The sequence below is a fragment of the Sus scrofa genome, chromosome X (assembly GCF_054392235.1).
Source record: "Sus scrofa isolate SSC_HxYL_T2T_F1_AM1 chromosome X, Sscrofa_HxYL_maternal_Yorkshire_Landrace_v2.0, whole genome shotgun sequence".
Taxonomy (NCBI): Eukaryota; Metazoa; Chordata; class Mammalia; order Artiodactyla; family Suidae; genus Sus; species Sus scrofa.
In genome coordinates, this window is record NC_139401.1 from 134,727,225 (window position 1) to 134,861,027 (window position 133,803).

At 59.8% G+C, this 133,803-nt stretch overlaps 6 protein-coding genes across 48 annotated transcripts; 3 read left to right on the forward strand and 3 right to left on the reverse strand.

Moving 5' to 3' along the window:
* Window positions 1–5,972: 5,972 nt before the first annotated feature.
* PLXNB3 (plexin B3) lies at window positions 5,973–20,735 on the forward strand. 9 transcript variants are annotated; one of them, XM_085007491.1, is made up of 38 exons: window positions 5,973–6,039; window positions 7,408–7,529; window positions 7,767–8,020; window positions 8,652–9,695; window positions 10,085–10,264; window positions 10,879–11,007; window positions 11,087–11,187; window positions 11,618–11,747; window positions 11,905–12,061; window positions 12,156–12,264; window positions 12,349–12,463; window positions 12,574–12,699; window positions 12,781–12,897; window positions 13,170–13,263; window positions 13,347–13,516; window positions 13,753–13,904; window positions 14,180–14,285; window positions 14,903–15,033; window positions 15,250–15,426; window positions 15,544–15,739; window positions 15,837–16,076; window positions 16,162–16,323; window positions 16,408–16,559; window positions 16,672–16,772; window positions 16,861–17,084; window positions 17,212–17,390; window positions 17,532–17,598; window positions 17,823–17,978; window positions 18,072–18,150; window positions 18,266–18,369; window positions 18,458–18,551; window positions 18,867–19,045; window positions 19,131–19,291; window positions 19,520–19,667; window positions 19,776–19,840; window positions 19,911–19,986; window positions 20,101–20,175; window positions 20,364–20,735. In XM_085007491.1, exons 4-38 carry the CDS (start codon window positions 8,661–8,663, stop codon window positions 20,466–20,468), a joined length of 5,592 nt encoding a protein of 1,863 aa, XP_084863617.1. In that variant the 5' UTR covers window positions 5,973–6,039; window positions 7,408–7,529; window positions 7,767–8,020; window positions 8,652–8,660; the 3' UTR covers window positions 20,469–20,735. The 9 variants fall into 9 exon arrangements, 7 of the variants coding, with proteins under 7 accessions (XP_084863617.1, XP_084863618.1, XP_005674062.2 ...); XM_085007492.1 differs by having other exon boundaries at window positions 7,767–7,906; XR_014835193.1 differs by having other exon boundaries at window positions 17,823–18,150; window positions 19,208–19,291.
* Window positions 20,736–22,051: 1,316 nt separating this feature from the next.
* Window positions 22,052–26,563, forward strand: SRPK3 (SRSF protein kinase 3). 9 transcript variants are annotated; one of them, XM_005673981.3, is made up of 15 exons: window positions 22,052–22,197; window positions 22,270–22,400; window positions 22,541–22,649; window positions 22,790–22,877; window positions 23,125–23,212; window positions 23,661–23,767; window positions 23,856–24,021; window positions 24,124–24,149; window positions 24,586–24,718; window positions 24,801–25,040; window positions 25,126–25,226; window positions 25,600–25,707; window positions 25,775–25,844; window positions 25,925–26,017; window positions 26,119–26,563. In XM_005673981.3, the coding sequence occupies exons 1-15, from the start codon at window positions 22,067–22,069 to the stop codon at window positions 26,301–26,303; spliced, it is 1,776 nt and encodes a 591-aa protein (XP_005674038.2). In that variant the 5' UTR covers window positions 22,052–22,066; the 3' UTR covers window positions 26,304–26,563.
* Window positions 26,564–26,600: 37 nt separating this feature from the next.
* Window positions 26,601–35,543, reverse strand: IDH3G (isocitrate dehydrogenase (NAD(+)) 3 non-catalytic subunit gamma). 4 transcript variants are annotated; one of them, NM_001444896.1, is given in 13 exon segments: window positions 26,601–26,807; window positions 27,094–27,154; window positions 27,236–27,330; window positions 27,924–28,070; window positions 28,158–28,260; window positions 28,454–28,587; window positions 28,678–28,810; window positions 28,901–28,961; window positions 30,385–30,497; window positions 30,803–30,900; window positions 31,114–31,125; window positions 31,353–31,391; window positions 35,261–35,543. In NM_001444896.1, coding segments are annotated over 13 exon segments (1,179 nt in total). In that variant the 5' UTR covers window positions 35,342–35,543; the 3' UTR covers window positions 26,601–26,705.
* Window positions 35,544–35,659: 116 nt separating this feature from the next.
* SSR4 (signal sequence receptor subunit 4) lies at window positions 35,660–39,605 on the forward strand. 2 transcript variants are annotated; one of them, XM_003135482.6, is made up of 6 exons: window positions 35,660–35,757; window positions 37,591–37,709; window positions 38,683–38,757; window positions 38,917–39,006; window positions 39,214–39,279; window positions 39,445–39,605. In XM_003135482.6, the coding sequence occupies exons 1-6, from the start codon at window positions 35,691–35,693 to the stop codon at window positions 39,547–39,549; spliced, it is 522 nt and encodes a 173-aa protein (XP_003135530.1). In that variant the 5' UTR covers window positions 35,660–35,690; the 3' UTR covers window positions 39,550–39,605. The 2 variants fall into 2 exon arrangements, with proteins under 2 accessions (XP_003135530.1, XP_005674066.1); XM_005674009.4 differs by having other exon boundaries at window positions 37,594–37,709.
* Window positions 39,606–41,806: 2,201 nt separating this feature from the next.
* On the reverse strand, window positions 41,807–65,714 carry PDZD4 (PDZ domain containing 4). 5 transcript variants are annotated; one of them, XM_085007496.1, is made up of 8 exons: window positions 65,051–65,714; window positions 47,594–47,829; window positions 46,484–46,574; window positions 45,965–46,063; window positions 45,410–45,472; window positions 45,008–45,109; window positions 44,668–44,778; window positions 41,807–44,478 (listed from the first exon to the last, which is right to left on the reverse strand). In XM_085007496.1, exons 1-8 carry the CDS (start codon window positions 65,108–65,110, stop codon window positions 42,898–42,900), a joined length of 2,343 nt encoding a protein of 780 aa, XP_084863622.1. In that variant the 5' UTR covers window positions 65,111–65,714; the 3' UTR covers window positions 41,807–42,897. The 5 variants fall into 5 exon arrangements, with proteins under 5 accessions (XP_084863622.1, XP_005674068.3, XP_084863624.1 ...); XM_005674011.4 differs by having other exon boundaries at window positions 47,576–47,829; XM_085007498.1 differs by lacking the exon at window positions 47,594–47,829.
* A 26,895-nt stretch (window positions 65,715–92,609) lies between these two features.
* On the reverse strand, window positions 92,610–133,335 carry L1CAM (L1 cell adhesion molecule). 19 transcript variants are annotated; one of them, XM_085007516.1, is made up of 28 exons: window positions 116,022–116,114; window positions 106,399–106,590; window positions 103,698–103,712; window positions 103,145–103,250; window positions 102,776–102,978; window positions 101,722–101,844; window positions 101,443–101,613; window positions 101,105–101,216; window positions 100,787–100,971; window positions 100,566–100,697; window positions 100,291–100,434; window positions 99,545–99,656; window positions 99,261–99,427; window positions 98,994–99,150; window positions 98,664–98,788; window positions 98,426–98,536; window positions 97,936–98,133; window positions 97,657–97,727; window positions 97,258–97,480; window positions 96,450–96,565; window positions 96,043–96,244; window positions 95,832–95,954; window positions 95,578–95,751; window positions 95,368–95,487; window positions 95,065–95,220; window positions 94,555–94,689; window positions 94,107–94,179; window positions 92,610–93,841 (listed from the first exon to the last, which is right to left on the reverse strand). In XM_085007516.1, the coding sequence occupies exons 2-28, from the start codon at window positions 106,472–106,474 to the stop codon at window positions 93,610–93,612; spliced, it is 3,762 nt and encodes a 1,253-aa protein (XP_084863642.1). In that variant the 5' UTR covers window positions 106,475–106,590; window positions 116,022–116,114; the 3' UTR covers window positions 92,610–93,609. The 19 variants fall into 19 exon arrangements, with proteins under 19 accessions (XP_084863642.1, XP_084863641.1, XP_084863658.1 ...); XM_085007515.1 differs by lacking the exon at window positions 116,022–116,114 and adding an exon at window positions 115,208–115,287; XM_085007532.1 differs by lacking the exons at window positions 103,698–103,712; window positions 116,022–116,114 and adding exons at window positions 114,101–114,200; window positions 114,456–114,551 and having other exon boundaries at window positions 94,087–94,179; window positions 106,395–106,590.
* Between the last annotated feature and the right edge of the window lie 468 nt (window positions 133,336–133,803).

Genomic DNA, 133,803 nt, shown 5'->3' on the forward strand with positions numbered 1-133,803 from the left:
GGATTCTCGTGCAGAGGCCCGGGGCTAAATCAGGAGCAAGATGCCAAGCGGGGCAAGGGAGGGGCTGGGGCTGCCCTTCCAGGGTCTGGACTCACTCCACAAGCAGTGAGACGCCACCCAAGAGTTTTCAGCGGGATGGGAATTATGCTCAAAGTTGGCTGTGCGTTGGAATTATCCTGTGTCACAGCAGGTTAAACATCCAGCATTGTCATCACAGCGACACGAGCCACTGTGGCAGCAGGTTCGATCCCTGTTTTATCTGAATTGTAAGGTTAGGATTTGTTCCTGGTCCCGGGAGAAGTGGTGATGCAAAGGGCTAGGAGTTGTTCCTCCATCGCTTTCCAAGATTGTGTAAGTTGTCCCTACCCGATAATAAATCCTTTTTTTGGGGGGGGGTCCTACACCCATGGCATGTGGGAATTCCCAGGCTAGGGATCAAACACACGCCGCAGCAGTGACCAGAGTCGCTGCAGTGACAACACGAGACCCTTAACCCACTGTGCCACAAAGGAACTCCCTAAATCCCCCTCTTTTTTTCAAACTTACTCAGCTAGAATGGTTCTGTGGTCTGCCACCAAACCCTAGTTGATACAGATGGAAAGAGACATACCCGGCGAAAATCATTCGAAAGGAAGTCGGTGGAGCCAACTTAATATCAGACAAAGTAGACCTCAGGGCACAAATCAGTATTAGGAATAAAAAGAGGTCGCTGCCTAACAATTAAAGAAATAACCCATATGCAATATGTGTGACTGGGTCACTACTGGGCAGCGGAAATTGACAGAACGTTGTAAATCAACTCTAATAGAAAAAAGAAAAATCTTTTTTTGTTTTTTTCTTTTAAAGCTCCACCCGCGGCATATGGAGGTTCCCAGCCTAGGAGTCGAAGGGGAGCTGTAACCGCTGGTCTACACCACAGCCACAGCAATGCAGGATCCAAGCTACTTCTGCGACCTACACCACAGCTCGCAGCAACACCAGATCCTTAACCCACTGAGCGAGGCCAGGGATAGAACCTGTGTCTTCATGGATACTAGTCAGATTCATTTCCGCTGAACCACAACAGAAACTCCAAAAATAAAAATCTTTAAAATATTAAAATAATAGTGGCCATGAAAAAAAAAAAAAGAATCCATTCAGAAGCATTCGCCGTTCTGAAACGTGTATGTACCTGCCTTATGACAGAGGCTCGAACGTACATCAACCAAATAGCAGCAGTGAAAGGAAAAATTAATAAATTAGTAAATCCGGGAGTTCCCATCGTGGCGCAGTGGTTAACGAATCCGACTAGGAACCATGAGGTTGCAGGTTCGATCCCTGGCCTCGCTCAGTGGGTTAGGGATCCGGCGTTGCCGTGAGCTGGGGTGTAGGTCGCAGACGTGGCTCAGATCTGGCATTGCTGCGTCTCTGGCGTAGGCCGGCGGCTGCAGCTCCGATTCGATCCCTAGCCTGGGAACCTCCATATGCCGCGGGCACGGCCCTAGAAAAGACAACAAGACAAAAAAAATAAAAAATAAATGAGTAAATTCATCACAGTAAATCACACTGCCTCTCACTCCAATTGGTAGCTCAAGCAGACAAAACTGGTAAGAATATAGCACAAATTAAGCAAGCTTCATTAACAGCCAGAAACTACACATGCTTCTCAAGTTCGCCTTGAACACTAAAACCCACCACAGAACAAATCTCAGCAAATTCTAGAAGAGTGGGTATCATACAGATGGTGTTCTTGAATGTGATAGAATTATAATGAAAATCTAATATACGCTGGAAACGAACAATGAAAACACTGTCTGTGAAAACATGGGCTGAAACTCAAGCAGTATTTAGGAGGAAATGTACAGCCTGAACGCAGGTTGGTAAAACCGCAGTAGAATAAACCCAAAGAAAGGAAACAAGGAAATCAGAGACAGCAGAAATTCATGAAAAAGAAAAAAGGAAAGATCAATAAAGCCAAGCGCTGCTTCTTTGCCATTGGTAAAAAAAAGAAAAGGCTCTGGCAAGAATAAGAGGAGAGAGGGAGTTCCCGTCGTGGCTCGGTGGCTAAGGAACCCGAGCAGGATCCATGAGGATGCACGTTTGATCCCTGGCCTGGCTCGGTGGGTTAAGGATCTGGTGTTGCCGTGAGCGGTGGTGTAGGTCGCAGATGCAGCTCGGATCCTGCGTGGCTATGGTGTAGGGCGGCAGATGCAGCTCCGATTCGACCCCTAGTCTGGGACCCTCCATATGCCAAGGGTGCGGCCCTAAAAAGACCAAAAAAGGAAAGCCTGAACAGTCCCATAATTATGAAAGAAGTTGGTAACATGTCAAATGTACGGATAGCGGCTAATGGTTGCAGAAACAAGGCAGTTCTAGATCGTTTTACAAATGAACTCTATCAAAGCTTCAAGGAATAATCCCTGTGTTGGATAAATTGTTCCAGAAAAAGAGGAAACGCTCCAACACCACCACCACCAATCCAGCCCAGAAAATGCAAGGGTGGAATCACCAGAAAATCATGACCCATAATTGACCACATCAACTGACGAGAAGAGGAAAATTACGTTATCAACTCAGTGTGCTCAGAAAAAGCATTTGATAAAACTCAGCAGGGCAAACTAGGACTGGAAGGGAACTTTCTTAACATCATAAAGTTGTCTATAAATATCTCCTGCAAACATTATAACCATAATTAAAGATGAAACATTAAAAACATCCTCTTTGCTTCCATGAAACCTTGTAATGTCCGGGGAATTAAAGTGAGGTGGAATTCCCGTCACGGCTCAGTGGGTTCAGAACCCGACTAGTATCCAGGAAGATGCAGGTTCGCTCCCTGGTTTCACTCCGTGGGTTAAGGATCCAGGGTTGTTTCACTCCGTGGGTTAAGGATCCAGGGCTGCCGTGAGCTGTGGTGAAGACGGCAGACGTGGCTCGGATCCCGTGTTGCTGCGCCTGTGGTGTGTGCAGTTGCAGGTCCCATTCCATACCTAGCTCCCCCCCGGGCACGTACGGATGCCCCAGGTGTGGCCCTGAAAAGAAATTTTAAAAAGTAAATCATATATATAAGAAACTGGAGTTAAAAGGATTGGATGTCAAAACAAACAAACAAAAAGCATTGTCTCGTGGCTAAGCCAGTTAAGGATGCAGCGTCGTCACTGCAGCGGCTTGAGTCGCTGCTGTGGCATGAGTTCGATCCCTGGCCAGACAACTTCCACACGCCCCCGGCATGGCCAACAACAACAACAAAGGGTTGGAGAAGAAACCCAAAAGAATCCACAAAAGGAATTATTAGACTTAACGCAAAGGGTTTACGAGGTGGGCTGAGAGAGAACACACACAAAAGTCAATTGTGTTTCCTTGTCGTACACACCAAACCAACACGATATTATAAGTCACCTCTAATTCAATTTTTTGTTTTTGTCTTTTTACCTTTTTTCTAGGGCCGCACCCCTGGCATAAGGAGGTTCCCAGGCTAGGGGTCTAATCGGAGCTGTGCCAGAGCCACAGCAACGGGGGATCTGAGCCACGTCTGCGACGTACACCCCAACTCACGGCAACGCCGGATCCTGAACCCACTGAGCGAGGCCAGGGATGGAACCACTAAGCCACAGCGAGAACTCCCTAATTCAATTTGTTAAAGTCAACTGTGTTTCTATGTACCAGCAGAAGAGGGTAGGACTTCCCCTCATGGCTCAGCAGTTAACAAACCCGACTAGGATCCCTGAGGTTGCGGGTTCGATCCCTGGAGAGACATCCTACGCTCAGTAGACGGGGAAACAATATTTTAGAGACGACTCGTCTCCAGAGGGATTCAAAATTCAACAAAATCTTCACTTACTCCTTCAAAAAAAATCCCAATAGAGTTTTTCCTGGAACTATGACAAGCTGTTTTTGAGCTTCTAAGGAAAACTAACAGTGCCTAGAACAGCTGAGGAGGTGAGATCATTTTGAAAGATCAGGAGGACCGGGCGGAGGAGGAAAAGGAGAAAGAGAAAGCGAATTTTAAGAAGTGACTCCCCCGTATCAAGACCTGCTTTGAAACCTGAGTAAGTAGGGAGTTCCCTGGTGGTCCAGTGCTCGCTACTTTCACCACTGTCGCCTGGGGTCAGTCCCTTGTCTGGGAAGTGATTATATTCAAACTAAGACATGTGTTCGAGATCCCTTGCGACGCAGTTTAAGGATCCGGCGTTGCCCCTGCTGTGGCTCCGGTCGCCCCTGCGTGCAGGCTGGATCCCTGGCCCAGGAACTTCCGTGTGCCATGGGCGTGACCACAAAGAAAAAGGAAAAAGGAAAAAGTTGTGTTCGTCAAATGATATCACAAGCAAACTGCAAAGAAACACAAGTCACGGGCAGAAAGAGGACATAACAGACCAAGGACCGGTATCCGGAATATGCAAAGAATCCCTCGAGACAGTAATGGCAAGACCACCTACCCAGAAAAATCGGTGAAGGCCTGATCAGGCGTTTTGCAGAAGCTCGGCATTGCCAGCGGTCGGCCAACGCCAAATAAAAGCCCAGCGAGGTAGCACCATTTCACACCCAGTGCACTCGGTCCAAGTTTTGGTGCAGATGAGGAGAAGGAGAAAGAAGTGGCTGCACAGTGGCATCGGGAGTGTCGTGCGGGCCAGCAGCGCCGAAATTGATTCCTCTGCGCCCGGCGCCCTGACAGCGTGTGTGCCCGGTGACCGGGCGAGTCCCCAGCCGGCATCGGGAGAAGCCAGCCCTCAGCACCCCTGTCAGGGACACAGGCATCGCCAAAGGACAGCCGCCAGGGTAAGGAGCCGTTTGCAGAAGGAAAATGACAGTGGGACTCCCTTTGTATCATTTTAAAGCTCACAAAATTCACTTAACCCGCTGAGCAAGGCCAGGGATCAAACCCGCATCCTCATGGATACTAGTCAGGTTCTTAACCCACTGAGCCACAGCAGGAACTCTACCAAACTTCCTTCACGAAGACCCCAACGGCTCCATTGGCTATGTCCTCCCACCTCTCGGACCCCTCGGTCCTCCCAGCCTCCCCTCCACTGGCACCCTGGCTCCCTAGGGAGCAATGCCCCAGAGAAAAAAACCCAGGGAGCTCCTGCCTTCGCCGCTGATGCCATGCCTAAGGCCAAGTCTCTGGGCTCTGCTCCTCCCCAGGGCATGTCTGGATGCCTCCCCTCTCTTGATGCCCAGAGCCACCCCTGGGCCAGGCTTCCCCCAGGCCAGGCCTCCCCCATGCTCTCCACCTGAGGGCCACCCGTTTGCACCCTGCCCAAGCGCAGAACGAAGTCCAGTGCTTTTGCCACAGTGCATTAGGTTTAGCGCCCCGTGGCCTGATGGTTAATGGGCAGGCGCCTTGTCACTTCCTTGCTACATGACTTGGTGCAAGTTCCCTGACCTCTCATGCCACCTTCCCCACCTGTGAACCATGGGCGATAGCTGCTCCCCCCTGTGGGGTCATCGGAAGGACTGGAGGATGACAGTAGGAGTAGAACCGTGGGGTTCAAGGTCAGCTTAAACCTCACTTCCTCTGTGAAGGTCTCCCTGATACCCTGAGCAGCGCCACCAGACTGGACTCCCCTTCCTTGCTGACCCACAGTACCCGCCACGGATGGGCTGTCCTAGCAGGAGGGTCCTGTCTGCTGGCAAGTAGTTCTGCCCCTCAGACACTTGCGGCAGACGGCAGTGGGCTTTGTCTCTGAATGGCCCCAGGGCAGGGGCCATGTCTGGCACCCAGTAGGCACTTCATGGAAGGCTGTGAAATGCCCAACTGCCTCCCTCGCCCCCCTCCCCGTCGTGGGAGGGTACCTCCCCGCTCTCACCCTTTCCCGACAGGTGCGCGCAGCCAGCCTGCCGTCATTTCTCCAGAGGCCAGCAGAGGGCAGCAGTGCCCTGGCCCGCGCCGCTGTCGGGTGAAGGGGCGGGCGCGGAGGGGCTGGGCTGCCCGGGTGGCCCGCCGGGACAAGTCGGGTTGGGCGTTGGGCGCGATTGCATTGTGGGGCAGGAGGCTGGGACTCCTCCGGGACACACTCCTGGCACCACCAGCTTCTCCTCAGCCCCTGCCGGCGGCCCACCCAGGTAGGCCGGAGCCTGGGCTGGCAAGGGCACTGGGGGCAGGGGTCAGCAGGTCACCAGGTCAGTGTGGGGGGGTGCCATCTGGGGGCATGCTGGGGCCCAGGAGAAGCCAGGGGTCTGCAGGCGGACTAGCCTGAATCCGGCAAAGGCCCTCAGACGCCAGCCCCATCCCTGTGCCGACACCGCCTGATGCCTGTGGCACAGTTCCTTCCCCACCAAGACCGGGGGGTGGCCCCGGAGCTGGAAGGGAGGACTCGCGGGGCTTCTGCCCCTAAACGGGAGACCTGGCACTTCCGGCCACAGGGCAGGGCATGGGGTGGGGAAGCAGCCCGCCTGGCTCCCTGCCCCCACAGCCACCCAACCAGCCCAGCCAGGTGGCAGGAGCCTGCTGCTAACCACCGCGCACACACGTGGAGAAGATGGGGACCCCAACTTGAGCACACCTGTTACTGCACCTCGGGCCACAGCCCTCGCTCTGCCGGCCTGGTGTACAGATGGCGCCCTGGGAGGGTGGCAGGAGAGCCAGCTGCAAGCTGCCACTCCCTTCCCCATCCCAATCCCATGTGTGCAGGACTGTGTCTCCCCCGGGGGAGGGAGAGGGGACAGCCGGCAAAAAGCCGCCAAGTCTGAAGCTAAGGGCTTGCTTCCCGCCCCCTCCTGTGCCCCCTCCAGAAGCATCCTCCACCAGCACTGCCCACTGCCACCAGACTGTACCTGGCACGACTTTGCCAGTCCCTGGGGATGGGGCCTGATGGGGCCAATCTTATTCCGGGCTAAGGGGGCAGGGGGGTTCGGGGAGAAGGTCTCCTGGGCGGGCTGCCTTGGCCAGCCTCTCCCCTGCCCCCAGCCTGGACAAAGGCAGGCATTGAGGGCCAGGACTTGCCTCCAGCCCGGCACCAAGGCTACTAAGGCTGAAGCTGGCATTGCAGGGCTCAGAGCCTGGCCTTTGCATGGGGGCTCCATGGCCTACCCTGTGCCCTTCACAGAGACCCCGGGGGGCGACACAAGGGAGGAGCACGCTGGCTGGCACGGGGCATGGGGGAGGGGTGCTGCCTGTGTAAGGAAACCCTGTCCCTTTGTCCCCAGATCCCAGGGGGTGTCTCTCTGGGGGTGGGGAGTGACAGGGAGCCCCCTGGGTAGGGATAAGAATACCAGATAGCGGGTCCCTGGCCTGGGCCTCTGGACAGAGGGGACAGAGGGGACATTGTTGGGGTGGAGGCAGGGCTGCCTCGGCCCGGCCCCCATTGACAAAGCTGCCAGCTGTGGTGGCGCCTGGCTGCCAGGCCCTCGGCACCCCCCAACCCCCTCCCTGCCGCCTCCCCTGGTGGGACGTGAATGAGGCCAAGCCTCAACTATCTCCCTCCCACTCAGGACAATGCCCCCCCGCAGCCGCCTTGTGCCCGTCACCACTGCCCCAGGGCAGCTGAACTGAGATGTGCCTCTCTTAGTGCCACGCTGCCCGGGAGGCACCTCTGCTGCTCCCCTTTGCCACGGTAAGTGCCTGAGCCCAACGTGCCCAGAGACCTTCCCCTGGGGACGCGCAGGGCCAGGAAGAGCCCGAGGAGCCTGGACGCCAGCACTGCACCTCCCGCTGCGGTCGCCCACCCCAGACACTGGCGCCGATAGCCGGGGTCTGGAGGAAATGGCCCTGTCCCCAAGCCGGTCCTGACCTTCCTGCCTGTGTTTCTGAGATAAGGGCTCAGGGGCCTTTCTCGGGGCTCTACCCGCAGCTGGCGTGCCCGCCAGGGCCCCGAGCTGGCAGGATGCTGAGTGACAGTGCGCCTGTTCCCAGCCGGCACACGCCCACACGCCCGGCTGTGCGGGACCCTAACTCAACTTAGGACCTGCTTCCGCGCCGTCTGCATCCGAGGTCAGGAGGAGGCTGTGGGGCAGGGGCTGCTGTGAGTGGATCCTGGCTGGGCAGTGAGGTGGCAGGACCCAGCGGGAGCCCCACTCGGAGCCTCCTCTGGGCGCCACCTGACAGGTGCGGAGGCACCACGCCCGCTGCTGCCGGGCCTTTCTTTCAAGCCCTCCCCTCCGTCGAGGCCTCCTCCCAGCTGTCTTCTCTCTTGTGGCTTCCCTCCCCACGCCACCCCTCCCTGTGCCGCTGGCGGAGCCCATGCTGGAGCCCCGGGGGGGTGGGGGCAAAGGACCGGCCTCCTCCGGCCCCTGCACCCCGCGTGGTCTCTCGGTGCCCTCAGCCCTCACCACCGCCCTCGCTGGCTTTGCAGGGGAGGGTCCCCCCCGCCCCCCCGCCCTCCTCCCCCTGCTCTCCCCGCCCCCCTCTCCGTTGCTCGGGGTCCCTTCGCTGGTGCTCCTGTGGCTTTTCAGGATCTGCCCCCTCCGCGTTGAGAAGAGGATGAGGAAAAGTCCTGCTTCGCACATGCATTCGCCCTCCCCGCCCGGGTCCTCTGCCCCTTCCGCCTGCGACCCTTTCTCTCCCTCGTTTTGTCCCTCCCTTTGCTTCTCTCCGCCCCCGCTTTCTGCTTCCGTCCCTCTGCCCCTCGGTCCTCCCGTGCCTCACTTTCTATCCATCTCTCTGCTGGACTCTTCCATCCTTCCGTTCCCATCAGCGCCCTGACTGGCGCTCTCTTGCCCGGCCTCCCCCCCCCCAGGGCCCCGCGATGGCTCCCCGGCCTCCCCTTGGCGCCCTCCTGCTGCTCGTGCTGCCGCTGCTGTGGCCACCACGCGCCCCGACCCGGGCCCACCGCTTCTCGGCACCCAACACCACCCTCAACCGCCTGGCACTGGCGCCGGGCCGGGGCACGCTCTACGTGGGCGCCGTGAACCGCCTCTTCCAGCTGAGCCCCGAGCTGCGGCTGGAGTCAGTGGCCGTCACGGGCCCCGTCTTCGACAGTCCCGACTGCGTGCCCTTCCGGGACCCGGCCGAGTGCCCGCAGGCCCAGATGACCGACAACGCCAATCAGCTGCTGCTGGTGAGCAGCCGGGCCCAGGAGCTGGTGGCCTGCGGGCAGGTGCGGCAGGGCGTGTGCGAGAAGCGGCGCCTAGAGGACGTGGCGCAGGTGCTGTACCGGGCCGAGGACCCTGGCGATGGACAGTTTGTGGCTGCCAACACCCCAGGGGTGGCCACGGTGGGCCTGGTGGTGCCTGGGTCGGGCCGGGACCTCCTGCTGGTGGCCAGGGGCCTGGCGGGCAAGCTGTCGGGCGGGCTGCCGCCCCTGACCGTGCGCCAGCTGGCCGGACCGCAGCCCTTCTCCAGCGAGGGCCTGGGCCGCCTGGTCGTGGGCGACCTCTCTGACTACAACAACAGCTACGTGGCCGCCTTCGCCGATGCCCGCTCTGCCTACTTTGTCTTCCGCCGCCGGGGGGCCCGGGCACAGGCTGAGTACCGCTCCTACGTGGCCCGGGTGTGTCTGGGAGACGCCAACCTCTACTCCTACGTGGAGGTGCCCCTCACCTGCAGGGGCCAGGGCCTCGTCCAGGCCGCCTTTCTTGCCCCGGGCACCTTGCTGGGGGCATTTGCTGCGGGCCTGAGGGGAGCACGGGCGGCCCTGTGCGCCTTTCCCCTGGCTGAGCTGGACGCGAGCATGGAGCGGGCCCGACGCCTTTGCTACACGGCGGGAGGCCAGGGCCCCAGCGGCACAGAGGAAGCCACTGTGGAGTACGGGGTGACATCGCGCTGCGTCACCCTGCCCCCCGTGAGTGCCTGGGCCCCCTCTCTCCTCGCCCGAGGCTCTCCTTCCCCCTTCTGGCAGAGGCTCCGGCCCTCTCCCGGGCCTCGTCTTACTTGGCCTGCCTGCCCCTTCTGTCCCTGTCCCTCTGAGGACCTGCAGCGTCTCTCGACCCAGGGCCGGGGCTGCCGGACGCTCTCGCGTGACAATGCCCCACGACCGCTGGTCTAGAGGATGCCAAGGAGGGGCTGACTCGGTCCGAGCCCCCTGGCTCGCCTCAGCCTGTCTGTCCTTCCGCCCCACAACCTTAGCTCTTCTCGCGGCTGCCTTGTCATCCTCTCCCCACTGCAGATCTGGCCCCAGGAAGGTACCTCCTACCTCCTCCGAGAACCGATCCCCCGCGCTCTGCCCCGCAGGACTCCCCCGATTCCTACCCCTGCGGCGATGAACACACGCCCAGCCCCATTGCGGGCCGCCAGCCCCTGGAGGCTGGGCCTCTGCTGCAGCTGGAAGAGTCCATCAGCGCCGTGGCAGCCCTCCAGGCAGATGGGCACACGATAGCCTTTCTGGGGGACGTCCAGGGCCAGCTGCACAAGGTAAGGGCCTGGGCAAGGAGGGGGTGGCCCTAGGCAGGCCCCCCAGCCCCCAGCCTCCATGCGGCCAGGCCGGGCCGGCCTCAGTGGCCTGCCTTGGTGCGCCCTGGCCCTGGGGCGGCTCACAGAAGCCCCAGATTCCTTCCACCTGGGCCTGTGTCCTGCTGGCAGGTGGGAAAACCATGCCACACACCGATGGCCGGCTGGGTGCCGCCTCCTATCCGGGCTCCCAGCTGTGTGGCTTATGATGCCCCCCGGGCAGCCCCGTCCCCTCCGGCCGATAACGGGAGACGCGGACTTCTGGTGGCCTCCTTGTCCCCCATAGCTGCCCTTCTGCTCCTGGCACCCAAGGGCCCCACCATGCCCGGCCTCCCTGGCTGGGGCATGCCGAGTCAGGGGGGCACCATGGGCAGGCTGGATGCCGATGGGCCTACCCAGCCTCCCCGCCATGGCCAGGGCTCCCCGGCCTGGCGGGAAGGGGAGCCGGCTCTGTGGGGCGGGATGTTCCCTCCCAGCCAGGAGAGCACATGCCCCGAGCCCTTGGTGGCCTGTGGGCATCTTGAGAGCGAGCCTTGGCTCGGTGGGCTGGCCCAGCCCCGTCCTTGTCATCCTCCCAGGTCTTTCTCAATGGCACCCAAGGTCAGGTGTACCACTCACAACAAGTGGGACCCCCAGGCTCCGCCATCAGCCCCGACCTGCTGCTGGACAGCGGCGGCAGCCACCTCTATGTCCTCACTTCCCAGCAGGTGAGGGCTGTCGCGGGGGCCGGGCGCGCGAGGCTCCAGGCCCTGCACCCACCACCTCTGTCCCCCGCTGCCTGTCCAGGTGGACCGGGTGCCCGTGGCGGCCTGCTCCCACTTCTCTGACTGCACCAGCTGCCTCCAGGCCCGGGACCCACTGTGCGGCTGGTGTGTCCTCCAGGGCGGGTGAGTGCGGAGCTGTGCCCTCACACGGAGCACCGTCCAGCACCCCCGGCCTGCCCCAGCCTGCCAAGCCGCCAAGCTGGCTGGCGTCCGCTTCCCAACACTGCCAATGTTGTGTTGTGCCAGGCCTGTCGCCTCTCTCAGGGCTCCCCCGGCCCACGCCAGCTCCCCTCCAGACCATGCTCCACAGGGCACCCCCAGGAATCCTTCATGGCAACCCTAAGTCAGATAGATCCACGTGCGCCCCTCCAAGCAGCCCCCCTCCACTCCTGAGAGTCAAGGCCCGGCCCGCACATGGGGCCGCGAAGCCCTCTGTGCTTGGCTGCTTCTCCCTCTCGCCCCCACTGCTCGCCGTGCTCTGGCAGAGCCATCCTCCCAAATCCCAGGGCATCTGCGACCCACGCGGGGACCGACTGGGCCCCTGCCCCCGCAGGTGCACCCGCAAGGGCCAGTGCGGGAGGGCCGCCCGGCCCGACCAGTGGCTGTGGAGCTACGGGGACAGCCACTGCCTGTACATCCAGAGCCTGCTGCCGGCCCACCACCCCCGCCAGGAGCCGGGCCAGGTGAGGCGCCTGCTGCCGCCTGCCCGTGGCACTGCCCCGGCCCCCTCCTCGCCCGCCGCCTCTGCGCCCACCCCTCGCTGCCCTGGCTCCATCTCCCTGGGCCAGGTGGGTCCCCCGGAAGCCCCCACCTGCTGTGTTTTCCTCGCACGCGTCCCAGGTCACCTTGTGGGTGCCTCGGCTGCCCGCCCTTGCTCTGGATGAATACTACCACTGCGCCTTTGGGGACGACGAGAGCTTGGCTCACGTGGAAGGGCCCCACGTGTCCTGTGTCACTCCTCCCCAGAACCAGCTGCCGCCTAACCCTCCAGGCGCAGGTGAGGGGCCCCCGGGCGGGGGCGGGGGGGAACGAGGGCAGGAGCCGGAGGGGCAGGGGCCACATGACCTGCCTGCCGCCGCCACCCCTCCCAGACCACATCACCCTGCCCCTGGCGCTGATGTTTGAGGACGTGGCCGTGGCTACCACCAACTTCTCCTTCTACGACTGCAGTGCTGTCCAGGCCTTGGAGGCGGCTGCCCCGTGAGTGGCGGGCGCGGCTGCTGGGCAGGGGTGGTGACTCCAGATGGCACCCAGCCTGAGCAGCGCCTTGCCCCCCCCCCCCAGGTGCCGCGCTTGTGTGGGCAGCCTCTGGCGCTGCCACTGGTGCCCCCAGAGCAGCCACTGCGTGTACGGGGAGCGCTGCCCGGAGGGCGAGAGGACCGTCTACAGCGCCCAAGAGGTGGGTGGGCCCAGGCAGCTGGGTCCCTTCACCTCCGCTGTAGACCCACCCTGCCCTGTGCCCCCCAGGCTCCTGGACTCCGCAAGTGCTGAGGGGTCTCCTCTCCCCAGGTGGACATCCAGGTACGTGGCCCAGAGGCTTGTCCCCGGGTCGAGGGCCTGGCAAGCCCCCTCCTGGTGCCCGTGGGCTGGGAGAGCCGCTTGGCCCTGCGTGTACAGAACCTTCAGCATTTCCGGGTGAGTGTCCCCAGGGGCAGGGGACAAGGACAGCAGGGGCGGGGGCAGGCTCGGTGGCTGACGGTGTCCCCCACCCCCCAGGGCCTGCCTGCCTCCTACCACTGCTGGCTAGAGCTGCCAGGAGAACTGCAGAGGCTGCCGGCCTCCCTGGAGGAGACGGCCGGGGACGCGGGCCTCCTCTACTGCCAGGCCCAGCAGGTGGGCAGCTGCCTGCAGTCTCACATGCCACTGGATGCCTCGTGCAGCCCCGGGAGCCCCACTCGCACCCTCGCTTGTCCCAGGCCTTGAGGGGCTTGCCCCTTCTGCCTGTCGTGCGTGCCCAGGAACACGGTGCCCACCGACCGCCTCTGCTGGGCAACGGACGTGGGCACGGAACAATGGCACCCATTCTGGGAGGAGCGTCCTGGAGGAGGCAGGGGTCAAGGGGTGTTCCGAGCTGCCTCGGGCCTGACCCCGCCCTCCGCCCACAGTTCTACCCGTCCGTGGCCCAGCGGGAGCTCCCGGTGCCCATCTATGTCACCCGGGGTGAGGGCCAGCGGCTGGACAATGCCCACACTCTTCATGGTGAGCGTGGGGCCGGCGGGGCCAGCAGGGCAGGGTGTGCAGCAGCAGGGAGGTGCCTCAGCATGACGCCCAACCTTCCCTAGTGACCCTGTATGACTGTGCTGTGGGCCACCCGGACTGCAGCCACTGCCAGGCAGCCAACAGGAGCCTAGGCTGCCTGTGGTGCAGCCATGGCCAGCCCGCCTGTCGCTATGGGCCGCTGTGCCCGCCCGGGGCCGTGGAGCCGCTGTGCCCCAAGCCCAGCATCGACATGGTGAGGTTTCCCCCACCCCCACCCCTCCCCCGTGGCCCAGCCCCCCACCTCCGCCACCGCCCCCCCCCCCGCCCTACCCCCCACCGCCTTCGCCTCGCCTGGCTCAGACCAGCCCCGCCTCAGGCCCCTGAGCAGCTCTGTCCCCACTCGGGCTGGCCAGCCCGCCGAGCAGGCACCTCCCACCACAAAGAGGGGGTGCATTTGGGGGAGCGCATCACTCCCGTTCCCTGTTGCAGATCGAGCCCCTGACCGGCCCCCCCGAGGGTGGCTTGGCCCTCACCATCCTGGGCTCCAACCTGGGCCGGGACTTTGCCGATGTGCGGGACGCCGTGAGTGTGGCTGGCCGGCCCTGCAGCCCTGAGCCCTCTCTCTACCGCACCTCTGCTCGGTGAGACGTCCGGGCGGCCAGGGGCAGAGAGATACTTTCACAGGGAGCCCTCAGAGACAGGCCGCCCGGGGAGAAGGGAGGCTGGCAGGCAAACCCTGCGGGCCCGGGTGAGATGCGCCAAAGGAAGAGGAGCCGGGGGAAGAAGGAGGGCAGCTGGCCGCGAGCAGCGTGGAGGGGCCGGGCTCCAGGCAGCGGCTGGCGGGTGGCCGGTGGCTCCCGCCGGGGAGGGCCTGGCCTGCGGGGCCCCTGAGCAGCTATCGGGCCTCGCCCTCCAGGATCGTGTGTGTGACGTCTCCTGCCCCCAGCGGCACCGTGGGGCCAATCCGAGTGGCCATTAAGCGTCGGCCGCCAGGCATCTCAACCCAGCACTTCACCTACCAGGTCAGTGCCCACCCAGGGTGCCTCCCACACCGGGGACAGTGGAGAGAAGGGGCAGGAGGGTGGCGCCATCTGCGTGAGGATTTCCAACTTGACCTCAAGGTAGCAGGAAGTCCAGGAGGGAAGCCATGTGATCCGAGGGATCGCTCTGGCCCCTGAGTGCCGGATGGCCTGGGGAGAGCAGGTGAGCCAGCAGGACCGCACTGAGCCGCAGAGCTGTGGGGCTCGCTGCCAGCCAGGCTGCCTGCGGGCATGGGGGTGGGGGAGAGACACCTGCCGGGGCCATTTCTGGGGCCAGGAAGCCCAGGGCGGGAGCCGTGGGGTCACGACCAGTTGGCACAGGCAGCACCCCAAGAAGGCGCCTGGATCGCAGAGCTGAGAGCTCAGGGTGTGGGCTCCGCCGAAGCCGTGGCAGAGGACAGGCAGTGAGGCGAAAAGAGCACCCCCTGGTGGGTGGGCCGGCTGAGAGGAGCGCTGTGGGGAATGCTCGGCAGTGGGAGGGGGCGGGGGGGGGGGGCAGGAGACAGAGCCTCGCAGGGCGGGGCCTTGGGGACTGCAGCCAAGGCGAGCAAGCGCCGGGCCAGGCTGCTCTGCCTGCCCCATCCTGCCCTGTCCCCCAGGACCCTGTCCTACTGAGCCTGAGTCCCCAGTGGGGTCCCCAGGCCGGGGGCACCCAGCTCACCATCCACGGGCGGCACCTCCAAACAGGAGGCAACATCAGTGTCTTTGTGGGTGGCCAGCCCTGTCCTATGTGAGTATCTCCCTATGTGAGTAGTCCCCGTTGTCCCCTCCTGTACACTGCGGGTGGTGGACTCAGGGCTCGCCAAGCCCCCATCAGAGTCCAAGGGACGTGGACGCTGTGCCAACCCCGGGGGTCTCCGCCCGTGCTGGGGGAGGTGAAGCGGGTCTCTGTGGGCGGCCAGGTCCAGGCTGGAGCCCAAGATGCCAGACCCCTCCCCCCCTGTAGCCGGGAGCCAGTGTGTCCTGAGGCCATCGTGTGCCACACCATGCCCCAGGTGGGCCCAGGAGAAGCTGTGGTTCGAGTGGCCTTTGGCCATGCCCAGCGCACGCTGCTCGACAGCCCCTTCCGCTACGCCGCCAACCCCCAGCTCGTGGCGGCCGAGCCCAGCGTCAGCTTCCGGGGGTAAGGACCTGGTCCACCCGGGGTGGCCCGTGTGCCCTGCCGGGGAGGTGGGGAGGCAGGACTGGGCTGGGCTGCCCGCCACCCGCTCCCTGCTGAGTACTGCCTCTCCTGGCACAGGGGCGGGCGACTGATCCGAGTCAGGGGCACGGGCCTGGATGTGGTGCTGCAGCCCCTGCTGTCTGTGTGGCTGGAGGCCGCGGCGGAGGTGCCGGCTATGGGGGCGCGGTCGCGGGACCTGACCCCCAGGAGGAGCTGCGGGGCTCCCGCTGCGGCGCCCCAGACTTGCACCCAGCTTGAGGGGGGCTTGCTGCAGGTGAGACCCCACCAGCAGGCGGCTGTGCCACTGTGCCCTGGGAGCGAGCAGGGGAGCCCCGGCTCACTCTCCCTCGCCCTGGCCCGCTGCCTCACAGTGCTCCACCACCTGCTCCGTCAACTCGTCCAGCCTCCTCCTGTGCCGGAGCCCCGCGGTGCCAGACGGGGCGAGCCCCCGGCGGGTCTTCTTCAGCCTGGACAATGTGCACGTGGACTTTGCCAGCGCCAGCGGGGGCCAGGACTTCCTGTACCAGCCCAACCCCCGCCTGGCCCCCCTCAGCCGCGAGGGCCCCGGCCGCCCCTACCGCCTCAAGCCAGGCCACGTCTTGGACGTGGAGGTGAGGGCGTCCCCCGCCAGCTCGGTGCAGGGGGCCGCGGGCGCAGGCTGGGCCCGTGGGCTCAGGCCGCTGGTCTGTCTCCCAGGGCGAGGGTCTCAACCTGGGCATCAGCAAGGAGGAGGTGCGGGTGCACATCGGGGCCAGCGAGTGCCTGGTGAAGACGCTCACGCTCACCCACCTGTACTGCGAGCCGCCCCCGAGGGCCCCGCAGCCCACCAATGGCTCCAGCCCCCTGCCGCAGTTCGTGGTGAGGCTGGGTCCCCGAGCGCAGGGGCGGGCGGCTGGAGCCCGGAAGGCCCGCGCTCAAGAGCCCCGTCCCCGCCCGCCCCAGGTGCAGATGGGCAACGTGCGGCTGGCGCTGGGCCCTGTCCTGTACGAGGCCGAGCCCGTGCTGGCTGCCTTCCCGGTGGAGGCCCAGGTGGGCCTGGGCCTGGGCGCGGCCGTGCTGATCGGCGCCGTGCTCCTCCTCATCCTCACGTACAGGTGAGGGTGCTCCCCGCCGCGCGTGCCCTCGTGCAAACTCCCCTCCTCCGCTCTGGCAGGGGCGCCCCGTGGCAGGCCTCTGGCCACCGGACGCCTGGTCCCCTGGCTGCAGGCACAAGAGCAAGCAGGCCCTGCGGGACTACCAGAAGGTTCTGGTGCAGCTGGAGAACCTGGAGATCGGAGTGGGCGACCAGTGCCGAAAGGAGTTCACAGGTTGGGAGGGAGCGGTGGCGGGGGGGCGGGGGGGGCGCGGCGGGTGCAGGGGTTCCGGGGCCTGAGCTCACACCCTGGCGGCCCACAGACCTGATGACCGAGATGACCGACCTCAGCAGCGACCTGGAGGCCAGCGGGATCCCCTTCCTGGACTACCGTACGTACGCCGAGCGCGTCTTCTTCCCTGGGCGCCGCGGCTGCCCGCCGCAGCCTGCCCTCGAGGGGCCCGGAGAAGACGGCCGCCGTGGCCCCGCGCGCCAGGGCCTCCTGCAGCTCTCCAACCTGCTCAACAGCAAGCTCTTCCTGCTCACGGTGAGGGCGGGCCACATGCGCGTGGACGGGGCCTCGGGCGAGGCGCTGGGGCTGGGCAGCGGGTGTGGGCACACCGGCAGGAGGAGGCTTCCCGGGGCCGAGCGCCTGCACCCCCACGCCTGCCTAGCTCATCCACACCCTGGAGGAGCAGCCCACCTTCTCCCAGCGGGACCGCTGCCACGTGGCTTCCCTGCTGTCCCTGGCGCTGCACGGCAAGCTGGAGTACCTGACGGACATCCTGAGGACGCTGCTCGGGGACCTGGCCGCCCACTACGTGCACAGGAACCCCAAGCTCATGCTGCGCAGGTTGGCCTGGGCCCTTGACCGCGCCAGGCAGCCGCGGAGCTGGCTCCTTCCCTCCCGCCCTGTCCCGGGGCAGGCAGGGCCAGGAAGCCCCAGGAGGCTGGCGGGAGGTGGACGCCCTGACCTGGAGCCCCCTCCCTGCAGGACGGAGACCATGGTGGAGAAGCTGCTCACCAACTGGGTGTCCATCTGTCTGTACGCCTTCCTGAGGGTGAGGGCGCCTTCTCCCCGCGCTCGGTTCCAGGGCTGCAGCCTGTGGCCTCACTGACCGGCGCCCCCCCCGCCCCAGTGCCCCCCGGGGCCTTGGGCGCGAGGGCCGGGCGCCTCGGCAAGGGAAGGGCCTCGAACCTCCGGCCGCCCTCGCTCCGTGCTGCCCCCGCTGCGCCCCCCCCCCCCCACCAAGCCTCACATGGCACCCCTGCCTGGTTGTTGCAGGAGGTGGCCGGTGAGCCGCTGTACATGCTCCTCCGGGCCATCCAGTACCAGGTGGACAAGGGCCCCGTGGACGCTGTGACAGGCAAGGCAAAGCGGACCCTGAACGACAGCCGCCTGCTGCGGGAGGATGTGGAGTTCCGGCCCCTGACGCTGATGGTGCTGGCGGGCCCCGGGGCGGGCGGGGCCGCAGGCAGCAGCGCGGGGCAGCGCGTGCCCGCCCGGGTGCTCGACACGGACACCATCACCCAGGTCAAGGAGAAGGTGCTGGACCAAGTCTACAGGGGCACCCCCTTCTCCCAGAGGCCCTCGGTGCACGCCCTGGATCTCGGTGAGAGCCCGCCTGCCCGGGAAGGTTCGCCCCTGTGGCCGCTCAGCTCTGTCGCTCCGAACGGTGGACTTGGGGAACGGGCTGTGGCCTGACGGGCGTCCCTGGGTCCCGCCAGAGTGGCGCTCGGGCCTGGCTGGTCACCTAACCCTGTCAGACGAGGACCTGACCTCGGTGACTCAGAACCGCTGGAAGAGACTCAACACCCTGCAGCACTACAAGGTACCAAGGCGCGGGGCACGCGGGGGCGTGGGGGGCGCCGCCGGGGCAGCCGGGGACAGAGGCCAGCCTCTGCTGCCCTCCCCGCCAGGTCCCCGATGGAGCCACGGTGGGGCTCATCCCGCAGCTGCACAACGGAGGCGCCGTCTCCCAGAGCCTGGCCCAGAGCTGCCCCCCCGGGGAGAGTGAGTCCCACGGTCCAGGAGCTTGGGGCGGGCAGGCGGGAGTCCCGGGCCAGCCGCCTGCCTCGCTGGAGCTTGTGAACCCCCTGCCAGCAGGCCAGCCCAAACTCTAGGCTGAGCCGGGGCCTGGGGCGGGCGAGGGCAGTGGCGTGTCCTGGTCGGGAGGGCCGGGGGGGCCCCGGGTCCTGGGCCAAGGGCTATCAGGCCAAGCAAGCCCCCAGGCTGCCAGCGTGCCCTCCACATGTCCCTGGCCCTGCGCGCCTCCCCAGGTGAGGGGGGCGGGGGCACTGGACCGAGGGCCGGCCTCTGTGCCCGCAGACGTCCCCATGCTGGAGGACAGTGAGGAGGGTGGGGTCCGCCTCTGGCACCTGGTGAAAGCCACCGAGGAGCCAGAAGGGGCCAAGGCGCGGCGCAGCAGCCTGAGGGAGCGGGAACGGGAGCGGGCCCGGGCCAAGGCCATTCCGGAAATCTACCTCACCCGCCTGCTCTCCATGAAGGTGAGTGTGGCCGGCGTGGTCCCCGCGGCAGGGGGAGGAGGGGCTGGTCGGCCCAGCCCCTCCCATGCGGGTCGCTGCCTTGCAGGGCACGCTGCAGAAGTTTGTGGATGACGCCTTCCAGGCCATCCTCAGCGTGAACCGGCCTGTGCCCATCGCTGTCAGGTACCTGTTTGACTTCCTGGACGAGCTGGCCGAGAGGCATGGCATCGAGGACCCGGAGACCTTGCACATCTGGAAGACGAACAGGTGCTTCTCTGGCCGCCCCCGCCCCCGCATCAACAGCACGTGGAGTCCCAGAGAAACAGGGACGGGGCTGGGACACGGGCAGCAGGGCCGGGCCAGGAGCCCAGGCCGGCGGCATTCACCCCGGGTTCCATCCGCGGCGTGGACGCGCGGGACCGCTCCCCATGCCCCTCGGTGCTGGGGCCCAGGCTGCGGCCGGGCCTCACGCCCACGGCCGGCCCGTGTCCCCAGCCTGCTGCTGCGCTTCTGGGTAAACACCCTGAAGAACCCCCAGCTCATCTTTGACGTGCGGGTGTCGGACAACGTGGACGCCGTCCTGGCCGTCATCGCACAGACCTTCATAGACTCCTGCACGGTGTCAGAGCATAAAGTGGGCCGGGTGAGGGCCCGTGGGAAGCCCCTGGGGCTCGGCGCGGGGCCCTGGCTGGGGCTGGGGGTGGCCGGAGCTCCCCCGCGGCCGCACTCACGCCCACCCCGCCCGGAGCAGGACTCCCCGGTGAACAAACTCCTCTACGCCCGGGAGATCCCGCGCTACAAGCAGATGGTGGAGAGGTAGGTGCGGGGCCGTCGCGGCTGAGGGATCGGGGCCGCCCGCCGCCCCTGACGGTGCGGCCCCCTGCAGATACTACTCGGACATTCGCCAGAGCTCGCCGGCCAGCTACCAGGAGATGAACTCCGCCCTGGCCGAGCTCTCCGGGGTGAGCCACGGGCCGGCGGCGGGGCGGGGCGTCAGAGAGGGAGAGGGAGAGGGAGATGGAGGCCTGGGGCTCAGGGACCAGGCTGGGGCCTCACCCGCCACGTGCTGCCCACAGAACTTCACCTCCGCCCCCCACTGCCTGGAAGCCCTGCAAGAGCTGTACAAGCACATCCACAGGTATTACGACCAGGTGAGGTCCAGGGCCCTCTGGAGGGGCCGGGGGCAGTGGCCGGGCTCAGTCCGGGCGGAGGAGGGAAGGGCCAGGTGGCGGAAGGGGCTGCGCTCCCTCCAGATGGCCGAGTTGGAGGCGGGCGGGGTGCCCTGGGGCCGGCGGGCAGACGCCGGGGCCTCAGGTGGGCGGCCATCTCTGCCCGGCAGATCATCAGTGCCCTGGAGGAGGACCCTGTGGGCCAGAAGATGCAACTGGCCTGCCGCCTGCAGCAGATTGCCGCCCTGGTGGAGAACAAGGTGACCGACCTGTGAGTTCGGGCAGTGGCAGGACCCGAGGACCCGCCATCTCAGCGCTTTCCCGCCCACCCGCCACCCAGAAGAGCCCTGGATGGAGCCAGCGGCCCCCGAGTGGCCGGCAGAGAGTAGGAGGGGCTCCTGGCGCCTCACCATCCAACTCCCGCGCCCCCGGCCCTGCTTCTTTCTAATTTATACCCATCCTTCTCCCTCCCCCTCCCCCACTGTATTTATGTACTTGCTGGAGCCTCACGTCTGGAAATAAAATAGACGTATGTCTTTTTAGAAGAAGCACACTCCCTAGCCCCGCCTCCCCCGGTGATGGCTTCCACTGCCTGAGAAAAAGAGGACCCGCAGCCATCACTCTCCTCCCTCCCCGACCCCCATCTATGCCCCCCCACCCAGTTCTTTTCTCGGCACAAGGATGTGGGACCAAGTGTCTCCCATCTTGGGATGACCAGTCACGGCCAAGGCCCCTCTGCTTCGTCCTGACCCCCTGACAGTCACCAGCTCCTCCCCCCTCCATTCTGTCCCGGGAGCAGCCAGTGTTCTTTCGGAAGAGCCAAAGTGTCCATCGGCCTCTGCCGGAACGCCACGCTTGTGCCCAGGGGCTCTGGGTGGGGCTCCTTGGTGGCCCAAGACCTCTGCTCGTCTTCCCCACCCGCAGCCACTCGTAAGCCAGGGCCAGCCACCGAGATCTCCAGCCCGTCCCGCTGCCTCCCTGGAGGCTAACCCCACCCCCTTTCTGGGGACCCAGTTCTCCTTTCTGGTCCCTTGGATGCGGCCCCAAGGTTGCAGCCCCGGAGGGCTCTGCCTGACCTGGACGTCGCTCTGTCACCAGCCCACGAGAGCTTGAGGAGGGCCCCCGAAGGGAGAGCCAGGGTGCACAGCTCCCTACGCCTCCCGAGCGCACACACACGTTGGTGGGGACAGTGAGCCAGGCAGGGTTGGCAGGCCCGGGGTGGAGCCAGACCCGGGCCCCAGGGAGCTGGGAGGTAAGCCACACAGGGCCATAGTGCTAGAGCCCTGGTGGGTCCTTGACTCCTAAGACAGGAAAGTGGGCACCTGGCTGAAAGTGAGCGGGGAATGCGGTACCCGTGGGCATGGCAGGGATTGCCTCCGGGAAGGCTCCCGCGAGGGCCAAGCCGGAAGCCAGAGAATGTTCCCGAAGTGTCACCTGTTCCCGAGGGCATGTGAGAGGGGTACAGGCTTGGCCTGAGGACCAGTTTGCCGGGTCCACAGTGCCCCTGTTTGGCTGTCCCCCCTAGCGGACCCTGCAGTGCCGGGACTGCTCGAGGACCGAGTCACTGTCAAGTGCCCCTTGGTGGCCCCCTCTGCCAGCCCTGGGGTGCAGGGGCTTAGCCTGGGGACCGGGTCCCCATGTCCCGCTGTGGGTGTCCCTCTGGGCCCTGGGCTGCGAGGGAACTCCGTGCGGAGGCTGGGTCCTGCCGGTCAGGCAGTGGCGCCCCCTGGGGAAGGGGGGCTCGTCCTGGGGGCCGGGCTCTCCGGGGCCCGCTGTCACCGCACCGCCCCCTCCCCGCTGCATACCTTGCCCACAGCGGAGCAGCTGGGAGGCTATTTATAAAGGCGGGTGAGATCAGCGGCCGAGGCTATAAATGCGCGGGCCGCGGCCGGGCCCCACAGGAGCAGCCGCCCGGGGCGCCGGAGCTGCGGGCCGCGCCGCCGGGATGAGCGCCAGCACGGGCGGTGGCGGCGGCGGGGACAGCGGCAGCAGCAGCAGCAGCAGGTAAGGCTCGGGCCGGGGCGCCCGGGGCCTCTGGCACCTCGTGCGCTCACGGCCCGCCCACTTCACCCCCAGCTCGCAGGCCTCCTGCGGGCCCGAGTCCTCGGGATCCGAACTAGCTCCCCCCACACCGGCGCCTCGGATGCTGCAGGGGCTGCTGGGCTCCGACGACGAGGAGCAGGAGGACCCCAAGGACTACTGCAAGGGTGAGGCCTGGCCTGGCGCGGCCCGGGGGGAGGAGGGGCCGGAGTCGGCCCGCGTGGCTGGGGGGCGGGCAGGGCCGGGCCGTCCCGGGGCAGAGGGGAAGGCGACACCCCCACCGTGCTCCAGGGGCTCCCTTCCCCAGGCGGCTACTACCCTGTGAAGATCGGGGACCTGTTCAATGGGCGGTACCACGTGGTGCGCAAGCTGGGCTGGGGCCACTTCTCCACCGTCTGGCTCTGCTGGGACATTCAGTGAGTGCCCCCTCCGCACCGCCCCCCCCCCCGCCCGCTGGGCTCAAGGCCAGCTGGGATCCCGGCTGTGGCTGGGGCCGCCACGAGGGCCCCATGGGTCCGGCCAGCAGCGGCAGCCCACGCGGCTCTGGGTGTTGCAGGCGCAAGCGCTTCGTGGCCCTCAAAGTGGTGAAGAGCGCGGGGCACTACACGGAGACAGCTGTGGATGAGATCAAGCTCCTGAAATGTGTGAGGCGCCTCCCCTGCCCACTCCCGGCTCCCCAGGAGCCGCCGGGGCCTGGCCATGTGGGTGCAAGGCCCGCCGGCTCGGCGGCTCGGCGGGCGGGCGGGCAGGGCTCCCGGAGGGCCGGCTCCAGCTGGCTCTGCGCAGTGGGAGGACCTGCCGGAGCACGAGGGCGGGGCCGGGCGGAGCCGCCGGGCAGTGGCTGGTGAGGGGCGGGTCGGAGTCATTTTGGGCCCTCGGCTTTGGCTCCAGGTGCGGGACAGTGACCCCAGTGACCCCAAAAGAGAAACCATTGTCCAGCTCATCGACGACTTCCGGATCTCAGGGGTGAACGGAGTTCGTATCCTTTGTAGGCTGAGCAGAGCCCCGGGGCAGCTTTCCCGGCTCCCAGGGCCTCGGTTTCCTGAACCGCATGACGGGGGTTCATCCCTCCAGGGACTGCCTTGCGGACCGTGTTTCCGCGCAGGGGGAGAGCCGAGAACCCAGTTGGTCGTTACCCAGGGGCATTGCTGGATTACCCACAGGTGGCAGGGGCTGGCTCCGTGAGGGTCTGTGTGCAGGCTCATTGGCACCCACGGGCCCGGCTCCCCCCGCCCAGTGCCTTTTCCCAACTGGCACAGCCGAGTGACAGGGACACTAATGACCCCGGGAAGGTGGTCGCCAGGACTTTCCAGACCCAGCTCTGCACGGCCTGAGCCTTGTGGCTCCCCGCAGCGCAGCTAAGGGGTGGGGGGGGGCAGGACCAGGGCTCCGCGTGCCCGGTGGCTGCCCTTGACTCCTGGCCCCAGATGTGTGCATGGTATTGGAGGTGCTGGGCCACCAGCTCCTCAAGTGGATCATCAAGTCCAACTACCAGGGCCTGCCCGTGCCCTGTGTGAAGAGCATCGTGAGGCAGGTGGGCAGCATGTGTCCTGCAGGACCGGCGCCCCGCCCGCGAGGCAGCCTGGGCGGGGCCGGTGGCGCTCAGGAGCGGCTCTCCCCAGGTGCTGCACGGTCTGGATTACCTGCACACCAAGTGCAAGATCATCCACACAGACATCAAGCCCGAGAACATCCTGCTGTGCGTGGGTGACGCCTACATCAGGCGCCTGGCTGCCGAAGCCACAGAGTGGCAGCAGTCAGGGGCACCGCCCCCCTCCCGCTCCACAGGTACCAAGAACCTGCAGTGGGCCGGGCCGGGGCCTGCGGGCCTCAGCTCTTGCCTGAGTCTCTGTTCCTTTCTCTCGGCCCGCGCTCTGCTGCACCCCACAGTCAGCACTGCCCCCCAGGAAGTCTTGGTAAGTTGGGCGCCCCTCTTCTCCTAGGCCTCATCTTCCCGTGTCCTGAGAGCGCACTCTCTCAGCCTCTCTGGTTCCACCCTTTCCTGCTTGTCCGCCCTCCCCAGCTGAGCGGCCCAGCTCTTTCCACGCGCCCCAAACTGCCCTGGGCAGCCGCTGGGCTTGCCACTGCCCCAGCGGAAGGAAGGATGCCGTCTAAGGCCGGGAGGGCCCAGGGGCAGCCCTGTTGGTTCCTCCCGAATCTTGAGCTCTGGCAGGTGGAAGGCGGGCGGGGAGACGGGAGGCGGGTGAGGGGCCCGAGCCAAGGGGTGGACTGGAGGGGGCGGCACCGCGTGCTGGTGTCCACGGAGCCCTGGGGCCTGCAGGCCGCGGGCAGAGGCTTGAGCTGCTCAGGGGATGGGAGACAGGAGCCTCGGAGTGACCCCGGCTCTAACAGCAGAGCGGCAAGCTGTCGAAAAACAAGAGGAAGAAGATGAGGCGCAAAAGGAAACAGCAGAAGCGGCTGCTGGAGGAGCGGCTGCGGGACCTGCAGAGGCTGGAGGCCATGGAGGCGGCAGCCCAGGCCGAGGGTGAGGGGCCCGAGGGGTGCAGAGCTGCCTGGCATGCGACGCGGGGCAGCGGCTCACACAGCACCTCCGCCCGTCTCCCCAGACTCTGGCTCGAGACTGGAGGGGGGCAGCGGCTCCACCTCCTCTTCAGGCTGTCACCCCGGGGGCGCCGGGCCCGGTCCCTCTCCGGCCTCCTCCTCCCCTGCCCCTGGGGGCGACCGCAGCCTCAGCCCCGGCTCGCAGACCTCAGGCTTCTCGGGCTCCCTCTTCTCCCCTGCATCGTGCTCCATCCTCTCGGGCTCGTCCAACCAGCGGGAGACCGGGGGCCTCCTGTCGCCCAGCAGTGAGTCGGGCAGGAGGGCGTGGGCTGGCAGGCGGGGCCGGGCGGGCCAGGCCAGCTGTCTCTCTTCCTTCTCTTGCTTCCCCAGCACCATTTGGTGCCTCCAACCTGCTGGTGAACCCCCTAGAGCCCCAAAATGCAGACAAGATCAGGATCAAGATCGCAGACCTGGGCAACGCCTGCTGGGTGGTAGGAGCTGGTGCCCTGCTGTGAGAGAGGAGGCGCAGGCCTGTTCCCGGGGCTCACCAGGAGCCTGCTCAACCAGAGCCCCGGGTGTCCCCCGCTGCCCGCGGTCCCAGGGCTGGGTCCCAGCCGGCACTGGTCCCATCTGGTCAGCAGAACCGGCCCCACGGCAGGGGGGAGGGGCTCGAGGAAGGGGCTCGCCTCAGCTTCAGGTGTCCTGGCTCGGCCCGCCCCGGACATCTGGGGACCCTGAGGCTCAGAGCGAGCTCCGCCGTGCCCCCCGGGCGTGGAGCCCACAGGACGTGGGAGACGCATGGGGGGCGGCGAGGGCAGGCCGGCCGTGGCTCCGGCCCCTCCCCAGGGCTCTCCTTGCCTCCAGCATAAGCACTTCACCGAGGACATCCAGACGCGGCAGTACCGGGCCGTGGAGGTGCTGATCGGGGCCGAGTACGGGCCCCCGGCCGACATCTGGAGCACGGCGTGCATGGTAGGCCTGGGCCGCCCCCGCCCGGGGCTGGCCCATGGCTGGCAGCCTCACCCTCTCACCCCTCCAGGCCTTCGAGCTGGCCACCGGCGACTACCTGTTTGAGCCACACTCAGGAGAAGACTACAGTCGCGACGAGGGTAGGGGCGGGCAGGCCCTGGGCGTGCCCCTGGGGCCTCCCGGGCGCCCGGCGGCCCCCCAGCCACCTCTCTGTCCACAGACCACATCGCCCACATCGTGGAGCTCCTGGGAGACATCCCCCCGGCCTTCGCCCTCTCGGGCCGCTACTCCCGCGAGTTCTTCAACCGGAGAGGTGGGCTCGGGCCGCTGATGGTCCGGGTGGGGCGGGGACCTCGGGTTCTGGAGTAGGGGAGCCATGGGGCCCTGACCCCAGGCCCCCCGGCCCGCCCCCAGGAGAGCTGCGGCACATCCACAACCTCAAGCACTGGGGCCTCTACGAGGTGCTCATGGAGAAGTACGAGTGGCCCCTGGAGCAGGCCACGCAGTTCAGCGCCTTCCTGCTGCCCATGATGGAATACATCCCCGAGAAGCGGGCCAGCGCAGCCGACTGCCTCCAGCACCCGTGGCTCAATCCCTAGGCCCCGGAGGTCCCCTGGGCAGCTTGGGGCAGGACCGCTCCCCCCCCAACGCCCAGCAGCTTCAGTGCAAGTGGGACGGTTCCCGCCACCCCGCAGAGCTGCCTTCTCCAGCGCCAACGGCGCACTTGGTCCCCGCCCCCTCGGCAGGGCGGCAGAGGCTGGGGCCAGGCCCACCTTGAAGAATCTGTTCGGCCCTCAGCCCTCAGAGAGGGTCCTCTGAATGTGTGCGGTTTCTTTTCTTAATAAAGTGTGACCCGAAACACCAGTGTCCCAGAGTAACAGAAGCACGCGGCCAAGGGCTGGGCAGAAGCGGGTTTATTCTGGGTCCACCCCCCGGGCTGGCTAGGGAGCTGGGGGTGCAAAGGGCATCTACAGAGTGGCCGGCACAGTCCCCAGGGTGGCCTAGGCCTCCACCGCCCGCCCGTTGATGATGCGGATGTGGCGAATGATGTCCTGGATGGCTTCCGACGTCGTGCCCTGGCCCCCGATGTCTGGCGTGTGCATCTGCGGAGGTGGCAGGCTTGGGCCCGCTCGGGCAGAGTCCCGGGCCCGGCCAGCCCCCGAGCCCTACCCTGCAGGGGCCCCAGGCCGCCCACGGCACCCGCACCCGGAGGGCAACGATAGCAGCTCAGGCCCAGACGTCCGACCCCACCCGGCACCACCCACCCCTCGGGGGCAGCGGGAGCCACCAGGGCACCGTTCCCAGCCCCTTGGGTGGCCTGTCGGCGCCGGTTGGGCCAGGGCCGGGCCGCTGGGGAAGAGGCAGGCGAGGGGAGAAGGGCAGGCTCACGTTTTCGTTGTCCATGGACGCCAAGACGGCCTTGCGGATGGACGTGGCGTAGGAGTGGAGCCTGAGGAGGACGAGCAGGCATCAGCGCTCGGGGCCCGGGCGCCGGTCGGCGGCCGACGGCCCGGCACCGCGAGCCACTTACTTGAGGTGGTCGAGCATCATGCAGCTTGCGAGCAGCGTCGCTGTGGGGTTGGCAATGTTCTTGTTGGCGATGCTCTTGCCTGTGTTCCTCGTAGCCTGGAAGGGGCGAGAAGAGGAGGAGACGGCAGCAAGTGTCAGAACGCCGAGCGCGGGCTGCCTCGTGAGCAGAGTCCGGAACAGGCAAACCCAGAGACGGAGACGCGGTCGGCGCCAGGGGCCGGGGCAGGGAGTGCAGAGCGACAGCCGCCAGATGTGAGGGGGGAGTTCCCGTCGTGGCAGCGCAGTGCTTAACGAATCTGACGAGGAACCATGAGGCGGCGGGTTCGATCCCTGGCCTCGCTCCGTGGGTGAAGGATCCGGCGTTGCCGTGAGCTGGGGTGTAGGTGGCAACCCAGGCTCAGATCCCGAGTTGCTGTGGCCCTGGTGTAGGCCGGCGGCTACCACTCCAATTGGACCCCTAGCCTGGGACCCTCCAGATGCCGCGGGAGCGGCTCAAGAAATGGCAAAAAGGCAAAAAGGCAAAAAAAGAAAGCAGGATGCGAGGGGCACTGCTGCAAACGTTCTGGCCTTAGATGGTGGGGCGGCCTGCGCACCTCGGAACATCCCCGAGCCCCTCAATCACACGTGTTCAGTGCGTGCCCGGAAAGTACGGAAGCTACAGCTCGAGGCGGCCCCGCCGGGAGACTCACGGTCTCGAAGACGGCGTACACGTGCCCGTAGTTGGCCCCCGCCACGAGCCCGGGGCCGCCCACCAGGCCCGCGCAGACGTTGTTGACGATGTTGCCGTAGAGGTTGGGCATCACCATGACGTCGAACTGCTGCGGCCGGGACACCAGCTGCGGGGCAAGAAGGGGACGGGCAGGAGCTCGCGCGCCGAAGCCCCGGGCACCCAGGGCGGGCGGCGCGGCCGGGCGGGGGCCGACCTGCATGGTGGTGTTGTCTACGATCATGTTCTCGAAGGTGATGTGGGGGTAACCGGCCGCCACCTCCTTGCAGCACTGGAGGAAGAGCCCATCGCCCAGCTTCCTGGCGGGGACACAGTGGGACCGTCAGCTGGGGGGACGGACGCGCAGGCCGGGTCCGAAGCCGTCAGCTGTCCCAGTCCCGCCTGCAGACGGGGCCCGACCCGCTTCCACCTCCCCCAAGTGTGCGTCGGGGCAAAGGCACAGCGGGGCGCGGGAGCTGGCAGGCTGGGCGGGGGGGGGGGGGGGGGGCGTACATGATGTTGGCCTTGTGCACAGCCGTCACTTTCTTGCGCCCCGTCTCCTGGGCCAGTTTGAAGGCGTACTCGGCGATGCGCAGGGACTTGGCCTTGGTGATGATCTTGAGGCTCTCCACCACTCCTGCCACGCTCTGGGAAGGGGCGGGGAGAGACCCGATGCCGTCCAAGCCTGCCCGGCCGCCCGAGGCTCCCCGGGGCCTGGCCCGCGCGCGCCGGCCCACCTCGTGCTCCAGGCTGCTGTACTCGCCCTCCGTGTTCTCCCGGACGATGAGGATGTCGACGTCCCTGTGCCGCGTGACGACGCCGGGCAGGCTCTTGCAGTGGATGACGTTGGCATAGAGGTCCAGGCTGGTGCTGGGGGCACAGAGAAAGAGCCGGCCAGTGCCGCGCCTCCGCGGGCGCCCCCACCCCCGCCAAGCCCCCGCCCGCGCACTTGGCTCTCACCGGAGGATGTTGTTCCGGGACTTGTGCGACGGCGGCAGGTTGTGGTTTGTTTCAATATTGCCTGCAGGACAGAAGGAAGGCAGCAGGCTGGAGAGGGGCCCGGGCCCAGCCGTACCACCAGATTCCCCTCGCCGACTCGGGGGACGCGGGCCCGAGGCGGCTCCAACGGGAGAAGACGGCTCCCCACAGCAGCAATGTTTCGTGAACACTGGACAAACTCCCGGCGTGAGCCCCGTGAGGACAGGCAGGACCGTGTCTGGGTGTCTGGGTCACGGATGGGTTACAGAGACCTAGAAGAGGCCCTGGCACATGGCGGGCACTCACTACGTCCTGAATAATGAATGAACGAGTGGACGAACACAAGTTGGCAGCGGACCGGAAGGTCTTACAGACCCCAGGCGGGGAATCGCAAGGCCAGATGCTGGGTGGCCAGAAAGTGACTGCTCAGGCCGACGACGCTGGTGGCTAGGCTGGCACCAGAAAGGTAACCTTGGCCAGGGTGAGTGCCAGACTCTGTGCTGAGGCACCATAAGAGCTCGAGCTCAGGGACAAGCAGGGTCTGCCTGGAAAAGACCACAGCTCGGCCTTGGCTGGACCCAGGGCACCAGAGCAAGGGAAGCAAGAGGCCAGCAGCCGCTGAGAGAAGGTGGGCAGAGGGTGCCACGCAGAGACCTTTCTTAGGGCTCCCCCGGGGCCGCCAACCCTCCAAGTCCCACCTCGCCTGCATGGCCTTCACCCAGAAACCTCGGGCACCCTGTAGGGGGCACGTGCCTGCCAGGGCCAGGGGCTCTACCCGGGTTCGTCTTTGCTCACTCAACTCCTCACACAGAGCAGGTGACGGGCTAGTTTGCAGAATGAGCGACGGGGACAGTTTAAGAACGTGGACCAGGAGTTCCCGTCGTGGCGCAGTGGTTAACGAATCCGACTAGGAACCATGAGGTTGCGGGTTCGGTCCCTGGCCTTGCTCAATGGGTTAAGGATCCGGTGTTGCCATGAGCTGTGGTGTAGGTTGCAGACGCGGCTCGGATCCCGCGTTGCTGTGGCTCTGGCGTAGGCCGGTGGCTACAGCTCCGATTCAACCCCTAGCCTGGGAACCTCCATATGCTGCGGGAGTGGCCCAAGAAATAGCAACAAAAACAAAAAATACAAAAAAAAAAAAAGAATGTGGACCAAACCAGGGCAGACTCAGGCAGGGTGAAATTCCTCTCTGTAACATCCAAGGCCGAGGCAGGCGGCAGAGGCTTAGAACTGCATCTCTGGGACACTGGTTTCTAGGAAAGACCCTGGGGTCAAAGCCGACTCCAGCAGAGGCAGCTGCCTCGGGAAGGAGCCGCGTGGGACGAAGCCACCACTGTTCAGGCTCCCGCAGAGCCGGGGCCACGGGCCCTCAGAATTACAGCTGCACAGGGCCCCAGGGACAAGCGTCAGCTCAGAGGAGGTGAAAGGAACTGTGCACAGTGTCCCCTCCTGGGCCACGAGCTCACCCTTTAGAGCCACACGGTTCCGACGGATGGCCATGATGGCATTCCGGATGTCCTCCTCGTCGGCGTTGGAGCTCACATGCACCTCTTCGAAGTCCACAGGCACACACGCATGCCTGGGGCAGAGCTGGGTCAGGGCAGCTGGCTCGGGCCTTCCTCCAGGAAGCCCGCCTGGACCGCCGCGTGCAGAGGCCGCTCTGCTGCTGCCCTCCCTGACCTGGCTCTGCGCCAACGGGCGGGGAGGCACGCCCGTGCCGCAATGCTCTTGGCGGGCCTGGTGCCACATCCCCGTGCTCGGGCCCTCCTGGCAGGATCGCAGGCACCAGAACCAAAGGCCCAGCCCCACGGCCCTGCCACCACTGGCTCGCTGTCCCTCTCGCCACAGAGTGCTCAGGTCCCCCCCCCCCCGTGGACCCCGTACCTGAACACAGACTTGACATGCAGCATGAGCTCCGGCCCAATGCCATCCCCCGGGATCATGGTCACCGTGTGCCGCCCCCCATACTTGGCCGACGGAGGCTAGAAGGCGGGGGAGAGCGGCCTTCGGGTCCCTTCCTCCCAGCAGCACTGAGCGGGCGCGCCCGCCCCCCGCCCCCCAGACAGGGACACGCAGGGCGCCCCCGGGTCAGGAGGCAAGCAGCGGAGCAGTCCCCGCCCCCCGCTGGACTGGGCTCAACCCCGAAGCAACGAAAGGCCCCAAACCTAACAGGCAGAACACAGAGGAATACTCACAATTGTCTGTTGCTAGAGGGGGCAGGAGGGAAGAAGACACAGGTCAGCCAAGGATGGAGGGACAAGGCTGTGCCCGCTCGGGGAGGGGGGGGGGCGCCCCAGAGGGAAAGACACACACACACACACACACACACACACACACACACGCATCCAGCTGTACACACGCGCCTCCGCACACAGATGGTGCACATGGATGTACACATGCACACGTGCACACGCACGCTTGGGCAAGTACTCACAGAGAAGCTCCTCCGGGGGGCCTCGTGGGCACCTAGAACCTGGCAAAGAACCCAGATGCCAGAGGCTGTTGTCTAGCGCCGAGAGTCCACTCCGCGAGGGCCCGCAGGGCGGGGCGTCCCCACGGCGGCCCGCGCACCCGCCTCGGCCTCACCCGTGCGCCTCTGTCCAGGGTGGCCGTCAGGGCCCCGCGGAAGGCCCTCACCACCCGTGCTGCCTCCTTCGGGCCCACGATCAGTTTCTTTTAAAACCGTTTGCGTCTCCCTCCCCACCTTTTGTTGTTTCTGGCCTTTTTCAGCCAATGATTCCTGCTCGGTGCCATCCCTGACTTGGAGAAGTTGGCACACTAAACGTGGTGCGAGGAGGAAGTCATGATAACAGAGGGCTGTCACCATCGTCATGTGACCACTTTTTTTTAATGGCCACACCCGCAGCAGCACAGGGAAGTTCCCGGCCAGGGATCGAAGCTGAGGCGAGCTGCAACCTATGCCACAGCTGCTGCAACACTGGATCCTTGAACCCACACCTCTGCAGCAACTCGAGCAGCTGCAGTCGGATTGTTAACCCCCTGCGCCACTGTGGGAATTCTCATTTTACCACTTAAAAAAGAAAAAATCATGTTTCCTTATTACAAAAGCAGCATATGGTCAGAACATGGAGAAAATCCAGAATGTAGAAAAAGAAGAAAAAAGACAGCCCCCAGCCCCCAGACATAAGCACTGTGGGCACAGTGGGGAAGAGCCCTGGAGAAGCAGAAAAATCCAACCCTTTTTAGAAGAACGGCAGACACCAACCTTTTGGAAGGTTTTTTCTTTTTTCTGGCTGTACCTGTGGCATACAGAAGGTTCTGCCAGGGATCAAATGTGAGCCGTGCCCGAAGAATACACCAGATCCTTAACCCACCATGCAGGGCCAGGGATCAAACCGGCAACGCCATACATACAAGCCAGATCCTTAACCCGCTGCGCTGCAGCGGGAATTCCCAGGTGTTCATCAAGGGTTCATAAAGGTTTGCAGAACCGCTCCGTAGCCTACATGGATGACACATGTCTCCAAAACAGGCGTGTTTAGTTGCACTGCCACGCCCGACAGCTCCGGAGCAAAAGTCACCGGAGCCAAATGGGATGGGTGCTCGGAGTGACCCATCTGGAGTCCCCACACTTTCCTGGAGGAAGAAGCCCAGGTCCCAGGTCGCACCACAGGGGGGTTACAGGCTCGAACACTTTCCTCTGTTGCGCCCCACCTGGGTGCCCCTCAATCCAAAGAGGCAGAGCCCAAGCCCTCCTGCTCACTGGGGGATGGCCTGCCACAGGCCGGCTGGGGCAGCAGCAGGGCATTCCAGCCAACGGCAGCGCCACGGTGGCCATTTCCCAAAGAGCCGCGCCTTCCTGCTGGAAGCCGAGAAAGCTCAGGCAGCGGCTGAGGGCTGTCTCACCTGGGTCTCCCTGGCTGGTGGTCACAAGGTGCCTACCTGCACAGAGCTCTGGAGGCACAGTGGCCAGGGCGTGGGTGACTAATAGGACAAGAGGCCCCGGAGGCTCATCCATGGGGTCCCTGGACCAGCCAGAGGTATACTTGGGGCTTTTCTGTTCTCCTTCTAGCAACTGTCAGTGTCTGGATTCTTCTTATTTGTAAGCTCTCAATACAAACTTGCAGAAGGTGGCTTACGCTGCCCTTCCTGCAGGAAGCCTTCCCTGATGCCTTACACCTGCCAAGTGGTTGGTCCCCCGGGCTCCCAAAGCTTTACCTAACCTAACCCTAACCCTCCTCCCCACCCATAATCTCCTTAGGTTATTGCTGCCTTGCTCCCTCTCTAACCCCGAAGCCCCTCAGAGTGGATGCCATGTCTGTGTGGTCCCCTACTGTCACCCCAAGACCCAGCAGAAAACCTGGCCCAGAGCTGGGACACAAGGACCACTTCCTGAAGGAACGAGCACCCCAGAAGATGAAGGAAGATATGGCGGCTCCGAAGCTGGCGAGACCTTGATCCAAATCCACCGTCTCCTACCCTTGGCGGCAAACAGCTTAATCTTGAGCCCCCCGCCCAGACCTGCCATCCACAGAACAGAGGCGCCGACTTCATCTCACTGCTGGAGGAAGCACGAAGCCAGGAGAGGTTTGCAGGCTGTTCAGGCCCCAGGAGGCACACGGGGCTGTGCAAAAGCACACCTCTCCTCCTCACCCTACCAGGCCAATGTTTAAGGCTGGTGTCCAATGAGGATGCTGGGCGGGCCCCTGCAGCTCCCAGCAGCAATCCCTCCTGGGTTTCGGCCCTCTGAAATCCACTGGCACTGCGCAGGTAACTCGGCCGGGGCGGTGAGCCAGCACTCGCACTGGGCCTGGCTCAGCATCTGGGCAACAACCCCCCACCAGACTTTGGATCCCATCACCACCACCAGGGCTGAACCTCTCCCTCAGCTGATCCCAATGCTAGGTGTTCCCTCCAGCCTTGGCGAAAGGCCCCGAGAGCTCTCGGGACAGCAACTTCCCTGAGCTCTGCTCTGGACAGATGCAGGCATCTTCCTTCAGGGGGTTACAAAGAGTCTGTGAAACTACACATCCAAGGAGCCCAGTATGAGGCAGGATGGGATATATGCATTGGTCTCCGGCTTGTTCATCAAGCAGGAGGACGGACAGTTAGTCCTCGTCCTTTGATGGTGCCACGCAAAGTCCAGAACGGTATGTGTGCCAACCGAAGGGCTCCCACAGCCCACGTCTTAGTGAGGTTTCTCTCTTGTTGGATCTAGGACCAATGGTGGCTGCATGTTTTCCCACAAGGTCCAGTCCAAGTTAGTGGGATCAAAGATCTGGACTTCATCTCTAAAGGGCCCCATGCCCGGGACAACCAGTCTCAAGGCAAGGCATTGCCCAGCTAGCAAGCATTCCCTGCAGTCCGTTTTCATCCCAAGACCAACACAAACCTACACACAGGGAAGGTCGGGGAAGAGACAAAAGTCCTCGCCAAGATCCTGCAGGACCCAAGCTGCCAGAGCTGTAGGACCTCTGGAGAGCCGCTCGCTTGCAAGCGGGAGAAGTCAGCATTTAAACGCCATTCAATAAAGCAAAAGCTGTTACGGGGCTCAGAGAGGGTAAGCAGGCAGGAGCTATGTGCGCAAGGGGTGTCAGCGAAGTCACAGAGTTCTGGAAGGTCAGAGTTGGCTAGATCCTTTGAGACAGCGGGGAAACTGGGGCCCAGAGAGCGCATCCCTGCTGTACCTCAGGGCCAGTCCTAACTCGCTGATGCTTCAAATGGCTTCCAACACGCCCAGGGACTAAATTAACCTCACTCACGTGTATAATGAGAGAAGAATCAGACCTGAATAACCAAGATTCTAAACGGAGAAAGACGGAAGACAAGCCCTCGCGGCCTCCCAACCCGCCAGCTTCAGGAATCCTAGCTCCTTCCCATTCCAGGCGCCTGCATGGGGGGAAGCCTCCAGTGTACCGGCAAAGTCCGATTCGCCACCTGCGCTGGGACAGGTGGCAAAGCGATCCGCTAGAGAGAAACTCGAGGAGGAAGGGCGGCCTGGAACGGATTCCCAAGAGGGCCAATGCAAGGCGGGCCGGGACACGTGACCGCCTCGGGCGAGATTCCACAAGGACACTAGGGAGGTGACACTCTGCCCGCCGCAGCCACTCAACCCGCGAGTCCGGGCCCCCCACCCCGCCGCAAGATGCAGACCCCTGGGGGAGCCAGACCAGGGCCAGCTTGGGCTAACCTAGTCACTGACAGCCGAAGTGGCCAATCAACGTCGGTCCGCACCACTCTCCCCTCCTCTCGCGGGGCCTGTGGCCAATGGGGCTCCAGGACGCTCTGAGAGCCGCGGCTGCCGGACCTGCCTAGCGGAGATGCAAGCACCCCCCTCGGCGAGGGCCGCGGCTTCCCCCGTGGCCCGCTCCCTCTTCTCACCTCCCAGGGACGGCAGAGGAGGGCTGGCCTGAGCACTGCCTTCGCCGCGCCGCCTGCAGCCGTCGCCACCTTCAGCGCCATGACAGAAAGTGAGAACCGCAGCAGGTCTCGACCCTCAAATGCCACTCTCGCGAGAGTTCACCGGAGCGCGCGCTCCGGGGAGTGGGCGTGGGCCCGGCCGAGCGCACGCACGCGACCGCGCCGGTTCCCACGCCCTCTTCCGGCTCCGACTGCGCGGCTGTGGCCGCCATTTTGCGGGGGCGGCCCGCCGGGCCCCGGGTCCGGGGAGGGGACACGTCAGTGCCGCCAGTGACGTCACCGGCCCGCCGGCGCCAGATTGGCTGCTGCGGTCGCTTACGCGTCGCGCTTCCTCGTCTGCTCCTCGTGTTCAGGGGAGTCGCTCTCTTTTTTCCTCGGCAGAGAAGAGGCGATGGCGGCGCTGGCATCTCTCGGCGCCCTGGCGCTACTCCTGCTGTCCGGCCTCTCCTGCTGCTCAGGTAGCGGCCTGGCCGGGGCTCGTTTCTGGCGAGCCTCTCTCCCACGACTGGTGGTGCGTCGGGGGAGGACGGGTGCGGGCGAAGCGGGGGTCTGGGCCTTCTTCCTCCGAGAGGCAGGTGGTCTCTGGTCGCGGCGGCCGGGGCCACTACGCGCTCCTGCCGTACACGTTTGTCCAGCAGCCAGGCTGCTGGAAGAAACAGCCAGATCTTTCCCCTGTCTGCTCCCGCGAGGAAGAGTCCCAGAGCCTCTCCCGTGCGCCTGGCCCCAGCTCCAGCAGGGAAAGTGACACACGTCCCTGCTCCCACTTCCAAAGCTCCTGGTCCCGAAGGGGGGTCGAACTGGAGCAAAGCTCTGCAGCGCGGGGTGATCGGACCGAGAAACTGGGCTGGTGGAGAGGAACCACCTGAGCCGGTGCGGTGGGGCCAGGCCTCCTCAGGAAGGGAGCGCTGAGTGACGAGAGGGGGCAGGGACGGTCCAGGCAGAGGGGCCGAGAGTGCGGGCGAGTTCGAAAGGAACTGAAGAGGGAAAGATGAGCCGGCCTAGGGTGCCGGGCCAGACGGCGTTTATTTTCTTCCCTTGGCCTTGATGTATCCTTATAGGGCTCTTCAGCAGAGCTGAAGCACAGTCACATGGATTAACATGCTTGGGAGATTAACACTTAGTGGCAGGGTTGAGCTCAGACTGGAGTCCAGAAGTGTGTAGAGCAGGAGGTCTTTGCAGGAGCCCCCACTGGGCCTCGGGGCCTGCAATGGGTCAGGGCCACTTTTGTGCATTTATCATACCTGCCCTAGTTCAGGCCAGCACCCTTGGTGCCCGGAGTGTCTAACCAGCCTAAGTGGCCTCACTGCCTGCTCTCTTCTCATGTGCTCATCGGGAATTCCCACGCCATGGCCAGTGATACCTGGAGAGGACAAACCTGACTCTAAAACCCCTTGGTGCTCCATCGTGTCCTTAGGGAAAAGCTTAGCAAAGCAGAGAAGGATCTGTGAGCTGGGGCTCCTGAGAGCCACCTGCCCATGTCCCCAGGCATCTTCCTCCTACCATTCCAGACCCATAGCCTCCTGCCTCGGCCAAAGTCATGGCCCTGCCTGGACACCACACTCCAGCAGTTGGCGCCTTGTGGCTTAGATGGCGCCTCTCCTTCCTTGCGGCCTCTAGCAGCGTGGCCGTGGCTAAGGCAGGATCTTTTCTCTCTGGGCAGCCCTGTTCAAGGGGACACGCCGTACCTCTGGATCCAGAACCTCTCCCATTTCCTTTCTTTGGGAAATGCCAGGGCCGTCTCGGTCTTCTGACAGTGTCTGGGGGCAGAGACTTCATTTTGGAAGCCCCCCCGTGTTGCCAGCAGCACCGTGCTGTGTGGCTGCCGAGACACACTCAGTCAACTGTCCAGGGCCATGCGTGACTCTGAATTGAGGTCAGCCTGGCCCCCGGGCTTCTGGGGTGCCCCAGGCCAGGGCAGGCTGCAGCCCTAAACTGTTGCATGGCTTCCCTGTCTAAGTCCAAGCACAGAACTGTGCAGTAAATCCTTGCGGCACGCCCCCCCCCCACACACACCCCTGCTCTTCGTCCCTCCCGCTGAGGTTCCACCTGTACAAAGCCTTCCCATCCCCTGTGCCCCGCCCCCCTTCAGGGCCCTCCCACCCCTCTTTGCCACTGCATTTCTGACTCATCGGTTGGGTCTGTCACCCAGACCCTACCCGGCAGGGCGCCAGGGGCCCTTGCTGTTCTTCGCTGATGAGGTCTGGGAAGTGGGGCTAGGGTGGCCCCTTCTGCCCCCAGGCCCAGCGCGCACAAGCCGGGCCTTACCAGGCCCCTCTGCCTCCTCCCCACAGCAGAGGCCTGTGTGGAGCCCCAGATCACGCCCTCGTACTATACCACCTCGGACGCCGTCATCTCCACAGAGACCGTGTTCATCGTGGAACTCTCCGTGACGTGCAAGAACAGGGTCCAGGTGAGGCACGGGAGGCCAGCCCGGAGGCGGCCGGGGTGGAAGGAGAGCCGTGCGGCCAGAGCGAGAAGCAGCGTTTCCATTCTCAGCTGCAGGAGAGAGCAGGGCACAGTGATGCCAGGTTAGCAGCTGTTTGAAGAGCATTCTCCCGGAGTTCCCACGGTGGCTCAGCAGAAACAAGCCGACTGATCGCTCTGAGGCCCCGGGTTCCATCCCCGGCCTCGCTCAGTGGGTTAAGGATATGGCGTTGCTGTGTGGGTCGCAGACGCAGCTCGAATCCACGTTGATAGGGCTGTGGTGTAGGCCGGTGGCTACAGCTCCAAGTCGACTCCTATCCTGGGAACTTCCTATCCTGGGAACTTCCAACTCCTATCCTGGGAACTTCCGTGTGCCGCGGGTGTGGCCCTAAACACAAAAACATTCTCCTGACCTGCCTGGTCTGCTTGGCCTCCGTGCAGCGCTGTGGGTGACACCTGGAGGTACATGGGGGAGAAACAGCCAGGGGTCCGTGTCTCAGGCTCCTGCATCCCGTTTCTGGTTGCTCTTTGCCAAGGCCTGAGCAGCCCTGGCCTTGGCCCTTGGTCTTAACCTGCATCGGAAAGACCTAAAGGAGGACGAGGGGCCTTTCTAGGTACATTCCTGAGGCAACTCGTTGGGTGCCTCCTACCCCAATACCCTCCTCCAGCCTCAGGAAGAATGAGGCCGCTTCCATCATCCTGGTCTGTTGGCAGTTCACAGGCCTGCCGTGGGTTAGGGAGGCCGGGCTGCTGGTGGCGGTGGTCCCCGCATGGGGAAGACGGACGCAGATGGGTGGGGACAGCGTCCACGGGCGTTGGCATCCTAGCGCCAGGGGGCCCACCGCCATGGGTCTGGATGGTGCCCCTGCCAGATGCGCTGCCATCCGTCCCTGACGGCCCAGCGGCCTGCTTATCCAGAGGGGGGCAAGGATGATTTTCCCTTTTGTCCCCTCCCGCAGAACATGGCTCTTTATGCTGACGTCAGTGGTAAACAGTTTCCTGTCACCCGGGGCCAAGACGTGGGGCGTTATCAGGTAGGGATGCTGTGGTTGTCACTTGGGGAGGAGGCCACCCGCTCTCGGGTGTGGCTTGAAGCCCTGAGGCGGCCCCGCCAGGCAGGGCTGGGATCTTTGACCACATGGGCAGGGAGCGGCTTTGCGCTCTGCCCACCCTGCTGGATGCACCCACCGCAGGTGTCCTGGAGCCTGGACCACAAGAGCGCACATGCGGGCACCTACGAGGTCAGGTTCTTCGATGAGGAGTCCTACAGCCTCCTGAGGAAGGTGAGGGGCACCACCCTGCTTCCCGAGCTCTGGGTCTTGGGGGCGTCGCCGTCAGGAGCAGGATGGCGGGGCGGGTGCCTCCTGCCTGCTTGGCCTGCCTGGCCCTGTGCCGTCTTTCTTCCTCCGCGACGCTGGCTAGTGTTCCTGCCCCCCCTTCCCACCCATGCCCCCCCGCATTGCCCCCTGACCCCCGCCCCTCCCTCACAGGCTCAGAGAAATAACGAGGACGTTTCCGTCATCCCGCCTCTGTTCACAGTCAGCGTGGACCATCGGGTGAGTGGCCCGGAGAGGCTGGCCTGGCCCAGGGCCGGCAGGGAGCATGGGGCAAGCCTCACCTTTGGGGGGCGCCGAGGGCTGGGCGCAGCTGCCCCGGCCATCTTCGCACCCCCTCACCCGTCCCTCCCCTGAGAACTGACTCTTGGGTCTCCCTTCTTGCAGGGCACTTGGAACGGGCCCTGGGTCTCCACAGAGGTCCTGGCCGCAGCCATTGGCCTGGTGATCTACTACCTGGCCTTCAGTGCCAAGAGCCACATCCAGGCCTGAGGGTGCTGCCCCCGGATCCCCGGCTTCTTTCAATAAAGAGTTACTGGCTACGCCGAGCACTGGGGCTGTGTTACACGCATGGGCCAAGCTGGGCGGCCAGCACCCCTCCGCCGCCTGGATGGCGCAGGCACTGGGCGGGGACGGGGCTGCATGCCTGGCCATCACCAGCTGGCCCTCCTCGGCCCCCAGCGAAGCCTCTGGGGCCTCATACCCAGTGCCCATCTTCTCTCCAGGTTACCTGCAGGGTTTGGGGGCACAAGGCTGCACCCCCACCGCGTCCACCTTCCGGCAAAGAGTGGCCTTGTTCTGCCCTCACTCAGCCCACTTGGGCCCAACCACCTGCCCTCGTGAGGGCACCTGCCTGGGCTGGGGGTTGGGGGCGTCCCTGAAATCTCGTGGTTAGCAGCATGTGTAGACACAGCCCTACCTGGCCTTAGAGTGGCTCCTGGGCTTGAGGCCCTGGGCAAGAACACCCGCTCAAGTCAGTGTATCTTCCAAGCTTTTCCCAGGGACTCCCGCGAGCACCCTGGCCCTGTGAGGCTGATGCGGTGGTCCCAAGTCTACCTGCCAGCCTGTTGCCCCCCCCGAGGGCAGAGGTGCGCCAGACCCCAAACCACGGGGCCCACATTAGCCCCTGTACCTTCCCTTTTAGGGACTCCTCTCCCGAGCAGCTAATGTCCTCAGGCCCCCAGACGGGCATCCTCAGGCGTGCTCCACGCTCCAGGTCAACCTGCAGCCTTCCCGCCAGCCGTTCCCTACTGCCACCAATGGCTGGAGAGGTGGCCGGGGCCCTTGGGGCCACGGGCTGGTGCAGATGCCAGGGCAGCTGGGTGATGGCGTCCTCCAGAGCGTTAGTTGTTGGAACCAGCTGGCAAAGCCCCGGACACCACCCATCAGCTGTTCCCAGAGAGGAAGGGCAGGCCTGAAACCTACCTGAGCAGACGGGGGAGCACCCACTGCAGTGGGAGAGTCGGGAGTGTGGCGGGACCTGCCCAAGGACCTTCTGCAGACTAGGGGAGGCCAGCCGGCCCACCCTGACTCACTGGAAGTGGGCGGGCTTGGGGCGACGGGCAGGGATGGGGAAGAGCGAGTGGGGTCTCGCTCCCCAAACCAGGGGCACAGCGGGAGTTGGGGCTGAGAGTCCCCTAACTGGGCCAGGCCTTGGCCGCTGGCTGGTGGGGCTTCTGGATTCCAGAGGGGGGGGGGGGCGGGGGTTGTGCAGAGTGGAAAGTGGCAGCTCTTTGCCTCCCAATGTCTCTGATCCTGGCTCCATCCACCATTCTGCCCAGTGGGACCCAGATGTGTTCCAGAGCACTGCCAGGCCTTCTGGTGTCATGTCTCCCAGAGCCAGCAAGGGCCAAGCCCCATTACCCGCCCCAGAGCTTTGGCAGGGCGCCTCTAGAGCAAGCCCCCAGCAGGCGGGAGAAATGACCAGGAGCCGGTGGCCTCGGGCTCCAAGTCCAGCCAGTTTTCTGCACCGGGCCAGGCCCTGCAACCCCACCCTCCATGGGGGCCCCTACGGGACACCTGGGCACAGGGGCTGCCCTGCCCGCTGCCGAGGCCTCTTGGGGCTGAGGAAGGTGGTGTCTCCCCTTTGCCGCTTTGCGCCAACAAGCCCTTTTCTCCCTTCAAGCCACTGGTGTCCTCGTGACACGCTGGGCCTTTCCTCCCAGCTGCTCAGACAGGGGTGGCCTCGCCTGTTCTCTGAGCACCGTATCTGGGGCCGCGCCGCGGGATTTCCTGCTCACGCCTACCTTAGCAAAACAGGGCAATTGTGGTCCGGTGTCTGTCCAGAATAGTGAGCCTGGGCCCACCGCCCGGACTGAGCAGGGTTCCTGCTACTTAGCCGAGGCCGAATGGAACCTCTGGGAGTCTACTCAGCATCTTCTGGGCGCTAGGCCCTGTGGGGTCCCCAAGTAGGAAGGCAGCTTGTGCCTTCCAGAAGCCCCCAGCCCCTTGCCCCTGCCAGGGCACGGAGAAGGTAGAACCCACGTCTCTAGCCCTCCACCAGAGGCCTCGTTCACACACCAGGGCCAGTCCTGAGCCAAGCCTCTGCCAACCTTCCTGCATCTGGGACCAGTTCTGTGACATGTGGGGCCTCTGCAATGATTCAGGTGGCTCTGTCCCTCCGCTCGGAGTACAGGATGCTGACTTCACAAGACCTCGCTGTTCTCAGTGAACCCAGCTTTCCATTGACCCACTCGGCCCCCAAACCAGCCCCATGGCGCGAGGAGAATGAACAGCAGGAGGCCCGGAGTCACCCTTGAAAGGCAGCTTGCTTTATTCTCGCCTGCCAGCAGGGGGCAGGAGCAGGCAGCCTGTCTGCCTCCCATCTGCGGCTCTCGGAGCCAGGGAAGGGCCCTGAGGCCCGCTCGCACAGCTCCCTGAGGGCTGCCCTGTCCACACTCGCGGGAGTGGGGTGTGGGGCATCTCCCCAGTCAGCCCAGCTGGCTGCTCCCCAGCTCCGCGCGGGTCTTGTCGCCAAGGTCTTCTGCTGCTACTCAGGGGACGTGGCTTCTGGACCCTCACACCACTCAGAGGAGAAGCCGAGCCCCGGATGGCGTCGGGCACAGCCCTGGGCACAGCTACTTCTTCTTGGATAGACTCCGCCCCTTCAGTCCCTGCTGTCCTGGCTCGGGCTCTTTCTTAGTCACCAGGGAAGGAGGTACCCTCCAGGGTGAGCTTCCTGTCCCCACACCGCAGTGTGGAGGGCACCTGCAAAGCTGCTTCCCATTCGCGCCTTCATTCCCCGTCTGCCCCCCACCCCCCTCCCTCCCTTCCCCCCACCCCCCTCCTTCCCAGCCTTGGGGATCCCACCTTTGTCAGGCTGCCTGAAGGAGCTGCCAGCCCCCAGAGCAGGTTCACAAAACAAACAACAAAAAATAACAACAATTGGCAAGCACAGAGGGGGGAAAAAGCACAAAAATCAGGGTTGCCCTTGAAATCTACAAAGAATGGAGGCTGCCGACAGCAAGAGGAGCCGGACACTCCCTTGTGCTTGGGACCGTCTTAGCCTCTCCTCGGCTTCCCTGTCCCCAAGTACGCTCGCGGACAGCCCTCTGGAGGGGTGTGCATGTGTGTGCACATGCGTGCACACGCACACACACTCACGGCGGCAGGGGGGCCGATACAGGTCTGCCCCCAGGCCAGCTGTTGACGTGCGCGCTGTACTCGGGGAGGAAAGGTCCCTTCTCCGTGGGGGCCTCTGTCTGGTACCAAAGCCCTGTGTGAGCACACGCGCACGCACTCTCTCTCTCTCTCACACACACACACACACACACACACACACACACACACGCTAGCTTCTAAGGGAGAGCAGGAGACAGGGTCCTGGGAGGCTGGCTGGACTCAGACAGTGGTGACGGAGAGCAGAGGGTTGTAGACCCGCTTGCCGTCTGCCGAGCGGGTGCCGTGGGCCAGCATCTCCTGGATGGTGATCCAGTTGTCCAGGATCTTCTTGTTCCGCTTCTTCATGGTTTTGCGGTGGCTCAAGGCGATGATGTTGAGCTCGGCCTTGCTGTCGCCGCTCTGCTGCTCCCGCAGGCACTCCAGCCGGCTCTGCATCATGAACTCACGCCGCTTCCGCTGCTCCCGGGCCCGGATCAGGTGCTGCTTCCGCTCCTCTTTGCTCCAGTAACGGCCCATCTTCATCTCGCTCACCGCGTCGTCGTCGGTGGTCATGCCGCTGCGCTCCTCCCGGATCTTCAGGGCCCGGGCTTTGAGGAGGCGGTCGCGCACAGGTCGCTTGGCCACGTAGCGGGTCCCGTCGCTGCGCACCTTGACCTTCCACTCCATGCGGGGCGCTTCGGTGGCCGCCGCCGCCGCTGCCGCCGCAGCCGCCCCCCCCACCCGGGGGCCCCCGGCCAAACCGAGAGGGCCGTGGCCCAGCTCTTCCAGGCTGCGCGGCGGGGCCAGCTGCATGCAGCTGTGGTAGTGCTCACCCTCCTGGCCCTGGCCGCGGTGGCGGCGCGACAGGTAAGGGCTGCCTTCGGGGCCCACGCGCTCCAGGGTCACCCCGGTCTTGGGGCTGCGGCGGACACGCTCCTCTGAGTGCTGTCTCCGGGCCACCTCGGGGTCCCGGGAGAGGGACCGGAACTTGGCGGGACTGCCCTGCGGAGGGGTGGCCTTGGGGGGGGTGGCGACGGGGGGGCCGGAGGGGGTCCGGTTCAGGTTGGAGTTGCCGCCGGCGGCGGCGGCGGCAGCGGCGGCCCGCCTCAGGGGGCTCTCCGCCAGGGGCTCGGCCAGCAGCGGGGTGCTGCGGCAGCTCTCGCCCGTGTTGTAGGCGCTGGTGCTGTCCTTGTCCGACTTCTCGGGCAGCTCGGAGATGTCGGACAGCTCGTGCTTCTTGGGCTCGCCGGCCCCCAGGTCATAGAGGCTCTCCTCCTCCAGCAGCCAGGCCTTCATGCAGCGCTCCCGCAGCTGCTGCATCTTCTGCGCCCGCAGGATGTTGCGGCACTTGAACTCGAGGTGCCGCAGCTCCTCCTCCAGCACGGCCATCTCGTGGCCCACGCTCTCGTTGCGGTTGACGTCCAGGGCGCCGTTGCCACCAGAGGCCCGAGGGAAGAGGAGACCCAGCTGGTTGCCGTTCTCCAGGTGGCACTTGATTTCCAGCAACTCCCGGTAGCGCTCGTACTCCTCGTCGGTGAGACCCGGGACCTCGGCGCCACCCAGCCCGGCCCCCTCGGCCAGCAGGGAGTCCATGCTGAAGTGGAAGTCTCGGCCCTGCACGGCGTCCCCTTGCAGGCCGAACTTGCGCAGGGGCCCCGGCGTATTGGCGGTGCTCAGGGGCTCGTCCCCCAGCAGGTCGTGCTCAGAGCTCTCCTCGTTGCGGGTGCTTTCGTCGGTCCGGCCCACCCCGCTATCCAGCTCCTGGCTGTTGCTCAGGCCCGGCCCCGCATCGGGGGCCGCCTTCTCCTCTTCGTTTCCGAGCTGGGGCAGGAAGAGGAGCCCCCCTCAGTCTGGGAGCCGAGGGCGGGGCCGCCGCAGGAGGACAGGGATGGGGGGGCTTTCCAGCTTTGGGGTCTAGTCCATTTCCCACCCGCCCCCAGCCCCCCCTCCTTCTGCCCTCGTGCCCGCCCTCCCCGCCGCTGCCGCTGCCGCCCCTTCTTCCTTCCTCACCTGCTGGGCAGGGGGGGATTTCAGTTTCCGTGCACGCAGGTCCCCCTCATTCTCGGAGCCGAAGTCATCCAGGAAGTCATCCCGGTCACTGTCCTTCCACCGTTTTGCCAGCTGTGGAGACAGGCCCGTGCAGTCCCCACCGCCTTAGTAAGGAGCCCCCCCAAACACCCCCTCCTTGCATCTAGGTCTCAGCCCGCTTGCCTGGGAAAACGGGCCCCGGGGGTCCACCCACCCTCTGTCAGTGCCAGGTTACGGGCATGTCTGTGTCCTGGTCAGTAGCTTTCAGGACAGAAAGCAAGCCCCCTGGCAGGGGACCCAGGACGCCCTGCTGGCCACGCACCTGGCTCTCCGGCCGGGCCACCAGCAGGGAGATGTTGGTATTCTCCTCCTGGCTCAGGATGGCCACCGCCTCCTCTCGGTTCTGGACGTCCACGCCATTGATCTGTGACAGGCCAAGGGACAATCAAAGAGAACCCCGGGGCTGGCTCCAGAGCTGGCCCCGGTTGGGCTGCTCTGACAAGATGGAAACAAGTGGGAAACGCCGGGGGGAAGCCAGCCGGCACAGGCAGGGGCACACGAGACAGCATTCAGTGCTCGTGTCCAAGGCACAGCAGGAAAGGCTGGCAAGGCAGTGCGGGCACAGCGCAGGTTCTCAACGGCCTCGGGCTACGCTCTGAGCAGGGGGGAGCTGGGGGTGGCCAGGGAGAGTTGGCGGGGCCCTTGGCCCGCCCGCCTTGCTCACCTGGATAATTCGGTCTCCCTCGCGAATCCGGCCATCTTTGGCGGCGATGCTGTTGGGATTCACCTGCAAGGCACAGGCATCGTGGGGACGAGGCTCCGTCCACAAAGGTGCCCTTTCAGTAAGAAGGGGCAGCCTCGTCTTGGGGCCCCCAAGAGAACGGAGGACTGATTTTTCTGAGCATGGCAAAATATGGGAAACTATGCAGACCCGATCCTGCCTTAGCCTTGCCCCCCGTGCCACAACGGACACAGGTCTCCTGGGAAGGAGCGCCTGGCTGGACGCACACTGAAGCCGTGGGCTGCCCTGGCCTCGCCGACGGGCCCCCCCCCCCGCCCCCCGCCGTGATGCTAAGCTGGGTCCTTCCAGCCAGTGCGGTGAGGCTGGGGGATGGGGTGGCGGGGGGGATGCTTCCCGTGCCAGACCCTGCGTCAGGTCAGGTCCTGCCTGCTACCGTGGTGCCCTGGCCCCTCGACGGGTGGGCAACCCAGGCCGGCGCACAGGAAGGTGGCGGCCTGCAGCGCCCCTGCCTCAGCAAAGCCCCGCCCCACCTCATACCTCTCCGACGTAGATGCCCAGGTCCTCCTCGTCATCCGTGCGGTAGCAAACCATCAGGCCCAGCTTGTCGCGGTGGCTGGTTTTATAGAGCTCCACCTCCTGCCACACGGGGGATAGGGAAGCAGAGGGAGAAAGCCCCGGACACGTGTGAGCCCTGACCCCCGGAGCCTGGCGCCTGAGCTGTGGGTCCAAGGGTCTCTCTTACCATCCCAGGTGGCGCCCGTGTCCAGCGGTCTCCCCTACCAGGCAATGCCCAAGACACACACACAAGACACACGGGACAGACGTGCGTGGGACACAGACTCACCAACACAGACTGACCGAGGGACCTCACCCGTGCCCTCCCCGACTCGGCCCAACTTGGCGCTTGAGCCTGAGTAACGGGCTCCACGCCAGAAAGGGCCGCGAGGCCCAGCCACCCCGGGGGTGGGGGTGGGGGGGGGCAGCAGGAGCCAGGCCTGAGCTGGGCCGCAGACAGCCGGCCTGGGGCTGGCTCCCGAGGCTGGCCGCCCAGCTCACCTCATACTCCAGCTCGTCCACACGGTCTGCCTCCTGTGGGCCGCCCTCCATGAACTCCGCCGGGTCATAATACTCATGGCTGATGGGGGGGCTGCCCAGGAGAAGTGGGGCGTCAGGCCGTCTGCTGCTCTCTCCCTAGCCCCAGCTTCCGGGCTGGCCAGGCCCCAAGCGCTCTGCACGGAGCCCTGCTCTGTCTGGGTGCACGGCTGGCCGGAGGCGGCCCAGCTACCTTCTGGAAGCCCATCCTGAGCTACATGCATCCATGCAAAGACCAGGACGCTCCCTGGAAGCGGAGCGGCGTGAGGGCGCCGACCCTGAGGACCCAAGCATGCCTAGCTCTCCCCGCCCAGACTCTCCTAACCACAGCTTCTCCAAACTGCAGGGCCCCTCCCGCCCGGCCCTGGCCCCACTCATGCAATGCCCCCAGGAGTTACCCAGGCCCTGGATGACGGCTGGGGGGCGGAGGAGGACCCACTGTACGTCCAGGGGCAGCCCTCCTCGCCCCAAGGCTAAGCGTGGCTGCGGCCAGCCCCAGGCCTACCTCCCTGCCGCCCGGGTCAGTCTAAGGAAATGAACCACCAGGCCTGGAGGAGAGGCCCTTCTTCCGAGCGGGCCAAAGAAAGAAGCCGAAGAGATGGAGGAAGTTCAGAACAGGGAGGGGGATGGGACAGACAAGGATGCAAGAAGATTCAGGGGGTGACGCTTGTGAGGCGGAAGACGATGGGGCGGCAGAAGAGGAGAGAGGATGGAGGAGCTGAGGACCTCAACCTTCTGGCAGCAAGATCGCAGGACGGTGCTCCCCGGCCCTGGGGGTGGATGCACTGGGGAGCCTGCCTGCGGGACTGCCCTGGCCCCATCCACCAGCTGGCGTCCGGCCTGAGGCCAGAGGCCCGGGGCTTCCTGAGCCCCGGGATGCCAGTCGGCTCTGGAGGCCAAGGAGCCTACTTCCTGCCCGAGAGGGCAGCCAGCTGGGGTCTCCCTGCCACGGCCAGCGCAGCAACAATGCAGCCTCTGGGTGGCATGGGGATGGCGGCCCCAAGTGGCGTGCCCTCTCTGGAGGCAGGGCCCGGGGCCCTCCTGAGGGCAACTCACAGCTCAGACAGGACGTACGGCTCCAGGATGACCATGGGCGGGGTGGGCGGGCGCAGCTTGCCCAGCGCCATGATATGCTCGAAGGTGATGTCGGTCTGAGTGCCACTGTCCACCAGCTGCAGGTCGTGGCAGGAGCTGTCCCCCCGGAGGCGGGGACTGCGTCTCAGCACCTGGATCACCAGGGGCTCCTTGGAGGAGCGCAGGGCCTCCAGGGTTTGCTCCTGAGACAGCTTGGAGAGCTCCTTCCCGGTCACCTGCGGCAGAGACACGCCCCCATGAGGACCTGCGGCGCCCGCCGGGGTTGGTCGGCGCCCCCTCGGCGCCCTCGTGCCCAGGCGGACCCCGCTTCTCAGCCCTGCCCCGCCGTGCAGGGTGGGGAGCCCGGAGCCCGAGCCCGGGCACTGGGGCTGGCAGCTGCCCTGGCTCCTCCTGTGGCCGCCTCCTCCGGGGAGCCCTCCTGGCAGTGACCGAGCACCTGCCGATGGGAGCCGGTCGACACACGGGTTCCGGTGGGTGGGAGAATCAGGAAGAGCAAGAAGCCTCAAAGGACAGGATCTCTGTCCTCGAGGCAGCAACGACCCGCCAACACACGCGCGGCCTGAGAGGGGCCAAGGAAGCGGCCTGAGAGGGGCCAAGGAAGCGGCCCCTACAAGACCACTGCCCTTGTTTGGGCTCCTGGCCGGCATCTCCCCTGGACCCTGACCCCCGCAGCTCGTTCTGCACATAAGGAAACCGAGCCTCAGCAAGACGAAGGGACTGAGGCAAAGTCAGAGTCTGGGACAGGGGAGGAGGAGGCCCTCGCGGGCTGGGGGCCCAGGACAAGGCCAGGCTGGAGCAGCCTCGAGAGAAGATCAGGCCTTCGGGCGGAGGCCCGCAGAGATCCGGGGGGGGGGGGGGGGCACAGCCGCGCTCAGAGCCAGGCGAGCCCTCCAGGGAGGGGGTGGTGGCCCATCTCCCAGGCCCTGATTCCCGCAGCAGCCGGCAGGCGTGGGGCCCTGGGACAATCACTTTCCTGCTGGAGAGCCCAGCACCACACACCTCACTCAATGTGCAGGTCCTCCGAACAAATCCCGGAGGATCAGAGAGCATTCCTGGAGGGGGGCTGGCGCAGGCCGTTCGTAGGCACTCAGCAGCCTGGAAAGGCTGTTGAGGGCCCGGGGAGACCACACACTGTGGGGGATCCCCAGATGGCTCCAGCCCACCGTTCACCAGAAGTGCTGCAGCCCTGCTGCCAAGGAAGCACAAGAAGGGGGTGGGGCAGGAGAGGGGCCAAGTCCCCACAAAGTCACCACGGAGAGCACAGGGCCCCAGGAGCGGGTGTCTGCCTGGGGCCAGAGCCTCTGTAGGGTGGGGGGCATGTGGGCAAGGGTACAAGCTGTGGGGTGGGGGGGGAAGCTCAGGGGTGGGGTTATTCATAGATGCCCAATGCAACTGCAAATTCACGTCTTCTGGGCGACAAGGACCAGGCCAGCCTCTGGATGTCACTCCAGGAAGTCAGGTTGTCACAGAACCACACAGGGAGTCCTGGGGCCCCCTGGCCAGCCAGTGGCTCCCCGAGCCATGGAACCCACATCACCCCCTTTCTGCTGCTTGCTTATGTCCTTGCAGATAGTAATTTCAGTTTTTGTTTCCCATCTCCCCAGACTTGTCTTGTTCTTCTGTGTATTTTTTGTCTAATTATAAAAGAAACAGTTTCACTGCAGAACATTGGAAACAGAGAGAACCATAAAGAAGGCAAAAACCACCCAGCATCTCAGGGATGGGACAGGTGCGGAGGTGCTGGCCTATTTCCTTCCCAGTCTTTTTCACCCTCCGACTGAGGCCCCCGGGGGCCGGTGTGTGGACCATGCATGACCTACTGTCCATCACCAGGGGTTCCCAATATTTTTATAAAGAAGGTGGTTGCAAAGACACATTTTTTGGTACATTCTGCATCCATTTTTCTATGTATATCTTTGTGTAATCTATGGCTGTTATGTTGGAGAAAATTTGAGAAAGTGAGATTATTAAATCAGTGAGTATCAGGTAAACAGCTTGTCAGCCAAGAAGGCATTTATTTGCAACAAATGCTAAGTGTAAGAATGTGGTTGGGGAGTTCCCCGTGGAGGACGGCTTTTTGGGTTCATGCGGAAACGGGGGTTCAAAACTTCACCTGGGAACTTCCACATGCCTTGGGTGCAGCCATACAATAAAACTGAAAAAAAAAAAAAAAAAAAAAAAGAAGGTGATCGGTACAGCTGGGGAGGAAGGGGAGCTCCTGTTGTGGCTCAGCGGGTTTAGCACCTGACGCTGTCTCCATGAGGACGTGGGCTCCATCCCCGGCCTCTCTTCAGTGGGTTAAGGATCCAGCGTTGCTGCAAGCTTCGGTATAGGTCACAGATGCAGCCTGGATCTGGCACGGCCGTGGCTGTGGTGAAGCCACAGCTGCAGGTGCAGCCATAAAAAGAAAGGAAGAAAGAGAAGGGGAGGAGGGCGCGGAGGCCGTGGGCTGAATGTCCTGCAGATGCGCGCAGGGGGAGGCGTGTGAAAGGCGTGGCCAAAAAATTTAAAGGCAGTGAATACACCGAGCTCTTGGCTAATTATTTCACCACCCGGTCCAGGTAGTTATCTGTGCCCTTAGAGTTCCTCGGTCTCGTGTGGCTGGAAGGAGACACCATACGACGGTGTTCCTTCAGTGACATCAGGCTGGTGACTGTGGTGGGAGCATTCACACCACGGAAGTCGCCCATCACTCCAAACCAGAGCTTTGGGTTTCAGAACATTCAGCCCTTAAGTCAAGGGCTTCCGTGGGAGGCGGAGGGTGGAGCAGTCCCCAGCATCTCTGGGGGGGCGGGGGATCTCGCATTTGCATGGTGTGCAGGGGGAAGCTCAGGTGACACTGAGAGACAGGGATGTATTTCTCCCTGGAAATGTTACCAGCAGCAGCGTTGCTATGGAAACCGGGTCCAGGCAGTGGGAGGGGAGCGCAGGGTGGGCTGGGATGTCAAGCGGGGGATGGGCGCACACAGCCGGAGCACCTCAGATGGAGGCCATCGGAGTGATGCCTGTGACAGCCTTCCCAGCGACCCATGTGGCGCTGAGCAGAGGCAGGTCTCCGGGCAGAGAGGCTCGGAGCTCCTGGGCCCTTCAGCGCCTCTCTCGTGACCGGTAAGGGCCAGTGAGGGTGTGGGCGCCTGACACAGGCCGGGACTCCCAGCCAGGAAGGGTGAGGGGGACGAGGCCAGGCACACGGGAAGGATCCAGTGTTTGGCCTCTTCTCGCTCCTCCACCCTTTTGCCATAGACACTGTGCACTGGTGAAGCCACCATTCGCATGTCCCTGCCCTGGTCTGAACCCAGGAGGCCTCCCTTCGGAGTCCCACTCCGGCTGAGGCTCCCACCTCCACTGCTGCTACTGCTTCAAAGCCAGGCCAAGCACTCCACGACGGATCAAAGCCCTAAGGGGACAAAGCTACCTTGAAGGCAAGACAACAATGTCTTTATGAGGTTGACATAGCGAAGCGATTTTTTTTCTTCCTTTTTTTTTTTTGGCCACACCCAAGACAATCTGGAATTTCCCGGGGCAGGGATCGAACCTGCATCCAGTCACTGCAGAGAGGCCGCCAATCCTATTACACCAAGGCAGGAACTCTGGCTGCACAATTCTTGTGTGTGTGTGTGTGTGTGTGTGTGTGTGTGTGTGTGTGTGTGTGTGTGTGTGTGTCTGTGTGTCTGTGTCTTTTTAGGGCCGCACCTGCAGCATATGGAGGTTCCCAGGCTAGGGGTCCAATCGGAGCTGTAGCCACCGGCCTACACCACAGCCACAGCCACAGCAACGCGGGATCCGAGCCACATCTGTGAACTACACCACAGCTCACGGCAACGCCGGATCCTTAACCCACTGAGCAGGGCCAGGGATTGATCCTGCATCCTCATGGCTACTAGTCGGGTTCATTACCGCTGAGCCACGATGGGAACTCCTACACAATTCTTAAGATTAAAAGGGGGGGGGCAAACGAGAATGGAAAAGATACAAATTTGTCTATGTGAAAATGTGAAACTTCTGGACAACAAAAGACAGGCTGAGAGAAGAGCCTTCCAATGCAGAGACGGGACAAAGGATTATCCCAAATACAGAATTCCTGGAACACGCAGAACTCGCAGGGAAGCGGGCATTCAAGGAAAAGGCGCCCAGGACCTGCTGCAGAGCACGGGGAACTGCTCGGTCTTCTGTGAGGACCCGCACGGGAGCGGACACGAGCCCAGCAGAGCCAAGCTCTGCGTTGTAAGCCATTGTAAAGGGTGAACACTGCGAAGAGCCCAAGGGCCTGCCATCGGCAGAACGGATCCCCAAATCGTGCTGTGTTCGTCTCCGCGATTTGTGGCAACACATGTGCCCAGGGTCAGGGATAGGGCAAGACGCCAAGGCCAGCGAGGTTGGGATGCTCAAACGAAGCCTATACGTCTCCATACTCCCCAGGGAGGGGCAGCCAGGGGAGGCCAGCTGGGCAGCTCTTGCTGTCACCCATCAGGACGTGGACTGGGTGAGACTTGGGGGCCCAGAGGATTCTGGCCTGGGTGACAAGGGTGACATTACCGGTATTACTAAAGGGCAACCGTGTCAGGTTCCGCGCTTCGGCCGGGCTTGTGAAACAGACCCTAAGAGCATCTCTGCTTCACAGATGAGGAGCAGGGGCACAGGCCGTTCAGGAATTCACCTGGGGGAGCGGGGGAGCGGGGGAGCGGGGGCCGCCCACTGCAGTCACACCTGACCTGAGGATGCGGGGGAGCCACGACCGTCTCCCTCCTCTGCCTGCAACTTCGGGTCCAGGAGGCCCCGAAACGGAAGGGGCCGCTCCCGGAGCCTGGAGGCCCAGAGGCAACGAAGGAGGCCAGGTGGGGGCAGGGCCTTCACGGCAGGATCTCTGGCCTAGAAGGCAGGGAAGTGATTCTAGGGATGTGGCCCAAAGGGTCCCAGGCCCACCCCAGGGAACATGAGGAAGCTGGTTCTAGAAAGCTGGAGAAGGGCTGGGCGCAGGGCTGCCAGTTAGCCTCAGGCCTGGGTCAGGACCTAGCAGCTACCCCCCATCCTCCCCACTGGCTCTGGAACTGCCTTCGCAGAAAGGGATCTGTGGGTGACCAAGGTGTGGGCCCAGCCCCGAGTCTGAGCAGAAGTGGGCCGGAGGCCCGGAGTGGGTGCCCGGCAACGAGGAGGCAAGGCAGAGGCAGCAGAGCCCAGGCCCTCCCTGCCTGCACGGGGGCTGCCACGAAGCGGGGTGACGGTGGGAGGGGTTCGGGAGAGGAGACGCCGAGCCCGACCTCAAAAGGAGGACCGGGTCTTTGGGGGTGAGTAAGGAAGGGCACGGCTCCCGACCCCCGGCCTCAGAGGCTGAACGGGGCAGGGAGTCTGGGTGCCTGGGCCCTTCACGTGCTGAGGGCGACGACCCTGGCGGACCTCACTCTTGTACCCCTCAGGGGGCTGAGGACAAGGGACAAGCCCACGCTGTGCTCTGTCCACAGGGCTCCTCCAGAGGATCAGAGGGACAGAGAAGAATGAGCCCAGGAGGTGGGGGGGGGCTCTTCCCCCACCCCTCCATGCCCTTTCGGAAGCCTGTTTCAAGCTGTGAACACAAAGCTGAGCGCAACTGAACCCAGCACACACAGCCCTCCCTAAGGGTCTGGGCCGGAAGGAGGGCGGGAACGGGGCAAAGCTGCCCTTCAGGACGCCCACGGCAGGGCCGGGACACCAGGTCAGCACATGGGGCACAGGTGCACCATTGGCAGGAAGAAGACACACGTTCCCCAACAGGGCAGCCTGCCGCCTGCTCGCCCAGCACGGCTAGAACTGGGGGAACAACCGTGGGCAAGGCAGACAAGCTCCCACGTCGGGGGAAGCCAGTGCCAGGGCGGAACCAGGCAGGGAACGAGCGTTCAGAGCCCAGCATTCCATGGTGGAAAATGCCAGGGTGGGAGCTGCTTTCCAGAAAGTGCATGGGGATAGCCTCTCTGGTGACACTGGAACTGAGACCTGAAAGATGACAAGGAGAAGAACACTCCAGCCAGTGCTGAGCCCTAGGATGGCATGACAGTGCTTGCTGGCGAATAATACACGCCATTACCTCGGCCTCCGTGAGAAGGCATGAAAGGGACAGGGCGGAGGCCGGGGACAGACCAGGAGACAATGGCAGTGGCTCAGGCCAGAGGACAAGGGACCAAGGAACCGCAGGGAGGAGGGACACCTAACAAGCGCAAAAGAAGGAAGATACCCAGCGTCACCGAAACCACAGTGAGACATCACCACACGCACTGGGACAGCTGAAGGCAACGCACAGAAGGTCACTGCTGAGGAGGCTGTGGAAAAACTCAAGCCTCGGACATCGCTCGTGGCAGGGTCAGTGGAGCAGTGGACGAGGACAACTCTCCAGCGTTCCAGCAGTGCCCAAAGTAAATGAAAAGAGGCACCCGGGGTTCCCGCTGTGGCACGGTGGGTTAAGAACCTGAAGAGTTCCCATTGTGGCTCAGTGATTAGCAAACCCAACTAGTACCCATCCTCATGGGTTCGATCCCTGACCTTGCTCAGTGGGTTAAGGATCTGGCCCTGAACCATGGTGTAGGTCACAGAGGCGGCTTGGATCCCGAATTGTGTGTGGCTGTGGTGTAACTGTGGTCCAATTCGACCCCTAGCCTGGGAACTTCCATAGGCTGCGTGTGCGGCCCTAAAAAGAAAAAAGAAAAAAAGAAAAAAAGATTCTGAAGTTTCCATCGTGGCGCAGTGGTTAACTCATCCGACTAGGAACCATGCGGGTTCGATTCCTGCCCTTCCTGCCCTTGCTCAGTGGGTTAAGGATCTGGCGTTGCCGTGAGCTGTGGTGTGGGTTGCAGACTCGGCTCGGATCCCGTGTTGCTGTGGCTGTGGCGTAGGCCGGCGGCTACAGCTCCAATTGGACCCCAAGCCTGGGAACCTCCAGATGCCGAGGGAGTGGCCCTAGAAAATGGCAAAAAGACGAAAAAAAAAAAAAAAAGAAAAAAAGAATCTGACTGCAGGGGGGCAAGTTGCTGCAAGGGTGCGATTTAGATCCCCAAGCAGGCCCAGTGAGTCATAGGATCCAGCGTTGCCACAGGAACTTGGAACTTCCATAAGCCGCGGCCATTAAAAAAAAAGAAAAGAAAAAGAAAAGAGGCGCCCAAGCAAAAACTTGTACACAAATGTTCATAGAAGCAAATCTTTTTTTTGGGGGGGGCTCACCCCCGGCACATGGAGGTTCCCAGGCTAGGGGTCAAATCAGAGCTACAGCTGCTGGCCTGCACCACAGCCACAGCCACGCAGGGTCCGAGCTGCGTCTGCAACCTACACCCCAGCTCACGGCAACGCCAGATCCTTCACCCATGGAGCGGGGCCAGGGATCGAACCCGCAACCTCACGGTTCCTAGTCGGATTCGTTTCCACTGCGCCACCACGGGAACTCCGAAGCAAATCTTAACAGCCAAACTTTGGAAGGGACCTAAATGCCCGGCAACGGATGGATGAACACAATGCGGTGACATCCACACAGTGTGAGGGAATTAAGTCCTGACATGTGCTTCAACGTGGGTGAAAACAGTCTAGTGAACAAAGGGCCACGTACTGTTTGATGCCAGAACAGGCAAATCCATCAGGAGGGAAAGTAGATCAGCGCTTGCCGGGGGCTGGAGAAAGGGGCAACGGGAGTGCCAGCTTCATGGCAGGAAGTCCCCTTTCGGGGTGAGGACCACGTTCTGGACCTAGGTGGCAGTGATGCCTGCACTTGGCAAAGGTACCAACTGTCACTAAGGGCAAACTTTACGGCACATATATCCTCCCACAAAATTGAAATTGCCGCCTGGATCTGCAGAGATCTCCCATGTCATCATCACTGCTATTCATTCACCCAGGGATTGTTCTTGATCTAAACTCCTGAGATTTAGATCACCCGCGGACTGCGGCCCAAGGAGGACCTGAGGCACCCCGCCACTGAGCAGCAGGGGAGAGGGACACAGAGCTTAAGTCCGCTGGAGGGAAGGAAGCCGGCAGTGCGCCATGGAGGGGAGGGGGACCCCCAGATGCCCCGTAAAGACGTAGCGTTTGGGAGCTTTGGCAGAGAACAGGGTGGGGCGCCGTGGGACTGTGGCTTGGGGCTACAGTTGAGCCCGTCGTTGGGGTCTGACCGGGAGCGACACCTGAGAGGGTCTGAATGATGATGGGAAAGGTAGATTCAGAAGCGGACAAATTCAAAATGCCAAAGAGAGGGAGGAAAGACCTGGAGAGGCCTGGGGGCCACTGGGAGAAAAGTGAGGGGAGTCGGGGTGGGGGGCGGGGCGCCACGGAAGGGACATGTCCGTGGCAGGTGAGACAGAGGGGCTGACGTGTGGGCCAAGGGGACCGCGAGGAGAGGGGGACGAGGGGGCAGACAAGAGCAACGCCAGAAGCTCGGCGGGTAATCGCGACTGGGCGGTGGGTAGGCGGGCACCGGGGAAGGCAGGGGCCCCACCCCGCCCCGACTCCCGCGGCGAAAAGGGGCGCCCGGGGCGGGGCCGAGGCGGCGGAGGGCGGGGCCGAGGGGCGCTCGCCCCGCCCCCCGCCCCCGGGCGCGGAGCCGCAGACAAAGAGCGCGCGGCGTGGCGGCCGAGCGAGGCTGGCAGCCCCGCGGAGGGGCGCGCGATCGCCGCCCCCACAGCCTCGGTCCTCCACCCGGGCGGGGGCGGCTCTCGGGCCCCGCTCCAGGCGGCCCGGCGCGGCTGTGCCCGGGTGGAGGTGGGCTCCGCGTGGGAGGCCCTGACCAGGCTTTCCCAGCGCTCAGATCAGCAATCTGCGAGCAGGCGGGAAGAGGGGCGGGGAGGCGGGGGCAAGAGCCCTGGCCCCGGCGACGAGGGGTCCCGCGGGAACGGCGACTCCCCGGGAGGCCTGGGAACGCTCCTCCCATCCATGGCAACCCGAGGAGGGGGATTAGCTACCTGATTCTAGGGGCGCCCACGGTTGGGGTGACTCTCCCGACCCCACTCCGCGGATTAGGAAAGCGAGGCGAGGAGAGACCAGGAACTGCGAGTTACCCTCTGTCCCGGCGCCGGCGCAGGGCGGGCTGTGTCTCTGGCTGCCGCGGGGACCGGCAGATCGACACTGGACGGGCCGAGAAAGGAGAAGCCCAAAGAAGGCAGCGCGCCCGGTGCGCCCAGCCTTTGCGCAAGTCCTCATTCATGTGTTCCCAGCTCTGGATTTTCCAAACTGTCAGCCCACAGGAGGGGACACCTGGCTGACAGTGGACATCTGCCTTCCTCTCACCCTCCTCACTACACACACTGCAGAGGCTTCCCTCCCAGCGAACCGAGGACAAGTCTCCAGGCACAATCAGCGCTTCCAAGTCTCGCCAGCGGTACCATGAACGCCCCTCGAGCTTTTGTTTTCTGCCGGGTTCAGGATCACACCTTTGGTTATGTCTTGTTATGTCTCCACTCTCCTTCAATCTAGAACAATCTCTCCACTCTTCTTTTTTTTTTTTTTAAGTTTCCTGACACTGCCCTCTTGGAAAAGTCCAGGACAGTCACCTTGTAGACAGACCCGGAGCCTGGATTTGCCCGATTCCTTCCTGGTTAGATTCAGCTTAGGTGTTGTGAGCAGAGCAGAGTCTGGGGCCTGCTGTGTCCTCCCCCGCCCAGGACACACGGGGGAGTGGGGGGCTGTCCCATCGTCAGGGAGGCTCGGCTTGGTCGGGGGGTGCCTGCCAGGTCCCTACCTGGTAAAGCTGCCTTTTCCCTTCCTCATGCACCAGGCATCTGGGCTTGAGACCCTGCTCCCATCCTCATCGCTGACAACCCAGGATGATCCCCCTCGGTGAACTGCACTGGCGGCTGCCAAATGCCTAATTTGTTAGAATTCTAGCGGGGACACAGCACTGCACCCCAACAACAAGTCACTGGCCCAGTGAATGTCCCCTGTCAAGGCTGCCTGGACAAGCCAGACCGTCTAGGCCCAGTGGGCGCCTCTGTGCCTACTACTCTTTGTGCCCAGGGGCAGGGGCGAGAGAGGGAAGCCCGGGAGGCCTTTAGCTCAAAGGACTTTCAGTGTTTTGGGGGTGGTGTGTGTCTGCGTACCCACACGCACTGCCTGAAGGTGGGTAAGGATGTAGGTGATGGGAACGGAGGCCGGTTAGCTGTGGGCGGCCCGGAAGAGTTGCTGTCCCTTGGGGCCCCACTCGGGCAGTCAGCCCTGGAAACTGACATCATTTGGAGGGTCCGCGGTTTAGCCCAAGTCCTGCCTGAGGGCTGATACTCGGATGTCGTCTGAGGACCATCCCCCGGGGCGCTCGTGAGTCACGCAGAATCCCAGGCCCCACCCTGGATCTGCTGAAGCAGATCCTCCTGCATTTTGACAAGGTTCTCAGGGCAGGGTTATGCTGGCCCGGAGCGCCCCCTCCAGGAACCAGGGAGGACTTGGACACCCGGGGACAGGATTCAGGGTCTCTCCCCACCCTGCCCCCTTCCCCAAAGCTGCCCAGTAGGTTGGTGGTGCCCACCCATGATATGCCGAAATCTGATCCACCGGCCATGGCGCCCCTGCCTCTCCAGGCACCATGGGTGACAACTGAAAAACACCCCCACACACACCTCTGGGCCAGTTCCCAGTAATCAAAATGATTTTTTTTTTTTTTTTTGCCTTTTTTAGGGCCGCGGCATATGGAGGTTCCCAGGCTTGGGATTGAATCAGAGCTGCAGCTGCCGGCCTACACCACAGCCACAGCAATGTCAGATCCAAGCTGCGTCTGCGACCCACACCACAGCTCATGGCAGCGTCGGATCCCCAAGCCACGAAGCAAGGGCAGGGATCGAACCCGCAACCTCACGGTTCCTAGTCAGATTTGCTTCCACTGCACCACGACGGGAACTCCCAAAATGATATTCTTTATGGCGAGCTCTTCATTTCCACTGCTCAACGCAAGGCTGAGGAAGAGACAGGTGGCATTGCAAAAAGGGGAGGTGCCTTGTCACAGCCAAAGACCCAAAGCCAGCTCCCAGCTGCGGCTTCTCAATCTTTGCTCTTTTGGCTCAGCTCATGTGCACAAGGACCCCAGGTGCCCCTACCTTGGTTTCTGTGCATCTCCTCAGTAATTTTTTTGGCCACACCCATGGCATGTGGAAATTCCCTGGCCAGGGACCAAACCTGCACCACAGCAGCAACCCACGACAGTGGCAGTGCTGGATCCTTAACCTGCTGAGTCACGAGGGAGCTCCAAGCTCACTAACCTTAAACGTTACACCTCAACTCAGGGCCCCTCTGCGGTTTTTCTCCCCTTTCTTTCATATTAGGAAAACCTAAAAAAGTCCCTCTGTGGCACAGTGGGTTAAGAATCCACTGCAGCAGCTCAGGTCGCTGCAGAGGTGCAAGTTCAGTCCCCAGCTTGGCACCCTGGGTTAAAGGATCTGGCATTGCTGCAGCTACAAAGTAGGTCCCAGCTGCAGCTCAGAGTCAACCCCTGGCCAGGGAACCTCCATATGCCAGGGCTGCAGCCATTTAAAGAGAGAAAAGAAGGGAAAGAGGGAGGGAAAGGAAAGGAAAAGAAAAACCCTCAGTTCTCCTGTGGTTCATCAGGTTAAAGATGTGACACTGTCACTGCAGTGGCTCAGGTCGCTGCTGTGACGTGGGTTCAATCCCTGGCCCAGGAACTTCTTTCTGTATGCCACGAGCACAACTGAAAAACAAAACAAAACAAAACACCCTCAAAATAATAGTGGACGTTCTTCTGTCAACGGACAGCAATTGTAACCTGTTCGTGAGTAATGCCTTTTCCAGCAACTCCCACGCCTTCACAACAGCCACTCTGCCCCCCCCCCCCCCAATGAGATCCCAGGGACCCAGGGGAGCGCTGAGTCCCCAGGGGCAATGACCCCAGGAGGGAGGTGCTCTGTATTCTCACACAGCAGGTGAGAAAGCGGAGGCCCTGAGCCAGTGAGCGCTCCGTGCTTTGCTCCCTCTGGGAGGTGTACGCGCGCTTCTTGTTTTTAAAGCTTAACCGGGTGTAACTGCCGTGTGATCAGTTGTGCACATTGAGAGCGAACAGGGACCATTTCCATCGTCCCCGGAAGCCTTCTCATGCCCCTCGGTCATCCCTCCCTCCCTTCCACCCATCCCCGCAAATACTGATCTGCTCTCTGTCCCTGCAGGTTAGCTTGCATTTTCTAGAATTTTCTATCAATGGCTCAGACAGATAGATCCATGACAAGAGGGTCGTGGTGTCAGAGAGAAGGACACAGGCCCGGCACACAGGGGCACTAAGAAAGGCTCTAAGAGGTGACAGCGTGACCTCCCTTTCTACCCTCTGTGACCTGGCTCCTTCCTACCTCAACACACATGACCCGCCCCACCCGGGTCCTCTCCAGATTTTGCAAGCTCTGCTGGTGCCCCACCCCATGCCCCCAGCGCCGCACCTGGTTAAGTATCCCTGGAGGACCAGACTGGGATCACAGAACTGGAGCTGGCGTTCAGACCTGCTGCCCTGAAAGCTCAGCCTGTGAAAGACGACAGCAGCAGAATAAAAGGCCAAAACCACAGCATCCCCCCAAGAGCCACAGAACAACCATTTGACCAGAATCTAACAATCCTCCGTGATAAAAACACGCCAACTAGGACTAGAAGAGAACTTAACCTGATAAAGAGCACCTACCACAAACCCACAGCTAACTTCATACCCCCTGATGAAAGACTGGAAGCTTCCCTCCAAGATCGGAAACAAGGCAAAGATGCCCACTGCCACCACTTCCATTCAACGTGGTACTGGAGGTGCTGGCCAGAGCAATTGCGCAAGAAAGAGAAATAGAAGGCATTCAGCTGGAAAGGAAGTAGAACCACCACCTCTACTGATTCTTCAGAAAATCCTGAAGAAGCCACTAAAAAACTCCATGAGCTAATAAATCAGTTTAGTAAGAATGCAAGATAGACGGCCATAACACAAAAATCAACCGTACTTCCAGACAGTGGCAACGAGAAAGATGAAAAGAAAATTAAGAAAACAGTTCTACTGACAATAGTATCATGAAGAATAAAATACTCCAGGAGTTCCCGTCGTGACACAGTGGTTAACAAACCCAACTGGGAACCATGAGGTTGCAGGTTGGCTCCCTGGCCTCGCTCAGTGGGTGAAGGATCCGGCGTTGCCGAGAGCTGTGGTGTAGGGCGCAGACGCGGCTCGGATCCCGCGTTGCTGTGGCTCTGGCGTAGGCTGGTGGCTACAGCTCCGATTGGACCCCTAGCCCGGGAACCTCCATATGCCGCGGCCCTAAAAAGGCAAAAAGACAAAAATTAGTTAATTAAATTTTTAAAAAAAGAATAAAGTACTCAGGAATAAGTTTACCAAAAGTGCAAAACACTGGATGAAGAAACTGAAAACCCAAATAATGCCTTGTTTATGGGTAACACCCCCTCAAACGCAATGCAATATTCAGTGCAAATTCAATACATATTCAAAGCAATAGTCAATACAAGTTGGATGCAAGTCCTACAAGATTGCAGCTGGCTTCTCAGAAATTGGCACGCTAACCCTAAAATTCCTATGAAACTCAAGTTATCTAAAAGACAAAACAGGGAGTTCCCATTGTGGCTCAGTGGTAATGAACCTGAACTAGCATCTATGAGGATTCGGGTTCGATCCCTGGCCAGGCACAGTGGGTTAAGGATCTGGCCTTGCTGTGAGCTGTGCTGTAGGCAGCAGACCTGGCCTGGATCCTGAGTTGCTGTGGCTGTGGCGCAGGCTGGCAGCTACAGCTCCTATTAGACTCCTGGCCTGGGAACTTCCATATGTCACGAGTGCAGCCCTAAAAAGCAAAAATAAGTAAGTAAAAATAAATCTAAAAATAAGTGAAAGAGACAAAACAACCCTGAAGAGTACAAAGCTGGGGGACTCACACCTCAAAATTTACTTACAAAGCTGTAGGAGGAGTTCCCGCCATGGCACAACAGGTTTGATCCCTGGCCCAGTCCCTAGCCAGGAACAGTGGGTTAAGGATCCAGAGGTTCTGCCCCCGCAGCTCTGCTCTGATCCTTGGCCCAGGAACTCCACAGGCCATGGGGCAGCCAGAAAAGAAAAGAAAGCTGTAGTGAAGGCAGTGTGCTGCTGGCACAAAAGGATATAGACATTTCGCCAGAAAAGATATGCAAATAGCCAACAGCACAGGCAAAGATGCTCATCAGAAAATGCTTCTGGGAGTGCCTGCTGTAGCCCAGTGGGTTAAGAATCTGACTTCAGTGGCTCCGGTCACTGTGGAGGCGCAGGTTCAACCCGCGGCCAGGGACAGTGGGTTAAGGACCTGGCGTTGCCAGGAATTTCCATACAAATTAAAAGAAAGAGAGAGAGAAGAAGGAAGGAAGGAAAGAAGGAAGGAAAACGCATATAGAAAACACAGTGAGATACCAGCTCAAACAAAATAGGACGGCTATAATCAAAAACGTGTTGGGGAGGATGCGGAGACACTGCCCGTGGGAAGGTAAGACGGAGCGGCCCCCGTGGAAGACAGTTCAGCAGCTCCTCAACGCCATGACCACAGGACCCAGCAATTCCGTTGCTGGGTACAAACCCCAAAGAGCTGAAGGCAGGGACTCAAGGGTCAACACTGTTCACAGCAGCCAAACGGTGGAAAGGAGTCAAACGCCCATCAGCAGATGAACGGATAAATCGTATGCGGTATAGTCACACAAGAGGATATTATGCAGCAATAAAAAGAAATTTAGAAACATGGATGAACCTTAAAAACCACGATAAAGGAAGCAGCCAGACACAAAGGTCACATCTCGTATGGTTCCGTTCGGAGGAAATGTCGGGAACAGGCAAATCCACGAAGATAAGCAGACGAAGGGCTGCCGGAGCCTGGGAGGTACTGGCTGGGGGGAACGGGCACATGACTGCTAATGAGGACAGGGTTTCTTTCTAAGGAGAGCGAGAGGTGCTGGAATTAGAGAGTGGGGAAGCTTGCACAACTCTCCAAATAACCAGAACCCACTCACTCAACTGTACGCTTTAGGAGGATATGTGAATTATATCTCAACAAAGCTGTGGGCTTTGTTTTTGTGTTTGTTTTAAGTGCCCATGAACCATGGGGAGGAAAGAGCCTGGAACTCAAGGCTGGACTAGAGCCTCGGGAGCTCTTAACCCGGGGGTCAGAGACCTCTGGGGATCTGGGAAGAGGCTGCAGGGTACCCGGGCATAAGGGAAGCCACGTGGCAGGTGGTGTAGGGTAGCTGTGCGTTTCTCTGGCCTGCACTGTGTCCACCTTATTCTGGTGAGGTAGGTGCGGAGGCCACAGGCAGGTATGGCCAAGCCAGGGAGAAGCACCTCGAAAGCTGGGAAGCGCCAGTGTTTAAGGAGATCGGGGCAGGTCAGGTCAGGCCAGGAGAAGCTTCCGGCTGCACCCAGGACACCAGCCCCCAGACACGGAGTCATCTTGGATGGCTCATGGGTTTCCCCGCTATCTGGATTTTTTTTTAATTCAATTCTCTTTTGTCTTGCCTTGATTTCTAAAGGTAGTTCCCTTTTAAAACTGCATCCAGTCTCTGATTCTGTCCAAACTCCTGCAGGAGCTTTAAAAGGGAGCAGCATTCCCAGGGATGGGTCCGTGAAGGCTGCGGGCCGCTGGCCTGCGGCGCTCCTCGCCCCGGGCTTGGGGACTCCCTCTCCAGGAGAAAAGCCTGGCCCAGGGCTCTCCTGCCCAGGTTCACCTGAAGCCCTCCTCCGACAGGAAGCCTCCCTGAAAGCAGTCTCAGCCTCCCCCCCCCACTGCCATGGGGAACGCCGGGGGTCACAGCGGTGTTGTCCCCCTACCGTGGCTCACTTCAGGCCTGTGCTGCGGCGCAGGTTGCCCCCCCCTTTCCACACATCCCCACGGGGGTGGCCTTTCACCAAGGACTGCATCGGTCCCTCTCGGAGGAAGTCAAGAGCCAGCCGCTTGGGATTCACTTGCCATTTGATGGAATGATTCCAAGAAAGGAAAAGCAAGGAGGATGGAACCCCACGGCCTCAGCAACCAACCAGCGCGGCCCACCTCCCGCCGGCAGCCCTGGTGCCCACCACCGGGATTCCAAGGGACCGTCTCCCAGTCCCAGGGTCATTCCTGAGCCCGATGCCACGACAGGGAACGGCCAGGCGACCGGGGAAAAGCAGAGGGCCCCGCCCTCCCAAGACCGCCCGGGAGAGCGGATGAGGAAAGCCGCCTGGCTCGGGCAAGAGTCCCGGTCTCGCCGGCTTCTAGCTCCCGCTCACAACGGCCAGAGGGACTAGGATCACAGCGCGAAAGCAGGACACCCTGGGCCTCCCCAGTCCCCAGATGCACTGATCCTTCCCTCCCCACTGCGCCCGGCCAATGCCTCGAGGGGGATCCCCCTATTCTTCTGAGGAGACCCCATTTTCCCAGCCAACACGTCTCTGGCCTGCACTTGCTCCCCAGTCCGGACCTATAGACCCGGAATAGAAAAGCATACCTGTCTGCGCCCGGTCTGCCCCTGGATCCCGACTCCCTCTGACCTTGAACTCCCTCCACTTAGCCCTGGGGGCGTCTCAGGCCAAGCCATCCGGGACATTTCTCCATACGGCTCTCTGAGCGCACACAGAAAGTACACACACGCGGGGCCGGAGGAGCCTCCGCGCACACACAGACGGGGCACAGGCACGCACTCACGAAGTCACGCCACGCACAGGCAAGGAAGCCGGGGCTCCGGGCCGCGGGGCTGGGCTCCGGGTCCGAGAGCGCGCGCGACCTGGGGTCTCCCCTCCCTCCCCGCCAAACGTAGCCCGGTCCACGCCCCCCACCACCCCAGGAGCCGAGGGCCTGAGAGGCGTAGAGCGGGCCGGGCACCGACGCCCGCAGGCTGCCCTTCTGGCAGACCAGGGACAGCCACTCACCCGAGGCTCCCAAGGCCTGGGAGCCCACCGTTTGTTTGGGCAGGGCCAGAGCGGAGAGTGGATGCCAGGCGTCTGCGGGGCCCCGGGGCGGCCTGCGCGCTCCTGCACCCCTGGCCCACAGGGACCTGGATTCGCCCCCCACCCCCCACCCCAGCCCCGCGCTGCGGGCGCCCAACTCCTTCCCCCGCCCTGGGTCCTGCCGGGCGAGCGTGTGCGGGGTACGAGGCCGTTGCTACGCAACAACCTCCATCCCGCGCCGGCGCTGGCAGCGACGGGTTTCCCAGCTCCCCGACCCGGGGTGCAGGCGCACGGGACCTGGGCCGGGACCAACTTCCCGACCCGGGCCGATCTGGACCCTGGGCTCCAGTCCCAATCTACTCTGGGCGCCCAAAGGATGAGCCCCTCACCCTTTTCCCGGCGCAGCTATCTCTCCCCCATCTGTGCCCGGTTCCCACGGAGCACCAACACCCAAGCAGCCCCAGAAACTGAGGGCCAGGCTGACTCCCTCCCTCCTCCTCTACGAGCCTCCAGGCCCTCCCCGGCGGCCAGCGCTGCTCCAGGTGCTGCCCACGCCCCTCGCCCCAGCGGCCCAGCCGCCCTACCTGAAGCATCACTTTGTACTGCTCCTCCGGCTTCTGGACCACGCACATATTACATCCCATGGTGCTGGCCGACGAGGGGAAGAGGGCGGGAACGGGAAAACGCCTTTCACTGGCCCGTGAGCGGGACCTCGGGTCCCGGGCCGGGGCCGGGGGCCATACCCTAGCGCGGGGGGCGGGCCGCCTAGCGGGGGAGGGGGGCACGCCCCCGAGGTGGGGGCCGCTCCACGCCCCTCGGATTAACCCTTAGCTGGCTGAGGCCAGGCGCGGGCATGCTCCCTCGCACCCGGCCAGAAAAAAAAAGGGCGGGGGGGGGATGGGCGGGCGCGCCCGGCGTTGCTAGGCTGCGGCCCCCCCAGGAGGCGCGGGGGCGCGCCAGGCCGCCGGGGGCCTTTAGGGGCCGTGGGCCGCGCGCCTCCCCGCCCGCGGGGCCCGCCGCTGCCGCTGCCGCTGCCGCCTCCGGCTCCCGCCCATGGCCACCAGCCCCGGGAGCCCGGCTCTCGCGCTCGGCGCCGTGGCCCGGCCAGCCGACTGGGGGGCGGCGGCGCGGCGGCGGCCCCCGCCCGCGGCCAGGCCCGCGCCCGCCCTCCCGCCTCGCGCCCGCCGCGCTCCCGGCGCTCCCGGCGCCTGCTCTCCGGCCGGCAGCCGGCTCGGCGGTCTCCGGCTCCGGCCCCGCACGACGGGCACAGCGCGCGCGCCCACGGCGGGGGAGGGGCGCGGGGCGCGCGCGCGCGCGCGGGAAGCGCGGCCGGGGGGAGAGCGCGAGCGGCGCGGGGCCGCGGGAGCCGGCGCGGGAGGCCGGGGGCGGCGCCTCGACGGGGGCGGGGGTCCCTGGCTCCCCGCGGTGCCCGGCGTTTCTCCGCGAGCCCCCGGCACGGTCTGGGCCGCCTGCGGCGTGCCAGCCCTGGAGACGGGGCTCCTGTTCGGAGGAGCGTCCCCCGGGCTCCCCCGGAGAGCTCGGGCCCTCGCGAGGGAGCCGCGGCCCCAGAGCCTCGACCCCTCCCTCCCTCCGGCTCCCCCGGCATGACTGCTTCCCCTTCGACTCAGCCGGTCCCTCGCTGTCGTGGAAATGGACACCTTTGTTTAAAGGTCTTATTTGAAAGCGAGCATTGTTGTTAATAATAGTAAGAAACATCAAAAAGCATGAGGCGGGGCGGGTCGTGGGGCGAGCCGGCCGAGCGGCCTCGGGGTCCCCCGGGGCCGCCGCGGGCACAGGACTGGCCCAGCCAGTCCGCTGTTCCCGGCCTGCGCTCAGGCACAGCGCCCCAGCGTCGCTCCATGTCTCGCTCTTGGCTCCCGCAACCGGTCCTGGCTTCTTGGACAAGCCTGTAGAGGGAAGGAAGGCCTTTGCCTGGAAAGCAGCCCCGGATTGAGGGCTGGGTCCCCACGGGTGTCAGGGAAGGCTGCTGAGCCCAAGCCCTCTGGCTGGAGACTATCACTTGATGAAATCGTTGCATGCTTCTTTTCCAGGCTTTGGCAAGTGACAGAATTATTAACCACACAGGGCTGTTTAATTAAACGGCAGTGGTTGGCGAGGGCGGCTCCAAAGCCCTTCTTTCCTCCCTGACTCCTGGGAATGAGGAGCGGCGGGCTTGCCTGGAGTCTGGAAAAGGGACTTGGGTTTCCCAAAAAACACACCTCCAGACAAGGGCTGGTGCGCAGGTTGCACATGTTTGTTAGAAGGTCGACTCAGGGAAATGAAAGGCAGCACAAGGGGACATTCTCAAGTTGGTCTCTGCACTTGGAGCTGCTGGGACGCCACCGCACTAGGAGCTGGCTGGAGAGGGTTACATGCCCCGGATCCAAAAGGGGGACTGCCAGGGGAGTTCCCGTCGTGGCTGTGGTTAATGAACCCGCCTAGCATCCATGAGGACCGGGGTTCAATCCCTGGCCTCGCTCAGTGGGTTGAGGATCCGGCGTTGCCGTGAGCTGTAGTGTAGGTCGCAGACCCGGCTCAGGTCCGGCGTGGCTGTGGCTGTGGCGTAGGCCGGGGGCTACAGCTCCGATTGGACCCCTAGCCTGGGAACCTCCAGATGCCGCGGGTGCGGCCCCAAAAAGACAAAAAAAAAAAAAAAGAAAGCGGGGACTGCCATACCACAAAGACCACGCACCCGGAAACGTCTTCTCTTCGTAGTTCTACAGGCCCCAAGTCCAAAGTTAGAGTGTTGCCAGGGCCATGCTCCCTCCGAAGGCTCTAGGGGAGGGTTCCTCCTTGCCTCTTCCTAGCTTCCGGGTGACGCCCAGCAATCTCCGGTCTTCCTTGGCAGGCGGCTTCATCAGTCCAATTCCCGCCCTCGTCTCCACCTGGGCTTCTTCCCTGAGCCTCACCTCTGTCTCTGGGCCCAACTTTCCCTCTTCTTAGAAGGACACCAGTGGTTGCATGTCCGGCCCGCGCAAACCCAGCACGACTTCCTCTTCACGTGCCTACGTCTGCAAAGACTAATGCCAAAGAAGGTCACACGCACAGGTACCTTTTGGAGGACATACCTCACTTGATTCCACCCACTACACATAGCAGAGTCCAGATCCCAAGCCTGCAGAAATAGCCTCGGAAGGAAGGGAGGGAGGGACTGTGCCTCCTGAGGCCGAGTGGCAGCACACTGCACAGGCACGTGGGTGTCTGCACACCCGGGGGGGGGACCCCGTGGCCTTTCCGCCCTCGACCCTTCCCTCCTTTACCCCTCACCCTCAGAAAGCATCTCTGCTGGCCTGGGCTCTTTTCCTGGGGGGCTAACCGCGTCTTTATCTGCCACAGGTCGGGGCCTTTCGCTGCTTTCCCCCTATCAGGCCGCCACCCTGCCATTGCCTGTTTACCAAACACCGGGAGATGCCCCAGGGAATCCTTGTGTCACCGACATCATTCTTGCCCCTTGGAGAGCACCAGTGCCAGCTCCTGATGTGCTCAGGTTCAATGGCCCTGCCAAGGCAGCAACCTTTTCTTGGCTGGACGGTCCCTGGGTATGAGGGGCCCACATTGACCAGGTGGTAGGTTTCATTTCAAGTTCGACAGCGCCCTTACCGTGACCCTGATGGAAGCAGTGCCCCTGGCCCAGGAACCAGGACCGCTAGCCCAGGAGGGCCTGAGATTTCAGAAATGGGGAACACAGATTCCCCAAATGGGAGTGACGGGGAGAGCAGCCATCCCTACCGCCTTCCTTGGTTCACGGCACCATGGAGTCCGTCCACTGGGGACACAGCCCCAGGGATGAATTATTAATTCAGTGCATTTGCCGCATCATGAAGTAACAGGTGTTTCCCTGAGCCGGCATCTTTGCTGAGCCTTCAGTGGCTCGGGAGCTTCGGGCTGACGCGGTACGTGGCAGGGCCAGTGGCTCCCATGCTCCTGTGCACACTGTGCCCCCTCGTTTCTTGGAGAAAGAGTCCCTTACTCTGAAGCTCCGTTATGTGGCATCCCATGCTCACAGTTGAGGCATTCCATAAGCCCTCAGCTAGACTGTGTACAGGGAAGGCCAATCCAAATCAGGAACACCACCAATTCTTGTGCGAAAAAAAATGTGTTTGGCCTTGCCTGCAGCCGCGGAAGTTTCCAGGCCAGGGATCAAGCGCCCAAGCCACAGCAGTGACAACGCCAAATCCTTAACCCCTTATGGGTCTGTACTGGGATCTTTCCACTGGGGCGCGACACATCCCCTTGAGCCTCTAGATTGGCTGAGCTATATTTGCTCCAGGGGCAGCCCAGACCTTCTGCAGGGCGCTTTCTGGCTCTTGGCCACTCTCAAAACAGGTGACAATCGGAGTTCTCTTGTGGTTCATGGACTTAAGGATCTGGCATTGCTATTGCTGTGGCTCAGGTTCAATCCCTGGCCCAGAGACGTCCAAATGCCATGGGTGTGACCCAAAAAACAAAACCAAAACCAGGTGACACCAGTGCATCCTAAGCATCCCAATGTCACGCCAAATAAATCCCTTTTCTTGCTTAAGTTAGAGTCAGTTTCTTCCTGAAATCAAAGAAATCCTCATAGGAGTTCCCATTGTGGCTCAGAGGTAACAGAGCCAACTAGTATCCATGAGGATAAGGATTTGATCCCTGGGCTCGCTCAGTGGGTGAAGGAGCTGGCATTGCCATGAGGTGCAGAGACGTAAGTCACAGATGTGGCTTGCATCCCCAGTTGAGTTGCTGTGGCTGTGGTGCAGGCCAGCGGCTGCAGCTCGGATTTGACGCCCAGCCTGGGAACTTCCATATGCCGCAGGCACAGCCCTAAAAAGACCCCCCAAAATAAATAAATAAATAAAATTTTAAAAATCTAACATACAAAACCCTCTTAGCGTGTGGGAGAGAAGATGGGAGACAGTTGATTGCTCCAAGGGCAGCTGCATTCATCTGAGCCCAGCAATGAGGAGCGGGGTGGGGGGACCATAATCTCCAAGGCCACTGGACGGGTCCTGTTGTGACCCTGTGCCTCTTCCCCTCCAAGCCCTGAAGCTCGGACCTGGTTGCTGCCAAGAGGTCAGGAACCCAATCTCTTATTTTCCCACTCGAGGTACATTCCCCACCGGGTCCCCACCCCGGCCTTACCAGATGCCCGACTGGGATCCCCGATACCCTGTAGTCACTCATGACCTGCCCACTGGCTTCCCCAGAAGGAGCTCCCAGGGCAGCAGGGGCCAGACCACAGGCTGAAACTGTCCAGCTTCTCGTCTCTGGGGAGCCTCGACTCTGCTCTCTGTCAATGGAAGGGGCTGTGCTCTCCTAAGACTCCGTGTTTGCCCCTCTCTTGCCCACAGCTTGTGCCTTTAGTGCTGCAGCCAAATGCAACGTCACCTAGATTTTCCTCTAGGTTAGCGTCTCCTAGGATTGTGTAGTTTTGCATTTCACATTTAGGTCTATGATTCTTTTTTTTTTTTTTTTTTTTTTTTTTTAGGGCTGCATTTGCCACACATAGAAGTTCCCAGGCAAGGGGTGGAATTGGAGCTGCAGCTGCCGGCCTGCACCACAGCCACGGCAACGCCAGATCCTTAACCTACTGATGGAGGCCAGGGATTGAACCCACATCCTCATGGATACCAGTCAGGTTCTTAGGTCTCTGATGCATTTTGAGTTAATTTTTGTGAAAAGTATAAGGTCTGTGTCCAGATTCATTTTTTTGCACATGGGTGTCCAGTTGTTTCGGCGTCATTTGTTGAAAAGATATCCTTTCTCCATGGAGTTTCCTTTGCTCCTTTGTCGAAGATCAGTTGACAGTCAACCCCTGGCCTGGGAACCTCCATTTCGCAAAACTAAAAGCTTTGTTCGGGGAGTTCCCGTCGTGGCGCAGTGGTTAACGAATCCGACTAGGAACCATGAGGTTGCGGGTTCGGTCCCTGCCCTTGCTCAGTGGGTTAACGATCCGGCGTTGCCGAGAGCTGTGGTGTAGGTTGCAGACGCGGCTCGGATCCCGCGTTGCTGTGGCTCTGGCGTAGGCCAGTGGCTACAGCTCCAATTGGACCCCTAGCCTGGGAACCTCCATATGCCGCGGGAGCGGCCCAAGAAATAGCAACAACAACAACAACAAAAGACAAAAAAAAAAAAAAAAAGTAAAAACTTTGTTCGTGCCAGAGAGGAAGCAAACATTGAGTCTAGGGGGCATCTCACGTCCTGGCTCATGGGGACGTGAATATTTGCTTTACTAGTCTTTTTAAAAATTCTATTTTACACCCTTTTTTTTTCTCTGACAGGTAAGGCCTCGTTGTTTCTCCAAGTGTTCCTACCAATTTCTACCCCCAGGTTCAACAGGTGCAGATATGAAGAGGAAAACCTCTGTATGTTGCACTGGGAGCCCGCACACAAGTTTTCAGAACAACACTGCTGCAGTGGCAACTGGAAACAACTGAAATGCCCTTCAGCAAGAGAATGGGGGAGTTCCCTGGTGGCTAAGTGAGTTAAGGATCCAGAATCGTCACTGCTGTGGCACAGGAATTTCTGTGTCCTGCTGGCAGAGCCAGAAAAAAAAAAAAAAAAGTGGGTAAAATAGAAAAAATTTTTTCCAAATTTTTCTTTTGTCTTTTTTTTAGGGCCGCATTCAAGGCATATGGAGGTTCCCAGGCTAGGGGCTGAATTGGAGCTGCAGCTGCCAACCTACACCACAGCTGCAGCAACTCGGGATCGGAGCCCCACCTGTGACCTACACCACAGCTCACAGCAACGCCAGATCCTTGACCCACTGAGCAAGGCCAGAGATTGAACCTGCGGCCTCATGGATGCTAGTCAGGTTCATTAACCCCTGAGTCACGACGGGAACTCATTTTCCCAAATTTTTTTTTTTATTTTATTTTTTTGCCATTTCTTGGGCTGCTCCCGTGCCATATGGAGGTTCCAGGCTAGGGGTCCAATCGGAGCTGTAGCTGCTGGCCTACGCCAGAGCCACAGCAACGCGGGATCCGAGCCGCGTCTGCGACCCACACCACAGCTCACGGCAACGCCGGATCGTTAACCCACTGAGCAAGGCCAGGGACCGAACCCGCAACCTCATGGTTCCTAGTTGAATTCGTTAACCACTGAGCCACGACGGGAACTCCTTTTCCCAATTTTAAAAAGCAAGAGAACGATAAATCTAAATGTGACCTATTGGTCACCATTGCGGGGACAAGTCACGATGGTATAAGGAAGTTACTGGTAACGGCCCCAAGCCGGGCTGGACTGGCAGCTTCACAGGTGTTAATGAGCTTATTTTTATTTTTGTATTTGTTTATTTATTTATTTATTTATAGAGACCTACACCCCAGCTCACAGCAACGCCGGATCCTCAGCCCACTGAGTGAAGCCAGGGATCGAACCTTCGCTCCATGGATGCTAGGCAGATTTGTTTCTGCTAAGCCACAACCGGAACTCCCCAGTCCTTTTTATTTATTTATTTATTTATTTATTTTCATCTTTGAATGGCCACACCCACGGTGTATGGACTTCCCCAGGCTAGAGATCAAATCAGAGCTACAGCCGCTGGCCTACAACACAGCCACAGCAACGCCAGATCCCAGCCGCCTCTGTGACCTACACCACAGCTCCATGGCAACGCCAGATCCTTGACCCACCGAGCAAGGCCAGGGATTAAACCCACATTGTCAAGGATACTTGCTGGGTTCTTTACCTGCTGAGCCACAATGGGAATTCCCCAGAAGTTCCTGATTCTAATGTAGTTAAATCTATCAATTTTATATATATATATAGTGTGTGTATGTGTGTGTGTGTGCGTGTGTGCGTGTGTGTGTCTTTTTGCTATTTCTTGGGCCGCTCTCGCGGCATATGGAGGGTCCCAGGCTAGGGGTCGAATCGGAGCTTTAGCCGCCAGCCTACGCCAGAGCCACAGCAAAGCCAGATCCGAGCCACGTCTGCAACCTACAGCACAGCTCACGGCAACGCCGGATCATTAACCCACTGAGCAAGGCCAGGGATCGAACCTGCAACCTCATGGTTCCTAGTCGGATTCGTTAACCACTGCGCCACGATGGGAACTCCTATCAATTATATTTTTTAAGGATTAATGCTTTTTATGGTTGGTTTAAGACATCCTTCACCAGGAGTTCCCTTCATGGCTCAACTGTTAATGACCCGGACTAGGATTCATGAGGACGTGGGTTCGATCCCTGACTTTGCTCAGTGGGTTAAGGATCTGGCATTGCCGTGAGCTGTGGTGTAGGTCGCAGACGCAGCTCAGATCCCACATTTCTGTGGTGTAGACCGGCAGCTGTAGCTCCAGTTTGACCCCTAGTCTGGGAACTTCCATATGCTGGTGGGTACAGCCAGAAAAAGCAAAAAAAAAAAAAAAAAAAAAAAAAAGACATCCTTCCCCACCCAAGGTCAAAAAGACAATTACCTATATTTTCCTATAAGAATTTTAAAGTTTCCAGCAGAGTTTCTGTGCCTGCCCGATTGCATCTCCTCTTATTAAATCTATTTCTTGCCTATCATCAAAAAAAAGAATTTTAACGTTTCCTTTTTGACATGTAAATCGTTATTCCATCTGGAAATGACTTTTTTTTTTTCTTTCCTTTTTTAGGGCCGCACTCGAATGGCATATGGAGGCTCCCAGGCTAGGGGTCGAATTGGAGCTGCAGCCGCCGGCCTACACCACAGCCACAGCCACGCGGGATCCGAGCCCCATCTGTGACCTACACCTCAGCTCACGGCAACGCCGGATCCTTGACCGGCAAGGCCAGGGATGGAACCTACGTCCTCATGGAGACTAGTCCGGTTCGTTAATGCTAAGCCAAGATGGGAATGCCTGGAAACGACTTTTGTGGAAGGTGTGATGGAGGGATCCGCTGCCAGTTTCCCTGCGGATGAATCGCCTCGATTTCCTTCTCAGTGGTCCAGCTTTGCGTGCTTGGTTTCGGGCTCTTGATTTTGTCCCCTTGGCCAGTTTGTCCACCTTGGTGCTAATACGTACAACTGAGTAGGGTCTAGCTCGGAAACACGAGTCTAGTAAAACAAAAAATCTTTTCGCAGGGTTCCCCTCACGGCTCAGCGGTTAACGAACGCGACTAGGATCCATGAGGTTTCGGCTTCGATCCAGCGAAGCCCAGCAGCTCTCGCCCCGATTCTGCCCCAAGCCTGGGAACTTCTATTTGCCGAGGGTGCAGCCCTGAAAGGCAAAGGAGGGAAAAAAAGTCTTTTCACAGACCTCATGACTCAGCAAATTAGAGGGAACTGCCTGATCAAATCAGTAGGTGCTGATAGGGCATTTGATAGAATTCAAAGTTCATTCCTTTAAAAAAAAAATGTGAAGGAGTTCCCTAACGACCTGGGGTTAAGATCCGGCATTGTCACTGCTGTGACTCAGGTTCAACCCCTGGCCCAGGATCCCCTGCATGCCAAAATAATTAATTTATTCATGTTATTCTTCTTTTTTTCTTTTTCTTTCTTTCTTTTCTTTTTTTTTTTTTTTGTCTTTTTGCCTTTTCTAGGGCCGCTCCTGCGGCATCTGGAGGGTCCCAGGCTAGGGGTCCAATCGGAGCTGGAGCCGCCGGCCTACGCCAGAGCCACAGCCACGCGGGATCCGAGCCGTGTCTGCGACCCACACCCCAGCTCACAGCAACGCCGGGTCCTTAACCCACTGAGCGAGGCCAGGGAACAAACCTGCAACCTCATGGTTCCTAGTCAGATTCGTTAACCACGGCGCCATGTCGGGAACTCCTAATATTATTTTTCTTTTCAGGTCCACACCTAATGTATGTGCCTCACAGCCCTGAAAGAAATTCCTTATGCTTATCTTAGAAATGTATACTTTACAATTGTGCAGCTTAGAGTCTTAATTGCACCCCAAACACCACCACCGTAAGCTACAGATTAGGTGCCCCGAGCACAACTGCCTGTGAGTCACGAATGGTAAGCACAGGCTGTTGCTTTTGCGGACCTTCCTAAATTGGCCTAATCACTAATCAGTGCGCCCTTCTCGCAAGCATTTTTATTTCTAGGGAAGATCCAGACAGGATAACCTGGAACACCACCAGGGTCCCGCTGAGATCTCCCGACACCAGCCTTAATGACTAAAGATTCCACTCCCCCCCCAAAAAAATAACGATTCCACTGTCCCCAAAGAAAGAATGTGTGTTTACCTCCAACCCTGATTCTTATCCAGAAACCTGTTTTTCTCCTTATAACTATAAAACTTCTTTAAGGCAATAGCCCGCTGTGACCCTCCTTTGCCTGGCAAAGCAGCCAAGCCATTTTTTTCTCCTTTACCCAAAACTCTGTCTCTGCAGTTCAGTTCTGCACCAGCAGACAGAGACCGAATTCCAGCAACACACCGGCCCTAAAAATTTCACAGGCTAGAGGCAGAATCAGAGCTACAGCCTGTGCCACAGCCATAGCAACTCAGTATCTGAGCTGCATCTGTGACCTACACCACAGCTCAGGGCAAGGCAGGATCCTTGACCCACTGAGCAAGGCCAGGAATCGAACCCACATCCTCATGGGCACTATGTCAAATTCCTTTTCTTTCTTTTCTTTTTTTTTTTTTTTTTGTCTTTTTAGGGCCACACCCATGGCACATGGAGGTTCCCAGGCTAGGGGTCCATTTGGAGCTGTAGCCGCCGGCCTACACCACAGCCACAGCAACGTGGGATCCGAGCAGCATCTGTGACCTACACCACAGCCCACGGCAACACCAGATCCCCAACCCACGGAGTGAGGCCAGGGATCAAACCAGCAACCTCATGGTTCCTAGTCAGATTTGTTTCCGCTGTGCCACTATGTCAAATTCTTAACCCACTGAGCCACAACAGACACTCCAATTAATGATTTTTTTTAAAATTACTTTTGTTTAAAGAATGAAAGGCTGAGACAGGGCTTGGACTCTTCTGTCATAGAAGAATGCAAGAGGTGCATGGACCTCCAACCAAAAGGCCCCCGTCCATTTTCAGCAAAAGTGGGGGAAAGCTCTCCTAGGCCCCAAGGCGGTCAGCATTTGAGCGGATCCACAGAGAGGCAGCCCCGCCCGCCCTGGCATATCCTGGGCAGAGCCTGGGCTCTGAGCTCTGGGACCAGGGGAGGAGACGGAACAGAAGCAACGCAGGGATACGTGCCAAAGGGGAAAACGCCAGAAACGAAGCACACGTCTGCAGGCTCTCGGTCGTGGCCGCGGGCCAGCAGAGCTCAGAAAACACGTGGGAATCTTTCCCAAGTCCCAGATCATAAAGACGCGCCCCTGTCGTCTTGCACACACTTGGTTGTTTCGCCTGGTATTTTCAGATGTAAACTACAACTGGAATTGATTTTTGTGGATGATGCCCGGCAGTGGTCAAGATTTTTTTTTTTTTTCCTTAAAAAACCACAAAAAACAAAACAAAAACCTCTTCCAAGGCGAAGACGCTCAAGAAGGCTCCGCAGGGTCTTCTCACCAGGTCTGGGTCGGTCTTCTCGATGGCTGCTTTTAACAGAGGCAGGAAGCCGGCCAACGTGCCTCCTTCTTTCCAAAGGACGGAGCATTGAGATGCAAGTCTCTTTGCCTGCGGGGCATTTGCTTCTACCTACTGGGTCCTGAGCAGGTTGACGTTTTAAGGGAAGCCCTCGGAAATTCCTCGGATCGGATCACAATTGCCTCCGGGAGCAAATGCACGCCTGCGTTCCTGGGGCGGGCACGTGGTGGGCTCTCCCACTTGGACTGCGCTCGGCTCCCCTCCAAACCAAAGGGCATTGAAATGCAAGTCTCCCGGAGGGGGAGGGCGCAGGCCACTGCTCGTCCCTATGGGACTTGACCAGGGGTAAATTGTAACGGGGTCATTGGAAATTCTCGGGGCCAGATCACAACTGCTTCCCAGAGTAAAAGCTTCCTGGGAGGCCCTTCTCGGGATGACACCCCTCCCCTCTGCCTTGCGTCCCCCCTTCTCTCGCACCGACCTTGGCTTTGGCCTCCAAGCAGCTCCGTCCTTAGCCCCCCACCCCCCGACCCCCGCCGCTGTAGAAGGCTTTGCAAACGCTTCCGTGGCCTCCAGGAGAAAGGGGGGTGGGCCCACCCAAAGGGGTGTAGGGGATGGGCAGCTTTTCAACCTTTCAGACAAAGCAATGATGCTGCGGATGTGGGGCCGCCAGATTCTGCTGGCTGCTCTTCTGTCTCTGGACGTGCAAGCGTTCACTTTGGGACAGTTCACCAGGCTGGATGGACTTTAATGACTTCGCCCCTTTCTCTCTGCTTCTTATACTCGAGGAAAAGTTCCGTGAGATTTTTTCCTTCCCCAGGGATATTCAACCTCCGCATCTCCATTGAACCAAAGTGGCCCCTCGCTGGGAAGTGTGCTAAGGACCTAGAGTGAAAAGCAAAATCTGCCAACCCGGAAGACGTCTCTCCTTATACAGAAGCAGAAAAGCCTGAAAGCAGAATGCTTCCACTCAGGCACCAGGCCAGGGGGCTGCGGACACAGGAGGAAGCGCCACCTCCCCTGGGCTTTGGTCCCTCGGCGTCCAGGCGGCCCAAGCCAGAGCCCTCCCCTCTCGGGAAACTGGGAGGTCTGCAGGGCGGTACCTCCCCTGATTACAATTCTAAAAGAGGCCCCCAGGTCCTGCAGCGGGGGAAGCATTCCAGAGCTGCGAGAATGGCCGGGGGCTTATTTAGCCATTAAAAAGATTTGCATATATTTAAAAGGACAGAGGGAGAAATTCGCAAAGAAAAGGTCCAGTGAGGGGAGTCTCTCACCTTATCTTGTCCCGGGAGAATGAAGGCTCCGATTCTTAATTTGTGTTTGTCCTTCTCAATCGCCTCCCAGTGTCACTCTGAAATAGTCACATTACAGTATTTCCTCATCTCCATTGTCCTGTAACTTTGCCTGGGCAAGGTGCAGACGCCAAAATAACCAGCCAGGAAAATGCGAAGCAAAATAATTATCAGAATGACAAAAGGAGGAATTTCATGCTTCAGTGCGGTATTTGCCTTGGGAAAATAACCCTTAACTCTATTGTGCCAGTGGGCAGGGCTGAATCGGAGTTGTGACGTCTTTGTTCCCCGAGCTTTCAAATGGCTAACTATCTGAGTCTTATTTTGAAGTTCTTTACAAAGTCTTGTCCAATCCAAGGCGACAGTAGCTTAAATCTGGAGATTTAGAATTTAAATTTTGAATTAAGAGTTTTTCTTGTAAGGCCCAATACATTCGTCTTGAGTTTTCATCAAATATATAAGTAACCTCACATGTACGTGACAATGTAGGCCCCCCTGTTGATGCCGGAAAGATGGCACCGGATGGTCCGGGTTCTTGTTCGCAGCAGTCGGAGAAGGAACCCTCGAACAAGCAAGCCAAGTTTTTATTAACGGAAAGCAGATCGCTCCCAGGGATTTTTATCTCTTAAAGGTGGGGAGAGGCACCCATGTGGGGTCCAGACAGATGTGGTTTTCTCCCACGGCTCTTGTTCAATTACCTGTATCGGTCCTTGTCCAGTAGGGCTTTTGGAGTTGGAAATGCCCTGCAAGTTTGAGGGTTTCTTGGTCCTTTTCTTCTGGTAACCTGAGTCCCAGGGGACTAGGGACTCACGTCCATCTGGGCGTGGGTCCGCTCCCTAGAGTACACAAGGCCTGTGGGGATGGTACTCCCTGGAGCCTTAAGCCACGCGTGTCCATCAATGGCCATATCAATAAAGGCATCCAAGCCCAAGCTCTGCACCGACGACCTGAGTGACTGCTCTGCCTCAGTGTGGTTGTTGCATCTCCTCCAACACCATGTCTCACACGGGAACCATGAAGGCAGCCACAGCCATCTTTCAGCATCGAAATCTCATGAGGCACCAGTTCAAGAGCACAGATGGGACCTCTGGGGTTTGACATACATGGCCATATTTGGTTTTGGTCTTGGGACAAACCAAACCTCGTGGGCCATTTTTTTTTTTTTTGCATCCGTCCAAACCAACAACACCTCTCCGAATAAAAGCCAACTTTTCTTTATTGTTTATCCATCGTTACTGGATGGTGAGAGTTTGTGTGCTAAAGTTAACAAGTGGTATTTGACTTCGTTTTTTTGGTCTTTTTAGGGCTGCACCTGCAGCATATGGAAGTTCCCAGGCCAGGGGTGGCATTGGAGCTGTAGCTGCCGGCCTACACCACAGCCACGGCAACGCCAGATCCAAACCACATCTGCAACCTACACCACAGCTCACAGCACCGCTGGATCCTTAGCCCACTGAGCAGGACCAGGAATCAAACCCGAATCCTCATGGATGCGAGTCGGGTTGGTTTCCCCTGAGCCACAATGGAACTGCTACTTGCCATGTGCGTTGTTTTTGATGACAGCTATTGTAATGTGCGGGAAGTGGTATCTCCTCGTGGTTTTGATCTGCATTTACCCAATGATGAGTGATGTTGAGCAAAGTATTTCAAATTCTGGCCCGTTACATATGTTACATATTTGCTCCTCAATGCAGTGCTTCTAAAGTCATTCAAATACCTGCCGCTGGGAGAACAGGCCTAAGTTCACTGGAACAACTCTGCGCTCTGTGGACTTGAATGCTAGTATCAGCTACTCTAGAAAAGCCCTTTGTGGGAAGAGCAGTGCAGGCCTCCTGAAGGGCTGGCTTCCTGTGGGAAGCATGGATCCAGCCGGCCCTGTCGCCCTTCCAGGTCCTTCTAATTTTAAGTCTCAATTTCTAGGGAAGAAGGAGCCCTTTGAAGGACTTGCCCTAACTTTGAATGACATGAGTGGCCATCTTAACACAGTAGGTTGCAAATTCTTGGCCAATGAGTCTTCTAGAGTTTGAGTGGTTAAACCCTAGAAGACGGTAGAAATAAAGGGGCTTTTTCAGAATGATTCAAAAGCTCTGAGATCCCCAAAGGGGGCATCATTTTTCTTAAGAGAATCTACGATTGCCTGAACAGTGGCTTTTGAAGAGGGCAAGACAAGCATTAGTTCTACCAGGTTCCCAGTAACGTTGGCCAGAGAGAACTTCCTGCACTTGCCTTGGTGGTGGCCCGTAGAGCATTCTGCCAATAAATGGCACATCGTCTCCTTGATATGTTTGGAATAATTTCATCTTTTTCTGGTGGACATAGTAAGAGTCTAGTGCCTTTAAAATTCCTCTCAGAGTTCCCGTCGTGGTGCAGCAGAAACGAATCTGACTAGGAACCATGAGGTTGTGGGTTCGATCCCTGGCCTCGCTCAGTGGGTTCAGGATCCGGCATTGCCGTGAGCTGTGGTGTAGGTCACAGATGCGACTCAGCTCCCGCATTACTGTGGCTGTGGTGTAGGCCGGCAGCTGGAGTTCCAATTCGACCCCTAGCCTGGGAACCTCCATTGCTGCAGGTAAGGCCCTAAAAAAAGCAAAATAAATAAGTAAAATTCAATAAGATAAAATACAATTCCTCTCTTACTCAATTTTAGTTAATGACTCAGCAGCCCTAGCCAGGTAGATGGGGACTCTGGGATGAGAATTCCCGGAGCCCAGACTTCTTTCAGCTCACTTTTCAGGTCCTTCTGTGGAACATTTTTTTTTTAAGTCAACAAAAGCTTGGATTTCCCACAGGATCAGCGGTGTCTCCGCAGCATCAGGACACAGGTTTGCTCGCCAGCCTGGCCCAGTGAGTTAAAAGATCTGGCGTTGTTGCATGGGTGTTAAGTCGCAACCGTGCCTTGAGGGATCTGATCCCTGGCCCAGGAACTCCATATAAGCCTCGGGACTGCCAAAACGGAAGAAAAAAGGCTTCTTATTGTATAAGAGTGCCTGTATTTTGCCTGTATTTGCCATGTTTGCCATGACGGAGTCTGCCTTCTCCTTTTTTTTTTTTTTTTTTTTGTCTTTTGTCTTTGTAGGGCCGCACCCGCAGCATGTGGAGGTTCCCAGGCTAGGGGTCGAATCGGAGCTACAGCCGCCAGCCTCCACCACAGCCACAGCCATGCAGAATCCGAGCGGCGTCTGCGACCTACACCACAGCTCGTGGTAACACCGGATCCTTAACCCACCGTGTGTGGCCAGGGATTGAACCCGAGTCCTCATAGATACTAGTTGGATTTGTTTCTGCTGCGCCACAACAGGAACTCCCCTGCCATGTTTCAGCAGCAGCTTTTGCTGCTCTAGCTGGACAGTCCTGTGCATTTTGCTGTGGCTCGGATCCCGCGTTGCTGTGGCAGTGGTGTAGGCAGGCCGTTACAGCTCGGATTCGACCCCTAGCCTGGGAACCTCCATATGCGGTGAGGCCCTAAAAAGACAAAAGCCAAAAAAGAAAAAGAGCTGAGAAGTTAATGAAACAACAATTTCTTTCTTTCTTTCTTTCTTTCTTTCTTTCTTTCTTTCTTTCTTTCTTTGTTTCAGTTCATGTACAAATCTATGTAGTGGTGGCTTCTCTGGTCAAACTGATCTTCCATCAGGGGACGAATGTTTGCATTTCCCCTAAATTCACGTGTTGAAACCCCAGTCCCCAGGCGATGGCGTTCGGGCAGTGAGAATATTGGCAGGTAGCTAAGCTCAGCGGAGGCCATGAGGGTGGGGCCCTTAGAAGGGATTAGTGTCCTTATGAGGAGGAGATAGAGATCTAGTTCTTTCCACCCAAAGCACACAGGCGAGGCTGTGCGAGGGCACAGCCAGAGGCCACTCACTTCGGGACACAGTCTCTCGCCAGGAACCGGGATGTGCTGGCATCTTGATCTGGGCCTTCCAGCCTCCAGCGCTGTGAGCAATAAATGTCTGCAGTTTAATACCTGGGTCTGTGGTATTTTGTTGCAGGAGCCCAAGCTGACCAAGGCGTCTTTTTCCTTTATTGGAAGTGTGGGAATTTAGGAGGTGCGTGCCTTTTAAAAATTATCCCTTGTTTTTCTAATTCTTTTATAATGGGCTTTATTCCTTCTAGTTGACCTCTTTTTTTTTTTTTTTTTTTTTTTTTTTTTTTTTTTTTTTTTTTGTCTTTTTGCCTTTTCTAGGGCCGCTCCTGTGGCATACAGTGGTTCCCAGGCTAGGGGTCAAATCGGAGCTGTAGCCGCCGGCCTACACCACAGCCACAGCAACTCGGGATCGGAGCCGCATCTGCAACCTACACCACAGCTCATGGCAACGCCGGATCCTGAACCCACTGAGTGAGGCCAGGGATGGAACCCGCAACCTCATGGTTCTTAGTCGGTGGATTCATTAACCACTGAGCCTCGACGGGAACTCCTGGCTGACCTCTTGACGAAGGATATTATTTTACACATGACTATGGCTTATCCATTGAGTAAGCTATTTTTTTTGGTGGCGGGCGGAGGTGTTCTGTATCTTGAATTTGCCTAACTTCCTTATTCTCGAGGGCCCAAAGTATGCAACGATTAGTGTCCGCTTGGGTGCAAAGGCCAGTTCCGCCCTTCCCTCTTTCCTTTGCGAAGGCAGAGTAACCGAATCGGGTACCTTTTCCCGGGAGCTGCACAGACACTCCCTCTGGAGGACAGACTGTGTAGCCGCGCAGCTGCACAGCAAGCCCCTCTCCCCAGCTGGTTCGTGTGGAATTTCAGGGGGGAAGGAACCGTGCAAGACTGATGCCAAGACCTGCAGCCCACATGGGTGGGAAGCAGGACGTTCCTGCAGAAGTCGTAGAATAAGCAGCATCCGCACCTGCCAGAAAAAGCGAGGATGGACCGAGGAAAGAAGGAAACACAGTCTGTGAGTTCAGAGCCTCCCCTGCTCTCTTTCTACAATTCCTCTTCCTGGGGCTTTAAACGGTAATATCAGGTGGCCATTTAAATTTGTAGAGCTGGGAGTTCCCATCGTGGCGCAGTGGTTAACAAATCCGACTAGGAACCATGAGGTTGCGGGTTCAGTCCCTGGCCTCGCTCAGTGGGTTAAAGATCCGGGGTTGCCGTGAGCTGTGGTGTAGGGTGCAGACTCAGCTCAGATCGCTTGTTGCGGCTTGGATCCAGAGTTGCTGTGGCTGTGGTGTGGGCCGGCAGCTGCAGCTCCGATTGGACGCCTAGCCTGGGAACCTCCATGTGCCGCGGGAGCGGCCCAAGAAATGGCAAAAAGACAAAAAAAAAAAAAAAAAAAAAAAAAGACAAAGGTGAAATTATATTGTATTTTCATCTCCTTTCCAGTGTTGACCTCCAACACCTTACCACCGTCCTAATAACGGAGAGGCCACAGGACAATCTCCAAACACTCAGAAACTGAGCAACCTACTTCTGAACAATCTGTGGGTCAAAGAGGAAATCTTGAGGGAAATTTAAAAAAATACATGCTGAGCTGGATGAAAATGAAAATGCAGCATAGCAAAATGTGTGGGACACAGCTAAAGCAGTGCTGAGAGGATGAGTGTCGACTTAATAACATAAGCTCCCGCCTCAAGAAAGTAGAAAGCAAAATAAAATTAAAAAAGAAAAGTAGGGAGTTCCCGTCGTGGCACAGGGGGAATGAATCCGACTAGGAACCATGAGGTTGGGGGTTCGATCCCTGGCCTTGCTCAGTGGGTGAAGGATCCGGCATTGCCGTGAGCTGTGGTGTAGGTCGCAGACTCGGCTCAGATCCCGCGTTGCTGTGGCTGTGGCTGTGGGGTAGGCCTGCAGCTGTGGCACAGATGGGACCCCTAGCCTGGGAACCTCCATAAGACATGGGAGCGGCCCTAAAAAGACAAAAAAGAAAAAAAAAAGAAAGTAGAAAAAGAAGCACAATCATTATACAACTACAGAGGTGATAAATTCTTTTGAGTAATAAAAAATAAATAAACAAAAAAGAAAAACAGCTAATACCACAAGGCATTAAAACAAAGAAAAGAAAAGAAAAGAAAAAGAAAAAGAAGCACAAAATGAACCTAAAGCAGGCCGAAAAAAAGATCAATAAAAGTGACAAAACTAATGACAAAGAAAAAACGGGAGAAGAAACAAATGAGGAATGAAACGGGCTGTTACCGCGGACTCTTCAGGCATCCAACGGGCAGTGATGTGGTCGTGACAATTTGAATAGAAACGGAGGCGTTTTCCTGGGGCCTCAGCAGGTTCAGGATCTGGTGGTGTCACCGCAGTGGCTCACTCCTGCGGCACAGGTTCCTGCCCTGGCCCAGAAAGTTCTACATGTGGTGGACACGGCAAACTAAATAAATAGAACTACCGCCGTTCAATAAATAATTTGAATAATCCTATAACTCTCAAGGAAATTGGATTTATGCTTTAAAATCTCCAGTCACAGATGGTTCGCTGGAGAATTCTGCCAAACATTTGAAGAAGAATTAATACCCGTTCGATACAAGGTCTTCCAGAAAATAGAAGAGGAGGAAGCATGTCTCAATTTATTTTATTTAGTTTTTGTTTGTTTTTTGGTTTTTGGGTTTTTTTTTTTTTTATCTTTTTAGGGCCGCACTGGCAGCTTATGGAGGTCCCCAGGCTAGGGGTCCAATCGGAGCTGTAGCCACTGGCCTACGCCAGAGCCACAGCAACGCCAGATCCCAGCTGCATCTGTGACCTACACCACAGCTCACGGCAACGCCGGATCCTTAATCCACTGAGCGAGGCCAGAGATCAAACCTGCAACCTCATGGTTCCTAGTCGGATTCGTTAACCACTGCGCCACGACCGGAACTCCCTCAATTTATTTTATGAAGCTAGTATTACCTCGATACCAAAACCAGACGAAGAAGATGTAAAAAAAGAAAACTACAAACCAACATCCCCCAGGAACACAGACACAAGAAGGCTTGACAAAATATTAGTGGATGGAATTCAGCAAAATATAGAAAGACTTATATACCTTGACCAAGGGGGTCTTATGCCAGGGATGCAGGCTGGTTCAATATTTGAAAATCAATCAGTGCAGGAGTTCCCTGGTGGCTCAGCAGGTTAAGGATCCAGAGTCACTGCTGCGGCACAGGTTTGATCCCTGGCCTGGGAACTTTCACATGCCATGGGCACAGCTAAGAAAAGAAGCTCATGAAAGATCTTAAGAAGTAGAGAAACAGGAGTTCCCGTCGTGGCTCAGTGGTCAGCAAATCCGACTAGGAACCATGAGGTTGGGGGTTCGATCCCTGGCCTCCATTAGTGGGTTAAGGAATCCGGCATTGCTGTGAGCAGAGGTGTAGGCCGTAGACACGCCTGGGATCCCGCTTGCTGTGGCTGTGGCGTAGGCTGATGGCTACAGCTCCGATTAGACCCCTAGCCTGGGAATCTCCATATGCGGCGGGAGTGGCCCTAGAAATGGCAAAAAGCCAAAAAAAAAAGAAATGGAAGACTAAGCATAGTAAACATATAAATTTTCTTCAAATTACATGCAGATTTAATGCAGTCCCTATAAAAAAAGCTCATCAAGATTTCTTATAAACAGTATTATTCTAAAATTTATATTGAAAAGCAGAGGATTTAGAATAGCTAAAACAATTTTTGAAAGGAGGAGTTCCCATCGTGGCTCAGCGGTTTAAGAATGACTAGTATCCAAGAGGATGTGGGTTCCATCCCTGGCCTCGCTCAGTGGGTTCAGGATCCAGTGTTGTAGCAGAGCTGCAAGGTAAGTCGCAGATGCAGCTGGGATCTGGCGTTGCTGTGACTGTGGTGTAGGCCAGCGGCTGCACCTCGGATTCGACCCCTAGCCTGGGAACCTCCATATACCTCAGGTGTGGCCCTAAGAAAAAAAAAAAAAAAGAAGAAAATGAGAAGAATCAGTCTACTCAATTTCAAGAGCTGCCATAATGAAATGGAAGAGAAGAGAATAGAGATCCAGAAATAGCCCCGCACCAATGCAACTAATTGTTTCTTTGGGTGGTGGGGAGGCTGTACCAGCGATATGTGGAGGTTCCCAGGCCAGGGGTCAAGCCTGCACCACAACAGTGACCCAAGTTGCTGCAGTGACAATGTAAGATCCTTAACCTGCTGAGCCACCGGGGAACTTCTAACTAATAGGTTTTTTTTTTTTTTTTTCATTTTTTTTTAGGGCCGCACCCAGGGCATAATGGAGGTTCCCAGGCTAGGGGTCCAATCAGAGCTGCAGCCGCTGGCCTACACCACAGCCACAGCAACGTAGGATCTGAGCTGTGTCTGCGACCTACACCATAGCTCATGGCAATGCTGGATCCTTCACTCACTGAGCAAGGCCGGGGATGGAACATGAGTCCTCATGGATACTCGTTCTGTTTGTTACCGCTGAGCCACAACAGGAACTCCCCGAAGTAACAGATTTTTTTTTTTTGGTCTTTTTGCTTTTTAGGGCTGCACCTGAGGCATATAGAGGTTCCCAGGCTAGGGGTCTAGTCAGAGCGGTTGCTGCAGGTCTACGCCACAACCACAGCAACGTGGGACCTGAGCCATGTCTGCGACCTACACCACAGTTCATGGTAACGCCAGCTCCTTAACCCACCAAGCGAGGATAGGGATCGAACCCGCAACCTCATGGTTCCTAGTCGGGTTCGTTTCCGCTGTGCCACGACGGGAACCGCAGTAACTGATTTTTGACAAAGGTACAAAAACGATTCAGTGGAGGGAAGATAGCCCTTCAAGCAATTATCCTGGAGCAACTGGACATCCACAGGCAGAAAAAGACCTACGTCTTTAGGTCTCACACCTTCGTCTCAAAATTAACCCCAAATTGATCATGGACATAAATGGAAAACTTTCGGGGAATAAAATGAGAGGGAAAATCATTGGGAGCTAGGGTTAAGCCAGAGGCCTTAGATGTGACAGCAAAAGCATAATCCATACAAGAAAATATTGATAAATTAGATTTCATTAGAATTAAAAACTCTTGCTTTCTGACTCTGCTAAGTAAGAGGATGAAAAGACAAGCTACAGACTAGGAGAAAATACGTACAAACTGCATATCTGAGAAAAGACTAGTATGTTAAATTTATAAAGAACTCGGGAGTTCCCCGGTAGCTCAGCAGATTTAAGGACCTGGCCTTGTCATCACTGTGACTCAGGTCACTGCTGGGGCGTGGGTTCAGTCCCTGGCCTGGGACCCTCTGCATGCTGCAGGTATGGCCAAATTTATGTAATACAATATAATATGTAACAATCCAATTAGAAAATGGGCCAGAGACACAAACAAACACTTCACTGAGGACATCACTGTCCGGCGCCGGCCAGAATGGCTCAAAGAAAGAACAGGGCTGACACCAAATGTCAACGAGGTGCAAAGAACGGAACGGCTCATGCATCCTGATGGGAGTGCGGAATGGTACAGCCTGTCTGGAACACGGTTTGGCAGTTTCTCATCAAAGGAAACATGCAACTACCATATGACCCAGCAGTTGTACTCCTGGGCGTTCATCCTAGAGTAGTGAAGATTTATGTTCACACAAAAATCCGTACGGGGATGTTTATAGCAGTAAATGGCTCATTCGTAATGGCTCCAAACTGCAAAGAGCTCAGATGTCCTTCCGTAGATGCTGGCTAAACAAACTGTGGTCCAACCCCACCGTGGAGCACTCGGCAAGACCAGGGAAGGAACGAGTGAGCCGCTCAACATTTGGAAGACTCTCCCGAGAACTGTGCTGAGTGTAAAAAGCGGATTCCAAAAAGCTAAACACTGTACGATCTCCGAAATCCCTTTTATGTAACATTCCTGAGATGACAAAACTATCAAGACGGAAAACAGAGCGTGGTTACCAGGGAATAAGGAAAGAGGGGGTGGAGGAAGGTGGACGTGGTTATAAAAGGGCTGACATCATGCTTCACAACTGCGTGTGTATCTGCGATTATCTCAAACGTAAGCAGCTCCATTTGGAGTTCCCATCATGGCTCAGCGGTTAGGAAGCCTGACCAGCACCCATGAGGCTGTGGGTGGGTTCGATCCCTGCCTCGCTCGGTGGGTTAAGGATCCTGCCCCTCCATGAGCTGTGGTGTAGATCGCAGCTACAGCTCAGATTTGACCCTTAGCCTGGGAACCTCCATATGCCACGGATGCGGCCCTAAAAAGACAAAAAGTAAAATAAAATACATAGATTAATTAAAAAGGAGTTCCCACCGTGGCGCAGTGGTTAACAAATCCGACTAAGAACCATGAGGTTGCGGGTTCGATCCCTGGCCTTGCTCAGTGGGTTAAGGATCCGGCCTTGCCGTGAGCTGTGGTGTGGGTTGCAGACGCGGCTCGGATCTCGCATTCCTGTGGCAGATTTAAGGACCTGGCATTGTCATCACATAGTTCTTTATTAGCAATATTCAAAGATAGTTATTAAAATAACAGTCAAAATAATCTGGAAGTTTGTTTATTTATTGATTTATTTCTTTTTCTGTTTTGGCCGCCCCGAAGCACATGAAATTCCCGGGCCAGGGATCAGATCTGAGCTGCAGTTGCAACCAAAGCCACAGCTGCGGCAACACGGGATCCCTAACTCACCGTGCCGGACTGGGGACACTGCTGATCCTATTGCACCATAGCGGAAACTCCTGGAAGTATATGTGACATGTCAGTCAGTATATTTGGCATTCTTTCCCCTCAAGAAGGAAAAGAGGGGACGGGAAGGGAAGGGAAGGAGAAGGCTGCCCTCTGGAATGTGAACCTGCCGTATCTGGTTATTTGAGTGACCTGAAGAGGACTACATCAGGCCAGCAGAGGACCGGCACGAGGAGAGATCTAAAATTCGGCACATGGGACCTTGCAGAAGTCCCTTCTAGTAAATCTGATCAATTACTCCTTGCCTGCTTTTTTGTTCTCTTTTCTTTCTCTCTCTCTCTTTTTTTTTGGGGGGGGGGGCTCACTCGAGGCATATGGAGGTTCCCAGGCTAGGGGTAGAATTGGAGCTGTAGCCCCCGGTCTACACCACAGACGCAGCCACAGCCACGCCAGATCAGAGCCGCGCCCGCAACTTACACCACAGCTCACGGCAACGCCAGATCCTTAACCCACTGAGTGAGGCCAGGGATGGAACCTGCGTCCTCATGGATGCTGGCGAGATTCCTTAACCGCTGAGCCACGATGGGAACTCCAGTTGTGTTTGTTTTCTGTTTATAACCTCACCTGCAGCAAAGGGATCTGCAAAGTCCCCCCTCCCTTTTTTTCTTTTTACTTTGGCTGTTGAGTCAGAGGCATGAGGAGCCCAAAGCGGCCAGGCGGCCGTCTTGTCTTAACAGACGTCTTAGTTGCAGGGGAGGAGGGTTAAGCCACACCTTGTAACTTGGTCCTACGCCATGGACGTTAGACGTCACCAGTGGCCTGTATCCTTTTCCACAAGGAAGGCCACCGATTGTACCATTGACATGGCACACCACTGGGCAATTCCTTTTAATGATTTGAAACCATGGGGCTTTCAGAGTTCCCAGCATGGCTCGGGAGTAACGGACCCAACTAGTATCCATGAGGATGTGGGTTTGATCCCTGGCCTCGCTCAGTGGCTTAAGCATCTCAGGTGGCTGTGGCTGTGGCTGTGGCGTAGGCTGGCAGCTGCCATTCCGATTCGACCCCTAGCCTGGGAACTTCCATGTGCCAAGGGTGTGGCCCTAAAAGACAAGAAAATAAGATAAATAAAATAAAATAAAACACAAAAAACCCATAGGGCTTTCTTTAGTGTAGTTCTGCAAATAAGGAAATTATTCGGGTCTAGTTTGCTGGGTTTTTTCCCCCGAAAATGTCTTTATTTCACGTCTTCCTCAAAGGGTATTTTATCAGTTAGCTTTTGTTACGCAGCAGCTTTGGCTTGGTTCTTTTGGTCTTGCTTGGGGTCACGCGCCTGGCTGCTGCGGGCTGACAGGTTGGCTGGAAGGATGGGGTAATGGGTCCTGTGTCTCCAGTGGGCAAACCCAGGTGTACAAACACTTTTTAAGCTTCACACTTGTTAAGCGTCCCGCCGACCTAGGCAAATCACAGCATAAAATGATGTGCCAACAGCATGGGGAGAGTTTATTGCCATTTTGGTGACTTGTTCGATTCCTGGCCCCGGCAACCTCTGCACGCCATGGGCATGGCCAAAAAAAAATAAATCAAACTAAAAAAAATTAAAATTGGAACTGAAAGAAGAGAGGAGCCACGCTGGTGGGGGGGACACTTCAGTTAGAAGATGAAGGCGCTCTGGGACCCTGAGGTGCAGCGTGGAGACTGTCGTTAATGAAAGTTGCACTAAGAGTAGATTTGAGATGTTCTCATCACCATGACAACCAAATCATCGTGTCATACATCTCAGACCTGGTCTCATTAAGCTGGCCACTTTCCTCAGGGTCACCGTGAATGGCACTGTGATACGGTTCCCGTCATTGTGCAGAGCCGTCCATAAACCAGGCTCTGGTGACTTCCTCCTTGGCCACCTGGTCCTGGGACACAAATGGGAAGCCCTTCCTCCTGCCGCCCTCCGTGTTCTCTGAAGCCACCTGCACTTCCCTGTCTAAAATCCCATTGTCACTCATCGCAACTCGCCCCTGCATGTGTCCAACCTATGGCTGGACCGGTGAGACAGCTACCCAATGCCTGCTGCAAAACTCTGGCCTCACGGTCACCCACAGTCCTAAGAGCTCAGTCGCTCCCAGGTTATGGGCAAATAGAGGGCATGGATGTTCTCCCAAGCCCTAGAGGTCTGCGCGTGGATTCTACGCAATCTCGCTGCTTCCCACGGGCATTTTGAGGACAATTTGCATCTTCTGCATCCCAGGGCCCAGCTGCAAGTGCTGCCTGGGCTCACTGCAGACTTACCTCTTGCTCAGGTTCCCACACGAAAAGGGGAGCCTACGGAGTGGTAGATGAGGCGGTTGGGAAAGGGGCAGCTTCCTGCCCTTCCCCTTGCCCTTGAAGAGGATACCTTCGCGTTCGTTGGAGGACTGAACTTGCAAACACCTCGCTGAGGTTTTACGTCCTTAGGTGTTCTGGTTTGCAGCCGTCTCACTAAGGCAGCCGCAGTACTGCTTGCTTCTGGCTCCTCGGTGCGGTGGCCCAGCGGGTGTCGCGGGAGACGGTGAGACGGCCAAAGTCTCCAAGCACTACGTTATGTCAGGAAGGAGAGGGGCCAGGGCCCTTGGGTGTACTGTTGGCCCTGCCAGGTAAAAACAAAGTGTTTCTGGTGGACTTGGCAAATCGGTGTGGAGAAAAACAGGCAAGACGGCGACGGCTGCAGCCCCTGGGCCAGAGGCTGTGTGCTTTTGCCGCTTCAGCACAGGAACTCCATGTGGAACAGCAGCTGCAAGGGGAGTCACTGCCTGCCTAAGTGGACATCAATCCGCAGTCATTCGCCAAGACCTATCCACCTTTCTACACACATTCAAACAGACAAATGGGCATGTGTAACATCGGCACAAGGGCAACTTCCAAGTTCCCGCAGTTCCCCCGAGGAATGTCGAGGGTTTGGGGGTCCCTCCTCTACATCAAGCCGAGGTTGCTCTCGCATCTTAGTATCATTGACTTTAGGCCGCCGGTGAGCCCAACTTTAAGTCAACCAACCAAGGAGGCTGTTAGAATCCCTTCCAGGGAACTCCTGGCCCAGGAACTTCAGCATGCCATGAGTGTGACCAAAAAAATAAATAAACTACAAGGCTTACCGAATTAAAGAAACATAATTGGTTTTTTACAAAAGAGTAGGAGTTCCTGCTGTAGCACAGTGGGTTAAGGAGCGTGTGTTGCCACAGTCGTGGCATGCATCACTGCTGTGGCTTGAATTCGATCCCTGGATCAGACCAGGAACTTCCATATGCCACAGGTGTGGCCAAATAAAATACAATACAATAAAAAATAAAACACTAAACAGGGAATGCTAATATAAGCTGTGGACCTTAACTAATGGTAACAAACCACCATTGGATCATTAGGTGTAACCAACGCTGGCTGTTGCTAATGGGGGAAACTGCATGGGAATTCGACTCTCTGCTCAATCTTTCTCTCAACCTAAAATTGCTCTAAAAACCAAAGCGTAAGGATTTCTTTAACATCCAGGGAGGCAGGACTTTTTACGCTGCTGCTCCACCCTTCTCAACAGCCAGCTTCCATGGGCACAGCCCCGAGGTTGCCCTGGCTCACGTTCTGCTGGCCCCACCCAGTGCCAAGGAGTCTGGGAAATGTATCTTCAGCCCAGCAAAGTTCCACTGTTACATAAAAACAAGAAGATATTGGGGATGAGAAGCAGATGCTGCGACAGGTGGAGAGGAACTGGGGATGATAAGAATAGATGAGTTTGTTTTTGTTTTTGTTTTTGTCTTTTTAGGGCCACACCGGCGGCATATGGAGGTTCCCAGGCTGGGGGTGGAATAGGAGCTACAGCTGCCGGCCTACACCACAGCCGCAGCAACGTGGGACCCGAGCCGTGTCTGCGACCTACACCACAGCACATGGCAAAGCTGGATCCTTAACCCAGTGAGCAAGGCCAGGGATTGAACCTACATCCTCATGGATCCTAGTCGGATTTGGTAACCACTGAGCCACAACGGGAACTCCGCTAAACAAGTCTTATGGAGGGTGCAGTCAATAGGAGCAGAGAAGTGAGCAGGAGCTGGAGGGGTTAAGAACCTGACATTGTCACTGCAGCGGCCCAGGTTTCTGCTGTGGTGCAGGTTCCATCCCCGCCCCTGGAAATTCTGGTGGCCAAAACCAAAAAAAGAGCTGCAGGGTCCTGTGGTGTTAGTCGTGAGTGTTTTTAGTGATGGAAACTGTTGCAGCAGGTTTGCCCACAGAACAGATCAAAAGGGCCAGAAAATCTAGAGCTACAGAAAAGACCAGGAAGGAGTTCCCGTGTGGCTCAGCAGGTTGAGGACCCAGCACTACTAGTGCTGTGGCTCAGATTGCTGCTGTGGTGGGGGTTTGACCCCTGGCCTGGGAACTGCAACATGCCGTGTGAGCGCAACCAAAAAACCAAAGCGAAACAACAAGAAAAGAGATGGTGAGAGAAAAGGCAAAGAAGACACAGCCGGAGAACCAGTGCTGATGAGTTTCGGGTTGGGGTGGGGGGACCTGATGCCTGGGCGGAGGGGCTGACCCTCCAACTGCAGGGCCCAAAGGGTGGAGGTCGAGTCCGGGCTGCCCGGGGGGTGGGGGTGGGGGCAGATTTGACAGTGGGAACGTGAGCAAAGAAATTCTCTTCGGGGGCTTTCTGGTGGCTTGAGTAAAGGTGAAACAGAGGCCTTGGCTGAGTACAGAGATCCGGGGGCGGGGAGAGGTGTATGAACCTGGCCTTGGGAAGCCAGGGGCGAGCTGCCCCGCAGGAATTCCCAGGGGAGGCGGGCTAGCCCTATGGGGCCACTTGACGTCGAGAAGGGCCCAGAGCGCTCTTGGAGGCCAGCAAACAGCAAATGACAAGGATTCCTCTTTGTTTCCAGGTTTTTATTTGCCTTTTATAATTCTGATATTTATGTACATATATATATATACTTTTGTTTTCTGTAAAGGGCTCACCCACAGACCGAGCAAAGGCAGAGCTGGGACAACCAATCTTTCCTTTTTTTGAAGTTTTTTTGTCTGTTTTTATTTTTCCTGGGAAGGGATCATCAAAGCTAATTGCTATAAAACCTAGAAACCACCTAGAGAGACTCAGACATCTGGCTACACGCTAGTGGCATATGGGGAAGGGCGGGGTACAAACTTTCAAAGTCACGGTGTATTTACATTCCCAAGGTGGGGCTGGGGGAGGCTGAGGAAGGGAACTGTTCAGACTGGGGTCCGATGGGGCTGCTAAGGGGTCTTGGGGTGCAGTGGAGGCGGGGAGAGGCCAGGGCCGGGGGGAGGCGCGCCTGCCCCGCACCTGGGCAGTGACGGAGGCTACTTGGATGTTGTCTGGTGGGTACCAAAGGCAGCGTGTGTATGGAACTCCTGAAAGCCAGCCGCAGGGCAGGGGCCGCGGGGGAGGGGCGCCGGCCGAGTGCGACACAGGCAGGTGGGGACTCTGGACTCTCCAGCCTGCCCAGCTCCCATCCCAGTCGGAGCAGAGATGCCCAAGAAGAGGGAGCAGATGGTGGGGACACTGAGTTCCGTCCCCTGTCCCAGCCAGGCTGGCCAAGGGATGGCTGGGGGTGGAGGTGGCAGCCCTGGTCCTGAGGAGACCCCTCCCGGGCCATCCCCGCCTCCTCTCCCCCAGTCGCAGCCTCTCTGTGCCCAAAGGCTGGCGAGGCAGCACCCGAAGGCTCCCGATGTGACGGCGACTGGCCCGGAGCTGGAGCCGAGCAGAATGTGCCCAAGAAGCGGTGCGGCCGGGTTTTGGCAATCAAGTGGGGACCGGGCGCAAGCCGCGGACAGGGGGGTCCTGGCCTCTGACTCCCCGCGGCCCGGCCCTGGGCTGTGCTCTGCCTGGCCTTGCCTGGCGGGGACCCTGCTACTCCAAGGTCCCTGCGGGGTTGATGGGGGAGGCGGCCCCCGAGCTGTCGTTGCCCCCCGCCGCCTCCTTCTCCTTCTTGCCGCTGTACTGGCCGATGAAGGAGCCGTCCTCGTTGAACTGCACGTCCACGCTGCCTCCGTAGTCGGCCAGGCTGTCGTCACTGCCCAGGGGCTTGAGGTCGCCATTGAGGGACGGCTGGCTGCTGCCAAAGGCCTTCTCCTCGTTGTCACTGTAGGGGCAGAGAGCGGGAGGGGGGTGGGTGCTGGCCTGAGGGAGGAGGCTGGGCCACCGGCCAGGGCCACGCCCGGGCACCGGCTGTATCCCCGGAGCGTCTCTGTGCCCGGAGTCCGACAGAATGCCCCCAGCCCCGTCTTACCTCTCCAGGGACCTGAGGTCGCCCCGCAGCACAAAGACAGAGAGAGAGAGAGACGGGGTCAAGCAGGGACGAGAGAACCCGGGCGGCCCAGCGGGCACCTGCTCCCGCCCCAGCTCACCTGTACTCGCCGAAGGTCTCGTCCTTCATGGGCCGGGCCTCGGAGTCCACCTGGGTGTCCTCCTTATCCTTCACTGCAGACACAGAGAGGGCCAGCTGCCTCTCCCACCCCGGCCCAGCCCTGGACACTGGGCCCCCCGCCAGGCAGGGACACGAGTGAGGCTCTCCCTTTGTGCTGAGCACCGCCAGCCCCCTGGAAGCTTTCCAGGGGGTCCCCCCTGCCCCCACCGCGGGTCTGCGCACCTGCCGCCTCTAGGCCCCCTGCCTGCACCCAACACGCCATCGGGCCAGGAGCTCAGGGAGCGGGGAGGGCGTTTAGGAGACAAGCCCCGGAGCCGGGGTTACCTGAGTCCTTGCCCCCCTACCGCCCTCGGCCGAGCCCCGGAGCCGGGGTTACCTGAGTCCTTGCCCCCCTACCGCCCTCGGCCGAGCCCCGGAGCCGGGGTTACCTGAGTACTTGCCCCCCTTGCTGCGCTTGATAAAGCAGAGGATGAGTAAGACCAGAAGCAGGAGGATGATGGCGCTGACGAAGCTGATGAACCAGCCCTCAGGTTCAAAGCCGGCGGGAGGGAGGCCCACGCGGCCTGAGGGGGAGAGCGGGAAGGAGACCCAGGCCCCGGCTCGGGTGAGATGCGGGGGGGGGCCCCCGCCTCCCGAGCCCGTACCTCCGGCTCCCGGGCCTCACTCAGAGCCTCTGGCTTCGTCCACTCACGACCCCCATCCCCAGGGACCGGGAAGGGGTGGATAAGGGTGACACGCCAGGGCCGAGGCGTGCCTGCGGGGACACGCTGGGGGGGGGGGAGCAGCGCAGAGAGCGGGTCTGCTGTTGCCCCTCCTTTCTGGGCCCTAGCTTGGCAGCAGGTGGAACAGAAGGGCATTAACAGGGGTCATTTCAAGGAGAAAGTGAGCCAGGCCGGGGACAGCGGGCAGCCGACGGGGCGGTGCCGACGGGCTCTCACCGGTGCCGTTGGTCTTGACGGCCATCCGGTGCATGAGCACACTCTCCTTGAACAAGTGGATCTCGTAGTTGGTGTCAGGCTGCAGGTCCCACTGCGTGTAGGAGCTCTGGTTGTAGCTGATGTACTGTGGCAGGAGGGGCGGGCCCAGCTTCCCGTCTGCAGGCAGAGGGCCGGGGGGCTGAGCGCAAGGCCAGGCGGCTCCCGGGCTCCGCGCCACTGCCGCCGCCGCCGCCACCGCCGTCACAGCCCCTTTGGGCCCTGGGCCCCCTCCCCCCCAAGCCCAGGGGCCCCTTTTACGCTCACCCCCCAGGGCTTTGAACCAGATCTGGAACCTGAAGTTGCACTGGCCCTCCTTAGGGACCCAGGACACCACGCTGTAATTCTCGCCAGCCATGGCCGAGATGTTGCCAAAATCCGGGGTCCCTGGGGATCAAGAGGAGGGCGTGGGACCTCAGGGCAGCCCAAGGCCCGCCCTGCCAGGCCCGGCGGCCTCGGCTGCCCTCTCCAGCTCACCAGAAAAGGCCATGGTGCTTCCTTCCCGCACGATGGCCTCGCCGGGGCCCTCCTTGGTGGTGGCCTGCAGCTGGAAGCGGTAGCGCAGGTGGGGGCTGAGGTTGGTCAGGTTGTGCGTCCGCAGCTCAGGGTCCGGAAGGTCAAAGGACAGCTGCTCCTTGCCCTCATCGTCCACTGCCACGACAGGCCAGGAGTCGGCTTGGGCCGCTCGCCCTCCCCGGCCCCCGCCCCCTCCCCCTCGGGGGCACACTCACGAGGGTGGTAGGAGAGCACATAGCCGGTGAGCACGCCGTTGTGGCTGAGCGGGGGCTGCCAGTGCAGCAGCAGGCTGGTGTCCGACTGGCACTCCAGGTGCAACGCCTCGGGGTGTCCGGGCACTGCGGGACACAGGGACAAGGGGCAGGTCCTTGCTCTGCCCGCCCCTGGGTGGGGAGGAGGGGCAGGGGCACGGGGTGCAAAGCTCACCTCCCTCGGGGGTGCTGAAGCTCCTGCTGCTGGCGGGCCCCGGGCCCCGGCCGTTGAAGGCCTGCACCTCTAGATGGTAGGTGCTGTAGGGCCGCAGGCCTCCCAGGATGGCGCTGGTGGCGTTGGCAGGTACAACCACGTGGCCTTTATGGACGTGCCTCTTGCTGTGCTTCCTCTGACTGCCCTCCCACCAGTATGTCACCTGCAGGTGGACCCGAGGCCCCATGGGGGCAGGAGGCGTCTGGCCGTGACCCTGCGGCATGCGTTCCCCACGGCCTCCCAGGGGAGCCTTTCGTCCAACTCGAGGGTTTGCGGGAGAGCAGCTGGCAGGGGGCAGGGCCCATCCCCCATCCTGTCACTCCTGGTAGCCCAGGGATGTCCCCAGCCCCCACGCCTTGCACGCTTACATTGTATCCGCGGAGGTGGCCCTTGACCTGGCCGGGGTCCAGGTGCCTCCACCGGACCAGCACGGTGCTTGAATTGAGGATCTGAATCTCTTCTAGCTCCGGGCTTGCCTGGGGGTCTGGAAACGGCCAGGGACATGGATGGGGGCTTGTGGCCTCCCGAGGCCAGCCCGGCATCCTGCCCGCCCACAGGGGAAAGGCGGGTTGGGATGGGAGGGCTGGGAGCTTGCACTATGGTCTCAGGAGAAGAGCTTGACGGGGTCATTGGGTTAACGTCTGGTAATGTTCTAGATTCAAGGAAAGCAAAGAAGCAGGATAACCAGACCCCATGTGGAATCCTGGATTGGACCCTGGCCTGGGGGAAAGCCGGCACCAGCTGATACCACGGGAATAGAGATGCCGACTTGCTGATGCTAAGTTTCTCTCCGGATTTGCATGGCGACACTTCAGTCATGTAAGAATATCCTTGAGTTCCCGTCGTGGCTCAGTGGTAAGACTCCGACTAGGATCCATCCCTGGCCTGGCTCAGTGGGTTAAGGATGCGGCGTTGCCATGAGCTGTGGTGTAGGTTGAAGACACAGCTGGGATCCGGCATTGCTGTAGCTGTGGCATAGGCTGGTGGCTACAGCTCCAATCTGACCCCTAGCCTGGGGACTTCCATATGTTGTGGGTACGGCCCTAAAAAGCCAAAAGCCAAAAAAAAAAAAAAAAAAAGAATATCCTGTCTTAGGAAACGCCCTCTATTAGGAGAGGGGACCCGGGTCCGGGGCAGTTCCCTGCAAGGTGGGCGCGGGACCAGCCCAATACTCACAGTCCTCCCCAGAGTAGCCGATGGTGATCTGGGGCTCCGGGCCCTTGCCCTGGCTGTTGACGGCCTGGACCTTGATCTCGTAGGGCACAAAGGTGGACGTGTTGGACACCACCAACAAGGGGTCGCTCACGATCTGTTCCTGCCAGGCCCCCTGCGTCCCCTGAGGGCGCCACTGCACCCGATATTGAACCTGGGGCGCATTCCAGTCCATCCACCTGAGCGGCTGTTGGAGGGTGAGCAGAAGAGGAGCTAGTTGGTCAAGAGCCACTGCGCCGGCCTGCGAGTCGCCCCGGCCCAGGCTCAGGTGCCGTCACGCTCGGCCCTTGGCACCGCCAGGGATAGCCGCAAACCCCTGTGTCTCGTTCGGATGCCCGGGGTGAGCTGAGCCCGGGGCCTCACCTTCCACGTGACGACCATGTTGTTGGTCTCATTTCCTTCCCCCTTCACGTCCACAGGGTTCTTCTCCGGGGCTGGAAAGGAACGTGTTAAGACATCATCACTGTGGCCTCCTGCCAAGGCCGTGAAGGCTGACGGCCGGGGAAGGAATGGCCTCGGAAGCCAGCAGCCGCAAGGGAAGCCTGGAAGCAGAGGAGCTTCGGCGTGGTCGCTTCTGCAGACTCTCCTTGTGGCGCTGGGGGCGGGGGGCTGGCGTCTGAGGCCCCCTCCCACGGGGCTCACCTGCCTCCGGCGTGACCACCGTCTCAGAGGCCGGGCTGGGCTCCCCAGGGCCGTATTTGTTGATGGCGGTAACTCTGAAGGTGTAGTGGACATAAGGCGACAGCTTGAGGGTGGCGGAGGTCTGGTTCCCGGGCACCTTGCCCAGACTGTACCACTTCTCGGGCGCCATCTCCTTGTCCTCAAATTCAATGTCATACTCTGCCAAGAAGTGAACGGGCGATGGAGGAAGTGGTGCATGGCAACTGGGGGAGGGGTGGGGGGGTACAAAGTCTGGCTGTCCCTGCGGGGGAGAGGGACGGAGCGAGCGCCCGAGGCCCCTGGCACTTGCAGGCCCCGTGAGGAACCACGAGCCCCCAGACACAGGGGCCGAGGCTCCGTGAGGGGGGCAGCCCTGAAGCTGCAGCTCCGGGGTAAGGCAGGTCCCACAGGGACGGAGGGCTAGCGGGGTGGCGGGGAGGGAGCTGGGGGTGCCGTGCACGCCGCTTCTTACTCTCGATGGGGGCGTTGTGGTCGTCAGCCGGGCTCCAGGACAGGCGCACCTGGCTCTGTCGAAGCAGGTGCTGATCGGACACCTCCAGCTGAGGCACAGGTCCGGGGCTCCCTGAGGGCCACAGAGGGGGGATCTCTGGCCCACTCGTCAGCCGGCCGCCCCCCCCCGCCCTGCTCCAAAGCGCCCTGCAGTGTCCGTCCGGACTCCCGTGCCCCCCGGCCAGCACCCCAGGACTCACCCACCACCAGGAGCTCTGCCCTGCTCTCCACCATGTCCAGCTTGGTGCTGGCCACACAGCTGTAGTTGCCCTGGTCGCTGTAGTCCAGGCTGTGGATGACCAGGCGCCCCTCCTCTATGAAGTACCTGGTGGGAGGGTGGGTGGGAAATGCTTGTCCTGCTGCTCCCACGGGACCCGCTGCTTTCTGCCGCCTGCGTTCTGCTCCCCTCCCTTCCCTGCCCCGCCGGAACCTTCCCCTTCCCAGCGGGGCGCGAGGCCGGGAGGTCTGGACCTTGCACTCTTCCCGCCCCGCCCCCTTTCATCGAACCCAGGTTGGGGCTGGGCCCGCACTTGTCACTGTCGCCAAGCTCCCGGAGGTCTTGGCCGTCCCCGCGCCAGGTGATGCTGTGCTGCAGGGAGGAGTCAAAGTAGGCCTGGCACGTGAACGCCACCCGCGAGCCTTTCTTCTCGATCGCACTGCGGGGCCCCTGCAAGATCTGAGTGGCATCTGAGGGCAATGACAGGAAGGGAAGGTCACTCTGGGCTCCTCCAGAGACCCGGACCCTCCAACCTGGAGGTGCCGCTGCGCACGTCAGCAGGGCTGGGGTGTCATCGGACCTTTGACCTGCAGATTAGCCACAATGGTCATGTTGTTTTGGTCATTGGCGGCCTGGCAGAAGTAGTGCCCCGTGTCGTTGGCCTGGAGGTCTCGGATGCCCAGGGTCCCGTTGGTGTAGGGGAAGAAGCGCTCGTCCTGCAGCACCGTCTTGCCCTCCTTGTCCAGCCTGGCGCCAGCAGGGTGGACCTCGCTCAGATCGCGCTGGCCGGGCTCCCCAGCCCTCCCTGCTTCCCTGGGCCGGAAGAGGGCCTCGGGGTGCCCCGGGCCGGGGTGGGCCACTCACCACTGGACGCTGGGCACAGGGGCGCCGAAGGCCTTGCACAGCAGGTAGGCGGTGCTGCCCTGGACAGCCATGTACGTCTCGTTGTCTGGGGTGAGGATCTTGGCCGGCAGCTCTGCGGGACGAGCAGCCACGGGGCAGGGCTCAGGGCCATGCAGGTGCCCGGGCGCGCTCATGAGCAAGGCAGCTTCTCGAAGGAGGGCTCGCAGGCTCTGGAAGCTGCCGGTGACTCCAGCGGGCATTCTCAGGCCCCCGAGAGCCCTGCCCGTCTTCCTCCCTGTGCCCCACACTGGCGCTGCCAGGCTGAGTTTCTCTCGGCCTTCGGACGCACCGACCCCTCTGCCGCAGATGTGCCTCCCATTGCAGTCGCTCAGGTTTTACCAATTATTTGCGGCCCTACCGACAGCCTGCCTCTTCCCGGAAGCCTTCCCGGCCTAGCCCCGTCTTCCCCAAGGCTCCCGCAGAAAAGCCACAGGGCCGGCCTCGGCCCATCGCAGCCAGGGCGAGCCTCAGCTCAGTGGCATGAGCGGGGCCAGACCTCTCCCGAGGCTGCTTCTTCCTCTGGAGATACCGACAAGACCCAGCCCTTCTTCCCTGCTCCCCGCTCCCTGTCCCACTGTGGGGAGGGCGGGCGAGACATGGGGTGAAGGCTCCGGGGAGGAGGGCAGTCGCGGGGGGGCGGCAGGCTCAGCTGGGGGGCTCCGAGGCAGAGAGGGGAGGGCGGGTGGGCCCAGCTGGCCGGCACTCACCGACAACATAGATGTAGGCATTGGCCAGCAGGAGCCCGTGCCGGTTGCGGGCCTCGCACTGGGTCACCATCGTGTCACTGGGCTGCACGTTGCTCAGGATCAGGGCTCCATGGTGGATCCGGTACTTCTGGTCCTTGGCCAGCTCTAGGGGGCAGCAGGCGTGCCCGCGGGCCCAGGGCAGAGCGGTGAGCCCCACCGGGGCCCCTCCTCTTCTTCCCCGCCGTCCCCAAGGCTCCCCACTTTCGCTCCCCGTCCCTGCCGGAGGCCCCGCTCACCCTCCACGGGGATGCCGTTGATTCTCCAGGTGACCTCCGGTTGGGGCCTGCCCTGCACTTGGCAGTCCAGGCGGGCCGTCTCTCCCGGCCCGTACAGATGGCTCTGGGGCTTGTGCAGCCAGTACGGGGCCGCTGCGGGGAAGGGAAGAGCCGCCCTGAGTTCCGGGCCCAGACCCTCTCCACCCCCGGGCGGGGGCTCCGGCCCGGCAGAGGCACCATACCCTCCACGGTGACGTAGTAGACGTGCCGGTCGCTGCCCAGCGGGTTCTCAGCCAGGCAGTGGTACTCGCCGTCGTCCTCCTCGACCACATTCAGCAGCTGCAGGGTCTTGTTGTGGTTCTGGTAGGTGACTCGGTCGGCGGGCATGGGGCCGCTCAGGCGCAGCCACTTGATGGTGGGTGTGGGGCTGCCCGGGGCCCAGTGCAAGGAGGCCGAGGAGGCAGAGAGCAGAGGGGAGAGAGCAGCGGCCGCTCAGCCCCGCCCCACGGCAGAGACTCCGCCCCCACCCCGCCCCCCACCCCCCAGGGGCCCAGACTCACAAGCCCTCGGCTATGCACTCCAGGACCAGCGGCTGCCCCTGCAAGGCCACCAGGTGGCTGCTGGAGTTGGTGGGGAAGAGCAGGCGCGGCCTCCTGTCCATCATGCTGTTGGCTGCACGGAGACAGAGAGCGGGCGGCATGGCTCACACTTCCCTCCCTCCACCCACGAAGTTCCCAGGCTGGGCGACCCTGGACACCCCGGCGAGCCCCCAGGGCCTCAGTTTCGTCGTCTGCTCAAGGGACAGCGCCATCTCTGCTCCTTTGCTGTCTGCAAGGATGACCAAGGTGCCTCAGGCTGAGAGAGAAGGAGGGGGTGTATCCGAGCCCGTGGGACTCACTGGCCTTGACCCGGAGGTCAATGGGCTCCTTCTGAATGATGGTCCGGGTGCCAGGGAAGTGGGCATGGCAGATGTAGTCTGAGTGGTTGTCCGAGGTGAGCACATTGGCAAAGTAGAGGTTGCCATTCTGGCCCATCGTCACCCGCTCGTCCTGTTTGATGTGTAGGATCTCTGCGGGGGCGGCGGGGGGCGGGGGGAGGCAGAGGTCAGGACCCCCATCCCGGAGCACACTGCCCCTGGCCCGCCCACCCCGGCCAGCAGCCCCTCGGGGGCACCCACTGCTGTTCATCCAGTAGATGCGGAGCGGCTCTGCGCTGGGCGGAGGGTGGCAAGGCAGAACCACCGACTCCCCTTCCTCTACCTCGACAGGTTTCACTGTCTCCTTTGGCCACTTGGGGGTACCTAGAGGGGACAGAGAGGCTGGCACTGTAGGTCCCAACTCTCCTCCTGGTCAAGGCAGGGCGGCGCAGAGGAAAGGAGGAGGCATCGCCACGGGGGTGAGAGGACGGAGCCACGAGGAAGCGCGCATGAAGGAGGCGGGGAGCAAGTCCACTGGAGGCTCGAGGCCCAGACTGACACTCCCCCCAGAGGGGAGGACGGGCAGGAGCCAGATGGTTGTGAAGGGTTAACTCTCCCCAATCCTCAGCTCCCACCAGGAGGACAGGCTGAGGTGCAGCGTTGGGGGAGGGGAGCTGCGTGCGGAGGGATGCTGGAGTCACAGACCCGTCCATCATCCTGACACGGAAACCATGGCAACGGTTCCCAAGGTAACTGGAGGGGCAGAGAGGGGAGAGGAGCACAAGCTTGGGAGGCAGAAAGCGGGGGGAGGATGGAATGCAGAGGGAAAACCCCAGGGAAAGGGCGACACAGATAAAGACAGAGCCGGAGAACAGGAAGGAGGGAGCCGGAGAGGCCAGGTGAGAGGTGGAAAGCAGAGGGGCCAGGCGACAGCGATGGGGGAGGCGGAACGAGGTGACCCGAGGAGCAGGAAGTGGCAACTCGGGGACGGACACGGGCGGGAAGCCAAAGCCCAGGCGGTGGCTCAGGTGGGCTCCATCCTCCACCCTCAGTCGGGCACCAAGCCCGGGTCCGTGAGCATCCCCCAGGCGGCGGCCCCGAGGCCAAGGGGAAAAGCAGAGAAGAAGAGAGGGCAGGGGTGGTGGCGACAAGCAGGGCGAGGAAGGAGCAGGAGGCTGCGGGCAGGCGGGCGCCCAACAGCCCGCTGAGGGGGTGTGGCTCCCGGCCTGGACTCCCTCCCACACGAGCTCCCCAGACCTGTTTGGGACCCTCTCACGTGCCCCAGGCCCTCCCTGGTCCCCGTAGTGCCTCGTACCCTCAGCCATGAGCTGGATCTCGTGGGACATGGCGGTGCCCAGCTTGTTGCTGGCAAAGCAGCGATAGGTGCCCTGAAAACTCTGCGCAAAGTTGCTGTTGTTGCCCTCCATGGTGAAGGAGCCGGAGTGGGGCGCCTGGCTCACGGTCACACCCGGTTCCTCCTTGGGTTTGAAGTGGACGCCATCCCGAGTCCAGCGGAACCTGTAGGCAGAAAAAGGCTCGGAGGGACGGGGCCGAACCAGGCCGAGGCAAGGGTGTGACCCGCCGGGGGCCCCGGGGGGTGGGCTGGGACCGAGGAAGGCGAGGGAGACACGGGGACTGGCGCTAAGGCCATCGGGCAACAAGGGCCCGGAGGCCGGTCACTCACTGCACCGCAGGTTTGCCGCTGGCCTCGCACTTGAGGCTGATGTCGTCTGTGGGGAAGACGACCACGCGCCGTGGAGACTCTTCCGTGATGACAGGTGGCTCCATCACTGCGGATGGGACGGGGAGGGCGGCGGTGAGGACAGCTTCCCCCCACCCCCATTCCATCGAGAGGGCAGCAGGCTCCAAGGGGCTGCGGGAGGAGGAAGAGGCGCGGCCTGGCCCATGGAAGGAATGCAGGAGACAGACAGACTGGAGGGGGCCGCTGAGAAGGCTCCAGAGAAAGCAACGGGAAAGAGGGACAAAGAAAACAGCAACCACAGAGCCAAAGACCAAGAGCCAGAAACCAAGCAGGGCAACGCCTCACAGGGAGCAAGAACAGCCAGGCTGGGCCGGACGGGACAAAGCCGGCCCGGGGTTCGAGGAGGGAGGCTGCGGCCTCCAGCCGGAGACAGCCAGGGCGCCACCCAGGAGCCAGCGCAAAGGGGAGCTGAGCCCATGGGCACAGCGGCAGGGAGGGGCCTTTTGGGAAACGCTCCGCCCCTCGCCCAGCTTACCGTGGTGGCCTTCATCTGAGACATCCAGGCAGCAAGGGAGAGAGGGAGAGACATGCTGGTGGCCGCCCCAGCAGGGGGCCGATGGCGGAGGGAAAAGTAGGGAGTCAGGCAGACACTGCTGGGGGAGGGGAGGCCTGAGCGGAGGTGTGACCTGGGGACACAGGCCCGGCTAGGGCGGTGGCAGGTCAAACCCGGACAGGACACGGCCCGGATCACCAGGCTGGAGGTGGGGAGCCAGGCCTGGCTCCAGGGGGCAGGGACAGAAAGGTCGTGCCTTGAAGGTAACAAAGAGTGGGCTTTGGACAGACCTTGGCATCCTCCTGGCAGGGCCAGAAACGATCCCACCCCGCCCCAGCCAGGGTGCCTGGGAAGGCCCGGAGGCAGACAACCCGCAGCCAGGGCACCCGCCCCTCTCCAGCCCACTTCCCTCCTAATCCAATTAGCGCAGCTCGGCGTTTTCAATTACGCAGGCCCAGCCGTCAGAGCCCCGCTGCCCCCTCCCCTCCCCTCCGCACCCTCCCAAAGGCCCTGCTGTATCCAGGTTCCATTTTCTCCCCTTCCTTCCTCTCGGCATGGAGCCCGAGGCCAGAGCTACTGTCCCCAAGGCCGCGGGACTCGGCCTAGCACCGGCCAGGGTGGCTGTGAGGCGGGGGAGAGAGGACAGGGAAGGCGGGGGCGGTGCAGGAGCCGTGGGCTGCCTCTAAAGGCTTTGTCTCTGCAGAAGACCCCGGTGTAAGGGCCCCCAGGAGATAAGAGTCCCCAGGGCGGGCTGGGGAGGGGCCCGTGCCGGCAGCCGGAGAGCAAGAGACAGCGACAGGGATGACAGGACCGGGAATCAGGAAGAGGACAAAGGGCCTGGAGGGGCCAGGGAGGCAGAGAGCTGGAGGAAAGCTGCCAACAGGAGGCCCCAGGCCGCCCACCACATTGTATCGGGGTCAGTAACAAGTGCCAGCCGGCGCCCAGGGCAGCCCTCGACTTGCTGTGGCCTCCGACCTACTTCTCCTTCCTCTACCCTGCCTTCCTGCAAGGGCCCCTGCCGCTCCGCACGCGGCCGCACCCGGCCCAGTGGCATCGCCTGGGGCGCAGCAGGGCCAGCTCAGGCCCAGGGTGAGGCCCGCAAAGCAACTGAGAGGAGATGGAGGGGGAGGAGGAGCCCAGGTGCGTGAGTCCGGACACGTGTTCGGAAGCGTCGGGCGGTGCCGCAGGGACTGTGAGGTCGGCCAGGGTGCCGGTGGATGGGCGTGTGTGCTTTACATTCAGGGTACAGTTTTGCATTGTACACTCACCCATGCTTGCGTGGATGACTGTGTTCCTTTGCATCTAAACCTCTCATTTGTGTGTGTGCGTGCGTGTGTGTGTGTGGGGGGGTGTGATGTGTGCGCATGCGCGTCCCTCCTGTGTGTCATCTGGGAGTCTCTGGGCCTGCTTGGATACAGGTGGCTGGTCCGAGTCTACCCACGTGCTGCTCTGTGTGCCTTTGCAGCAGGGGGGTCTGCACAGGGGTGACCGCATGGAGCCCCCTGTGCGCATCCGCAGAGACACCCCGATCTTTCTGCCCGTCAGCCCCTCTCCACCTCCTCCATACCCTCGCTGCCTCCCCAATGCCAGGGGCCTTCCAAGCTCGCCTCCCTCAACCCCTGTCCCATGCCTAGCATGAGCAGTCTCCCTCCCCAGCCCCGGCTCAGTGACACTGGTCTCCAGGCAAGGAGACAAAGGCGGAAAGTGGGGGAGGGATTGGCACTATCAAGGCGCAGACTCAAGATATACAAACGCTACCCCGTGAAAGGCTCCGCAGCCAAGGCCAACAGGCACCGTGTGTTTACACACTCAGAAGAAACACCATCATAGTAATACGCATTCCACACACAAACAGGTCCTCACATGCAACCAATCGCGTTCAAGTGTTTACAGTCAGCTACCTACGGACCTTCACACATGCAACCAATAAGGAACAGTTACAGTGACTCACAAACTTAGCCATACAGGAAATCAAAATCACACTCGGGAATAACGACACTGAGTCAATCACGCCACCTACATCCACACCCACAAACACATCATCTGTCCAACTCACGAGCATACACAAAAGCTCCGTGTTCAGTCACGGCCCTCTAGCCGCATTCCCCAACACCCATGCGCCTGCCCCGGACCTCCGACAATCGTAAAGCTCCAACAGCCCCTCCCCCTCCCCCAACCAAGTTGCAAGGATGCAGAAGGCTTCTGGGCCTTTGCAAGGGGTCTTTTCCTGCTTCAGTTCACAGCTACCAAGGACCCCCGAGAGGATCACCCAGGTCAGAAGCTGGAGCAAGGCTTGAGTGCAATCCTTCAGGCCGGCTCACTGAGGACTAGGGATGGCTCCATCCCGCGGCCCGCCACACCCTGAAGGAGGGGTGAGGCGTCCCCAAGGGGAGCCCAGAGGTCCGAGGAGGCGGGGCCCGCGCCATCCCCGCTGTCCGTGGTGCTGAAACCCCAGCAGCCTTCCCGCGCCTCCGGCCCCTGTCCGCGGTGCTGACACAGGCGGCCGCTTCCACCTTGTCCTTCTTTCCAGAGGGACCGAACGTCCTGGATAGCTCTTGCCCACTCCATGCCCACAAAAGGAGGCGTGAGGGTCCGGAGCGCGGGTAAGACCAGAAGGCAGAAGATAAAGAGAAGCCCAGCGCCGCGGCGAAGGGAGGCGCCCAGGCTCCCTGGGATTACTCACATTCCTCGGGGATCTGGATGAGCAGGCAGGGGCTGCACAGGAGGAGAGGCCACAAGTACCGCAGCGCCACGGCCATCTTCCCGGCGGCGCCGACGGCTCGGCGCAGCAAAGCCGGCCGGGCTCGGCTCAAGCTCCGGCGGGAGGGAAGGGGGCTAGTGGACGGCTTGGGGAGGGAGCTGGGGGGTGGGGGCACTGGAGAGGGGAGGAGGGGAGGGAAAGGTAGGGGAGGAGAGAGAACGGACGGAGGTTAGCGACCAACATCTGGGGGAGCCTGGGCTCCTGGCCCCTCCCCCAGCCCCGCCCCTGGCGTCCGGCTCCTCCATCCCTCCCTCCCCCCACCTTAGAGAAGGAGACCTGGAAGACACTGCAGAGGCTGGGCCTCCAGGTTGCCGTTCCCTCCCTTCCTACTCTCTGTCTGTGCCTTCTCCACCAGCTGCCTCTCTGGCACCAACTTGTTGCCCCGATCCGTTCCCCTGGGCATGCCACAGCTGCTCTGTGTATGCTGTCTTCATGTGTGACTCAACATCCCAGCAAGCAGGTGCCTGTGGGCATGAGTGTGGATGTGGATCTGCATGCAGCCAAACAGGCACATCCGTCCATCTGTGGCTGTGTGTGTGCGTGCAGGGGCACGTTTCCATCTTTTCTGGGCGGGGGATGCACTCATGAGCGGGCGCGTGTACGGGTCTGCCAGCTGTGTGTGTACACAGAATGTGTGTGTGTTTTCTCGTGTGTCTATCTATGGAGGATACATCCTCATGCCTGCTACGTGTGTGCAGACACAAGCGCACATGCGCACATATGCAGAGAAGAGCTCTTGTCAGTCTCATCACTGTGGGTTTCAGAGCCAACTCATCCCTGGGTGCTGTTCAGGCTTTAAAAGCTGGCAGGGGCGGGCGGAGCTTGGGACATGGGGCAGGGAAAGAAGGAGAGGGGCCCAAGAAGGCTGCATTTCACAGAACAGGTAGAGGGAAAGGAAGAAAGCAGGGGGAAAGTGGCAGGGGGTAGGAAGGTGAGAGGCCCCTCTCTGCAGGCCCTCAGGCTCCCGGTGGGGGCAACAGAGGGGACTGTGGCCTCCCCTCTTCCAGATGCTCTCGGCCAGGGTCAGGGCAGGGGTCAGGGGAAGCTCTGGGACAGTGTCTGGCAGGCCCAGCTTCTCGATCTTTTACTGAGTGTTCAGGGCTCAACTGATAATGCGTCCACTCCAGGCCCAAGTGATGCCTGCCGCGTCCACATCCCACCAACACATGAGGGGGCTCCCCTGCCAACAAGTGAAGAGAAGACACTCCCAAGAAGACAGGTGCTTTTGACCCCAAACAGGCAAAAGTGTGCAGAAGAGATGAGTAGGGGAGGGGCGAGCAGGGCGGGAGCAGGTCTCGGGTGCCAGGGCTTCACCAGGTCCATCCTCCCTGCGCCCAGCCAGACCTTATCGGAGGGTAGACCAAACCTCACCCAGAACGCTGAAGGCCGGGGCTGGGGGAGGCCTGGAATGCCAAGCCAAGACATCCAGACTCCGGCAGGAGGCAACCAGGAGCCACAAACTGGCCTTGTGTAAAGTGATCTGGGAAGAGCAGTGACTTCGGCAGCTGCTGGGGGGGCGGGGGGCGGCAGGGCAAATGGAGGGTGGCGAAGAGCAGTCAGATTACAGCTCTCTGACTCCTCACCCAAAGCTGGAGGGGGAGGTGGAAAAGCCCAGAGCCGGTCACCGTGGATGGGCTGAAGGCCAAGAGAAAGACTCGGAGGGTGGGACGTGGCCAGAGCCAAGCTAGGGCCCCGAAAGGAGGAGCAACAGCAGACCCGCTCTGCCGCCTTCCTCCACAAAGTCCACGTGAGCGGGGTGGGCCCCACGCTGCCTTGGCCTCGGCTTCAAGGCCTGTAGGAAGCAGTAGGCCACTCAGATCAGAGGGCAGGCGATCCAACAGCAGCCTTGGCAGCTCCGAGTGCTCTGGTCTTAGGCGGGGGAAGGGAGGAAAACAAGCTCAAAGGCAGATCTTCCCGAACCCTCCCTTTGCGGGAATGCTGATGGCTGCCATGCCAGCACCTCCATTTGTCCTCCGACCTAGGTTCCCAGAATGGGGTTGGGGGGGTGTAACGCAGGTGTACATGCAGGGGAAATACGACAGCCTCAACCGCTCCGGTCCCAACTTCCACCGTCCCCCCGTATCACCACCCAGCTCGCCACCTTCCTAGGCACTCAGACGGGCGGGAGCCAGAAGGTGGCTGAGGCCCCCGACAGCTGGGAGGGGGCTCTGCCTCCTCCCCTCCCACTGCTGCTGGGTCTCTGATCTCTCCCCATTCCTCAGGCAATTACAGAGCAAGCAGCTCAGGTTGTCAGCTCAGCAGGCCCCCCGCCCCCCCATCAGCACCTCCAGGGGCAAGGGAGGCGGGGGAGTGCTTCACAAGCTGGTGTACAGATGGAGCCAAGGCCATGTCTGCGGGGGGCGGGGGGCAGGCTGGGGGGAGACTGGAGGGTGACAGACAGGGTGAGAAAGAGGCAGGAGGGAGCAGGAGAGACGGAGACGTGGGGAGGGAGGGCAGGGGATGGGAGACAAAGACGGATGCTGGACCACCACAGTAGCCAAGATGGAGAAATCCAGAAACAGAGACCCAGGCAGGGGGGAAGGAAGAGAAGAGGGAAAAGGAGTACAAAGGACATGAGGCAGCCGCAGAGGCACTAATGAGAAATGGCCGAGAGAGCAAGACAGTGAGTGGGGTGTGCGCGCGCCTATGCGCAAGACCAGAGGCGCCTCCTCCTTGTCCTTGGCCCTGGGGGGTGTGCCAAGCGGGTGGGTCTGGGAAGGAGGGAGGGTCTGGGGAGGAGGGGAGCTGAACCTGAGGCAGAGGAGGGGGCTTCTTGGGCTTGGAGGTCAGGTGGGTGAGACAAACAGAAGGCGGGGAAGCTGCGCGCCAGGACCACAGACAAACAAAGCCCACAAGCGGCAGGTCCCTGGCCACTTGTGGCACGGAGGCAAGGGGACGGTTCTAGACAAGACGAATGCAGCACCTAGGGACCCCACAGGAGAAGAGGGAGAAGCACGCAGGGACAGCAAATCCCTCCAAGACTGCGACTGGCATGGAGTGCGCAGTGGCCCGGCTGAGGGGGTGCCCAGGGAGTGTGTGAGTGCTGCGGGCGGGTGGGCGAGCAGGGCAAAGCAGACGGAGTACCCCCGCCCCAGGCCTCACACACTCAGGGGGGCAGGGAGGGGACGAGGGTGTGGCTGGCGCGTGAGCCTGCAGGAAAGGCCGAGAGGGACCCCGGAGGAGCCCCACCCTTGGCCACACCCTCAGTCCCTCGGCCAGTCCTCTCCTCTGGTCTCCGAACCCTGACGGAGGTGGGGGGCACTTGGGAGGGTGCGGAGCCAGGCTGAGACTTGGAGTGGCTGCTTTTCTCCCAGAACCCACACACCCCTGGGAACCTCCAAGGGTGCCCTGTGTATGCCCACCGCACACGTGCCTGCCAGCTCCCAGGTCCTGCCCAGTCCTCTGTGCCCCTCCCATCTGACAGAGATGCACCTGCCCAAGGAGAAGTCCCAGGCAAGCCCTCCTGCCCACTGTCTACTGACGAGGGCATTGCCCTGGGACCCAGCAGGTCCAAGTGCGAGGCGCGGGGGGGGGGCAGGGGATGGGGGCAGAGCTGGGGACTCAGCCCAGGTATGCGAAATGGTCCCAAACTTGTAGGCTTGGGGGTGGGGGCGGGGGCTGGGGGCACCTATGCCGGGGCTGTTTCCTCAGCAGGGCTGGAGGGGGCCTTCCAGCCTGTCGGTGTGTGTATGAGGATGTGGGTGTCACCCACACCCCAAGCACTGGGTTCCTTTAAGGCTCCTCCTCGCGCCCCCCCCCCCCCCCCCGGCTGAGGCTGGCGGGTTTCCATGGAGATGGAGCCAGCTCCCTCCTCTGGCCAAGTGGGGAAGCCGAGAGGAAAGCTTGCCGCAGCCTAATGGGTTATTTAGATAATACATAAAGGCGGCTGCTGGGAGGGAGCCCCACAGGTACCCGGGACCCCCGGAACTCTTGAAGGACAGCTGCCCAGTCCTCCGTGCCCCCTGCCTCGCCCGCCCCTAAGGGAGAACAAGCCCCGAGCCCCCTCCGGGCTGCAGTCTCCAAGGCAACAACAGCTCACCTGTAATGGACCATTCTCCTCGCAGGATAGGGAAGGGGCGGGACCGAGGTTAACCCTTTGTGGGCGAGTGCGGAGAAGCGTCTCCACTGGGAGAGGAAGGGGGATTTCCCCATCATCAGCCCCCTCCCCATCTTACTAAGTGAATTCGTGGACCGCACTCACCACGGGCCCTTCAGGGACTCTTCTAAACCGTGCCACATACACTACTCAACCCTGAAAATTACCCTGGGGAAGGAGCGCTAGCGTTCGCCCCATTGTATGGTGGAAGAAACTGAGGCACAGACTACTCTGGGGGTCAGCTCGCCCCTCCGGCTGGCATTCCCAGAGGGCCTGGGGCCCGGACAAGGGTGGGCTCCGAGTTGCCCTTCGCCCTGGGGAAGGGCCTATTTGCCAGGCAGATGGCAGGCAAATGCGGGCGACTCTTGGGAGGGAACTCTTGGGAGGAGGCCACGAGGAAGTAGGATGTGACCCACATCACGCCTCAGCCCGGAGCGGGAACCGTCCCATCCCTCGACCTTGGCCTTTATGCGACCCCCCCAGCCAAGGACACTGTGCGGGGGAAGGCAGGCAGCTCTCCTCCCTGGCCATCCAGAACCTCGGGTCTTCTGACTCCTTTCTCAAAACCACGAAAACCCTTGGGTGCCTCAGACAGCGCTGAGGGACAGCATGCACTCCCTTCACGTGAAGAAGGGACAAGTGGGGCCCGGAGAAACAGAGGCCAAGGCCCCCCCAGGCCCCAGAGCGCAGCCCTGTAGCCAGGTCTCCCATGCAGGGTTGGGGAAACTGCCCCCTCGCCCCCTCGAGGCGCCCCCTCTGGCCCTGGAAAGTGGGCTTGGAAGGAGACCAGAAACCCCCAACGGGAGAAAGAACCTGGCACCGAAGGGGCTTTGGGGCCTGGGCCTGCCCTCAGGACCCCAGAGCCGGCAGCAGAAGAGGCCGGCGGTGCGCAGAGGGTGCCAGGCAAAGGGGGAGCTGAGGGGGTGCTGGCCCACCCCAGAGCTACCTCTGCTCAGACCGGCCAGCCCCTGGGGACACCTGGCCCAAGTCAGGAGGGGCAGGGGGCGCCTGGAAACAGCTCAGACGCTGCCAGGCTCCTCCGGCCCCCTCGGGGCTCCCCATTCCAAAGGGTTAAAGGGCAGAAGGGGCACAGGAAGCCTGGGGACGGACAATGGAGCCTCTGTCGTCCCCTGGGCCTCAGCATTCCTAAGGCATGAACACAGGCGGCCAGGGGAGGGGCCAAAGGGCCCCCCCACCATGAGAAGCCCCCACATCAGGCAGGGGGCGCAGCGGCCTCCGCGGCCACCACCAGCCCCACCCCTTCCCAGCGCAGGAGCACACACTACACACACGGATGCACACATGCAACCAGATATCTAATGCCCACACATGCAAATAGCAACACGAAGCCACGCACACCCCACGCCCAAGGCCGCCCCTGCCCTACTCGGCTCTGAACGCTTCAGAGGAAGAGTGGCTCCTGGGGACTCAGCGCCTCCCTTCAAGCTCCCCCATCAGACCGACAGGAAGACAACAAGCTCAGAAGGCCTTCTTGGCCGAGGGCACAAGGCCCAGGACAGGCCACCCTCCAGGGCCACCCAATCCCAAGCTGTCACAGCCGCCCCTGCGGGGTGGGGGTCAGAGACTGGCAGGAGCTGCCGAATGGCAGGACGGGGCGGGTCCTCCCTCCCCACTTTCGTGACCCGCGGGCAACACGGAGGGTGTGGGCAGTAGCCTGAGGCCTTGGATGGGGGGGGGCAGTGGATAAAGAAAAGCTTCTGGAAAGACCAGCACTGCAGACCCTCCCCTTCAGAGGAACTCCCCCCCCCCCTCACCTCCTCCCTTTCTTGGACCACAGCCCCTAGGAAGCCACAAAGATCCTGTTGATACGACTGGGGAGAAAACAGGCTGGCCTGCCTCACTGCCCACCCCTCCGTCCTCTGGCTGGTGGTCCCCAGGCAGCCCCCTGTCCACCCTCCAGGTCAGACGAGGCCCCCGGGGGAGGTCTGGGCCCTAGGCAGAGAGCCCAGGGCTGAGGCTCAGAGCCTGGGGCCAAGCTGGGACGGGAGTCGTGCAGGGAAAAACAAAAAGGCACCTGGGGAAGGTGGGGCAGGAGAGGAGGGGAGTGGGGGTGCCCCCCCCCGCAGGGCAGGGAGGAGAGAGGTGCCAGCCTGGAGCAAGGGGAGGCCAGGGGGAGCAGGAGGGAGGAAGCCCCACCCAGCCAGGCGACCTCAACCCAGCCTTGCCCCTTATGGGGGGTAGGCAGGGCAAAGATGGCAGAGCACTCGGGACCTCAGAGGGGGGATTCAGGGCCCCTGCCTCCCCCATTATCTGAATCACAGAAGGCAGGCGGAGCAGGGCAGTGGACTGCGGTGCGGGCCAGGCCTCTCTCCCCCAGAGCAGGCCCTCCTAGGCCCAGGGCACACCCAGGAACCAGCCCCCTCCTCACCCCAGAGCTGTTTCAACCTTTTGCCAAGGAGTCAGGGAAAAGCTAACAGCACACCTTGGGCCAGGCCCCACACCCCACTGCCAGAAAGAGTGCCCCAGGTGACCTGGCCAGCAGCAGCCGTTCAGAGTGGCAGCAAGGACCGTTTGCCTCAAAAGGGACCTTGGAGATTAATGAGTCCGAACCCTCCCATGACGGCCAAGAGGGCTGACACTCAAAGTGGGGGAAGGCTGAGGGTCCCACAGCCCCGGTGCCACCAAACGGTGTGCACACCCCGGGCACCTCTGCCCACTGGAGTAGGCCTTGGGCAAGGCCTTCCTCAATCCCCGCTGCCCCTTTCCCTGCAGATAGTCACCAAAACCAACCCAATACCCCTCGAAGACAAAGCCGGTGCTGGTCCGGTTTGGTTTCCTGGGCAGCCCCGAGCCCGGCCTGAGCAGGCACCTGGCGGTGAGCGGCTGCCCACCCTGTAGGCCACTGAGCTCCTGCACTGGGCGGAGCTGTGAGTGCCGCCGCTGCCGCCGCCGCCGCAGCCTCTGCTGTGCGGGGGGCCAGGGGAGGAGCCTCTGGGCAGAGGGTGGTAGCAACCCAGGGAGACTGAGGCTGGGGTGTGCCGAGCGGGATTCTCTGGGTGGTCCCATCACCAAGGAGCCTTAATTTCTTTTGTTCTTTATATTTCGAGCTTCACCTCCGCGGGGATCACACACACAGAGACATAAAGAAGTGAGAAGTGGAGGAGAGAGGCGGGGATGCAGCAGAGAGAAGCGGCTAGAAGCTGGGGATCCCAGCCTCAGCGTGACAAGAACTTGCTGTGTGGCCAGAGTAGCCAAGAGCCCCTGAAAGCTAGGGTGGCCCATGGGTGTGCATGTGGGTGTTGCATGGGCACTATGCCAGGTGAGAGACGGGGCCAGGCTGAGCCCCATGGCCGGCAGCAAGGAGCTGATCAGAGGCGAGAGGCCACTCTCTGGCCCTGCCACCCCACAGGGGACAAGAAAGATGGGGCTCGGCAGCAGCTCACGGGAAGAAAGGCTGACTGGCTCGTACGCAGCCACCGTCAGGGCCACGTGAGTCAGCAGAGATAACAGGGGCGGTCCAGAAGCCCCAGCCCGCTGGATGGAGTGAACTGGAAGCAGGGCATCTACCTGGAGGGGGTGGCGGGCGTCCCATTTCTTGGGAGGGGGGGCAGATGGTGCTGGGCCTGTCTCCCTGAGACGGGCAGTGATGGGCAGGGTTCCCGATACCCTGTAGGGGGCAGCAGGTTGTACTAGGCTCTTTGCAGCCCCTGCCAACCAAGAACCCCCCCAAAATCTGCCCTAGGCAGGGAGGAACGGGAAACTCGGACTCCTCCCATAACCCAACAGCCAAGGAAGACTGGGCAGTAGGTGAAAGACCTGCAGGACCCCAGCCCCTGAGGCCCTCCCTCCCCCTACCTGATGGACCCACATCCTACCCCCATGTGCACAGATGCCCACTGGTGGGTTCCCAGGCCACCCTCACCCAGTGCACCCTTTCTTGGTCATCAGAGCCTGCAGGAACTGAGGCTCCAGACGCACCCTTCACCTCCAGGGCAGGAGACCCTGGTCTTGGCGCAGGCTGGAGGGAAGCCCCCAGGAGTCCAGGCTGGGGTTTTGCAAGAAGGAAGAGAACAAAGCCCCCCCTCCCACCTTGGGGCGGAGGGCCAGGCAGTGCCCAGCCCAACTGTCTCCCCTCCCCCCCACTGCAGGGGTGGCTTAACCCCGTCACCCCTCGACCACGCAGGCAGCTGGATTTTCAGCCAAACGGGGCGGCCCTCCACTGGGGAAGAGGGGCAGCCACGCCCAGGGCCACACCCCACGATGGCCGAGGATGGTCGGGGTGGGGGGGGCGGGGGGGTGTGAATTGGGTCCATCGCGCCCCCCCCCCCACGCACCCAGCCGGAGGGACGTGCCAACTTCAGCCCCCACCACCCCGTACAGACCCTGCCCGGCTCCCCCCCGGAGCAGCCCTCCCCGGGTCGGCATTTGGGGCGCCGCCCAGGTACCCTTCACCTGTCGGGCTTCAGCCCCCGGCCTCCCTTCCCGGCCCGGCTGCGGTCCTCGGGGCCTGGAGCTGGGGGCCCGGGCCTGGGTGGGGCTCTGGCCGCTCCGCCCGTGGTCCCGGGGTGGTCCGGGTGGAGCTCCCCGGCCTCGCCCCCGGGGCAGGGCTGGGACGGGAGGCTCGCGGCGCTGCAGCCGGGGGCCCGGGCGCGAGGGCAGGTCTGCCCGCCTTACCTGCGCTGCGGCCGCCGCTCGGGCTGCCCGCCCAGCCTCCGCACACGCCGGCCTCGGACCCGCCGCCCGGGCGCGTCTGCGATGCTGATGCAGCGGCGGCCGCGGCGGCGGGGCGGGGGCGGGGCGGGGCGGGCGGGCTTGCGCGCGGGGGAGGGGGGAAGGGGGAGGGGGAGGGAGCGCAGGGGAGGCGGGGGAGGGGGAGTGAGATCACCTCCCCGGCCGCCCGCCCCGCCCCGCCGCGCCCCGCCGCGCCCGGCCGCGCCGCCGAGCGGGGCTGCCGAGCCGGGTGCGGCCCGGGAACCCCGGTGACCTCCGGGAGCTCAGTGGGCGCCCCCCTCCCCGGCCCCGCAGTGCCCCGCACGAGAGCACCCGCGCCGCAGTGGGGGCCCGGGGCAGACGCGCGCGGCTGGGGTGCCCCCGGGGCGCGGTGCTGGGCGGCGGGGTGGAGTCGGGTGGGGAGACAGGACCCCCAGCCGCCAGCCGGCCCTCGAGGGCGCTGGCGAGCGACCGGCACCCACACGCAATGCGATCTTGGCCGCGCCCTGGTCCCTGGTCGTGGGATGTTTGGACGTGCCCCCCCCCCCGCCCCCGCGCGCGCCCAAGGCAGGATTCCGGAGTCTCTGGGCTCCCCCCCTCCGACCCTCCTCATCCTAGGCGGGAGGGGCGCGCGGACCTGGATCTCAGTTATCAGCCCGCTGGGGAGGGGCAGAGGGGCGCGGGCTCCTGCGCAGCCCAGAGCCGGGGGTGGGGGCTGCCGGGGTGCCGAGGACGTGTTGAGAGGGCGCCCCTCGAGCTGCCATCTCCCGTGCCCCACCTTGCCCCGACTCTCCGCCAGTTTTCCGGGCGTCTTATTTCTTTGTCTAGGGGATTGGCCCCCTTCCGACCTTTCCTGGTGGCCCCACATCCTCCAGCACCGGAAAGCCTGGGGAAGGATATCCTCCCCAGCGCACCCCCCCGCCTCCACCCCCAGGCTCGTGGCCTTGACCAACGAGGCCACGCGGAGGGCACAGCCATTCCGGAGTGAGCCGAGCCTGGCCGCAGGGCAAGGAAGGCCTAGGGCCCAGATGGCAGATTACAGCCCTGGTGGCCACGGGATTTTTATGGGCATGCCTGTTGCCCAGTGAAGCATATGGGCCCTCCACTCAGCCTCCGGAGACCCTCCGAGCTCTGCAGGGGGCCCGCGTGGGAGGGGACCTGGAGTCCCCGCCCATCCGCCCACCCCCATCCCCCCAGCTGCCCTTTCTGCGGGAAGGGGAGGTTTGGGGTGGCTCCACCTGCCCTGGGGAAGGTCTGGGTGTCTTTAGAAGGAGCAACGGCGGAGAGCAGGCTCCTCCCAAAGGCAGAGGGCTGTGGAGCTGGTGGGGGTGCTCCCAGGGCTGCCAGCCAAGGAGTGCTGGCCGGGCTCTTGTGCCATGGGTCCAGTCCATTCGGGAGCAGCGAGGAGGCTGCGGGTGGGTGGGCCAGGAGCTGGGTGTGGAGGAAGCTGGGCAAGGAGGGCCGGCCTGGGCACCCCAGAGGGAGTATTTTCCATGAGGCACTGAGCTGCGGTTGGCTTCCTGCGTGCTCTGATCTGACCTCTGATAGGCCTGGCTCTGCTCTCCAACCACCTCTGCGTCCACTCTCCAACCTCCCCCCAAGCTCCCGAGCTCTCCGGTCTCCGATTGTTACGCTGCAGTCGTTACTATTATTACACCGTTTGTCCATGCACATGTCGTGTTTCGGCGCATTTATTTTGCGCACCAACTAGGGAGCTCAGCCCTCAGCCCACGTCGCAGAGCTCAGCGAATGAGTCCAGGGAGCAGGGCTGGGAAGAGTCTGTCCCCCTAGCTCAGTGCGCTGGCACAGCGAGGAAGGTTCTGTGAGCCTCCTTTCCAAGCGAGGGGCCTGAGGTTCCCAGAAGCAGTCACGCAGCTGGGAGGCGCCCGGCCGGGCACTCCGTGTACCGTCACTCCCCTGCTCCTCAGCCCATGGCTCTAAGTAGGCCCCCAGTTCACAGATGAGGAAACGGAGGTTCAGACCGGTCAAGTGACGTACCCAAGATCACCCAGCAGCGAAACGGCAGAGCTGGGATTTGAACTTGCTTCTGTGTGACAGCCTTGTGCAGAAATGGAGGGACCTGCGGAGTGGCAGCAGGCGCAGGAGAGGACTTGCAGGTAGGTTGGGGGCACTGGACAGACAGACGGCTAAGTCTTGCCCAGCCACACTCCCTCCTTTCGATGGCAAGGCCCCCGTGACTTCCCCCTCTTGGGCACGGTCAGCTGGAGGAGTTTGGCCAGAGAGCCCCCCTGCCAAGATGAAGTGCCATTTGATGAGGGGCAGGAGTCACAGAAGCCAGCGGAGCAGGAAGAAGGTGCCCGTGTCTCTTGAAACAGCATGTGGTCGAGTTTTGGTGTAGCTTGATCAAGTCTACCTATCCTTGTCTTTTTTAAAAAATCAACTTAAGGAGTTCCCATCGTGGCTCAGCGGAAACAAATCTGACTAGTACCCATGAGGACGCAGGTTCAATCCCTGGCCTCAGTGGATTAAGGATCTGGCGTCGCTGTGAGCTGTGGTGTAGGCTGGCGGCTACAGCTCTGATTGGACCCCTAGCCTGGGAACCTCCCTATGCCACGGGTATGGCCCTAAAAAGCAAAAAAAAAAAAAAAAAAAATTAAATTTAAAAAATCAACTCAACCGAGGTACGACTTACATACAGCACAGTTCGCCCCGCTGGGTGTCCAGTTCAGTGAGTTTTGCGTGTAAGCACCACCAACGTCAAGAGTTAAAACATTTCCATCACGTCCCCGAATTCCCTCGCGCCCCTCCCTCCAGCCCCAGCCCCGCGCCCCGTGCCCTGCTCTGCTTTCTGTGTTCGCTTGAACGTATTACAAACGCAACCAACCGCTGCGGACTCTGACATCTGGCTTCTCTGGCTTAGTGCAGTTTCCAAGATTGGCGCACAGTGGGCTCCTTTTCCTCACTGAGCACTAGGCCACGGCGCGGATGTAGCACCGTTCGTGTGGCTGTGCAGCTGTTGAACGGCATCTGGGTTGTTTCCAGTTTGGGGGTTGTTTCCAGTTTGGGGGACCGAGGACCACAGCTGCTCGAGGCATGCGCACCCAGGATCCGCTTTCCTTTCTGTAAGGTGAGCAGCCAGGAGTGGAATCACTGGGTCCTACGGCCAATTTGTCCACCCGTCTTTGCTGCTGACTGATGCATGTTTGGTTTGATTCTTGTCTGCTTTTTGTTGTTGTTGTCTTTTTGCCTTTTTAAGGCCACTCCCGCGGCATACGGAGGGTCCCAGGCTAGGGGTCGAATCGGAGCTGTTGCTGCCGGCCTGCACCACAGCCACAGCAATGCGGGATCCGAGCCGCATCCGCGACCTGCACCACAGCTCATGGCAACGCCAGATCCTTAAGCCACTGAGCAAGGCCAGGGATCGAACCGACAACCTCACGGTTCCTGGTCAGATTCATTAACCACTGAGCCACGACGGGAACTCCTCTTGTCTGCTTATTAAGCCCTCTCTAATTGCTCTGCTTTCCAAACTTCTCTCCCTCCACCGGCACTTCCTATCAGTGAAACTCAGGGGCAGGAAGCAGAAATCACTCCAGGCATCTTACCCAGAAGGGATTTTGTGCGGGGGAATCGGAAATGAACACAGCCATCGAAGGGGCCAGAGGGTGTGTCCCCGTGGGGTTCGAAGGACACCACCACAGAACTGGCTCCAGAAAGGAGCTGCTACCTCTGCCCCCATTAGCAAAGGTGGGCCACCAGTGGGCCACCAGTTTACCTGTCGAGTTCAAGAAACACAAGAAGCAGAGGCCGGACGCAGGACGTTTGCTGCTGAAGCTCCATGCCCTCTCAGCCTTCACATCCAACAGCGAAACAACTCCACACAGCAGAAAGGCAGCCTCCCCTTCCTTCAGCTTCCAAAGCTCATGTGAGCGCAGCTAACCTGGGAAGTGCCCCTGCTAGGCAGTAAGGACTGAGGCACATTAAAAGGGGCTGGGAGTGGGAGTTCCCTGGCGGCTCAGCAGGTTAAGGATCTGGCAGTGTCATCACTGTGGCTCCGGTTGCTGCTGTGGTACAGGTTCAGTCCTGGAACTGGGAACTTCTGCATGCTGTGGGCGAGGCCAAAAATAAAAATTTAGGAGCTCCTGCTGTGGCGCAATGGGATGGGTGGCATCTGCACAGCTGCAGGACAAGGGGCCAATCCCTAGCCTGGCACAGGGGGTTAAAGGATCCAGCCTTGCCACGGCTTCGGCATAGGTTGCAACTGGGGCTTGGATCTGATCCCTAGTCTGGGAACTCCACACGCCACAGGGCAGCCAAAAAAGAAAAAAAAAAAATGCTTTTTTTGAAAGAAGGTGGGGAGTTTCCGTTATGGCTCAGCAGTAATGAACTCGACTAGGATCCCTGAGGATGCGAGTTTGATCCCTGGCCTTTCTCGGTGGGTTAAAGATCCAGCCTTGCTGTGGCTGTGGCATAGGCCGGCGGCTACAGCTCCGATTGGACCCCAAGCTTGGGAAGCTCCATATGCCACTTGGGTGCGGCCCTAAAAGGAAAGAAAAAAGAAGAAGAAGGTAGGAGTGAAAGCTGAGGCCCAGCTTCCCAGCCATTCCCTCGGCTCTTGAGAGGCGAGGCCTGTCTTCGGATGGATTGAACTGACTTTCTTGCCTCATTCCCACATGTGTTTAGATCCGCTGTTGGAGTTACTTTTTTTTTTTTCTCTTTGCCTTTTCTGGGGCTACTCCCGCGGCACATGGAGGTTCCCAGGCTAGCGGTCCAATTGGAGCTGTAGCCACTGGCCTATGCCACAGCCACAGCCACGCGGGATCTGAGCCACGTCTTCGACCTACAGCACAGCTCACGGCAATGCTAGATCCTTAACCCACAGAGCGAGGCCAGAGATTGAACCCGCATCCTCATGGATCCTAGTCGGGTTCGTTTCTGCTGAGCCACAGCGAGAACTCCTGCAGTCAGCTTCTTCGGCCACCGTGCCATCCAAGAGTGACTCGTTTCTAATGAATAGAGTGAAGCCAGAGCGACAGCAAGCACTTTTGGGGAGCAGGTCTTCAGGGGTCCCACTGCTTCCTCCTTGATCTGTTTCCGGGGTTACCCCGTCTGGAGGTCGGTGCCATGCAGCAGAGGCGCTCCGCGGCCAGGCCGAGGTCCTTGAGGCTCTTCTCATTAGACCCGCCTGTCCGCCCTCCGCTCCCTCCGGGGCCACCCCTCTGCCTGGTTCACCCAGGGCCCCAGCCTTCCCCTCCCCGACGCGCGTCCAGCTCTCAGGTTCCTGCCCTCGCCTCAGCCTCCCCTCCCACAGCTGGGCCTTATCAACCGCAGCATCGCGCCGACGTGTCCAGTTCCAAACGCCCCTCCTCTGGCCGTGACCGTCCGTCTGCTCCGGGCCACTCTCTGCCCTCCTGCCTTCCGCCACCCCTGCATTTCGACCTCTGCCCCCGAGTCTGTCCGATCCCCCCGGCCTTTCTCTCTTCCTTGTCCCCTCTCGCCCGATGGTTTTCTCTTCGACGTGCTCAGGTTTCTTTCTTAAGGGAGGATTCGTGTAGGGAGGAGGAGATCGTTCTCCAGAGAAACAGAACCAAGAAGGGCTGTGTGTGTGTGTGTGTGTGTGTGTGTGTGTGTAAAGAGATTTACTATAAGGAATTGGCTCAGGTGACTCTGGAGCCTGAGCGGTCCCTGCTTGTCTGTACTGGGCGAGCTGGAAACCTGGGGGAGCTGCTGTTCAGATCTTCGGTTGATTGGCCAAGCGGTCTGCATCTCTCCCACAAACACCCGCTCCAACACACCCGGAAGGCCATTTGACCAAGTGTCTGGGCATCCCATGGCCCAGTCGAGTTGACACAGAAAAGTAACCATTCCAAACACGGTAAGCTCTGGGGAATCTGGCCGCCCCGCAGCATATGGGGAGCTCCCTGGCCAGAGATCATATGCAAGCCACAGTCAGAACCAAGCCACAGCTGCGACACCGCTGGATCCTTAACCCAAGTGCCAGCGCTCCCAAGACGCTGCCCACCCCTTTGCGCCACAGCGGGAGCTCCCTGAACCAGATGCTTCGGCACCTCTAGGGACCAGGTTTTCTTGTCCGTCCTCCCTGCCTCCCCCAGCCCCGAGCCCTCTGCCACCACCAGCCAACCGTATCGCCCTTCCTCTGCGTCTTTTCTTTTTTTGCCCCTTCATCCCTTTGCTTCTGCTCCCCCTTGGCTTCTAGGGCTCCAGGACAATCACGCGTTACCTTTTCTCCGCGTGCCTTTTGGGTTCTGAGCTCACTGTGGTTCAAGCACCTACCAGACCCTTACGGGCCCCGATACTCACTCTCCTCATTTGGGAAGCCACTTCATGCCAGGAGACCTGAGGGGGAACTGGCCAGTCTCTATGGCCTGGCTCTTCTTGGCCACTCCTTGCTCCTGGTCCAAGCAGCTGAGGCTCAGGTTGGGGCAGACTCTTTGATATGTGGTGTGGCCATCTGCCATGGACTGAATTTTGTGTCTCCCTCTCCCCAATTCATATGTCCCAACCCGCACAGGTGACTGAATTTGGAGGTGGGGACGCTAGGCAAGTAATTAAGATTAATGACCTCCTAAAGATGGGGCCCTGATCTGATAGGACCCATGTCCTTACAAGAAGAAATGCCAGGAGTTCCTGCTGTGGCGCAGGGGGTTAAGGACCCGGCATTGGTCGCAGCTACAGCACAGATTCAGTCTCTGGCCTGGGAACTTCCATATGCCGTGGGGCAGCCATAAAATGGAAAAAAGGAAGAGACACCGGAGCCCAGAGTCTGGTGCCCCTGCTGGCCTGCTCCCCCGGCCCCTGCTATGTGAGGCCTCAGAAGAGAGCCTTCGCCATAAACTGACCCTGCCAGCTCCTGATCTGGGACTTCCTGCCTCCAGAACTGCGAAAAGAAATGTCTGTCATTGAAGGCCTCCAGTGTGTATTTGCTAGGGCGGCCCGAGCTGCTTAAACATCCTCTGTGTGTAACTCACTGGCTAGAGGCGCCCCCACAGCAGGGAGCCGTGTCTCTGCAGGCGTCTTCCTTGGCCTGTGTCCAGTCTAACCCGACACACATCACCTAGGCTCTTGCTTTTCCTAGAACAGCCCACCCCTAGGCCGCCCCCCGCCCCCGGGCTGGGAACAGAACGGCCTGTTTGACGTTGCCCCCCGACAGCTGAGAGAGGCTGCGGCACACAGACAGCTGTCGCTGGGGAGTCACGGGCTCCGGGAAGCTGGCTCGCAAGGAGCACAGTGCTGCCACATGCCCCGAGCCTGCCTCCCTGTCTCGCCATTCAGTTGCTCAGCCAGAATTTTGCACATACGGTTCACTTGGCAACAAACGACAGATTAGGAGTTCCCTTGCGGCGCAGCAGGTGAAGGACTCAGTGTTGTCACTGCTGCGGCTCGGGTCGATGCTGTGGTGCAGGCTGGATCCCTGGCCCAGGAACTTCCGCGTGCCGTGGGGGCGGCCAAAGATAGATAATAAATAAAAGATAAAGATGAAAACAAAGAGGAGGGAGGTCCCTCCACGGCTCAGCAGTAACGAATCTGACTAGTGTCCACGAGGATGCGAGTTCCTTCCCTGGCCCCACTCGGAGGGTTAGGGATCCAGCGTTGCTGTGGGCTGTGGTGTAGGGCGCAGATGCGGCTCAGATCCCGTGTGGTTGTGGCTGTGGTGTAGGCCGGCAGCTGTAGTTCCCATCCGACCCCTAGCCTGGGAACCTCCACATGCCACGGGTGCGGCCCTAAAAACAAAACGCAAATGAAGGGGGGAAACGATTGGTGGGAAACACTGCTGGGAGTCATAGGAAATATTTTCTTAAAGACTCCTTGGCTTCCTCAGAGAGCTGATAGGCTGACCGTCCGAAATGTTCAAGAAAACATTCCTACAAAACGATAGTTTGTTTGCTTGTTTGTTTTTTCTTTTGAAGCCTATCAGGGAGCGGAGGTTGCAACAGCAACAAAAGTGGGCCAAAACCTGAAAAATGCCAATCCCTTCCTGGGAAAAAGACCAAGAAGGGCTGCGGGCAGGGCAAGTGGGCCGAGAGGAAGCCTCTGGGCCTGAAAGGGGCGCTGGGGCGCAGGTCCCAGGCTCTACTCGTCTCAGATCCGACCGTGAGATCTTTGAAGACTGCGGGGAGCTCCGTCTACCTAAAACCCAGACGCAGGGAACCACTGACTCAAAAGCACCCTCCAACACACACACACACAGCCCAGCGGAGGAAGACGCACGCCTGTTACACACGAGGCCTGGCATTCAATTAAAAAAAATAAGATATATGTGCAAAAGCAAGGAAATAGGACTCATCATCCATCCAAAGAAAAGAATCAATTAAACCAGGAGTTCCCGTCATGGCTCAGTGGTTAATGAACCCGACTAGGATCCATGAGGACGTGGGTTCCATCCCTGGCCTCGCTCAGTGGATTAAGGATGTGGCATTGCCATGAGCTGTGGTGTAAGTCGCAGATGCGGCTGGGATCTGGCGTTGCTGTGGCTGTGGTGTAGGCTGGTGGCTACAGCTCTGGTGGCTACAGCCTGGGGACCTCCAAATGCCGTGGGTGTGGCTCTAAAAAGACAAAAAAAAAAAAAAGGATAAAACCAGCCTCATAGTTGGCCCAGATGTTGGAATTATCAGACAGAGACTTTAAACTAACCACATATTTATCATAAGTCCAGCATCCTCTAGGCACCTCATTAGCAAACCGCTGAAAAACAAATTTTGGCTGCACCTGTGGCATGTGGAAGTTCCCAGGCTCGAGGTCGAACTGGAGCTGTAGCCACCCGCCTACACCACAGCCAAAGCAACACCAGATCCAAGCCACGTCTGCAAGCTACACCACAGCTCACAACACCACCAGATTCTTAACCCACTGAGCTGGGCCAGGGATTGAACCTGCATCCTCATGGATACTAGTCGGGTTCGTAACCCGCTGAGCCACGACAGGAACTCGGTGTTTTAAAACTTGAAAGCAGTCAGAGAAAAAAATAAGACATACTCCATGCAGAGGAAGGATAAGGCTGAGAGCAGACGCCTGATCTAAAGAAACAATAGAGGCTGGAAGATAATGGAACAAGACCTTCAAATGCTGAAAGAAAAATAGCAATTTCAGTCTGGACATCTATACCAGTGAAAAGATCCTACGAAAATGAAGATGCAATAAAGTTGCAGCCCCAGATGAGACTACAAACATTCTCCCATGTTTTCTTCTAGTAGCTTTGTTCTTCCACTTTCCTCATTCCAAACTTTCTTTCGTCTGGAACTTATTTTGAACTAAAATAGGAGTTCCTGTTGTGGCTCAGTGGTAATGAATCCGACTAGTATCTGCGAGGATGCAGGTTTGATCCCTGGCCTCGCTCGGTGGGTTAAGGATCCGGTGCATTGCCGTGAGCGGGGGTGGAGGTCACAGATGCGGCTCGGATCTGGTATGGCTGTGGCTGTGGTGTAGGCCGGCAGCTGGAGCTCTGATCCGACCCTTAGCCTGGGAACCTCCATATGCTGTGAGTGCAGCCGTAAAAAAAAAAACAAAACAGAAAAACAGAAAAGAAACCGAGCTTTGAGATGATATACTTGGGCCCCCAGATATCAATAATTATAGTAAATACCCAATGGACTAAATGGACTAAAACTCTATTCCGGTTACTGCTGCAGCATAACAGACTGCTCCAAAATTTAGTGCTTGATTACATTTTCTTATTGCTCACGGTTTTCGTGAGTCAAGTATATGGGAAAGGCCTTCCTCCAAAACCTAAACAGAGAATGACCATGTGATCCATCGATTCCACAACTTAAAAAAAAGAAAAGAATTTGGGAAGGGCTCCAGTGGGCAGTTCCGGCTGGAGCCAGAGCCACGGAGAGCATGTCCGTACAGGTTGGTTTGGGCATCACCCTTACCATATCATGTTGATTAGAAGCAAGTCACAAGCCTGCCCAGATCATAGGGGGAGGGTTAGGTCCCACCTCTTGATGGGAACGTGGCACGGTTGCAAAAGAGCATGGGGAACGGGAGATATTGTTGGGGCTACCGTTAAGAGGCAGAGCCCGACAGGCTCGATGAAATAGCTCTATGTTATTTACAAGCATAAAGCCACAGACAAGCTGAAAGTAGAGAGATGGGAAAAGATACCACCACACAAACACTGAGCATACAAAAGCTCAGACAGAGTAGAATCCAAGACAAAGACTCTTGCCTGCAGTAAAGAGGAATCTTTCATAAGGGAAAAAGGACAAGTAATCGAGAAGACATAATCATTTTAAATATGCAAGCACCTAATAACAAAGCTCCTAAATACATGAAACCAACATTGACGGCACCAAAGGGATCCAGACATGGACAAATCTACAAACCTAGCTGGAGACTTTCCCGTCCCTTTCTCAGTAATTGACAAAATAAATAGGGGAAAAATCATTAAGTTATAGATTTGCACAACACCGCCAGCCAAAGTGACCTAATTGATATTTATAGAATACTACACCCAACAGCAAGACAACACACAATCTTCGCGAGTGCAGATGGACTAGTCACCAACATAGACAATATGCCTCAATAAATGTGCAAAGGCTAAAAATCGTACAAAACAGGATTTCGGACCACAATGTAGTCGAATTAGAAATCAGTAACAAGAGGGAGTTCCCGTCGTGGCGCAGTGGTTAACGAATCCGACTAGGAACCATGAGGTTGCGGGTTCGGTCCCTGCCCTTGCTCAGTGGGTTAACGATCCGGCGTTGCCGTGAGCTGTGGTGCAGGTTGCAGACGCGGCTCGGATCCCGCGTTGCTGTGGCTCTGGCGTAGGCCCGGTGGCTACAGCTCCGATTCAACCCCTAGCCTGGGAACCTCCATATGCCGAGGGAGCGGCCCAGGAAATAGCAAAAAGACAAAAAAAAAAAAAAAAAAAGAAATCAGTAACAAGGACTTCCCGTCGTGGCTCATCGGAAACGAACCCGACTAGGAACCGTGAGGTTGTGGGTTTGATCCCTGGCCTCGCTCATTGGGTTAAGGATCCGGCATTGTCGTGAGCTGTGGTGTAGGTCACAGACACTGCTCAGATCTGGTGTGGCTGTGGTGTAGGCCGGTGGCTGCAGCTCTGATTCGACCCCTAGCCTGGGAACTTCCATATGCCATGAGTGTGGCCCTAAAAAGCAAAAAAAGAAAAGAAAAGAAAAGAAAAGAAATCAATAACAAGGAGTTCCCACTGTGGTGCAATGGGATTAGCAGCAGCATCTCTGGAGCGCTGGGACTCAGTTCAATACCCGGCCCAGCACAGTGGGTTAGGGATCTGGCGCTGTCTGCGACTGGGAAAAAAAAAAGACAGAAAAATAATACAGTAAATATATGAATCCAAAGGCTGTGATCAGAAGAAAAGTAGAGAGAAGATATAAGTTACAAATAGCACAAATGAAAGAGGGATGTAGTTACTCTTGTGGCTCACAGGAAACAAATCGGACTAGGATCCATGAGAACGTGGGTTTGATCCCCAGCCTCACTCAGTGGGTTAAGGAGCCAGCATTGCCTTGAGCTGTGGTGTAGGTTGCAGACAAGGCTCAGATCTAGCGTTGCTGTGGCTGTGGTGTAGGCCGGCGGCTGGAGCTCCAATTTGACTCCTAGCCTGGGAACCTCCATATGCCGTGGGAAGCGGCCCTGGAAAAGGCAAAAAGACAAAAAAAAAAAAAAAGAGAGAGAGAGAGAGAGAGAAAGAAAGAAAGAAAAAGAGAAGAGGGGCCCTCAGTACAGATCTCACAAACTTTCAAAAGCATAATAAGGGAATATTGTGAAAAACATATGGAAATACATTAGATGAAATAGATGAATGTTGAGAGGGATACAAACTAAGTTCATTGAGGAAGAAATAAAGCATCTATTAAAGGAAAACAAAGAAAACTCCAGGCTTATATGGCTTCACTGGTGAGTTCTACTAAACATTATGGAAGACACGACGCCAATTCTACACCAACTCTTCCAGAAAATAAAAGAGGAGCGAGGAGTTCCCAGCTCATTTTACAAGGTAAGCAGTATCCTTAAACCTAAACCAAAGACATTACTTGAAGAGGAAACTACAGACCGCATCCACTCACGGCTGCACGTGATGTAAGAACACTAACCAAAGTTTTAGCCAATCAAATTCAGCAATATATAAAAAGATAAGACATCATGACCAAATGAGGTTCCAGTTTGCTTTGACAGTTGAAAATCAGTCAATGTAATTAGTCGTATTAACAGAGCAACCACTAAAAAAGAAATGACGTGATCGTCTCAACAGACGTAGGGAAAACATCTGATTACATTCAACAGCCAGCCCTTTCCTGTGAGGCATGAGCAGAGCGAGCCCGGGAACGTGGACCCGATCTTCCCGTTCTCATTGTGAAGAGGCCTCTGTTGCAAAGATGGTTAACGCACCGAAGATCCAAAGGGATTTCTGTAGGAAGTGTGGAAGGCATCGGCCTCACAAAGCGACCCAGTATAATCAGAAGGGCAAGGACTCCCTGAACACGCAGGGAAAGAGCCCCTGTGATGGGAAGCAGAGTGGCTATGGCGGGCAAACGAAGCCACTTTTCCAGAAGAAGACTAAAATGACCACAAAGAACATCGTGCTGAGGCTTGAACGTGTGGAGCCCAAACGCAGATCCAAGAGGTTGCTGGCCATTAAGAGATGCAAACAGGAGTTCCCGTCCTGGCTCAGTGGTTAACGAATCCGACTAGGAACCATGAGGTTGCAGGTTCCATCCCTGGCCTCGCTCAGTGGGTTAAGGATCTGGCGTTGCCGTGGGCTGTGCTGTGGGTCGCAGACGTGGCTCAGGTCCCGCGTGGCTGTGGCTCTGGCCTAGGCCGGTGGCTGCGGCTCCGATTCCACCCCTAGCCTGGGACCCTCCATATGCCGCAGGAGCAGCCCTAGAAAAGGCAAAAAGACACACACACACACACACACACACACACACACACACACACACACAAAAGAACAAGGCAAGGCTGTCTGCTGTCATCACTTTCACTCATCATTGCACAGGAGGCCCTAGCGCTGTAAGATGAGAAAAAGGAATGAAAGGAATATAGATTAGAGATTAAAAAAGTAAAAACGCCTTTATTCAGAGATGACAGGATATTCTATGTAAGGGACAATCCTAAGAAATCTAAAAAAAACCAGTAGAGCTAATACGTGAGCTTAGTAAGGTTGCAGGATAAACAGTCAATGTGCAAAAATCAAGTATTTCTTTATACCTGCGACAATCAGAAATTGAGATTGAAAAGTACCATTACAGGAGTTTCTTTGTGGCTCAGCCGTTCAAGGATCCAGCATTGTCACTGCTGTGACATTGGTTCAATCACGGCCACACTTGGAGAGACACTGATCAAAACCAGGGAGTAGAGGGAGCTCCCGTCGTGGCTCAGCAGCTTAAGAACCCGACTAGGATCCGTAAGGAGGCCGGTTCCATCCCTGGCCTCGCTCAGTGGGTGAAGGATCTAGCGTTGCCGTGAGCTGTGGTGTAGGTCGCAGACGTGGCTCCGATCCGGTGATGCCGTGGCTGTAGTGTGGGCTGGTAGCGGCAGCTCCACTTCGACCCCTGGCCCTTAAACCTCTATATGCTGCAAATGTGGCCCTAAAATGAGAAGAAAAAAAAAAGAATACTTAGGGATACCTCAGAAACATATGTGTAAAATCTGTTTGGTTTTTTTTGGTTTTTTGGCCACTCTGTGGCATATGGAGTTTCCAGGCCAGGGATCAGACCTGAGTCACAATTGTGACCTATGCTACAGCTAGGTCACCCACTGGATCTTTCACCCACTGTGCTGGGCCAGGGATCAACCTGCATCCCAGAGCTGCAGGGACACCACCGATCCCATTGCACCACAGTGGGAACTCCAAAGCCTGTATTTTGTTAACTATAAAATATTGCTGAGAGGAATTAAAGAAACTTAAATAAATAGGAAGAAATACTCCTTTCAGGAGTTCCTGTTGTGTCTCAGTGGTTAAGAACCCAACTAGTATCCATGAGGATGTGGGTTCCATCCCTGGCCTCACTCCGTGGGTTAAGGATCTGGCATTGCCATGAGCTGTGGGATAGCTCACAGACATGGCTCGAATCCCGTGTTGCTGTGGTTGTGGTGTAGGCTGGCAGCTGTAGCTCTGATTCTACCCCTAGCTTGGGAATCTCCATATGCTGCAGGTCAGCCCTAAAAAGAAAAGAAAAGAAAAGGAAAGAAGGAAAGAAGGAGAGAAAGAGAGAAAAAGAAAAGAAAGAACCCACATTCATGGGTGGAAAGACTCATTGTTGTTAAGACGCCAATTCTCCTCAGATTTGTCTCCAGATTTAATGTAATAGCAATTAAAATCCTGGCAGGCTTTTTTTTCTTTGTAGAAACTGACAAGCTGGTTTTAAAATGTATATGGAAATGCAAATTACCTAGGCTAGTCAAAATGATTTTGAGAAAGAGCAAAGTTGAAGGATTTATACTCTCTGATGTCAAGACTTAACTAGAGGAGAGGCATATAGATTAAAGGAACAAGGTGTTCCCTGGTGGCCTAGTGCCACTGCTGTGGCATGGGTTCAATCCCTGGCTGGAGAACTTCTACATGCCAAGGGCGAAGCCAAAAAGAAAGGGAGAGGAACAGAACTGAGTGCTCAGAAATAGACTCGCACACATATGACCCACTTGTGGTGAAGGTGGCAAAGCTAATTGGTTCTGGACCACCTGCGTATTCACATGCAACAGATGGACCTGGGAGTTCCCGTCGTGTCTCACCAGTAACGAACCCGACTGGGATCCGTGAGGACACTGGTCCGATCCCTGGCCTCGCTCAGTGAGCTGGGAATCTGGCATGGCTGTGAGCTGGGGTGTAGGTCGCAGACGCAGCTCGGACCTGGCGTGGCTGTGGCTGTGGTGTAGGCCGGCGGCTACAGCTCCGATTCGACCCCTAGCCTGGGAACCTCCATATGCCATCGGTGCAGCCCTAGAAAAGACAAAAAGGAAAAAAAAAAAAAAAGGGACCCCATACTATGCCCAAGATTTAACTCAAAACGAATCATTTACAGACCTAAATGTAAGAGCCAGAAATATAAACTTTCTGGGTGAAGCCATAGGAGACTATCTTTGTGACACTGGGTTAGGCAAAGACTTTTATTTTTTATTTATTTTTATTTTATTTTTTTGTCTTTTTAGGGTCGCACCCTCAGCATATGGAGGTTCCCAGGCTAGGGGTCCAGTCGGAGCTGGAGCTGCTGGCCTACACTACAGCCACAGCAACGCCAGATCCTTAACCCACGGAGCGAGGCCAGGGATCAAACCGGCAACCTCATGGTTCCTAGTCAGGTTCGTTAGCTGCTGAGCCACGACGGGAACTTTGGCAAAGACTTTAGAGAAGACACAAAAACCACAAACCGTGAAAGAAAAAAAGGATAAAATTAGACTTTGTCGAAATTTAAAACATTTGCCACAGAATGGGAGAAAATAGTCGCAAAACCTATTTGCCTAAGGACTTGGAGCCAAAATATATTAAAAATGAAAAAAACTCGGAGTTCCCGTCGTGGCGCAGTGGTTAACGAATCCGACTAGGAACCATGAGGTTGCGGGTTCGATCCCTGCCCTTGCTTAGTGGGTTAAGGATCTGGCGTTACCATGAGCTGTGGTGTAGGCTGCAGACGTGGCTCGGATCCCGCGTTGCTGTGGCTCTGGCGTGGGCCGGTGGCTACAGCTCCGATTCAACCCCTAGCCTGGGAACCTCCATATGCCGCGGGAGCGGCCCAAGAAATAGCAGCAGCAACAACAACAACAACAACAACAACAACAACAACAACAAAATGAAAAAAACTCTATAACCCGATAAATGAGAAAACTTTAAAAAATTGCCAAAGATGTGACTAGATACGCCTCCAAGGAATATATACAACCAACAAATAAGGACATGAAAAATTCTCACCATCATCCGTCATAAAAATGCAAAAGATATTTATTATATTTTTCCCTTTTGGGCGGCTGCACTGGCAGCAGGCCGAAGCTCCCCTGCTGGGCATCAAATGACCCAAGTCACAGCAGTGACAACTCCACCAGGGAACTCAGAAAAAGCAACATAGGGACTGCCCCGTGAGGCTCAGCAGGTTCAGAACCTGACTCGTCTCCACAAGAACGTGGGTTTGATCCCTGGCCGTGAGCTGTGGTGTAGGAGGCAGACGCAGCTCGGATCTGGCGTTGCTGTGGCTGTGGCGCGGGGCGGCAGCTGTAGCTCCGATTCGACCCCTAGCCTGGGAACCTCCATATGCTAAGGGTGCAGCCCTAAAAAGAGAACCACGAAAAGAAAATGCAAAATAAAACCAGAATAAAATGGTCAAAATTAAAGAGGCTAAAAGAGAAATGTGCAGACTGATCACAGCAGTGCGGGCCAAGATGCGGCGCCAGTGCAGTGTGCGGGCGGGATGTGAACCGGTGCGCGGGTAGAAAGCAATCCCAGTGGTCAGAGGAGCCGCTTCCCTCCAGAGCAGCCTTCTTCCTGAGCGCCCCAAACTGGAAACAACCCCTGTCCATCAGCCGGGAATGGAATAAGCTGTCTCTGGTCCAGCCCTGCCACAGAATGCTCCAAAGTTCTGACTCAAACCGCAGCACAGAGGAATTCAAAGGCATCCTGCCGAGGGAAAGAGCCAGACACAGAATACTGCCTAGTCTATGATGCTATTTATATAAAACTCCAGGAACGAGAAATCTACAGTCAGAGGGAAATCGTGGTTGCCAGGCTCCAGATTGGGAAGGAGGCTGCAAAGGGCCAGGAGGGAACTTTCTGGAATGAGGCAAATACTCTCTATCATGATTGCGGCGGTGGTTATGAGTGCGTGTGTGTCCAATCTCATGAAACGAGGTGTGAATTGTGCTGTACGCTAAGCATACGTCAGCAAAGCTGATTCTTAAGTTCTCGACGACCCGGAGAGAAGGCTGAGTGCCGTGGCCGGGCCGGGGGGAGTTAGACGTGGCTTACTTTCCAGTCTGAGCCCCCCGAGCTCCACAGCAGCGCCGCTGGCTCCTTATTTCCCTGAGGGCACCTGTCTCCCTCCCAGTGTCGGGAACCTACGCCCTCCTGGCTGTCTCCTGGCTCTTTCACTGCCCTTTCTTCATGTCCTCTTTCTCCTTCATCCCTGAAATAGCTTCAAGGATCTTATCCAAGGCCTGGGACCCGCCTTTCCTCCTCAGGCCGTCTGCCTGCCTGCAGGCTTCTCCCGGGGCCTTCCACCTCTGCTCACTTGGTTTTTTGTTTTGGTTTTGGTCTTTTTAGGGCCGCGCCCATGGCATATGGAGGGTCCCAGGCTAGGGGTCCAAACGGAGCTGTAGCCGCCGGCCTACGCCACAGCCACAGCAATGCAGGATCCCAGCCGCCTCTGCGACTTCCACCGAAGCTCACAGCGACGCCGGATCCTTAACCCACGGAGCAGACCAGGGGTCGAACCCACGTCCTCATGGATGCTAGTCAGATTCTTTTCCACTGAGCCACGACGAGAACTCCACCCATTTGTTAAGCAAAGGCTTCGGGTTACTGAGAGCCAGTGATGGATGCCCCCCTGCCCCGGCGGCCTCCTGCCCACTTCTGCTCAGACTCGGGGCTGGGGGAGATCAGGGCCCAGCTTCGCCACCCACAGAACCCTTTCCGAGAGTGCAGTCCTGGAGGGCAAGTGTACTGGGCAGGTTAGAGGGGGCATCGTCCTCAGTCCTGCCCTGGGCCTGAGGCCGCTTGAGGCTGACTGGCAGCTCCAGAGCCAAGTCCTTCTTGGTGGCAGGGCTGGGGGTGGGATGCTGGGGCCTCTGGCCTCTGATGAGCTCTTTGCTGCAGGCCGCGGCATTCAGCCTGGCCCGGCCTCTCACCTGGCCCAGCGCCCATGCAACACCCTCCCATGCATCCATGGGCTCCTGAGCCGGGGGGGCTCTCAGACAAGGAGCCAGACTCTGTCCGGCACCCCCTCCTACCTTGAGGGCTCGGTTCCTCCTAGAGGTTGCCAGCACCTTCCATCCTGGCCTTGCTTTTTGGAGCTGGGAGAAAGCTGTGGGGGGGGGGCCTTCCCCGAGACTACCGCCCCGCCCCGGGCTGAACAACAGGAAGCAGAGACGGCCTGGCCCTGCGCCAGCTCTCCACAAGATGCAACCCTGGGTGACCTCGTCCAGTCCTGCAGAGAAAGCCATGATGGGGTGACTGCCCGCTGACCCAGGAGGCTGGCGCTGCTTCCCTGACCCACCCGGGGCACCTCCCTCCCTCGCTTCCTGCGAGGCCCTCCCCAGGCCAAGAAGCTGCTTCATCACCTGCTGGCTCCAGGCTCTGCCTGTCCTATCGCCATTGGTCAACTCGTTAGCGTCAGACTCCCATTTTACAGATGGAAGCTGAGTCCCAGATTACTGGCCCCAGCCTGTCCAAGGCCACACAGCTGGGAAGTGGCAAAGTGGGGACATGCGCTCCCCCACCTCAGCTGGCAGTCTTGGGGACCAGGGTCCCAGGAGGCACCCAAGGGGGCACAAGGAAAGAAGACAGGACACATTGGGTGTGGTATGACTTTTCACCAGTGGCTCAGTTTTCCTTGAAAAATCTGTTCTAGGAGTTCCCGTCATGGCTCAGTGGTTAACGAATCCGACTAGGAACC

Excerpts from the sequence above, each read along its gene's own strand:
- PLXNB3 (XM_005674005.4), top strand. The coding sequence starts at position 8,661 with ATGGCTCCCCGGCCTCCCCTTGGCGCCCTCCTGCTGCTCGTGCTGCCG. Across the intron at positions 12,700-12,780 it reads AGAACCTTCAGCATTTCCGG|GGCCTGCCTGCCTCCTACCA; the intron begins GTGAGTGTCCCC and ends CCCACCCCCCAG. Across the intron at positions 18,552-18,866 it reads GAGCTGCCCCCCCGGGGAGA|ACGTCCCCATGCTGGAGGAC; the intron begins GTGAGTCCCACG and ends CTGTGCCCGCAG.
- SRPK3 (XM_085006155.1), top strand. The coding sequence starts at position 22,067 with ATGCGCGGGCCGCGGCCGGGCCCCACAGGAGCAGCCGCCCGGGGCGCC. Across the intron at positions 22,650-22,789 it reads TGGCTCTGCTGGGACATTCA|GCGCAAGCGCTTCGTGGCCC; the intron begins GTGAGTGCCCCC and ends TGGGTGTTGCAG. Across the intron at positions 24,150-24,588 it reads CTGCCCCCCAGGAAGTCTTG|AGCGGCAAGCTGTCGAAAAA; the intron begins GTAAGTTGGGCG and ends CTCTAACAGCAG.
- IDH3G (XM_003135498.5), bottom strand. The coding sequence starts at position 35,341 with ATGGCGCTGAAGGTGGCGACGGCTGCAGGCGGCGCGGCGAAGGCAGTG. Across the intron at positions 28,071-28,157 it reads TAGACAACACCACCATGCAG|CTGGTGTCCCGGCCGCAGCA; the intron begins GTCGGCCCCCGC and ends CTTGCCCCGCAG. Across the intron at positions 26,808-27,093 it reads CGTCCATGGACAACGAAAAC|ATGCACACGCCAGACATCGG; the intron begins GTGAGCCTGCCC and ends CCACCTCCGCAG.
- SSR4 (XM_003135482.6), top strand. The coding sequence starts at position 35,691 with ATGGCGGCGCTGGCATCTCTCGGCGCCCTGGCGCTACTCCTGCTGTCC. Across the intron at positions 35,758-37,590 it reads CGGCCTCTCCTGCTGCTCAG|CAGAGGCCTGTGTGGAGCCC; the intron begins GTAGCGGCCTGG and ends TCCTCCCCACAG. Across the intron at positions 37,710-38,682 it reads CGTGCAAGAACAGGGTCCAG|AACATGGCTCTTTATGCTGA; the intron begins GTGAGGCACGGG and ends CCCCTCCCGCAG.
- PDZD4 (XM_005674011.4), bottom strand. The coding sequence starts at position 65,110 with ATGGGATGTAATATGTGCGTGGTCCAGAAGCCGGAGGAGCAGTACAAA. Across the intron at positions 47,830-65,050 it reads AGTACAAAGTGATGCTTCAG|GTGACCGGGAAGGAGCTCTC; the intron begins GTAGGGCGGCTG and ends TCTCTGCCGCAG. Across the intron at positions 46,064-46,483 it reads TGGACGAGCTGGAGTATGAG|GAGGTGGAGCTCTATAAAAC; the intron begins GTGAGCTGGGCG and ends CCCGTGTGGCAG.
- L1CAM (XM_085007514.1), bottom strand. The coding sequence starts at position 114,125 with ATGGGACGCCCGCCACCCCCTCCAG. Across the intron at positions 103,251-106,398 it reads CATCCAGATCCCCGAGGAAT|TGATGGAGCCACCTGTCATC; the intron begins GTGAGTAATCCC and ends TCCCATCCGCAG. Across the intron at positions 98,789-98,993 it reads GAGCTTGGCGACAGTGACAA|GTACTTCATAGAGGAGGGGC; the intron begins GTGCGGGCCCAG and ends CCCTCCCACCAG.